Genomic DNA, 144,179 nt, shown 5'->3' on the forward strand with positions numbered 1-144,179 from the left:
TGATGAAAAAGTGTATGTGGAAATTGGAGAAAAAGTGAGAGAATTTGAGAGTTTTTTGGATGAATCTGAAAAAATGATTATTCATCTGAGTTTCTGTTATAATTAGGCTTATATACCATTGCCTAATCCACTCTTAAATCATGATTAGCCAAAAATGATAATTAGTGAAAAATGCACATGTAAGCAATTTGGCATTTTTGCCCTTGGATGGCTAGAAGCAATGAAACAGTAATTTTTCAATTTGAACAAGTCATAATTTGCATTTAGAAGCTATTGGAATTGGTCTCATGCCAAAATTCCATGTACTTTGAGTTTTGGACCATTTTGCCCTTGGTTTTTAATTAGTGCACTTGAAAAATGACCTTTTTATGTGAAGGTTTTTGGAAAAATGTGATGATGGATTATGAAAGTACATATCAAATGTGGTTTGCTCAAAGAAGAACCATCCAATTTGGACATTCCATGTGCAAGTTATGCCACTTTGAATTCGGGCATTTTCTGAAATTGATCTGACCATATCTTGCTAACCACACATGGGAATCGAGTGTTCTTGGACTTTTTGGAATGGTGAGAACAAGATCTTCAACTTTCATGTTGGACAAAATTTCATTTGAAGCTTGTATGATGAAGTAATTGTGAGGAGAAAAACTTTCCATTTTTGGCAAGTGAAAATTACAGGTCATTTCCATTTTGGGAAACTTTCTGTCTGGCTTCAAATCCTTCAACCTTGATCTTTGAAATGTCAAATGAAACTTGTATGGACATGAATGAGGTCTTTCTAACCATCTCACACCCTCCAATCCCTGATTAAATGCACAGTTGACCACAGTTGACTTTTGTTGACTTTTCTATGGTTTTGGATGACTGGGCCATGTTCTGATGAATTCCAAGCCTCTTTCACATGAGATCTTGATCCAAAATGATATCACAAGTTATATGAACTTATCATGAATGATCATGGTGCCCAAATTCTTCAAGAATGGTCACCATCTAGCTCAATGGCTGATTTTGACTGTTTGACTGATGATTGCTTCAGCTGCAAGAAACGAGGTTAGATGACAATATTTTTGTACATTTGGTTAGTAAACATATGAAAAGCAAAGATATACAAATGCAATACATGCTTGGTGATCAAGAACCACACTCACAAGATATCCCACCCACTAGGAGGGAAGCTGGGGTATGCAATGATCCTTGAGGCCATGATATGAGATGTTATGGGCCATGAGGGATCTTAGGGCCAAAATTGGGGTCTTACAGATGCCCCTATTTAAGGTCATTCTAGCCGGAGAAGTGAAGTTTAGAAATCTTCATCTCGACGCGGTAGAATGGGCTTAAATAATAGTAATGAGACGAATTTTGGTCCCTAAGAGACCTCATGATGCGAATGTATGCATGCAAAAAGACACAAACTCTGTGGGGAATATGGTTCGCACAGAAGAAAAGACGATCCATCGGAGTAATTCACTCACCAGGAACAGAGAATTTAATAATAAGACTCTTATTAGGGATAAAAAGAAAAAGGATGCGTGAGCAGGACACGACTCCGAATTGGGGAAAACAAAACTGACACAACGTGCGCAAGACACGACTCTGATTAGAGGGGGGTAACAGAAATCAGACTGGATACCTCACTGGGGAAGTAAAGGACTCAAGCCGGGGAAAGAGGCGACTCCAAAGGAAAAACACTCCTATTGGAAAGACCCAAGCTGACTCAAAATACATGTACTGGGGATAACACCAATACAGTAACACAAATAGCAACACAACTCCGCTGGGGACATCTAGAAAAAGACTCTCCAGGGGAAGCCAAGGATGAGATGTTACCGGTATAAGGGTAACAAATCGGGAAGAATGAACATCTAAGACCGGTATAAGGGTGAGAGATATCAATCGACCAAACATCTGAGAAAGACCTGAAAAAGGTACATCAACTCAGGAAATCTGACTCCACAGGGGACCAAAGTCATAATAGGGAGTAAACAGGAAGGAAACACCAGGGATACCGAGGTATATAATAGGTGACCGACCGAAATGTGAATTGGTATATATGCCAAAACACTCGTCATCCAAAGGAGGGCTTGAAAAAGCAAATCGAACTTACAGGATGGACATTCGGATCCACTACGGGAAGACGAATCTTACTCAAACGGGGACACAAACCCAAAGAGTGCATGAGATATAATATCCATTACCGGCAGACCGTGGATAAGAATACTCGCATGAGACATATTATCTATTACCGTCAGAACGTAGATAATAAACTCGCATGGTAAGAAACACCAGAGATACCGAAGCATATAATAGGTGATCTACCGAAAGCGTGGATTGGTATATATGCCAAAACACACATCCGAAACACAAATTGGTTAAAGGATGAAACATTCGATTCTACAAAGAATACGAATCTTGCTCAATTGGGGAAAATCAACAAAGGATTCCAACTAAAGAGCGCATGAGACATATTATTCATTACCGGCGGACCGTGAATAATATACTCGAAAGGACAAGACACCAGAGATACCGAAGTATATAATAGGTGACTAACCAAAAAAGAGAGACAATCGATACCAAGCATCCGGGTAAACGAAAGACCACTCAAAGGGATAAATTGCAAGCATCCGGCAATTATCCAACAACAAAGAAATATTCGACTCCGCAAAGGGAAATAACGAATCTTACTCGACCAGGGAAACACAAAAGGATTCGACTGAAGAGTACATGAGATATATTATTCATTACCGTCAGAACGTGAATAACATACTCGCATGGAAGATTATCCACAACCGGTTACTGGGTTAATAAAGGATAAATCGACCAAAAAGAGAGGCATCGGGATACCAAACAGGCATATAATGATGACCAATCAAAAAAGCAACAATCATTACCAAGCAAACGGGTAAATGAAAGACAATCCGCTGGGGATAAATTGCAAGCATCCGGCAATTATCCGCAGGGACTGGCTGGGGATGTATTGAGAATCAATCAATAATCCGGGGAACAAATCACTAGCAAACGGTGAAAAGACCCACTGGCAACTTCAAAAGGGATAACATTGCGGGCATACGGCAATGATCCAGAAGACTTACTGGGGATACAAGTGCTTACTCAAGAGCAACTACCCAGAAGAAATGAGGAATATCAACATCGAATATTGAATAAAGATAACCACAAAGAGATTAGGATTTACATCTACCGAATACGGGGCAGAACACCAAAATCTGGCTGAGGAAACAAGAGGTTTACACTACCGACTACTGGGTAGAACCAAAGACTCAGCTGGGATAAAATTGCAAGCAACCGACAATTATCCACCTGTATCATAAGATACAAAACTCCGACGGGGAGAACAAAACCAATCATGGGATTTACAACTACCGAATACGGGGTAGAAGACCACACACTCAACTGGGGATAAAAATCACCACAGGGAGATACCAACTCTGTTAGGGATGAAACCACAACAACAGAAAATTCACCAATAGTTAGATCGAACCACAAAGGGTTACCTCTGCTAGGGGAAAAGAGGTAGGACTCACAACTACCGAATACGGGGTAGAAGCCATACTCTGGTGGGAATAACCACAAATCAGGGTTTACATCTACCGAATACGGGGTAGAAAACCAAAAACTTGGCGTGGGGATAGAATAAATCACGAATCCGCACGAGGAACCAAAATGAGGTTTATAACAAACCACAAACTCTGTTGGAGAGTAAGAAAATAGGATTTACGACTACCCGCAACTAGGCAGAAAACCAACAACTCTTGTCGAGGAATAAAAGGTATATAACCACAAATCCGTCAAAAGGCAAGGAAAATCAGGACTTACAACTACCGGTATCAGGGTAGAGGCCAATCGATTCTTGCTGAGGAATAAAAGGTATATAACCACAAATCCCGCCAAGAGGAAAGGAGGAACAATAGGACTTACAACTACCGGTATAAGGGTAGAGGCCCGAAAACTCCGCTGGGGAACAACCCACTGGGAAGCACAAAACATTTGACAAAATGCCAATTCGGGAATATTCCGAAAAGACAGACTGAATTAAGACACGTCCTACGAGGGTATAACTCAATAAGAACATCCACCCCAATATATATGTTGGGAGGAAACGGAAGAAACCATCATCCACGAGGAAGTATCTCGGTGGGGAACTGCAGAAGGAAAGACAGACTTTTTCTGCTTATGGGGCTGACTCTATATTGAGAGATTTAAAACCCGACATCCGCTTGGGAAGATCTTTTAGAGAGATCTATGAAGCCCATAGCAGGAGACAAACAAACAAGAGATATATGGCAAACAATGCAACATGAATATCTGAATGTTTCATGAATATGCATGAATATGTGTTTTTATGTTTGATGAATGCTGACAAAACAGACATATCTAACACAACAGCCCAGGAATCGAACGCCCGGTATTATACTTCCAGGGAAAAACCAGCTGGAAAGCCAATCTGCGGAGATCTAACATGCTATAAAGCAAAGATCCGCGGGTACTGCTGGGGAGCAGCGGATCGGAGATATCAGGGTACACCAAATCTCTGAGTAATGAATCAGCGAAAGTCCCATTTAGGGCACAGAAAGTCACAACGGGCGAACAACCACCAAGACGAATCTGTTGGGAACAAGAGAAATTCTCAAAACATCTGCAGGGGATCTCAGCATCAACTGAGAAACAAAAAATCACTGCAACTCCAAACAAATCCGGGGAACAACCCACTGCAGGAGAACAAAATCATCCAAGTAGAATCTAACTGCATAAGCAACTCTACTGGGGAACACTGTCAGCTACTCACTTGGGGAACAACCCACTGGAGGAGAAAACATCACACAAGTAGTTTCTGTTATAACCACTCTACTTGGGGAGAACATGCATCTGAAGGGTTACATCAGTAGATTCTGCAATAAACCACTCTACTGAGGATCAAGAACAATCAGGAGATCAATCCAATCTCTGGATGACAGAGCCGTCAACCGACCATACTGAGGATTGAAGGATTCGACAGGCAATATTGCCACAACAACCGTTCTGCAGACAATGCTGGGGAGATATGGATGAAAATACTGGAATATCAACCCAATCAACCGCTGAGTAGGAAAATAAATCCTGTTCTGCTAAGGAGAACCAACACTCTGATGGAGAGAAATCAACAACTCTACTGGCAACTGCACTGGAGAGAGTAATAACAACTCTGTTCGCGACTATGATGGGGGTATCAATAACCGCTCCACTCGCGACTGTGCTGAGGGGATAGGTAAAATACGGGGATGTTAACCCACTGACTGAATCTTCAAAAAAATAATATCCATGCTGGAGAGAAACTGCTGCTGGAAAAAACCGAGTCTTCAACAACACTCTGCTTGCGATTATGCTGGGGAACAACCCCACCAACAACTATGTTTGAGGGACAACCCCAACAAAGATCTGGAGAAAGGGATACAACCACACCAGGAATATGAACAAACGTTTTACCTGTTGGGAATCATACCACCCTTGGGAGAGCACTGAGACATCCTCAGGTATCCTTTCAATCTCGTGAATATTCACTTTGTTTAAAACAACAATTTTGAAAAATTTGTTTGTTTAAAACAATGACATTTTATCAATTAAATATGCAAAACATTTGTTGAATTGAAACAAATAAGAGTGCAAATAATTGGATAAAAGCTCAAATTTATTTGATGGAATGGTAGCCTGCAAATGGCAAGACTCCATAGATCTGTACAAAATTTGAAATCAGTGATATATATTGGAAGAGGGCTACATTGAACATAATGATCCTTTCTCTACCAATTTGAATCTCGATGTATTCGAAGCTTCAGTTGACGACGAATCGAGAATCCTCTGACGAAAAGACGGCTGATGAAACAGGAAGTCTTGTCAGGATGCAGTTACTTGCCAAATCCCTAATTTTTGCCTAGGTTGCCCCAGGGTGAGGTACTCAATCTAGCGGGATGCAAATATGCTTTTTTTTTTAAAAGTCTCTCTTTTGCCTGGATTACCCTTGCGGGTTCTCCATCGAGACGCTCATTCTTGCCTAAGCCGCCCTTTCGGGTTTTCAACTTAGCGAGCTATTCTGTTTTTCATTTGCCTATATTTTTTTCTTTAGGCAAAGTATTTCTTGACTGCATCTGAATTTACGGGACGAGTGAAATCCTCCCCATCCATTGTTGTAAGCATCAAAGCTCCGCCTGAAAAGGCTCTCTTAACAACATATGGACCCTCGTAGTTTGGAGTCCACTTGCCCCTGGAATCGGGCACGAAAGACAAAACTTTCTTGAGCACGAGGTCACCTTCTCGGAACACACGAGGCTTGACCTTCTTATCGAATGCTTTCTTCATTCTCTGCTGATATAACTGACCATGACACATGGCAGTCAATCGCTTCTCTTCAATCAAATTCAGTTGGTCATAACGACTCTGAATCCATTCAGCATCAGTCAACTAGGGACTTGAGGGTATAATTTTTCTTTTTACTCATTTGAAAAAAATTTGAATTTTTTTTCCAGATTTTTAATTTTTTTCATCTTTTTCACCCTCTCTCTTTTTTTTTTGATTGCATTTGCAATGCCCCAGTTTGACTGTTTTGCTGATTCTCATGATACAGCTGAATGAGCCTCTTTTTGTGCTCCAGAAGACGGGTAATCTCATCAGGAATTCCGTCAACGTCATCTTCCTCTGCCTCAAATACAAAGAATTCAAGATTGGGAGATGGCGTTGGATCATTATGTTCAATGGGTTTAGAAATCCCTGCATAATGATTCTGGATAATGAAAAGCTTTTGTATTTAAACAAGCAAATCATTTATGCAGATGAAAAAGCTGTTTTATTATTTTTCAGGGTTTTTTGTGATCACTGATTTCATGCAAAAGCAAAAAGTGAAAACAAATGGAAAAACAAATGTTTAACAATGCATTAATTGAATGAAAACATCATTGTATTAAATGCTGCCAACAATGTCATCACTTCTCCTTTTGGCATGGGAGAAGGGTTTTAAACAAAGCGAACAATTACTCTGATCTATGGCTGACTGTAGGAACATCTACAGCGACCCAATTGTGGCAGACACCACCAGGAATAACGAAATTGTTCACATCCTCTGCATCTTCTTCAATGATAGCAGCAGTTTCCTCTTCAGGCTGATCATCATGGATGAATCCTCCACTCTTGAAAAAACCTTGCTCATTAAATGCCCCAGAACAGTAGCCAATGCCAGCCCGGGATCGGTTAACCAGGAATAAATCCATCAACAGCACTTAGTCTGGCAAATCCTCCTTGAGTTCACAATTCTCTTGCTCAGGATGATCCATCAATCTGGCAGAGTTGGCTCTGGTATAATACCGGGCGAAGTGCGTCTCCAAAATAAATGAAGATCGCAGGGTCAGACCACAGGACGGGAGACCGGAACAAAACACCCGCTTATGCAAGTGATGCGTGAAGTGTTTATGCATATGCTTGTTTTTTATTTCAAAGGAACTCGAGGGTTTTATTTGCAAACTTTGAAATATCAACATTTTGATCATATATGAGAATATCTCATCAGATATATCAGGTGAAAAAATTTTCCCGGTTTTTTCCATGTTTGAAATTTTTTGCAAATAAACTCCTTTGAGTTCCTTGAAAATCTTCTTTTTATCTGATGATATGGATGCAGATGAATGCATGAATGCATGAATGCAACAATCACACTCAAGGATCAAGCAAATCACACCAAACAAAGGTCATGGGAAAGCTCATTGTATCCCTAATATCAATCATCCATTTTGGTGGATTTAGGTTTTCACCTTATCAACACCCAAGTTCCATTGATATTAACGGTACATGAACCGACTCTGACATCCCTAATATCAACCATCCGTTTTGGTGGATTTAGGTTTTACACCTGATCAACATCCAGGTTCCATTGATATTAAGGTTGTCTGAACGACTCAACCACGAATCACGGGTTTGTTGAGAGTCACGAGCATGGAGTCTCGGTTAAGAACCACCCAAAGGGAGTGTACTAGGGTTTAAACCTGCCAGACATGTTCTACCAGAGGTTCCCATAATCATCGTTCCATCTTTCGAATATTATCGGAGGAACGAATACTCGTATTCCAAGAATATTCTCAAGAGAAACTCTTATGAGTGTAGTATCGCGTGACAATCGTATCAGAACTGACATCTGAACGACCTCCGCACTACGGTCCTAAAAGTAGGCCAAGATAGGCTTGGTAAACTAAGGTCCTTGGCTTCTGCGGCACATGATTGAAAGAATAATGTCTAACCACAAATAACTTGTGTGACATTATTAATCCAACATGACCTCCACCAAGTGAATGGACTCGCAAGTCAACTGGCTAAGGAATACTCCACACCAGTCAACAAGACTATGCCATTCTCCTATCCTAGATTGCACTCGAGTTCGGGTATAGAACTCATCTCACAGATCACCAAAGCAGACAACAATTGTATATCAAGCAATTCACACATTACAATCAATACAGTTATCCCCAAATTGTACAAAAATATGTCAAATAACACATAACAATATATCATACAACAATGGTGAAAAGTAGGCAATACCACCAAGGAGAAATCCCCAGTGGAGTCGCCACTTTTCTGTAGCGGTGTATTCGTCGCTATATGATCTATTGATTAAATCATAAGCAAAGTATACAATGAACATAGAGTCGCCACCGCACTTTTATTTATCCAAAGGACTGGCTAAAAAGCGAACAAAAGCCTAAGAAGTTTTACACGTAGAAAACCAATGAAAAGATCAGAGATCGGGTAAGGGGTAAATTACGCAATGGGAAGGTGTTAGGCACCCATCACGTCCTAGGTACTCCTAGGGAACCTTTTTCACAATTGTTGTATAAGAAAAATATTTATTTGTTTTTGACATATTGTGCAAACATGAGTGGGATGATGAGAAAAGAATGTACAAGTTAATTATTTTTGTGTTCGAACGGATGAACCCGTTGCCTACGTACCTTCCATCAAAGGTAAGGATCAAAACGCCGTAGTTCGGCTAAAAACTTCCAAAAGTTAGTGGATTCAATTTTAAAACACAAGCTCAAAGGTCTTACGTTACCCACGGGAGAAAACTCAACCTTAAGAAACAACAAGTCCACCATGTGAGAAAAGCTTCAACTTGCTAGAGAGGGGTTAACCCTATAATAAGCAAGGAAGACTTACAATTCAATCAACTAAGGACAAATAGGTGAGATTAATATCAACCAACTAGGGTAAATCAAACCTATAGCTAATGTATGAAAACTTAACAAACATGGACAAAGCCACAAAATCATTTGAATGGGTGAAGTTAATTGATTTGGGTTATTTACAAAAAGGTCAAAGTATGATTAAAGTCAATTCAAAATGAAGTATTTACAAAATGAAGTTTGGGAAAATCATGGACTTAAGGTCCAAGTTTCTAATTTGAAAAGAAGGTGAGAATGTTTGCACAACATGTATATACAAGTTTGAAAAGTCAACAATGTGAAAAGGATTTGTAACAAAAAGTGGATGGATGGTGTGTAGTGTAAAACTTCCTAGAGGTTCACCTCTTGAAATCATATAGAAAATGATTCCAAGTGTGTCCTTTGGAATGAGGGACAAAGCAAGTTAGTAAAATGAAAGACAAGGTGATACCGGATGCCATCAATGGTCTTACTCCAATCTCACAAAGGCGGATACCGGATACCAATAAATGGATTTACACCAATCTCCTAAAATAAAGCAATGATACCGGATGCCAATAAATGGTCTTACTCCAATCTCATAAAGGTAACATAAAACAAGACATGGAAGTCCACTGCCAATCTATCTGGGCTTAGGTTAACCTCCACATATGATCATAGGAAAAACAAATGCCAAATTACATGGACTTACAATGAATCCTCACATACAACAACAAGCTCAATCAAAGAGCAAAGAGGATATGAGTGACCAATGAAGTGGTCTTACACTCTATCCCTTCCAAATCATAGGAACAAAAGCCAATCAATATGGACTTACAATTGTCCTCAATGGGAACACATCAATGTCACAAGGACAAATGAAATGATCATGCACTAATGGCAAACAATGATGGTAAATGCACAATGGCAATCAATGATAGTAAATGCACAATGGCAACTCAAGTAATCATGTATAAATGAATCAAGTAATCAATCACATAAATTCAAGTAGCACACACTATAACCATTCAATGAGGCTCAAGCAAAAGGGTGAGGCATTAAAGCCAACTGTAATAGGGTTCAAGTTGCTCTTAACCTTGCCATTGAGGGGCTAAGGTGAAGCAGATGAAAGGGTATGAGGGGTGTGCCTCATCACTCTTATCTCTGGTCAGAGAGAGTATTGAATATCAGAAGGTGTGGGAGTTCAGAAAGTAGGAACTCTCTCCACATTTATTGACTCGATCGATCTTGGGTTTGGATCTCAATGCTACAACCATGTAATGGGAGCAAGGAGAAGACTCACAGAATAGTGGGAGATAGGCTACATATCTCTTATATCCACCAATTGCCTTTAAAAGGACTTTCCCTGCTTGGGACAAACATAAACAATCACAAACATCGCCTCTTAAGGAGGACTTCAGACAGTTGCCTGGCTAAATAACGAGCCAGGTCTTCCAGACTACATGAAGAAGAAGGTGCTATACCTCAATGCAAATGCTATACAAGCAAAGCAATGCGAGTTCTTAAGAGAACTGAGCAACTAAGGGTACCTTCTTGAAGTGCAGCTCGTGATTCGGTGTTTGTTTCGCTTCGATTGATGAAAACAGATGGAGTATAATGCTCTAGGAAGTGAATGATGATGATCTTTCAGCTCAAGAACGCACGAATCAATCGATCTTGCCAACCGCCATTGAAGAAGAAGCTTTGCACAATTGGAGTTTTGGATGGTTTTTGCTTCAATTTTCTACAAACAGAACTCTACTATCACCTGCAAATGAAGATTCAACCAAGAATTCGCAGAAACAATAGTGAATTATTGAAGAATTGATGAAAAAGTGTATGTGGAAATTGGAGAAAAAGTGAGAGAATTTGAGAGTTTTTTGGATGAATCTGAAAAAATGATTATTCATCTGAGTTTCTGTTATAATTAGGCTTATATACCATTGCCTAATCCACTCTTAAATCATGATTAGCCAAAAATGATAATTAGTGAAAAATGCACATGTAAGCAATTTGGCATTTTTGCCCTTGGATGGCTAGAAGCAATGAAACAGTAATTTTTCAATTTGAACAAGTCATAATTTGCATTTAGAAGCTATTGGAATTGGTCTCATGCCAAAATTCCATGTACTTTGAGTTTTGGACCATTTTGCCCTTGGTTTTTAATTAGTGCACTTGAAAAATGACCTTTTTATGTGAAGGTTTTTGGAAAAATGTGATGATGGATTATGAAAGTACATATCAAATGTGGTTTGCTCAAAGAAGAACCATCCAATTTGGACATTCCATGTGCAAGTTATGCCACTTTGAATTCGGGCATTTTCTGAAATTGATCTGACCATATCTTGCTAACCACACATGGGAATTGAGTGTTCTTGGACTTTTTGGAATGGTGAGAACAAGATCTTCAACTTTAATGTTGGACAAAATTTCATTTGAAGCTTGTATGATGAAGTAATTTTGAGGAGAAAAACTTTCCATTTTTGGCAGGTGAAAATTACAGGTCATTTCCATTTTGGGAAACTTTCTGTCTGGCTTCAAATCCTTCAACCTTGATCTTTGAAATGTCAAATGAAACTTGTATGGACATGAATGAGGTCTTTCTAACCATCTCACACCCTCCAATCCCTGATTAAATGCACAGTTGACCACAGTTGACTTTTATTGACTTTTCTATGGTTTTGGATGACTGGGCCATGTTCTGATGAATTCCAAGCCTCTTTCACATGAGATCTTGATCCAAAATGATATCACAAGTTATATGAACTTATCATGAATGATCATGGTGCCCAAATTCTTCAAGAATGGTCACCATCTAGCTCAATGGCTGATTTTGACTGTTTGACTGATGATTGCTTCAGCTGCAAGAAACGAGGTTAGATGACAATATTTTTGTACATTTGGTTAGTAAACATATGAAAAGCAAAGATATACAAATGCAATACATGCTTGGTGATCAAGAACCACACTCACAAGATATCCCACCCACTAGGAGGGAAGCTGGGGTATGCAATGATCCTTGAGGCCATGATATGAGATGTTATGGGCCATGAGGGATCTTAGGGCCAAAATTGGGGTCTTACAAAAGTCAATACATAAGTCCCTACGGCTAAAGAAGCAACCTTTGCTCCCTTGCCAACTCGTAGGTCAACTTCACCTTTTGCCAAATCTCGACTACTTTTAGCCCCTGCACATTGGTACAAATGTGAGAACCGCATCCAGTATCTAATACCCATGATGCAGAAGTAGATAAATTAATTTCAATAACAAAAATACCTGAAGTTAAAGTCTCTACTCCATTCTTCTTATCTTCCAGGTACTTTGGGCAGTTTCTCTTCCAGTGTCCGGTCTTACCGCAATGGAAGAAAGTTCCATCCTTTGCTATGCCTCCACTAGGCTTCAAAGCAGGAGCAGTGGGTTTGAGTTTTGAACTTCATTGCCTTTACCTTTACCACCCTGCTTGGTGGGCATTTTCTTTTGTTTCTTTCCATTTCCGATCATCATAAGACTTCCCTTTTGACTTCAGATTCTGCTCAGCAGTTCTTAACATGCCTAGCAGTTCAGGAAGATTTTTGTCCATATCATTCAAGTTGAAATTAAGTACAAATTGATTGAAGCTCATTGGCAACGATTGCAAGATCAAATCAGTCGCAAGTTCCTTTCCGAGGGGAAAACCCAACCTCTCATGGTTCTCCACATACCCAATCATCTTGAGCACATGGGGACCTACAGGGCCTCCCTCAGCTAACTTGCCTTGAAAAAGGGCTTTTGAAACTTCAAAACTTCCATGTCTTGCCTTCTTTTGATAGAGAATCTTCAGGTGTCTGATAATATTGAACGCTGCCATGTTCCCATGTTGCTTTTGCAACTCTGAGTTCATGGTAGCTAGCATTAGGTGTTAGAACAAGATTTTGGTTTTGCAAGTTATCTCTAAGTTTTGATGATAACAAAGAATGAAACAAATTTGGTACCCTAATAAATTTTCTAATTGCGCAGTACTCTAAGGAAACCTGAATCTGATAAAACAATATCTGAAGAAAAACAAAGTCCAGAACAGCTGATCAAGAAATGAATGAATCATATTTGACACTGAACATAAGAATATCCAAGAAAATGAAATACAAAATCTTAAGACTACTATAAAATCCAAAAGACTCTGATGAATGAACATCTATAGACTCTAAAGACGCTCCATCTGAAGATAAGTCGAAGAACCATCTAAAGAAGACACAACAAATTGAAGGAGAGGAGCGATCCAAAATCCAGCGAAATTTAAAATTTCTCCTTTAGTGATCCTTACGAATGGGCATGATCAGTGATAGAATCGTTACCTCTTGTGGCGATTGTAACTTTTGATGCAGATCTACGGAGCGATCATGAATGTTGAACAATGACAACGCCTCGACTCAGTCCACATGAACAGATTCCTTCAATCTCAATGCTAGCTGCTACGAATGAAGGCGTTGAGTGAGTGAGTGAGAGAGAGAGAGAGAGAGAGAGAGAGAGAGAGAAACGAAATTGCAACTGCACAAATGCTTATACTCAAGGGTTCTATTTATAGAACCACTTGTGTGTGCTGCAAGCTAAAAAAAAGCCCACTCAAGTGTATGTGGCCCATATCTTATAATATGCCAAAATCACTTAAGCGCGTGGTACCTTACCATATTTCGTATTCTACTTAAGTACATCGTACCTTACGATGTTCTACAATTCACTTAAGTGCACCATACATTATGGTATTCCTTAGTTACTCTATCTCTCATCAATCCGTCCTTTTGTGTGTGACCCTGTAGGTTTTCGCGGCATTGGCAATTATATTAAATCACGCGTTTAACATAATAAACAGTGAGCGGTATCTAGCAACACATCACTGCTACCCAAGACACGAAAATGTCATGTGATCTGACAAATCCTTTTGTGATAATACTTATGTTTATAATTATCATTTTGCCCTTATGTCTATATTGAACACAAGGCATAGACCGTGTCATCCTTGTCTAGTTCAATATTGGGCCCATAGACATTTATCCTGTTATGCAGGATGGACAAATTCCATCTAGGTCACTCATGTTCCTTAGCATGCTTCGTGGAGTACCCATCAACTGTCTTTATGGTCATCCAGTTATGAACAATGTTTGATCAGCAATAAGGCACTCGACTCTACATCTAGGGTCCATAGTGGTTTCGGGTCGAAGGATGGTATACACCATTATCACCATGAGAATAACTTATGACACTTTGCATAACATTCTATATAGTATTCTCATAGCGGGTCAATCCATTATAAATATTACTCTTAATATTCATACCTATGTTTAAGACTTGATAACTCCTTATCCATGATCCATGAGATGTGATCATCAGTCTATATACATAATAGTCTTAATGCTTTAATGTTATCCCACTTCACAATAAAGCTCGACTATGGATACTTTAAGAATAGTGTCCTTATGTTTAATGTGATCTCATGATTAAGTCACACTTGATACATTAAACAGACTATTTATTCTAGGGACTTTATTAGACAAACACAATAAAGAAAAAGCCTTTTATTATTAATAAAGAATTCGATACAAGTACCAAAAGTATTGGCCTCTAGGACTTACACCAACAATCTCCAACTAGCACTAGAGCCAATCAGGCATACCCCTAATGCCCATAGATCTAGTATGGCCATCATGCTTCTTCTGCGCAAGAGGCTTTGTCAGTGGGTCAGCAACATTGTCAAGTGTAGGTACTCTGCATATTTTCACATCTCCTCTATCTATTATCTCTCGAATGAGGTGATAACGCCTAAGCATGTGTTTGGATCGTTGGTGAGATCTAGGTTCCTTAGCTTGTGCGATAGCACCATTGTTATCACAATAGACACCAATGGGATCCATAATGCTAGGAACTATGCCAAGTTCACTAATGACCTTTTTGATCCAAACAGCTTCCTTTGATGCACTTGAGGCAACAATATACTCGGCCTCGGTTGTAGAATCAGCAACTGTATCTTGCTTTTAACTTTTCCAACTCACAGCGCCACCGTTAAAGCAAAACACATAACCAGATTGCGATCTAAAATCATCCTTATCTGTCTGGAAGCTAGCATCGGTGTATCCAATTATAGCCAGCTCTTCCTGACCTCCATATATCAAGAATGAGTCATTAGTCCTTCTCAAATACTTAAGGATATTCTTGACAAGTACCCAATGAGCATCACCAGGATCAGATTGGTACCTACTTGTTGCACTTAAAGCATACAAGACATCTGGTCGAGTACATAACATGGCATACATGATAGATCCTATTGCAGATGCATATGGAATCTTATTCATGGGATCCCTTTCTTCCTTAGTTGAAGGGGATTGTGTGTTTGATAGACACATGCCATGTTCCATAGGTATGAATCCTTTCTTGGAATCATGCATATTAAAGCGTCTTAGCACTTTGTCTATGTACGTAAGCTGACTTAGGCCAAGCAGTTTTTGTGATCTATCTCTATAGATTTTGATTCCTAATATATATGCTGCTTCACCTAGGTCCTTCATAGAAAAGCATTTCCCCTACTAAGACTTTACTTGTTGCAGGGTAGGGACATCGTTTCCAATGAGTAATATGTCATCTACATATAATACCAGGAAAACGATCATGCTCCTACTAACCTTCTTGTAGACACAAGGCCCTTCTTCGTTCTTGATGAATCCATATTATTTTACTATTTCATCAAAACGAAGATTCCAGCTTCTGGAAGCTTGCTTCAATCCATAGATTGATCTTTGTAACTTACATATCTTTTGGGCTTCTTCTGGTATGTCAAATCCTTCAGGATGTGTCATGTACACATCCTCAAGAAGATTCCCATTAAAGAAAGTAGTTTTGACATCCATCTGCCATATTTCATAATCATGATATGCAGCGATAACAAGTAAAATTCGAACAGATTTAAGCATTGCAACTGGTGAAAAGGTTTCATGATAGTCAACCCCATGAATTAGTTTATATCCTTTTGCAACCAGTCTTGCCGTTTAGGTATGTACCTTACCATCCATGTCAGTCTTCTTTTTGAAGACCCACTTGCATCCTATAGGGTTAACTCCTACAGGAGGCTCTACCAAGGTCCAAACTTGGTGTGTGTACATGGAATCCATTTCAGATTTCATGGCTTCTAGCCACTTCTCAGACTCGGGACCAGTTATGGCCGCTTGGTAGGTCACAGGCTCATCTTGATCCATGAGTAATACATCACCTTGATCAGTTATGAGATATCCATATCTCTCAGGTAGGTGACGTATCCTGCTTGACCTACGTTGGTCTTGTTCTACTTGAGCAGGTTGCTCTTCCACAACTACTTGTTATTCCTGCTCTAATTCCTCCATAGGTGTATCAATGCTTTGTGATTCTTTAATTTCTTCAAGCTCTACTTTCCTCCCACTGATTCTTTTGGAAATAAAATCCTTTTCTAGGAAAACTCCAGTTCGAGCGACAAACATTTTGCCCTCAGAAGGATTGTAGAAGTAATACCCTCTTATTTCTTTAGGATACCCAACAAATAAGCATTTGTCAGATTTGGGCTCAAGCTTAGTTAAAATTTGTCGTTTCACATAAACTTCGCAACCCGAAATCTTCATGTAAGACATATGTGGTTTCTTACCACTCCATATCTCATATGGTGTCTTATCAACCTTTTTGGATCGAACACGGTTAAGTGTGTAAGCTACTGTCAATAGTGCATGTCCCCAAAAGGAGTTTGGAAGATCGGTGTGACTCATCATGGATCAGACCATGTCTAATAGGGTTCGATTTCTTCTCTCATATACACCATTCCATTGGGGTGTTCCAGGAGGAGTAAGTTGGGATAGGATCCCACACTCTTTCAGATGGTCATCAAACTCTAGGCTTAAATAGTCACCACCTCGATCTGATCGAAGAGTTTTAATATTCTTACCTAGTTGGTTTATACTTCATTCTTGAATTCCTTGAACGTTTCAAAGGACTCTGATTTGTGTTTCATTAAATACACATAACCATATCTACTGAAATCATCAGTAAATATGATGAAGTACTGAAAACCTCCTTTGATTGGTATGTTCAATGGTCCACATACATCAGTATGTATGAGGGCCAAAAGATCATTAGCTCTTTCACCTTTTCCTGTGAATGAAGACTTTGTCATCTTTCCAATTAAACAAGATCTGCATGTCTCATATGATTCATAATCAAAAGAGTCCAAGAGTTCATCTTTATGGAGTTTGGAAATGCGTTTCTCATTTATGTGGCCTAATCGACAATGCCAAAGGTAAGTTGGATTTAACTCATTAGGTTTCATCCTTTTAGTATTAATGTTATAAATAGGCATTTCAAGATCAAGGACATATAGTCCATTGTTCATTTGTGCAGCAGCATAGAATATATCATTCAAATAAATTGAGCAACAATTGTTCTTTATTATAAATGAAAAACCAAACTTGTCCAAACAAGAAACAAAAATAATATTCCTGCTACTTGCAGGTACATAATAACAATTCTCTAACTGAATTATTAAACCACTAGGTAAAGTCGATACATAAGTTCCTACGGCTAAAGCAGCAACCTTTGCTCCATTGCCAACTTGTAGGTCAACTTCACGTTTTGCCAAATCTCTACTCCTTTTTAGCCCTTGCACATTGGTACAAATGTGAGAACCGCATCCAGTATCTAATACCTATGATGCAGAAGTAGATAAATTAATTCCAATAACAAAAATACCTGAAGTTGAAGTCTCTACTCCATTCTTCTTATCTTCCAGGTACTTTGGGCAGTTTCTCTTCCAGTGTCCGATCTTACCGCAATGGAAGCAGGTGCCTTCCTTTGTTATGCCTCCACTAGGCTTCAAAGCAGCAACAGTGGGTTTGGGTTTGGCAACTTCCTTGCCTTTCCCTTTATCACCCTGCTTGGTGAGTCTTTTGTTCTGTCTCTTTCCATTTCCGATCATCAGAATGGACTTCCCTTTTGACTTTAGATTCTGCTCAGCAGTTCTTAACATGGCTAGCAGTTCAGGAAGAGATTTTTCCATATCATTCATATTGAAATTTAGGACAAATTGACTGAATCTATCTAGCAACGATTGCAAGATCAAATCAGTCGCAAGTTCCTTTCCGCGGGGAAAACCCAACCTCTCAAGGTTTTCCACATACCCAATCATCTTGAGCACATGGGGGCCTACAGGGGCTCCCTCAGCTAACTTGCCTTGAAAAAGGGATTTTGAATCTTCAAACCTTTCATGCCTTGCTTGCTCTTGATAGAGCATCTTCATGTGTTCGATCATATCGAACGCTACCATGTTCTCATGTTGCTTTTGCAACTCTGGTTCATGGTAGCTAGCATTAGGTGTTAGAACAAGATTTTGGTTTTGCAAGTTATCTCTAAGTTTTGATGATAACAAAGAATGAAACAAATTTGGTATCCTAATAAATTTTCTAAGTGTGCAGGACTCTAAGGAAACCTGAATCTGATAAAACAATATCTGAAGTCAAACAAAGTCCAGAGCAACTGATCAAGAAATGAATGAATCATGTCTGACACTGAACATAAGCATATCCAAGAAAATGAAATACATAATCTGAAGACTACTGTAAAATCCAAAAGACTCTGATGAATGAACATCTATAGACTCTAAAGACGCTCCATCTGAAGATAAGTCGAAGAACCATCTGAAGAAGACACAACAAGTTGAAGGAGAAGAGCGATCCAAAATGCAGCGGAATTTAAAATTTCTCCTTTAGTGATCCAAACGAATGGGTATGATCAATGATAGAATCGTTACCTCTTGTGGCGATTGTAACTTTTGATGCAGATCTACGGAGCGATCATGAATGTTGAACGATGACAACGCCTCTGCTCAGTCCACACGAACAAATTCCTTCAATCTCAATGCTAGCTACTACGAATGAAGGCGTTGAGAGAGAGAGAGAGAGAAACGAAATTGCAACTGCACAAATGCTTCTACACAAGGGTTCTATTTATAGAACCACTTGTGTGTGATGCAAGCTAAAAAAAGCCCACTCAAGTGTATGTGGCCCATATCTTATAATATGCCAAAATCACTTAAGCGCGTGGTACCTTACCATATTTCGTATTCTACTTAAGTACATCGTACCTTACGATGTTCTACAATTCACTTAAGTGCACCGTACATTACGGTATTCCTTAGTTACTCTATCTCTCATCAATCCGTCCTTTTGTGTGTGACCCTGTAGGTTTTCGCGGCATTGGCAATTATATTAAATCATGTGTTTAACATAATAAACAGTGAGCGGTATCTAGCAACACATCACTGCTACCCAAGACACGAAAATATCATGTGATCTGACAAATCCTTTTGTGATAATTCTTATGTTTATAATTACCATTTTGCCCTTATGTCTATATTGAACACAAGGCATAAACCGTGTCATCCTTGTCCAATTCAATATTGGGCCCATAGACATTTATCCTGTTATGCAGGATGGGCAAATTCCATCTAGGTCACTCATGTCCCTTAGCATGCTTCGTGGAGTACCCATCAACTGTCTTTATGGTCATCCAGTTATGGCCAATGTTTGATCAGCAATAAGGCTCTCGACTCTACATCTAGGGTCCATAGTGGTTTTAGGTCGAAGGATGGTATACACCATTATCACCATGAGAATAACTTATGACACTTTGCATAACATTCTATATAGTATTCTCATAGCGGGTCAATCCAGTATAAATATTACTCTTAATATTCATACCTATGTTTAAGACTTGATAACTCCTTATCCATGATCCATGAGATGTGATCATCAGTCTATATACATAATAGTCTTAATGCTTTAATGTTATCCCACTTCACAATAAAGCTCGACTATGGATACTTTAAGAATAGTGTCCTTATGTTTAATGTGATCTCATGATTAAGTCACACTTGATACATTAAACAGACTATTTATTCTAGGGACTTTATTAGACAAACACAATAAAGAAAAAGCCTTTTATTATTAATAAAGAATTCGATACAAGTATCAAAAGTATTGGCCTCTAGGACTTACACCAACAATCTCCAACTAGCACTAGAGCCAATCAGGCATACCCCTAATGCCCATAGATCTAGTATGGCCATCATGCTTCTTCTGCGCAAGAGGCTTTGTCAGTGGGTCAGCAATATTGTCAAGTGTAGGTACTCTGCATATTTTCACATCTCCTCTATCTATTATCTCTCGAATGAGGTGATAACGCCTAAGTATGTGTTTGGATCGTTGGTGAGATCTAGGTTCCTTAGCTTGTGCGATAGCACCATTGTTATCACAATAGACACCAATGGGATCCATAATGCTAGGAACTATGCCAAGTTCACTAATGACCTTTTTGATCCAAACAGCTTCCTTTGATGCACTTGAGGCAACAATATACTCGGCCTCGGTTGTAGAATCAGCAACTGTATCTTGCTTTTAACTTTTCCAACTCACAGCGCAACCGTTAAAGCAAAACACATAACCAGATTGCGATCTAAAATCATCCTTATCTGTCTGGAAGCTAGCATCGGTGTATCCAATTATAGCCAGCTCTTCCTGACCTCCATATATCAAGAATGAGTCATTAGTCCTTCTCAAATACTTAAGGATATTCTTGACAAGTACCCAATGAGCATCACCAGGATCAGATTGGTACCTACTTGTTGCACTTAAAGCATACAAGACATCTGGTCGAGTACATAACATGGCATACATGATAGATCCTATTGCAGATGCATATGGAATCTTATTCATGGGATCCCTTTCTTCCTTAGTTGAAGGGGATTGTGTGTTTGATAGACACATGCCATGTTCCATAGGTATGAATCCTTTCTTGGAATCATGCATATTAAAGCGTCTTAGCACTTTGTCTATGTACGTACGCTGACTTAGGCCAAGCAGTTTTTGTGATCTATCTCTATAGATTTTGATTCCTAATATATATGCTGCTTCACCTAGGTCCTTCATAGAAAAGCATTTCCCCTACTAAGACTTTACTTGTTGCAGGGTAGGGACATCGTTTCCAATGAGTAATATGTCATCTACATATAATACCAGGAAAACGATCATGCTCCTACTAACCTTCTTGTAGACACAAGGCCCTTCTTCGTTCTTGATGAATCCATATTGTTTTACTATTTCATCAAAACGAAGATTCCAGCTTCTGGAAGCTTGCTTCAATCCATAGATTGATCTTTGTAACTTACATATCTTTTGGGCTTCTTCTGGTATGTCAAATCCTTCAGGATGTGTCATGTACACATCCTCAAGAAGATTCCCATTAAAGAAAGTAGTTTTGACATCCATCTGCCATATTTCATAATCATGATATGCAGCGATAACAAGTAAAATTCGAACAGATTTAAGCATTGCAACTGGTGAAAAGGTTTCATGATAGTCAACCCCATGAATTAGTTTATATCCTTTTGCAACCAGTCTTGCCGTTTAGGTATGTACCTTACCATCCATGTCAGTCTTCTTTTTGAAGACCCACTTGCATCCTATAGGGTTAACTCCTACAGGAGGCTCTACCAAGGTCCAAACTTGGTTTGTGTACATGGAATCCATTTCAGATTTCATGGCTTCTAGCCACTTCTCAGACTCGGGACCAGTTATGGCCGCTTGGTAGGTCACAGGCTCATCTTGATCCATGAGTAATACATCACCTTGATCAGTTATGAGATATCCATATCTCTCAGGTAGGTGACGTATCCTGCTTGACCTACGTTGGTCTTGTTCTACTTGAGCAGGTTGCTCTTCCATAACTACTTGTTTTTCCTGCTCTAATTCCTCCATAGGTGTATCAATGCTTTGTGATTCTTTAATTTCTTCAAGCTCTACTTTCCTCCCACTGATTCCTTTGGAAATAAAATCCTTTTCTAGGAAAACTCCAGTTCGAGCGACAAACACTTTGCCCTCAGAAGGATTGTAGAAGTAATACCCTCTTATTTCTTTAGGATACCCAACAAATAAGCATTTGTCAGATTTGGGCTCAAGCTTAGTTAAAATTTGTCGTTTCACATAAACTTCGCAACCCGAAATCTTCATGTAAGACATATGTGGTTTCTTACCACTCCATATCTCATATGGTGTCTTATCAACCTTTTTGGATCGAACACGGTTAAGTGTGTAAGCTGCTGTCAATAGTGCATGTCCCCAAAAGGAGTTTGGAAGATCGGTGTGACTCATCATGGATCAGACCATGTCTAATAGGGTTCGATTTCTTCTCTCATATACACCATTCCATTGGGGTGTTCCAGGAGGAGTAAGTTGGGATAGGATCCCACACTCTTTCAGATGGTCATCAAACTCTAGGCTTAAATAGTCACCACCTCGATCTGATCGAAGAGTTTTAATATTCTTACCTAGTTGGTTTATACTTCATTCTTGAATTCCTTGAACGTTTCAAAGGACTCTGATTTGTGTTTCATTAAATACACATAACCATATCTACTGAAATCATCAGTAAATATGATGAAGTACTGAAAACCTCCTTTGATTGGTATGTTCAATGGTCCACATACATCAGTATGTATGAGGGCCAAAAGATCATTAGCTCTTTCACCTTTTCCTGTGAATGGAGACTTTGTCATCTTTCCAATTAAACAAGATCTGCATGTCTCATATGATTCATAATCAAAAGAGTCCAAGAGTTCATCTTTATGGAGTTTGGAAATGCGTTTCTCATTTATGTGGCCTAATCGACAATGCCAAAGGTAAGTTGGATTTAACTCATTAGGTTTCATCCTTTTAGTATTAATGTTATAAATAGGCATTTCAAGATCAAGGACATATAGTCCATTGTTCATTTGTGCAGCAGCATAGAATATATCATTCAAATAAATTGAGCAACAATTGTTCTTTATTATAAATGAAAAACCAAACTTGTCCAAACAAGAAACAAAAATAATATTCCTGCTACTTGCAGGTACATAATAACAATTCTCTAACTGAATTATTAAACCACTAGGTAAAGTCGATACATAAGTTCCTACGGCTAAAGCAGCAACCTTTGCTCCATTGCCAACTTGTAGGTCAACTTCACGTTTTGCCAAATCTCTACTCCTTTTTAGCCCTTGCACATTGGTACAAATGTGAGAACCGCATCCAGTATCTAATACCTATGATGCAGAAGTAGATAAATTAATTCCAATAACAAAAATACCTGAAGTTGAAGTCTCTACTCCATTCTTCTTATCTTCCAGGTACTTTGGGCAGTTTCTCTTCCAGTGTCCGATCTTACCGCAATGGAAGCAGGTGCCTTCCTTTGTTATGCCTCCACTAGGCTTCAAAGCAGCAACAGTGGGTTTGAGTTTGGCAACTTCCTTGCCTTTCCCTTTATCACCCTGCTTGGTGGGTCTTTTGTTCTGTCTCTTTCCATTTCCGATCATCAGAATGGACTTCCCTTTTGACTTTAGATTCTGCTCAGCAGTTCTTAACATGGCTAGCAGTTCAGGAAGAGATTTTTCCATATCATTCATATTGAAATTTAGGACAAATTGACTGAATCTATCTAGCAACGATTGCAAGATCAAATCAGTCGCAAGTTCCTTTCCGCGGGGAAAACCCAACCTCTCAAGGTTTTCCACATACCCAATCATCTTGAGCACATGGGGGCCTACAGGGGCTCCCTCAGCTAACTTGCCTTGAAAAAGGGATTTTGAATCTTCATATCGAATGCTACCATGTTCTCATGTTGCTTTTGCAACTCTGGTTCATGGTAGCTAGCATTAGGTGTTAGAACAAGATTTTGGTTTTGCAAGTTATCTCTAAGTTTTGATGATAACAAAGAATGAAACAAATTTGGTATCCTAATAAATTTTCTAAGTGTGCAGGACTCTAAGGAAACCTGAATCTGATAAAACAATATCTGAAGTCAAACAAAGTCCAGAGCAACTGATCAAGAAATGAATGAATCATGTCTGACACTGAACATAAGCATATCCAAGAAAATGAAATACATAATCTGAAGACTACTGTAAAATCCAAAAGACTCTGATGAATGAACATCTATAGACTCTAAAGACGCTCCATCTGAAGATAAGTCAAAGAACCATCTGAAGAAGACACAACAAGTTGAAGGAGAAGAGCGATCCAAAATGCAGCGGAATTTAAAATTTCTCCTTTAGTGATCCTAACGAATGGGTATGATCAATGATAGAATCGTTACCTCTTGTGGCGATTGTAACTTTTGATGCAGATCTACGGAGCGATCATGAATGTTGAACGATGACAACACCTCTGCTCAGTCCACACGAACAAATTCCTTCAATCTCAATGCTAGCTACTACGAATGAAGGCGTTGAGAGAGAGAGAGAGAGAAAAACGAAATTGCAACTGCACAAATGCTTCTACACAAGGGTTCTATTTATAGAACCACTTGTGTGTGATGCAAGCTAAAAAAGCCCACTCAAGTGTATGTGGACCATATCTTATAATATGCCAAAATCACTTAAGCGCGTGGTACCTTACCATATTTCGTATTCTACTTAAGTACATCGTACCTTACGATGTTCTACAATTCACTTAAGTGCACCGTACATTACGGTATTCCTTAGTTACTCTATCTCTCATCAATCCGTCCTTTTGTGTGTGACCCTGTAGGTTTTCGCGGCATTGGCAATTATATTAAATCATGTGTTTAACATAATAAACAGTGAGCGGTATCTAGCAACACATCACTGCTACCCAAGACACGAAAATATCATGTGATCTGACAAATCCTTTTGTGATAATACTTATGTTTATAATTACCATTTTGCCCTTATGTCTATATTGAACACAAGGCATAAACCGTGTCATCCTTGTCCAATTCAATATTGGGCCCATAGACATTTATCCTGTTATGCAGGATGGGCAAATTCCATCTAGGTCACTCATGTCCCTTAGCATGCTTCGTGGAGTACCCATCAACTGTCTTTATGGTCATCCAGTTATGGCCAATGTTTGATCAGCAATAAGGCTCTCGACTCTACATCTAGGGTCCATAGTGGTTTTAGGTCGAAGGATGGTATACACCATTATCACCATGAGAATAACTTATGACACTTTGCATAACATTCTATATAGTATTCTCATAGCGGGTCAATCCAGTATAAATATTACTCTTAATATTCATACCTATGTTTAAGACTTGATAACTCCTTATCCATGATCCATGAGATGTGATCATCAGTCTATATACATAATAGTCTTAATGCTTTAATGTTATCCCACTTCACAATAAAGCTCGACTATGGATACTTTAAGAATAGTGTCCTTATGTTTAATGTGATCTCATGATTAAGTCACACTTGATACATTAAACAGACTATCTGAAGAAAAAGCCTTATTAGACAAACACAATAAAGAAAAAGCCTTTTATTATTAATAAATAATTCGATACAAGTACCAAAAGTATTGGCCTCTAGGGCTTACACCAACACAAATACCTATCTGAAGAATACAAGATCTGAGAAAAGACTCTAATTTCCGCTCACTCTGATTCACGCCCAATAGATCATCTAACCAATCAAAATCAGTAACTTAACAAAGAAGTATTCCAGGTATGGTATGAATCTCTATATGAATAATATTGAATACACTCTAAAACTGCTATGGAAAGGACAATAAAATTAATGTCATGAAGTACTATTATTGGAAAGATATCACCATCAATATTCTCTCCAACGGTATCATCTCCAAGCACTATAAAAAGGCCCAAATATCATCATACCAAGATACGAAGCTATCACACAAGAATTTTGCATATACACTTTGAATCATATAATAAATTCTTGTCATTTTATAATTCAGTTATCACACACGAGTTGTTGCTCTTAGTGTGATCTTTGATCATCCATTTTTTAATTGTGTTCATCTTGCTTATCTAGAATCACCAAACACATTCTTGTAATTCTCAATAATTGTTGTAATTCCTCAAGTGACTTATGAAGTCTGTAGATTTGAGAGGGCTAAAAGATTGTTGAACTCTTAGACGATTGTTGTAATCTTTCTAGATTATTGGATCAAGTCCTTATTGAAGGCGAAATCACCTTGGCCGGGTGGACTGGAGTAGCTTTGACATTCAAACGAACCAGGATAAACTTTTGTGTTGTTTGTTATTACCTTTGTGTGCGTAGCGTTGCTAAAAGTTTTTATTCTCAGTGAAAATAAGTCACCCCTTCCCCCTTCTTGTTTTTCTCTACCTTCAATTGGTATCAGAGCTTCGGCTCTGTTATTGATCTTTGAATCAAACACTTAACAGTGTAGAGAGATCCAGCGTGAGAAAAACATCATGGATAACACCAATGAAAGAGATAGCTACAACGCTAAACCTCCAGTTTTCGATGGAGAGAAACTTGATTATTAGAATGACAGGATCGAAAGCTTCTTCCTAGGCTACAACGCTGACCTATGGGACATTGTTACAAACGGTTATGAACCACCCATATCTACTCTTGGTATCATCATTGCCAAAAGCAAAATGAATGATGATCATAAGCGTGACTTCAAGAATCACCACAAAGCCATAACTATTATGTTGAATGCAATATCCTACAATGAGTACGAAAAGATCACCAACAGGGAAACAACTAAAGAAATCTTTGATTCCTTAAACATGACTCACGAAAGCAATAATCAAGTCAAAGAGACTAAGGCTCTGGCCTTAATCCAAAAATATGAAGCCTTCATAATGGAAGATGATGAAGCTGTTGAGGTAATGTTTTCTAGATTCCAAACTTTAGTTGCAGGACTCAAGGTTCTTGACAAAGGATACACAACTGCAGATCATGTCAAAAAGATAATCAATAGTCTTCCAAATAAGTGGAGACCAATGGTTATTGCTTTAAAGTTATCCAAGGATCTGAACAACATAAGCCTTGAAGAACTCATTAGCTCTCTCAAGAGTCATGAGATAGAGCTAGAGGAAGATGAACCTCAAAAGAAAAGCAAATCAGTGGCTCTGAAGTCTAGATCAGAAAGAAGAAATCCATAAAGGAACAAAGCCTTTCAAGCTGAAGAAGAAGACGACGATGACTCTGAAAAAGAAGATTATGATGATGAAGAAGAGTTATCTCTCTTATCCAGAAGAATCAAACAACTCTGGAGAAAAAAGGAATAACAACTTCAAAAGACCTAGTAAGAAGGGAGATCGTCCAGATTCAACTTCCAGAGGTAGACCAAACAAAGAGGTAACCTGTTATGAATGTAAAGAACTTGGACACTACATGAATGAATGTCCAAAGCTCAAGAAAGACAGTTCCAGAAAAAGAAGGATTCAAGAAAAACTCTTTCAAAACTAAGAAGAATGGACTCATGGCTACCGGAGATGACTCTGAATCCGACGCTTCAGAATCCGATTCTAAAGAGGAACATGCAAATATTGCATTCATGGATACCACATCTGGAAGTTCATTCGAAAAGGAATCTGACTATGAGGAGCTATTTTCTAATTTTTCTCGTTCTGATTTGGAAGCCTGTTTATCAGAATCTCTAAGCTCTTATCAGAAGCTTCGATAGAAATTCAAGATCCTAAAAAGGGTTCATGAAGAAACTGTTTAAGAGTGTGATAAGCTTGAGAAAGAAGTTTCTGAACTTAAAAAAAAACAATTTTATCCTTGAAAAAGGAAATGAATTTTCAACCAAAAAATGTTTAAAACTTGAAGAAACTCTTTCCAAAGCTCCACCAACTTCTGACACCATCATATATAAATATGAAAAAGATTTTTAGAAATTTCTAAACAATGGGCTTGAAATAAGCAAAATGGCTTCTATGATTTGTGGTGTTAGTCATAATAAGAAAAGAGGAATTGGATATGACTCTAATGAAAATGATTTAATACCTTTTGCAGAAGAGAAACCTAAATCTCCTTTTTCTTATTATTACACACATGCACAAACACAAAAATTTAATAATGCTAGAAAACCCAAAGTTTCAAGAAACTCTGGGAGAACTAATCATAAAGGACCCAAAAGATTTTGTGTACCAAAACATAAAATAGTATATGTTGCAGATATCTTGTGCAGTAGAGTTAAAACACCAATCATGGTACATGGACTCTGGATGCTTGTGACACATGACAAGAAGAAAGCATATGTTCCAAAGCCTGGAACTTAAAGACGTTGACTTCATAGGCTTTAGAGGAAATTAGAAAGGAAGAATCAAAGGATCTAGAACAGTTGGTAATGGATCTCTTCCCTCTATTTCTGATGTCCTTTATGTTGAAGGATTAATGCATAACTTGTTATCCATAAGTCAATTAAGTGATAACGGCTATGATATAATCTTTAATCAAAAAACATGTAAAGCTATTAATCAGAAAAATGGCACAGTCCTTTTCACTAGTAAGATGAAGAACACCATTTACAAAATTAAGCTCTCAGATCCAAAAGACCAAAACATAAAATGTTTAATGTCTGTAAATAAAGAGTAATGGGCGTGGCATAAACGCTTGGGTCACATTAGCATGAAGATGATTTCTCAGCTAAATAAACTTGAGTTAGTCAGAGGCCTACCTAAGCTGAAATTTGCTTCAGATGCTCTTTGTGAGGCATGTCAGAAAGGAAATTTTTTTCTAAAACAACTTTCATAAATAAAAATGTAGTTTCTACCTCTAAGCCTTTGGAACTTCTACACATTGACTTGTTTGGACCTGTTAAGACAATGTCAGTCAATGGTAAGAAGTGTGTACTTGTCATTGTTGATGATTATAGTCGTTGGACATGGGTAAAATTCATAAGACACAAGAATGAGTCACATTCTGTGTTCACTAGTTTCAGCTCAAAAGTGCAAAATGAATTTGACTCTAAAATCATCAGAGTCAGAAGTGATCATGGTTGCGAATTTGAAAACAAACTTTATGAAGATGTTTTTGACTCTAATGGAATATCCTATGATTTCTCCTGTCCTAGAACTCCACAACAAAATGGAGTTGTAGAAAGGAAAAATAGGACTCCCCAAGAAATGGCCAGAACCATGATCAATGAAACAAATGTAGCTAAGCACTTCTAGGATGAAGCTGTGAATACAGCGTGTTACATTCAGAATAGAATCTCTATTAGACCTATTATGGAGAAAACTCCTTATAAACTGTGTAAGGGAAGAAAATCCAACATTTTTAATTTTCATCCTTTTGGATGTTCTTGCTTTATTTTGAATACTAAATATAATCTGAGCAAGTTTGAATCTAAAGCACAAAAGTTTATTATGTTGGGATACTCAGAACGATCTAAAGGCTATAGAGTATACAATACAGAAATACAAATTGTGGAAGAATCAATACATATCATATTTGATGATAAGCTTGACTCTGAAAAGTCAAAGCTAGTTGAGAATTTTGCAGATTTGGAGATAACACTTGCAGGTTCTGACGAAAAGACTAAAGAATCTGAAGAAGCATGAAAGGAAATGTCATAAGCATCTGAAGTTACAATCAATCAGAAAAGATTAAGAAATAAACAAATTATTTATGAAGAATTGATTATGGGAAATAAAAACGAACTTGTCAGAACAAGATCAACATTCAAAGTTTTTGAAGAAACACTTCTGGGACTAGTATCTCTGATAGAGCCAATATCCCGTGAAGAAGCTCTTCAAGACAAAGAATGGATTCTGGAAATGAAAGAAGAACTTGATCAATTTGAAAAGAAAGATGTCTGGGATCTTGTACCAAGACCCAAGGGAACCCACATGATTGGAACCAAATGGGTGTACATAAACAAAGTCAATGAAAAGGATGAAGTGGTTAAAACAAAGCATGAATGGTGTCACAAGGTTACAGTCAACAAGAAGGTATTGACTACAATGAAACTTTTGCTCCAGTCGCCAGGTTAGAATCTATTCGTTTACTTGTATCTTTTGCTGTAAATTAATCCATTAAACTATATCAAATGGACGTCAAAAGTGAGTTTCTGAATGGATATATTTCTGAAGAGGTGTATGTTCATCAGCCTCCTGGTTTTGAAAACTCAAAATGTCAAGAACATGTTTTTAAATTGAAAATCTCGTTATGGTCTTAAACAAGCTCCCAGAGCTTGGTATGAAAGACTAAGTTCTTTTCTTCTAGAAAATGATTTTATCAGAGGCAAAGTCGATTCCACTCTCTTCTGTAAAAACATCATAAATGACCTTATGATCTGTCAGATATACGTTGATGACATAATTTTTGGTTCTGCTAACCCCTCTGTCTGTCAAGAATTTTCTGAGCTAATGCATGCTAAATTCGAAATGAGTCTGATGCAAGCACTAAAGTTCTTTCTGGGGATTCAAATCAATTAAATATCAGATTCTACTTATGTATATCAAAGCAAATACATAAAAGACATTCTGAAGAAGTTTGAAATGTCAGAAAGCAAACCAGCAAAGACTTCTATGCACCCACTTGCATTCTGGAGAAAGAAGAGGTAAGTCAAAAGGTTTGTCAAAAACTCTATTGTGGTATAATAGGTTATATGCTCTATTTGACTGTTACGCGTCTAGATATATTATTCAGCGTGTGTCGATGTGCCATATTTCAGTCAGATCCAGGGGAATCTCACTTAACTGTTGTTAAGATAATCCTAAGGTATCTGAAAGGAACACCTAACCTGGGCCTGATGTATAAGAAAACATCATAATATAGGCTTTTTGGGTATTGTGATGCATATTACGCTGGAGACAGATTGGAATGCAAAAGCACATCTAGGAACTGTCAATTTTTGGGAGGAAATTGTAGCGGGGTTTTCGTTACCTTTAGGTTTATTGACTAAACCAAAAGTCAACATATAATTCGAATCGCCACCGCACTTTTATTTGTCCAAAGGAAAGGCTAAAAAGCGAACAAAAGCCAAGGTAAGAAATTTTCAAATCAAAAACTAATAAAAATGTCAGAGATCTGGGTAAGGGGGTTGGTTATGAAATGGGAAGGTTTTACACACCCAAAACATCCTTAGTACTCTAAGGGAACCCTTTTGCAAATATATGTTGTAGGTTGGTATTTGTGAAAAGATTTGTGCAAAAAGATTGAAGGATGAGAAGAGAATAGATTATATTTACAAATTTTATTGTTTGAATGGATGAACCCATTACCTACGTACCATCACAAAGGGAGGATCAAAACCTCGTAGTTCGGGGTAAAAGTCTCAAAAGATTGGTGAATTGATTTGATCAAAAGCCTTAAGGTCTTTTGTTATCAAAGGGAGAAAACTCAACCTAAACCAACAATCCACCATGTGAGGAAGGCTTCAACATGCTAGTGAGGGGTTAACCCTATAATAAGCATGGAAGTCTTATAATCCAATCACTAAGGATGAGGTGAGATTTACATCAACCACTATGATAACTCAAACCTATGACTAATGTTTTGAAAAAGATTTTAACAAGTGGCCATTGGAACCACAAAACAACTTGAAATGGGTTATATTTACAAGTTAGATTTATTTACAAAATGAGGTCAAAGTTGGATTAAAGTTTATTCACAATGAGTATTTATGAAAAATGGTTTTGAAAAGTCAAAGGCTTAAGGCCTAGGTTTCAAATTTGAAATAAAGTCAAAGTTTAGAAAATAATTTTTGGCTTGGTTAGAGTGGGGAGAAGAAGAGAAGGGCTAGTCCTAAAGCATACAAAGATAAGAGGGGAAAGATAAACCCTTGGAGTTCCTTTTCTTGAAGTCATAAAGATGACTCAAGATGCTCCTTTCCTTTGTACTTAGCACACAAATAAGCAATCACACAATTTGAACTCAAGCTCCTAGGATCTCCATTTGGCTTGTCTCTTAACTTGGCTACTCATGACAATGGTCCTCTTTTCACAACCTCAAGATGGGATCCCTATCACACAAAAGCAAACATCAAAAAGTTCACAACACAATAAGGGGAATGGACATAGAATAAGTTTGGATGAGAAGTCTTTTGAGATCAACTTTGGATTTTAGCATTCTAAAGGCATGAGGCCTAGTTGCTCTTCAAGAATTTAGCATTCTAAAGGCATGAGGCCTAGTTGCTCTTGAACTCATTTAAGCATAGGTAGGTCCTAATTATAAGTCCTTTCTCCTTTTGCATTTGGTTCACACAAAACAAACACAAAGCAAACACAAGATAGCAATATATTTATATACAATAATGAGCTCAAATGAGCAAAGGGAAAATCAATATGAATAATGAGCAAGAAATAAATGACATTAAAAGTAAATGACAAGAAAATTAAATGCTCAAATTAAAGTTAGTAATTAGTGAAGTTATGTTAGTTTGTCATAAGACAATGTAGCGCTATGTTAAGCAATCGTAAGTGGACTAATGTAGTAGTCACACCTATCTGAGGTTGGTCAATAAAAATATAGGCAAAGAACACAAGTTAGAGATCATGACTAGTAAGCCAAGCTCCATAAACTTGCCATGCCAAAACAAAAGGGGAAGAGCCTTGTATTGTGTTTAGGTTATTTGCTTGACCAAGAAGCAACCTATCTTGGACACAAAACAACTCACTTGATCATGGATCAAGTTGAGTTTGGTTTGGATCAAAGAAGGTTAAACCTCTAATTTGTCAAGATCAACCATAAGAACTTAACTCATTGCCCAATGATGAAAAGAATGGGATGAAGAAGAAAAGGAATGGAAAAGAAGACAAGTATCAAGTCCAATTGATCAAGTGTGAATCAAATCATCATCAATCAATGCCAAATAGAAAAGAAATGAAGATTACAAGTCAACAATATTTTTTTGGTATTTTTTGAATTAAAATAAATGGCAAATAAAAAATAATCAAATAAGGTCAAACCTCAAATTCAATTCAAATCAACTTCAACAAGTCCAATTAAATTCTCATAGGTCTAACATGGTCAAGCAAGTTTTGACTAATTTTCTCAATAATTTTGGAAATCAGAAAGTATTTAAAAACAATTAAAAACAATTAAAAATAACACAAAATGGATTAAAATCTCAAACAAATCTCAAATCAAATAAGAAATTGATGAGACTATTTTTCATTGATTTATCATGATCCATAAATGCTAGGAAAATATTTTTGGATTTTTCAAATATCAGAAAGTATTTTAAAATGAATTAAAACTATTAAAAACCAAATAATTCACAAAAAATATTAAATGAAGTCACAAAAATATTTAAAAATCAAAATATGAAACTAGATTTTTTAAGAAAATTTTTGGAATTGGTCTCATATTTTTCTGACTTCAAATAAATTTTTTATGAATTTTTGAAAATAAAAGGAATTAACTGAAATTAAAAGAAAATAGAAATAATGGAAAAAACCACAGCCGCATGATACAATTCATTAATTGACGTGGCATGGATAGATGGCTCAGATGTGAGGGCGCAGCGTGCATCCAAGTCAAACGCGTGACATTATGAATTAAAACAAGTAAACACAATGGATGATCAGGATTAAAACGTGGCAAGGTGATCCAAGGGCCAGGAAGCAAGACACGTTGTGGTGGTGGTGGAAACCACCGTCTTCTCCGGCGAACCAACGAAATCCGGCCACCAGTTGCAGAGAAAAAAAGTTTAACAAAAATGAAAAATAAGGACATGGAAATGAAACTTGTGTGATGGAGATCACCACTGTATCCATGGATCTTCCTCACTCTTCCTCACTCTTCCAAGATCATGGTGTACAAACTGAAAGTGCACGAAATGGAAAATTGAAACCACCATTGGTTTGCCTCAAGTGTGAGGACTTCAGAAAACCACACAAACAAGAGAATACTACATTGAATTTCAATTTCTAGATCCAAAAAGTTTGGAGGTATCCCTCTGAATTGAAGCTCTTTAGACCACGAAACCTTCAAGATCTTGGCTCCTCTTTGCTATAGGGATGCAGTGGAGATGAAAGGTTAAGGAATTAAGCTTTGAAGATCAACTAATGATGTTGAATTTCAAGCTCGAAAGTGAGAAAAAATTCTGAAAAATTCCTTTGGTATGGCTATGGTTTCAATGCTGCAGCGTTTCAGGTCTCCAAAAGGTTGATGAATGAATGAGAAGGAGTGTTTATTTATAGCTGAAATTGGATGTGTATCATGATTCCCTCGTGTGCATGGCATTTGAAATTGGATATGCATGGGCCTGTATAGGTGCGTGTGAGGCCCAATGATGGGTGCAAAACCATGCTGAGTTCATTTGGAATGGATTTGGACGTGTACATGAAGTGGAATTAGCTTGCATACCAAGTTATAACATGAAATGCCAAAATGTACATAAATGAAGAGCTCTTCGAAACTCACCAATGGTAAGTCCAAAAAAGTAATGTGAGTAATGGTTGGAAAGCCCTTGAAATAAGGAACAAAAGTTATGTTGGGCAAAAACTCATTTGGAATTTGGAAATTAATGAAAACTGGCTGTGAAAATTTAGGTACAAAGCATGTTTAAGTCACCTTGGAATTTTTACCCAAAAGCAAGCCTATTCAAACCCCTCTATTTGCATGATGCAAGCTTAAAATGGAAACACCTCCAACATAAAAGTTGTATATATTTTCAAGGTGATCAATTTAGACTCAAAGTTTTCATCATTTGGAGTTTCTATGATAAAGTTATAGGCATTTGAAGTTGGGTACTTTTTCAAATTCAATGAATTAGGTCCAATGTGACCTATAATGTTTTGTATTATCACATGTATTTATTTTAGGATTATGAAATTTTGTCCAACATAACCTTTTAAGTAGACATCTCAAGCTTTCCAATTAATTTTGTCTCACCTCAAAATCATAAAAATTAAGGAAGTTATGCCCTTGGTAAGTTGACCCAGAATTAGGGTTTCAGTCAAAATGGCCTATAATGTTTTGAAATGAATGATGACCTTACAAGTTTTAAATGGATTTTTGATGAACATGAAAGTTGTTCATATGGTTATTAAGAACATTTTTGATCTTGGTTTCCTCTTCATTTTGACAAACACATCACAAGTTACATCTCAATGGTGTTCAGTTTAGTCAGATGACTTGACTGGTCAACTTCTCAAGGCCAAACTTCCAATCTTGATGAATAAATGATTGAGGATCCTCAAAGATGCTCATATATGCATAAAATGATGAATGAAATAACTTACCTTGATTAAATTTGATCAGGGGTTGAGATTGCTTCATGGGCAAGGCACAGTCAAAGCATAGTTGAATTAAGGTTTCCTTGGGAAAAAAATCCTCAAGCCCTTTGGGTTATCTTGATCAAATTAGAAAATTGAGATACTTTGGGAGACATATATGATTATTATGAGCTTTGTGGACCATTTTCATGCTTTTTCTCATCTTCATCTAGCCATTTCATTGGGCTTAGGAGCCTCCTAGGAGCATTGGAGCACATGATCACTTGAGCTTCAAAACAAAAAAAGTTAGTGACATATTTTTGTGCTTTTGGTTAGTACTCAAATAATAAAAGCAATAATATACAATACAAGTATGCTTGGTGGTCTCAAACCACTCACGCAAGTCCCAACCCTAGGGTTAAGGAGACAAACATGCTATGATCCTTGAGGCAATGCACTTGTGCAATAACATGATGCCATGAGGGATCTTAGGGTCAAAATTAGGGTCTTACAGAAACCTCATTTCTTGGGCTAGCAAAAGATAATCAACCATTTCATTCTCAATTGCAGAAGCAAAATACATTTCAGCTTCACTATGCAGCACTCAGATGCTCTGGATGAAGAATCAACTTAAGGACCTTTCAGATATATGAGAGTAACATCTCTATCTTTTATGATAATACTGCTGCCATATGTTTAAGTAAGAACCCTATTTTGCATTCCAGAGCGAAGCGCATAGAAATTAAACTTCACTTTATCAGAGACTATGTTCAGAAAGGGATAATAAGTTTAAAATTCATAGATACTGACCATCAATGGGCTAATATCTTCACAAAACCCTTGGCTGAAGATAGATTTTCCTTCATTCTGAAACATTTAAACATGGCAGATTGCCCAGAATGATTCCAAACTCGTGCTTCTCTTCTGATTTGTTAAAATAGGCTCTGACTGAATCATTTATAGGTCATACAGTTATGGTTCTGATCCTTCTACTAGTTAGATGTTATCTGGATTAGAATCCTTCTGAATCAGAAACCTTTTGGTATTCTTAATGTCAGAAACATCAGCATGTGGTCTCTCGAACGTGTGACCTTGGATATTCTAGACAACTGTCTAACTCAGAACTCAAGAGCCAACCTGTTGAGATCTCCTCGAGCAGCGTGCATATTCTTGAGATTAGACAACCATCATTAACTGCATTTAATTCTCCCTAAGCGTGTCAACTCAGATTTCTAGAATAATTATTATTTTTGTTTCCTATTATTTTAATACGCAGTCGTTTTGCATGCTAATTGGTTATGCATATATATTTTCCATATTTCTCACTTTCACACTTTTCACTCACAAACCTACAAAAACCCTCTTGTGCTCGTTGTTCTCTACAACTTCTTCAACAACAACAATCTTCATCTTCTCCAAACTTCAAATGGATTCCCAATAACAATAGGTTTACATTTATTCTCAGTAAATAGAAGCTACTGAACAACATGTTGAAGCTCCACAACAATCTGCTACTCAATCTTCTTCAACCTCAATAACCGCCTACAAAGAACCCCACGTTCTTTACCATCCCCCCATATAAACCTTGCAACACCATTTGAGAAGCTGGAAGTTTTATGTGAACTGCTAGTGGATTTTGACAACTTGAAGCGCAACGATGTTGATCTCACTGAAGAACTAGAGAAACAAGGTTGGGAAAATTACTTCAAGAGACTCTATGGTCCAGTTTACACCTTCCTTGTAAAGGAATTCTAGAGATTTGCAGATTGCGACGACCACTGCATTGTCTCCTACGTCCTGGGGGTAAAAATGGTCATCACAAAGAAGTCAACAACCAAGCTTCTGGACATGGAAAATACTGGGGGTAGAAGGATCTACAACATTAACCCTAGGGAAAAATACATGTCCCAAGAGATAGTCCCCATTATCTTTAATCAGAACCTAGAAGGGAAAACCTCCAAGAATAAGGAACTTCACCAGAATCTGAGGCTCTGGTTGAAGATTATTCTGGGCACTATCCAACATCATCCATCATCAAATTCATCTGACTACATAAATACATATCAGAAGTGCATCCTGTGTTGCCTTCACAAGGGATTCAAGTTGAATCTGCCCTCCTTACTCTTCAAATATCTTATGAACTTAGTCAGAGATACAAGGAACAACATGAAACCCAAAAATTGTATCCCTCTGGGGAGGCTCATCTATGACGTCCTGATAGAAAGTGGGATGGTGGAGCATCTCATCTCCATCAACATGATGGAATATGTAACGGTAGATGTTCGCAAGCCTCTGAATTCCAGAAATCTGAAGAGCATGGGGTTCATTGACAGAGTCTTAGTCAAACCAACATTGGACACTTCCTGGGATGCTCTGAAGGATCAGAGGAAGATACCTCATGCAATGTATCTTTTCTCTAAGATAGATCCCCCATAGGTTATTGCTCATTACCTTCAAGATCTGGCGTCTCAAGGTATTGTCATTTCAAATTTTTCTATGGATTGGCTACCAAAACATCCATCTAACTTCATGAAGAGGATAGTAGAGACCTCTGAGAGGAAGTCAAAGAAGAAGACTCTGAAGATTGGAGAATCTACATCAACGCAGAACTGCTTGCGCCTCTAGACTCCTCTGCTCCAAGTAAGTCATCTCTCTCTGAAGCTCATTTACCTTCTGGGTCTAAGCAAATATCATATTCCCTACCTCAACCACCTCTTACATACTCTCCCTCTGAACCCACTATCTCCATCCCAACTCCCCTACGAACCCCACAATTCTGAAACAAACACATCCTCACCCATTCTATAAAAATTTGACCTCATAACCACAACACTTCCCGTATCTGAATCCTTACTTTTCAATTAACCCATTTCACCTCCCTCGTCCACTCCTTCTTCTCCTTCATACTATGACCTTTCCTCTGACTCTGATCAGCAAGAAATTCTTGAACCTCCTTTTCCAACCTTGACTCAACTCCAAGACACAACCAACTTTGAATAGACCTCGTCTATCCCAGAAACCTCTGAACATACACCATCTCTCTCCGCACCTCCTTCAGCACCCTTAATAACTCTACCAACTTCTGAACCTCCCACTAAACCTTCTAAAACCACTCAAATTCCCTCTGAACCCATTCTTCTAACCACTAAACCCGAACCAACCTTCCCAACCCTAGAAGAATTATTTGTTTTATTCTCATAAAGCTCAGCTGTGAAGCTCAGACAACTATCTGAACAATCCAGTCTAAGTGACAATCCTTCTGAAGTAAGGACTCACTGGAATGGAATTCTCAGATGGATGACATTTGAGGTCTTTAAGCTGAAAGGAATCTCTGAACAAGTCAGAAATAATTACATAAGAGGAGCTAAGGAAAGACTAGAGGCACTTCTGGTCAAGGAAGCTGAAGAAAAAGCACGAAAAAAAGATGAGGAAAAAGCTTCTATAGAGGCTGCTACTGTAGAAGCTGAAGCAAAAGCTAAAGCTAACACTGAAGAAGCAGAACATATTGCTGCAGAGGAAGCTGCAAAGTCTACTGGAGTTGCTCTGACTCGAGGTGAGTCATCGACATCTAACATTGCTCCGTTGGTGCTCTAGACTCTGGAAGAACTTCAGAAGGAACAAAAAACTTGTGAGAGGCAGACTTGACATGCAAGATTAAGTCAACTCCAACATCCAGAACCTTCTCACCCAGATACTTCAGAGGATGCCTCCTCCTCCAAACCCTTAGGCACCCTAAGCCTTCTGTTTTTCTTTTTTTCTCTAAGTGCTTTTGCCTCTAAGGCTTTCTTATCTGTATTTCTCTTATCTTATCTAATGAAAACCTTGTTTTGTTCTACGTGTTTCTCTTTTTATGTTCTTTTATAGTCTGACAAAAAGGGGGAGAAATAAATAAATAGCCTTCTGATGAAATAAATATCTAACTCTCATAATGCACAACTTACATTCTAATACTTTAAATAAATTTCGTTGTCTAAGTTTTCTTATAGGATGTATCAATTAATATCTGATAAACAAGCTAAGCAACATAAGAAACTCTGGTAAGAAACTCTAAACTCTCTAAGTATCAGATTTAGGGGGGCTTGCTAATCTCAGGGGGAGTCATAATGTATCTGATTCTAATTCATTTTCCTTTCCATCTTGTGAAGTATCATTGTTTCATCAATATCTGAAGTTTTTGTCATCATCAAAAAGGGGGAAATTGTTAGAACAAGATTTTGGTTCTGCAAGTTATCTCTAAGTTTTGATGATAACAAAAAATGAAACAAATTTGGTACCCTAATAAATTTTCTAAGTGTGCAGGACTCTAAGGAAAACTGAATCTGATAAAACAATATCTAACGTTAAACAAAGTCCAGAACAACTGATCAAGAAATGAATGAATCATATCTAACGCTGAACACAAGCATATCCAAGAAAATCACATACAGAATCTGAAGACTACTGTAAAATCCAAAGACTCTGATGAATTAACATTTGTAGACTCTAAAGACGCTCCATCTGAAGATAAGTCAAAGAACCATCTAAAGAAGACACAACAAATAACTATCTGAAGAATACAAGATCTGAGAAAAGACTATGATTTCCGCTCACTCTGATCCATGCCCAACAGATCATCTGACATATCAAAATCAGTAACTTAACAAAGAAGTATTCCAAGTATGGTATGAATCTCTATATGGATAATATTGAATACATTCCAAAACTGCTATGGAAAGGTCAAGAAAATCAATGTCATGAAGCCCCATTATTGGCAAGATATCACCATCAATATTCTCTCCAACGGTATCATCTCCAAGCACTATAAAAGGCCCAACTATCATCATACCAAGATACGAAGCTATCACACAAGAATTATGCATATACACTTTGAATCATATACTAAATTCTTGTCATTTTAAAATTCAGTTATCACACACGAGTTGCTACTCTTAGTGTGATCTTTGATCATCTTTTTTTTTAATTGTGTTCATATTGCTTATCTAGAAGCACCAAACACATTCTTGTAATTCTCAATAGTTATTGCAATTCCTCAAGTGACCTGTGAAGTCTGTATACTTGAGAGGGCTAAGATATTGTTAAACTTTTAGACGATTGTTGTAATCTTTCTAGATTATTGGATTAAGCCTTTATTGAGGGCGAAATCACCTTGGCCGGGTGGACTAGAGTAACTTTAACTTTCAAGCGACCAGGATAAACTTCTGTGTTTTTTTTATTACCTTTGTGTGTGTAACGTTGCTAAAAGTTTTTATTCTCAGTGAAAACAATTCATCCCCCCCCCCCTTCTTATTTTTCTCTACCTTCATGAGGCAAGCAACTTCATTGGCATCATCGACATGATTCTTATAAGCATCTCTTTCTACCTTAGATGCATAACTATGAGGTTCCTCTTTAGAAACAGGTTTCTCCAAGACATACAACTTTTTATCATGCTTGAGGATAATCCTCAAATTTCGGTGCCAATCCAGAAAATTTGTCCCAGACAATTTTTCCTTATCAAGGATTGATCGCAAAATGTTTTTAGAGGTGGTTGTTGTCATGCTAATCTACGTGAAAAATATGAAAATATAAGTATCATTAAAATAACATATTTAATTAGGCCTTTAATTAAATATGCTCCCACTAGTTTACTCAAAACAAATGACCCTCACCATTTGATTCGAAAAATCCCTTTGGAAGATTTTCTAGTGGGTCGAGATCCACATTTCACTTAGTTTTAAGTACGCGTAGGCAGAGTACACAAAACTAGGTTATTTAGGTAGGAACTCCTTCCAATTATATCTAATACAACTCTGAAATATTTTAGTTTGGTGAACAACTCCTTATTCCAATCTATCATATGGATCATTTCCAACTATTGCTTCTAAACGTATATAATCTTATTATAACTTGTTTAGTTAAGTTTGACCCATTGTTTTAGCAATTGGATATTACAATTATCCCATCGCACATTACTAATATAGAACATGCATCTCGCGTAGGCGAAACCTACATTATTCGATACTAGTCTTGATGAGTGCTAAAACTTGGAAAGCATAAACTTTATACTTTATTTGAGGGAATTTGCAATTATTTTGATCTCACCGACTTATTTATCATATAAATCGTATCTCACATGCATCAACATACATTCATATGCATCAACATACATACAAAATGAAACAATTATGGCCCCTAGCACAATTATTCTCCCAAGCCAATGCGAGAACCTAAGCTAACCTAATAACGATCTAAGCTTCTCCGAGCAAGATCTTCAAGGTTGTCCTCCTTTGATATTGTATTCTTCTATTTCTTCATAATATTACATTACATAAAAGAAACTCGTTTTACATATGAGGGAGTGAGATGAGAAAAAAAGTTACATTTAGAGATTAAAAGAGAGGCACGACACGCAGGCCTTATTTTAAAATCCCAAAAACAAAATAAAGAAAAACTAAGGCCATAAATGATCACCACAAGACAATAATAATAAATACATTATTATTATTAATTTAAATTCTGTTAATTAAATAAACCAAATTTTTCGGTAATTGATCACACTACGCAGAGTTAGCTAGGGGTTCCGCTGCCCGATCAGCGGACAGTGGTTTCGCTGACCGTTCAACGAACGAGGGTTAAGGGGGAAGCACACCGATGCAAAATTTTAATGAACAATTCATTTGAAACCGATGTTATTTTTCACATCAACACTTGATGCTTTAAAGCACAACTCTTGTGCAGTCACAACCCTAATCGCATAACTCTTTGACATCATCATCCTTGTACTGTTATAAACCCTAATGTAGCAAATTTATACCGTCAAACACACCTCGATTGATAATTCAGTATGATTGATCAACACGTCATTTCTTCACCATACTAATGTTTGATTCCGAAGCAAATGACCATTGATCGCTCAAAGGAATAACAATGATTAAGTGTTTAAATGAATGAAATATGAATAGTATATCATATATACCATATTTTGCATCAGAATTACTTATATCATATATATAAATTTATCGATCTCATTTGTGTAACCTATGGACGATCGATGTATCGCTGCTTCACCATACTAACGTCGGATTCAGAAGCATAGTCAACATCAATCATCCAAATCATACACACATGATGCCAAATTTAATTACTCGTTTATTATTTAATTCATTTTGTCTTTTAATCATATTATTACAGAAAATAAACAACTTTCAGATGCATGGTTTCGTAAGTGGCTCTGGTACCACTGAAGGAAAATTGCGATCCAAAACACAGCGAAAATTAAAATTTTTCCTTTAGGGATCCTTATGAATGGGCATGACCAGTGATAGAAACTGTTACTCTTGTGGTGATTGAAACCTTTAATGCAGATCTGAGGAGTGATCACAGGCTTGAATAGTGGCAATGCTTCTACTCAGTCCACATGAACGGATTCCTTCAGTCTCAATGTTAGCTGCTACGAATGAAGGCTTTGAGTGAGTAAGAGAGAGAGAGAGAGAGAGAGAGAGAGAGAGAGAGAGAGAAACGGAATTTCATCAAGTGAAATGATTCGGCACAAGGGTTCTATTTATAGAACCACTTGTGTGGGCTGCAAGCTAAAAAGTCCACTTAAGTGTATGTGGCCCATATCTTATGGTATATTGAAAATCATTTAAGTGTATGGTATCTTATCAGATTTCGTATTCTACTTAAGTGCACAGTGACTTACGATGTTCTACATTTCACTTAAGTGAATCATACCTTACGGTGTTCCTTATTTACTCTGTCTCTCATCAATCCATCCTTTTGTGTGTGACCCTATAGGTTTTCACGATATTTGTAATCATATTAAATCACGTATTTAACATAATAAACAATGAGCGGTATCTAGCAACACATCACTGCTATCCAAGACATGAAAATGTTATGTGATATGATAAATCCCTTTTTGTGATAATACTTGTGTATACAATTATCCTTTTTGCCCTTTTGTCTATATTGAATATAAGGCATAGACCGTGTCATCCTTCTCCAGTTCAATATTCGGCCCTTAGACATTTATCATGTTACGCAGGATGGACAAATTCCATCTAGGTCACTCATGTCTCTCAACATGCTTCGTGGAGTACCCATCAACTGTCTTTATGGTTATCCAGTTACGGATAATGTTTGATCAACAATAAAGAACTCGACTCTACATTGATGACACTGAAATTCACCTTATTTTCGACTCGGATTTCACATGCATTTTAGTTGTTTTATTGTCATTTTGTTATGTTATTACTATGTTTCTCTTTGTTTTCAGGTTTTTACTTTAATCGGAGCCCCGATCGAGAAAAGGAGTGAAAATGAGCTAAAAACCCTAAAATTCAGCATTTTACACTTGTGGCTCCTACTGTGGTTGGCGCCATGGACCCTGCCATGATGTGTCATAGCTCAACTTCCCTCAACTGCCACGTTCCCCACTACTTACACTAAGGCGCCACAATTTGGCCTTATGGCGGGCGCCATGGACTTGTGGCGGGCGCCACAAGAGGAAAAGTTTTCCCTCCCATTTTCAAACTAAAGGGCATCCTTGTCATTTCCAATATTTTACTTGCCTATAAATACAGACTCGTTTTCATTTGTTTAATGATCCAAACTTAGAGCAGAGGCAAACTTAGAGCAAACTTAGTTTCACTTAGGCATATATTCAGTATTTTAAAGTGGTAATCTCTTCGCATTGGGGTGTTACCACAATTGTGTAATCAAGTCTGTGATCGAGTCTGTAATCGAGTTTGGAGCACTTTGGAAGGAAGTTAATCCTGCCGCCATTTTCATTTCCGCTTCGCATTTAATTCAACCCTCTGATTGGAGCAGGTTTTTATTGCCTTATCTTTATCTATTTATTTCCTGCACTCGCTTTACTTTATTTATTTCATGCACTCGCTTTACTTTATTTATTTTCCTGCACTCGCTTTACTTTATTTATTTTTCGCACTCGCTTTACTTTATTTATTCCCCTCACTCGCACTACTTTATTTATTTCTCGCACCCTCACTACTTTTATTTACTTTCCGCACTCGCACTACTTTTATTTACTTTCCGCACTCGCACTACTTTTATTTACTTTCCGCACTCGCACTACTTTTATTTAAATTTAAACGCACCTTTACTTTACCATGTCTAACTAAATCTATAAGGTTAGAATGTAAGGATCGTAATTGAACCGATAATCCATACAATTGTTTGTAGAAACACTTAAGGGCTATTTTAACTTTCAACTTAAGTTTTCCCGCACTTAATCTCCGTTGGGTAAGATCGAAAGCCGTTCAACGTCTTTTTAAACTTAATTGTTTTTAACTATTTCAAAAACAGCGAAAGCGCTTTGTTTAGTTCATTAGGAGTTTTTAACTTAAGAAGAAAAGAGATTTTAAAACTATTTTCGGACGCGTTTATAAGTTTAGATTCTGGTTCGTGAGAACCTCTTTTGGTTAAGAAATCCAGGTTAAAATACTTTTCAACTTAGTCAAGATACTATATTTCTTAAAAATAGGTTTACTACTCTAACGCAATGCGCGCCTTTTTATAAGTGACAATAAGAGGGTTTGATTAGGGAGTACAACTCGGTTCTGAATACGCGAAAGCGACAGTTCCTGTTAAATTGGTTCTTTTCAAAGTAGGAAACACTGCCCATAAGTAGTTCTATTAGCAAGTACTTGGATTATTAATTGATTATGTGAATTACATTCGAGCCTGTCTTTATTAATTGAACTTTATTCAACACTTTACTTTTCATTGCACACTCTAAAAACCCCTATTTTTGATTACCTTTGATAAACACCATAACAATAGATAACGATGGATTGACACTTGGTCTCTATGGATTCGACAATCTTTTATATTACTCTGACGCGCTCGTATACTTTGCAAAAAGCACGCATCAAGTTTTTGGCGCCATTGCCGAGGACCAATTTCGTCAAATTTCATTACCCTGTAGTTATATCGTTTAGACTTAGGTTATTTCCCGCTTGTCAATGCGAAGAACTCGCAGCACCGGAAGCTTAGTATACCCTCTGGAGGAACCTGAATGTTACGCTCGTGCACGTTTATTCTTTCATAGAATTTGGAGAGCTATGGCCGAAGATCAAAACCAAAGACCTCTTAAGGACTTCGCCCAACCATCTAACGAAGAACTTATTTCTAGTATAGTTAACCCAACCATCCCAACCAATAATTTCGAACTTAAACCCTCCCTGTTGCAACTAGTGCAACAAAGACAATTCGCAGGTCTCGCTACTGAGAACCCAAACCAACATTTAAAAATCTTTCTCCAATTAGCAGACACTTTTAAAACCAATGGAGCTTCTCCTGAGGCAATACGTTTAAGATTATTCCCTTTTTCCCTCAGAGATAAAGCCCTATCATGGTTAGATTCCCTTCCACCCAATTCCATTACGACTTGGGATAACCTTAGAAGAGTATTCCTTGCTAGATACTTTCCCCTGAGTAAGACCTCCGTTCTTCGAAATCATATAACTAGATTTACCCAAAACCAAGGAGAATCGTTGTTCGAAGCTTGGGAGAGATATAAAGAGTTGTTAAGAGCATGCCCACATCATGGTTTAGAAAATTGGTTGATCATTCAAACCTTCTATAATGGACTTCACTATAACACTAAGATGACCATCGATGCTGCCGCAAGCGGTGCACTGATGAACAAACCTTATCCTGAAGCTAGTGCCCTCATTGAAGATATGGCTCAAAACCATCAATCATGGGGAGTCGAACGAGCGACAGTTGAGAAGAAGGAAGCCCAAGGAGGAGTGCATGAACTAAGATCTATAAACATGATGCAAGCTAAAATAGACGCATTAGCCCTTAAGGTCGAGCATATGTGCATAAACCCGAATATTGTAGCCGCAGTTTCGTCGGATTGTGAGATATGTGGAACCAAAGGACACCAATTTGCAGAATGCAGTCTATTAAACGAAACCCACTCTGAGCAAGTGAACTACACCCAAGGGAACCCATACTCGAATATCTATAACCCTGGATGGAGGAATCACCTGAACTTCTCCTATAAAAACAATAACCCTATCCAAAATAATGCACCTCCGAGACAATCAGGTTATCAAGCCCCAAGATCAAATCAACCTATGCAACCTGTACCACCAAAGCTGAGCCTTGAGAAAATTATGGAAAATTTTATCACTGCTCAAACCCAACAAAACAAAGAGTTCATGAACCAGAACATTCACGTTAATGAACTAATTACCCAGTTAGGAACCAAGGTTGACCAAATAGTTACTCATACCAAGATGCTTGAAACCCAGATCTCTCAGGTAGCTTTAAACCAAGCCCCCCAGACCAAACTTGGAGGAGAGTTCCCTGGACAAGCTCAACAAAATCCGAGAGGGCAAGCCAATGGCATTACCTTACGAAGTGGGAACGCTTATGATGAGCCACCAAACCCAAGATTGAGAGAACCCGAAACTTCTAAGGAATATACCAAACCCACGGACGAAGTAAAGGAACCAGAGGAATCTGAAAAACAGGAAGGTCAAGAAAAAGGAGAAAAACCTAAAGATAAAACTTATGTACCACCCCCGCCATATAAACCACCTATACCATATCCGCAAAGACTCAAACAAACCCAGATCAATAACCAGTATCAAAAATTTATTAAAGTTATAGAAAAACTTCATGTAGAAATACCTTTCACAGAATCCATCACCCAAATACCTTCTTATGCAAAGTTTCTCAAAGACATCCTTACCAACAAACGTAGACTTGACGATCCAAAACCCTTGGAATGCAATTCTATTTTCGAGAATAAGTTAGCCAAAAAAGATAAAGATCTTGGAAATTTATCCATTCCTTGTCTTTTGGGTAGTCATGTCATCCAAAAAGCTTTTCTAGACTTAGGAGCTAGTGTGAGCTTAATGCCTTTAGCGGTTTGTGAGAGGTTAAACTTAGGAGAATTACAACCTACTAAGATGTAACTTCAGTTAGCCGATAGATCTGTTAAGTATCCGATAGGCATTTTTGAAGATGTCCCTGTTAGGATATGTCAGTTATTTATCCCTACTGATTTCGTTGTCATGGACATCAAAGAGGACAATGATATACCAATCCTTCTAGGTAGACCATTCTTATCAACTGCAGGAGCCATAATAGATGTCAAGAGAGGAAAGTTGACCTTTGAGGTAGGTGACGAGAAAATAGAATTTATACTTTCGAAATTTCTTATGGAACCTGTGATGGGAGACGCGTGTTATGCCTTAGATATCATTGATGAATGTGTTAGGGAATTAGAACAAGAAGAAATCATAAAAACAATTAAGTTGCCATCAACTCTCATAATGGAAGATGATGACTTTAGAAAACCCTACATCGATGATAACCTTTATGAATGTTTATCCCTTACCCCAGATCCTATGCCATGCCCTAAGAAACCAACCTTAGAACTTAAGGAACTGCCTAAGAATCTGACATATGAGTTCCTCGATGAAGAGATGAACCGTCCAGTTATAGTCAGTGCTACCTTGAGCCAAGAGGAAATGAACCAACTTTTAGACGTTTTACGAAGATATCCCTCAGCCTTAGGATATAATATCTCTGACCTGAAAGGTATAAGCCCATCCGTATGCATGCATCGGATTTCGCTCGAAGAAGATTCAAAACCCTCCAGAGAACATCAGAGAAGAATAAACCCTATAATGAGTGATGTTGTTAAAAAGGAAGTTCTTAAGTTACTTGAGGCAGGTATAATCTACCAGATCTCGGATAGTAAGTGGGTGAGTCATGTGCATGTAGTACCTAAAAAGGGAGGCATCACAGTCGTGTAAAACGATAAAGGCGAACATGTAGCAAAACGTTTAGAAGGATGATGGAGGATGTGTATAGATTATACAAAATTAAATAAAGCAACCAGGAAGGATCATTTCCCTTTACCATTTATAGACCAGATGTTGGAGCGTCTAGCCATACACTCTTACTTCTGCTATCTAGATGGATACTCTGGATTCTTCCAAATACCTATCCACCCCGAAGATCAAGAAAAAACTACCTTTACATGCCTTTATAGAACTTTTGCCTACAGATGAATGTCATTCGGCCTCTGTAATGCCCCAGCTACTTTCCAACGCTGCATGATGTCTATCTTCGCAGATTACCTAGATGGTATCATAGAAGTGTTTATGGATGATTTCTCGGTTTGCGGATTTGATTTCCACAATTGTCTTGCTAATCTTGAGAAAATCCTGGAGAGATGCGTGGAGGTGAACCTCGTGCTAAACTGGGAAAAGTGTCATTTCATGGTAACCGAAGGAATTGTTTTAGGACATATAGTTTCTGAAAAAGGTATAGAGGTAGATAGAGCTAAAATAGAAGTTATAGAAAACCTAAAACCATCCAAAACTATCAGAGAAGTCCGAAGCTTTCTTGGACACGCTGGATTCTACCGGCGTTTTATCAAGGACTTCTCCAAAATAACTAAACCTTTAACTGAACTTTTAATGAAAGATGCTGAATTCATTTTCGATGGAAAATATAATGACGCATTTAATCTTTTAAGCAAGCACTAATATCAGCACCTATTATGAAACCACCTGATTGGTCAGAACCTTTTGAGATAATGTACGATGCTAGTGATTATACGGTTGGAGCTGTTCTAGGACAAAGGAAAGATAAAAAATTACATGCCATTTATTATGCCAGTAGAACCCTAGACGCTGCCCAACTTAACTATGCAACAACTGAAAAAGAATTACTCGCTGTAGTTTTCGCTATAGACAAATTTAGATCTTATCTAGTAGGAGCAAAAATTATAGTTTACACTGATCATGCTGCCATTCGTTACCTATTAAGCAAAAAAGATGCTAAGCCCAGGTTACTCCGATGGATTCTGTAACAACCCAATTTTAGTATTTAATTATTATATTATTACTATTATATTTTATTTTATTTTATTGGAGTGTTAATTAATTAATTGGTTGTTAGGTTGTATAATAATTGATTATATTAATTAATTTGGTGTGTTAATTAATTATTTAGTTGATATGAGATATACTTAAATAATTATAGTAATTAACTTAGTGTGTATGTTGTGTTGGTTTAATTTATTTGAATTAAATAGAGATATTTAAATATTAAGTCTTATTGGGCCTATTAATTAAATTAGAGGTATCACTCTTTAAGCCCAAATATAACACTAGTATATAAGAGGTGAAGGGAGTGAGAATTAGGATTCATTTAATCAATTGAAGGCAATAGAGAAAGAGAAGAGGAAAAGTAAGGAGAAGAGGGGAAGAACAAGAGAGGAGCTAGGGTTTCCAGAAAATCGAAGAGGTAAGGGGGGAATCCTTGTTATTATGGGTTAGTATGATCGGGTCAATGGGTAGATGTATGTTTAGGTTAAAATCCCTAATTTTGTATGGTTGTTTGAAATTATTAGGTTTTGATGATTATTCTTGAGTTGTGGTGATTGATTGTGTTAAAACTGCAAATTAACGTTATATGTTGAGAGTATTGTGTGAGTTATAATTTTCTGAACGTTTGGCTTTTTACAGAATTGAAATCGGAGGTCCGAAGGTCCTCCAACGACGAAAAACGCAGGAAATTCTGCATTCTGTTTTGTGTTAACGCAGGAATAACATTCTGTTTTGTGTTAACCGGTTAACCCCAGGCGTTGACCGGTTAACACTGTTGAAAACCTGTTAGAATTGTATTCTGTCTTGCGTTAACCAGTTAACCAAATGTGTTAACCGGTTAACACTGTTGAAAATTGCCAGGAAGTGCATTCTGTGTCGCGTTAACGGATTAACCATATGCGTTAACCGGTTAACACTGTTTGAAAAGTGAAAAATTGATATTTAAATGCTATATTCGTTTTGGAATGAAATATATGTGGGCGCATTTGATAAGTAGCCTAGATTTGTGAATGATATATTGTTATGAATGGGTATATGTACCATTGGTGGATTGTGAATGATATATTGTTATGAAAGTGTATATGTACCATTGGTGGATTGTGAATGATATATTGCTATGAATGTGTATATGTACCATTGGTAGATTTATGAATGGTGTATTCGTTATGAATGTGTATATGTACCATTGCTGGATAATTCATAGAGTTGAATTATGGTGATATGTGGAATGTTAAGATGGTAGAGATGATCTTAATTGCATATGTATGGGTATTCGTACATTCATTCATGGCATGGTCGGCTTCATAGTGGAAGCGGTGAAACTGTGGGTTCACATAGACGGTGATCCTTAATTGGAAATAGACGTAGTACACGTTGATCCTTAATTGGAAATAGGCGTGGTAGATAGACGGTGATCCTTAATTGGAAATAGACGTAGCACACGTTGATCCTTAATTGGAAATAGGCGTGGTAGATGTAGCACACGTTGATCCTTAATTGGAAATAGGCGTGGTAGATGTAGCACACGTTGATCCTTAATTGGAAATAGGCGTGGTAGATGTAACACACGTTGATCCTTAATTGGAAATAGGCGTGGTAGTGGTTTTGATCTTGTCCGGATCGGAGGCGTGGCTTAGATTCTAGGTATTGAATCGGAAAGCGGTGAAACGCTGGGTTCACATTGAGGTACCGCATGCATAGAGTCACATGTCTTGCATTGAGTCACATTACAGTTATGTGATAATTGAGTGTATGCATTATTGTGATTGTGATGTGTGTATGAGATATGGTAATTGAATTTGATGATGTTTGAATACATAACTTGACAACATATGTGATTATGTGATAATTGTAGTTATGTGTATATTTGAGAATATAATATTGGATTTTAATATTGTACTCCTTGAGTTTGATGGAAGTTTGAAACATGTGAAATAGATGTGGGTGAATATTATTTACATGGTTATATGAAGTGTAATGAATTCCTTTAATTGTTGATTTAATCATTGTGCTTGATTATACTTCTTCATAATGATTTGAATTCTCACCCTTTCTGTTTGAATGTTACCTTTACATGGGTATCACGCAGATACTCAGGAGTAGTAGCGCTGAAGTAAGTGGACGGTAGCTCGCTCGAGATTAGCTGAAGAGTTCCCGTATTTTAGTTTGAAGACTAGGTAATGAGTCAATGCTCTGGTTATGTAACACTGGGTAGATTAATAGTATTGAACTCGTATCCTATTTGGATAAGGATTATGTTATTACTTGCGAACATGCTTATTTGCAATTGCTGTTGAGAGGCCATAGTGCCAAATATTCTGATTATGGTTTCCGTTTATTTGAAGAGATTATTGAGAGATGATCATGGTATGGGACATGGATCATTTGATGAAATGCATGAGTATTCATTATTTTCCGCTGCGAACGCATATTCTTGAATATTCATGATAAGTGAAATGTGTTATTTGAAATGACCAGGTGTATTGTATATTGATGATGAATGAGGTTTGGTTTTTGAAAGCTTTTAGTTTTCGAAAACGTCGATGTGACGCCCTTTTGTTATATGCGTGCTTATTTACTCTGATTATATGTTAAGTATTTTGGGATAGAAAAAGGGGTGTTACATTAGTGGTATCAGAGCATGGTCGACCAGTTGGTCAATAGTCGTTAGGTTTTCCATCCCGTTGTATTTGATTTGTGTATCTGACACGATCGATACTGTTTGTCTGATTGTTCGGACTGTTCAGGACGATGGTTGCAGGCAGGAATGATGATGCCATTACTGAGGCGCTGAGGATGTTGGCTGAATCCATGGGTCAGATCCCTCAAGCGAATGCTGGTAACCGAAATGGAGATGATGATGAGTTTCGTGCTTTGGGGAGATTCCAGCGGTCCTCTTATCTTTGAGGGTGGGCATTAACCTGATAAAGCGCAAGCTTGGCTGAAGGCAATTGAGAAGATCTTCAGAGTTATGAACTGTACTGATGCTCAGAAAGTGCAGTTTGGTACTCATATGCTTGAGAAGGAAGCTGAAGATTAGTGGACTAACACTCTTCAGAGGTTTGAAGAAGACATCATTGAGGTTACTTGGGCTCTTTTCCGTGATGTCTTCTTGGAGAACTATTTTCCAGAAGATTGTCGTGGGAAGAAAGAGGTGGAGTTTCTTGAATTGAAGCAAGGAAATGGTATTGTTGTTGAATATGCTTATAGATTTCAGGAGCTTATCAAGTATTGTCCTCATTACAATACTGCTAATGCTGAGAGATCTAAATGTTTGAAGTTCGTGAATGGCTTGAGACATGATATCAAGAAGGCCATTGGTTACCAACAGATTACTCGTTTTACGGAGTTGGTTAACAAGAGTCGGATTTATGATAAGGATAGTAGGGAGAGTGCTTCTTTCTACAAGAGTTTGAAGGGGAAAAACAAGAATCGTGGGAAACTGTATGATGACAAGAGGAGACAAGTTGGTTTTGGCAAGAAGCCAAGTGGGGGAGGATCTTCTACTCCACTTAAGTGTTTCAACTGTGGCGTTGAAGGTCATCGTGCTGTTGATTGTAGTAAGGATCCTGCGACGTGTTTCAAGTGTGGCAAGAGTGGTCACAAAGCAAACAATTATGGAGTTGGTTCGAGCGTGACATGTTACAATTGTGGTGAGAAAGGTCATATTAGTACCCAATGTGATAAGCCGAAGAAGGAGCAAGCAAAGGGAAAGGTGTTTGCATTGTCTGGTGCGGAGGCCACTACCGATGATAGGCTAATCCAAGGTACGTGCTTTATTAATGGTACACCTTTGACTGCCATTATTGATACCAGTGCAACACATTCTTTCATTTCTTTGGATTGTGCTAAGAGACTGAATCTTATATTATCTGATATGCGTAGAAGTATGGTTATTGATACACCTGCTATGGGTTCTGTTTCTACTTCCTATGTGTGTCTAAAGTGTCCGTTGAGTATCTTTGGTAGGGATTTTGGAATTGATTTAGTTTGTCTTCCTTTAGAGAAACTTGACGTGATTTTAGGGATGAATTGGTTAGAATTTAATCGGGTGTATATCAACTGTTTCGAGAAGACGGTCATTTTTCCTGAGGTTGGTGCGAAGGAAGATTGGTTTGTGTCTGCTAAGCAAGTTGATGAATCGGTGCAAGATGGTACCGAGTTGTTTATGTTGTTGGCAACCTTGGATATTCGTGAGAAGAGGACGATTGAAGAATTGCCAATAGTTTGTGAGTTTGCGGAGGTATTTCCTGAAGATATAAGTGATTTACCGCTGGAACGTGAGGTTGAGTTTTCGATTGATTTAGTTCCTGGAACTAGTCCTGTATCGATGGCTCCCTATAGGATGTCTGCTTCTGAGTTGAAAGAGTTGAAGAGTCAACTTGAAAACTTGCTCGAGAAGAAGTTTATTCGTCCTAGTGTATCGCCGTGGGGTGCACCTGTTCTGTTGGTCAAGAAGAAAGAAGGTTCTATGAGATTATGTGTTGATTATAGACAACTGAATAAAGTGACGATTAAGAACAAGTATCCACTTCCGAGGATTGACGATCTGATGGATCAGCTGGTCGGAGCTTGTGTGTTTAGCAAGATTGATTTGAGGTCTGGGTATCATCAGATTCGTGTAAAGGCTGAGGATATTCAGAAGACTGCTTTTCGGACAAGGTATGGTCACTACGAGTACTCCGTGATGCCTTTTGATGTGACTAATGCACCTGGTGTATTTATGGAGTATATGAATAGAATTTTTCATGATTATCTGGATAAGTTTGTTGTTGTGTTCATCGACGATATATTGATTTATTCTAAGAGTGAAGAGGATCATGCCGAGCATTTGAAGGTTGTGTTATCGGTGTTGAATGAGAGGAAGTTGTTTGCTAAACTCTCCAAATGTGAGTTTTGGTTGAGTGAAGTAAGTTTTCTTGGACATATGATTTCAAGTGGTGGTATTTCTGTGGATCCTACGAAGATTGAAGTTGTATCTCAATGGGAAGCTCCTAAGTCGGTTGCTGAGATTAGAAGTTTCCTTGGTTTGGCTGGTTATTATAGGAAGTTCATTGAAGGATTTGCTAAGTTGTCGTTACCATTGACGCAGTTGACTAGGAAAGGTCAAGCTTTCATTTGGCTTCGCAGTGTGAAGCGAATTTTCAAGAGCTTAAGAGAAGATTGACTACGGCTCCTATTTTGATTTTACCGGATCCGTTAGAAACTTTCGTTGTGTATTGTGATGCTTCTTTGTTGGGTTTGGGAGGTGTTTTGATGCAAAAAGGGCAAGTGGTAGCTTATGCTTCAAAGAAACTTAAAGTTCATGAGAGTAATTATCCGACGCATGATTTAGAGTTGGCCGCCGTTGTGTTTGTGTTGAAGCTTTGGAGACATTATTTGTTTGGATCGAGATTTGATGTGTTTAGTGATCACAAGAGTTTGAAGTACTTATTCGATCAGAAGGAATTGAATATGAGGCAAAGAAGATGGTTGGAATTCTTGAAAGATTACGGTCGTGGTTTGAATTATCATCCTGGAAAGGCGAATGTTGTAGCCGATGCATTGAGTAGGAAGTCATTGCACATGTCTATGTTGATGATTCGAGAGTTTGAATTATTGGAGCAATTTAGAGATTTGAGTTTGGTTTGTGAAGCGACATCTTCGTGTGTTAAGCTTGGTATGTTGAAGCTTACGTGTGGCATTCTTGACGAGATTAGAGAAGGTCAAAAGTCAAATTTGAAATTAGTCAATGTTACGACATTGATTAATCAAGGCAGAGGTGGTGACTTTCGGATTGATGAGAATGGTATCATGAGGTGTCGTGATCGAGTTTGTGTTCCGGATGTTGCGGATTTGAGAAAGAGGATTCTTGAGGAAGGGCATAGAAGTAGTATGAGTATTCACCCTGGTGCTACTAAAATGTATCAAGACTTGAGAAAGATGTTTTTATGGCAAGGTATGAAAAAGGATATAGCGGAATTTGTGTATTCATGTTTGACTTGTCAAAAGTCAAAGATTGAACATCAAAAGTCGTCTGGTTTGATGCAACCGTTATCTATTCCCGAGTGGAAGTGGGATAGTATATCTATGGATTTTGTTTCGGGTTTGTCGAGAACATCGAGTAATTGTGAGGCGATTTGGGACATTGTGGACAGGTTGACGAAATGTGCTCATTTTATTCCGATAAGGATGGATTATTCGATGGAGAGACTTGCTAAGTTGTACATCGAAAGGATTGTGTGTTTGCATGGTATTCCGTCGAGCATTGTTTCAGATAGAGATTCGAGGTTCACTTCGAGATTTTGGGAAGGTTTGCAAAGTGCTTTGGATACGAAGTTGCGTTTGAGTTCGGCATATCATCCACAAACTGATGGTCAAACGGAGAGGACTATTCAGTCACTTGAAGATCTTTTAAGGTCTTGCGTTTTGGAACAAGGAGGAAATTGGGATAGTTTCTTGCCTTTGATCGAGTTTACGTATAACAACAGTTTCCATTCGAGTATTGGAATGGCACCTTTTGAGGCTCTCTATGGTAGAAGGTGTAGAACTCCTTTGTGTTGGTACGAATCGGGAGAGAGTGTTGTGGTTGGACCCGAGTTGATTCAAGAGACTACGGATAAGATTAAGATGATTCAAGAGAAGATGAAGGCTTCTCAGAGTCGTCAAAAGAGTTATCATGATAAGATGAGGAAAGCTCTTGAGTTTGAGAAAGATAAGCATGTGTTTCTTCGAGTTACACCAATAACGGGTGTTGGTAGAGCTTTGAAGTCGCGTAAGTTGACGCCGCGCTTCATTGGACCTTATCAGATTTCCGAGAGGATAGGTGAAGTGGCATATCGGATTGCATTACCACCGTCACTTTCTAATCTTCGTGACGTGTTCCATGTGTCTCAATTAAGGAGGTACATTGCGGATCCATCACATGTTGTTCCAGTAGATGATGTTCAAGTGCGGGATAATTTGACGATTGATACATCACCTATGTGAATTGAAGATCGAGAAGTGAAGAGGCTTCGTGGTAAGGAGATTGCTTTGGTGAAAGTGATATGGGACGGAGGCGCCAATGGCAATATTACTTGGGAACTCGAGGATAAGATGAAGGAATCGTATTCGGAGTTGTTCGTGTGAGGTAATTTTCGAGGCCGAAAACCTTTTAAGTGGGGGAGAGTTGTAACAACCCAATTTTAGTATTTAATTATTATATTATTACTATTATATTTTATTGGAGTGTTAATTAATTAATTGGTTGTTAGGTAGTATAATAATTGATTATATTAATTAATTTGGTGTGTTAATTAATTATTTAGTTGATATGAGATATAATTAAATAATTATAGTAATTAACTTAGTGTGTATGTTGTGTTGGTTTAATTTATTTGAATTAAATAGAGATATTTAAATATTAAGTCTTATTGGGCCTATTAATTAAATTAGAGGTATCACTCTTTAAGCCCAAATATAACACTAGTATATAAGAGGGGAAGGGAGTGAGAAATAGGATTCATTTAATCAATTGAAGGCAATAGAGAAAGAGAAGAGGAAAAGTAAGGAGAAGAGGGGAAGAACAAGAGAGGAGCTAGGGTTTCCAGAAAATCGAAGAGGTAAGGGGGGAATCCTTGTTATTATGGGTTAGTATGATCGGGTCAATGGGTAGATGTATGTTTAGGTTAAAATCCCTAATTTTGTATGGTTGTTTGAAATTATTAGGTTTTGATGATTATTCTTGAGTTGTGGTGATTGATTGTGTTAAAACTGCAAATTAACGTTATATGTTGAGAGTATTGTGTGAGTTATAATTTTCTGAACGTTTGGCTTTTTACGGAATTGAAATCGGAGGTCCGAAGATCCTCCAACGACGAAAAACGCAGGAAATTCTGCATTCTGTTTTGTGTTAACGCGGGAATAACATTCTGTTTTGCGTTAACCGGTTAACCCAAGGCGTTGACCGGTTAACACTGTTGAAAACCTGTTAGAATTGTGTTCTGTCTTGCATTAACCGGTTAACACTGTTGAAAATTGTCAGGAAGTGCATTCTGTGTCGCGTTAACCGATTAACCATATGCGTTAACCGGTTAACACTGTTTGAAAAGTGAAAAATTGATATTTAAATGCTATATTCGTTTTGGAATGAAATATATGTGGGCGCATTTGATAAGTAGCCTAGATTTGTGAATGATATATTGTTATGAATGGGTATATGTACCATTGGTGGATTGTGAATGATATATTGTTATGAAAGTGTATATGTACCATTGGTGGATTGTGAATGATATATTGCTATGAATGTGTATATGTACCATTGGTGGATTTGTGAATGGTGTATTTGGTATGAATGTGTATATGTACCATTGCTGGATAATTCATAGAGTTGAATTGTGGTGATATGTGGAATGTTAAGATGGTAGAGATGATCTTAATTGCATATGTATGGGTATTCGTACATTCATTCATGGCATGGTCGGCTTCATAGTGGAAACGGTGAAACTGTGGGTTCACATAGACGGTGATCCATAATTGGAAATAGACGTAGCACACGTTGATCCTTAATTGGAAATAGGCGTGGTAGATAGACGGTGATCCTTAATCGGAAAGAGACGTAGCACACGTTGATCCTTAATTGGAAATAGGCGTGGTAGATGTAGCACACGTTGATCCTTAATTGGAAATAGGCGTGGTAGATGTAGCACATGTTGATCCTTAATTGGAAATAGGCGTGGTAGTGGCTTTGATCTTGTCCGGATCGGAAGCGTGGCTTGGATTCTAGATATTGAATCGGAAAGCGGTGAAACGCTGGGTTCACATTGAGGTACCGCATGCATAGAGTCACATGTCTTGCATTGAGTCACATTAGAGTTATGTGATAATTGAGTGTATGCATTATTGTGATTGTGATGTGTGTATGAGATATGGTAATTGAATTTGATGATGTTTGGATACATAACTTGACAACATATGTGATTATGTGATAATTGTAGTTATGTGTATATTTGAGAATACAATATTGGATTTTAATATTGTACTCCTTGAGTTTGATGGATGTTTGAAACATGTGAAATAGATGTGGGTGAATATTATTTACATGGTTATATGAAGTGTGATGAATTCCTTTAATTGTTGATTTAATCATTGTGCTTGATTATACTTCTTCATAATGATTTGAATTCTCACCCTTTCTGTTTGAATGTTACCTTTACATGGGTATCGCGCAGATACTCAGGAGTAGTAGCACTGAAGTAAGTGGACGATAGCTCGCTCGAGATTAGCTGAAGAGTTCCCGTATTTTAGTTTGAAGACTAGGTAATGAGTCAATGCTCTGGTTATGTAACACTGGGTAGATTAATAGTATTGAACTCGTATCCTATTTGGATAAGTATTATGTTATTACTTGCGAACATGCTTATTTGCAATTGCTGTTGAGAGGCCATAGTACCAAATATTCTGATTATGGTTTCCGTTTATTTTAAGAGATTATTGAGAGATGATCATGGTATGGGACATGGATCATTTGATGAAATGCATGAGTATTCATTATTTTCCGCTGCGAACGCATATTCTTGAATATTCATGATAAGTGAAATGTGTTATTTGAAATGACCAGGTGTATTGTATAATGATGATGAATGAGGTTTGGTTTTTGAAAGCTTTTAGTTTTCGAAAACGTCGATGTGACGCCCTTTTGTTATATGCGTGCTTATTTACTCTGATTATATGTTAAGTATTTTGGGGTAGAAAAAGGGGTGTTACAGATTCTGTTACTACAAGAGTTAGATTTAGATATAAGAGATAAAAAAAGGCACTGAAAATGTAGTAGCCGATCACCTTTCTAGGCTAGAACATCTAAAACCAGATTTAGTACCCATAAATGATGATTTCGCCTATGATAGACTGATAGCTAGACTAGAAACCATTGAAGATGATAACCTAGGCCCTCATGAGAACTTCCAAAATTCCTTAGCAGTAAGTAACGTACCCTGGTATGCAGACTTTGTTAATTACCTAGCCGCTGATATCATACCCTCTGATCTTGACTACCACCGCAAGAAGAAATTCTTCCACGATGTGAGAAGCTTTTATTGGGATGAACCGCTCCTTTTCAAAAGGGGAAAAGATGGCATTTTTCGCCGTTACGTTCCAGAAGAGGAAGTAAATAGTATAATTGAGCATTGTCACTCTGCACCCTATGGTGGACATGCGAGCACCTCTAAGACATACGCCAAGATTCTTCAAGCTGGCCTATTCTGGCCTACCATGTGGCGTGATGTCTATGCTTGCATTGTCAAATGTGATAGATGCCAACGCACTGGAAATATTTCAAGGTGTGACGAAATGCCTCTAAGAAACATTCAGGAAGTAGAACTCTTTGACGTATGGGGTATAGATTTCATGGGACCTTTCCCACCATCGTTAGGAAACAGGTATATCTTAGTAGCTATAGACTACGTGTCTAAGTGGATTGAAGTTATAGCTGCACCCACAAATGACACTAGGGTGGTGATTAAGCTATTTAAAAACCATATATTCCCTAGATTTGGAACACCATGTTTAGTCATAAGCGATGGAGGATCACACTTCATATCGAGAATATTTGATAAACGTTTAAGAAAATATGGAGTTAGGCATAGAGTAGCAACACCATATCACCCACGGACTAGTGGCCAAGTAGAAGTATCCAATAGGGAGATAAAACAAATCCTAGAAAAAACCGTTTCTATCTCTAGGAGAGACTGGTCTCAGAAGCTTCAAGAAGCACTATGGGCCTACCGAACCGCTTTCAAAACCCCTATAGGAACAACTCCCTACAAACTAGTTTATGGAAAATCCTGTCACTTACCTTTCGAGTTAGAGCATAAGGCCTATTGGGCCATTAAAACTTTGAATTTAGACTACCTGACCGCTGGAGAAAAGTGTATCATGGACATTCACAAACTAGAAGAACTTAGGCAATCTGCCTACGAGAATGCAAAAATATACAAAGAGAGAACAAAAGCCTGGCACGACAAAAGAATAGTAAAGAAAAACTTTAATATAGGCGGCCCTGTTCTCCTTTTCAACTCTAGGTTACGACTCTTCCCTGGGAAGCTACGCTCAAGATGGACTGGCCCTTTCGAAGTATCCAAGATTTTGAGATCCGGAGCCGTAGAAATCAAGAACGAAACTTGTAGTCCATTCATTGTAAATGGACAAAGACTGAAGCTCTACGAAGGAGGAGACATTCCAGCATACTACTCAAGCCACACTCTGATTGATCCACTGATTCCTACTACTACAGGTGTATAAATTCTGATCGTCAAGCTAATGACGTTAAACAAGCGCTGCGTGGGAGGCAACCCATGGTTTTTCATTTTACTTTTTCGCATTTATTTAATTTAATTTAATTTTATTTTTATTTTCACCGAGACTAAATATTTGAATGGTTTGTATTTTCAGGATCCCTTTCCTAACTTTTACAGGATGCAGGATTTCAACGATATGCACGTAGCCATTAGAGATGATGCTCAGAGAGAGTGCTACATCGCTCTTTATCAGCACCCTATGACGCCCATACGTTATCCAGATCAGCACTACATGGAGGCATTGGGCATTGAGCCGAGTATCCGATTTCTGAGCCACCAGCTTCATTGGGACGAGTTCGCTGACGACCTGAGTAACACCTACAGGAACTTGACATTGGAGTTCCTCAATTCATTTGATTATGACTCGTACTCTGGACCGGATGGGTATGCTGCTTTCAGGCTCTTTGGAGTTGAGTACTCTTTCAGCCAGAAAGAGTTCGGTGACCTATTGGGTTTCCAGACCACTCCTGACGCTATCCTCGAGACACCTATGGGATACTTTCTGGGTAAGGAGGTGGAAAAGTTCTGGAGTGATATATCAGGTGGAGGGAGTCAGGATCCTTCTACGCAACTGTCCTAGGCTATACATAACCCTGTTTTTAGATACTTCCAAATGATACTGGCGCATTCCTTCCTAGGAAGACCGGATGCTGAGACATTACTGAGTGAGGAGGATATCTTCCTACTATTTTGTGCATCCCAGTCTCGCCCAATAGCATGTGGGAACTTTCTGTTATGTGGCCTCAGCGGTGTTTCCAGATCGACCGAAGGAGTCATCCATGTAGGAGGGATCATCACACAGATTGCTATCGCTTTAGGTCTATCTCGCAAGCTGTTACATCTCCGGACCTACTGTGGGTACACTACCATGGATATCGACTTTTGTTTGACCAGAGGATTGATGAGGAGAGCCTCCTTCCACCCATGTCAGTTCAGATTGCTAGTCGATAGCGAGGCGGTTCATTATTTTACACTACCTGATCCTATGATGACTAGTGTGCATGATCCAGCAAACTGGAGTTATGCTCTGGAGGGCCAGGGAGAGACTATCAAGGAGCCGAGATCACCACCTATTATTGAGTATACGCCTACACCACCTTCTCCCAGAATCATTGTATTCTCTAACAATTTATCATTGCAGACTCCAGACATCCACACCCAGATTGCAGAGTGTCGTAGAGAGATCGCAGAGCTTAGACAGGAGGTGGCTGACCTCACCTTACAGATGGGAGTATCTGATCTCACACACGCTACCGAGGCCGACTGTTTATACCAGGAGATCGCAGAGCTTAGGTAGGAGATAGCCTTGCTCCGTGGATCTACTCAGGAAGACGAACCCCCTACTATTTGATCTTACCATCTCATTTTATTTTGTCTCATTTATGCTTATATTTTTTGCATTTACATAACTTATTTTATATCATTGCATTTGGGATATTTTATTAACTATGTCAGCGCATTGATATTTCTACATTTATATATATATATATATATATATATATATATATATATATATATATATATATATATATATATATATATATATATATATATTGTGTGTGTGTGTGTGTGTGTGTGTGTGTGTGTGTGTGTGTGTGTGTGTGTGTGTGTGTGTGTGTGTGTGTGTGTGTGTGTGTGTGTGTGTGTGTGTGTGTGTGTGTGTGTGTGTGTGTTTTATGTTTGTTTATTTTATTTACATTTTTATTATAGTTGTTTATTTATTTTTTAGTCTAATGTTTAAATTTTATTTTTATAAAATTATGCAAGCCTCATGTTACTAGGAAATTACAAGACAAACGCTATCCGGACCCCCCAAACCAAAAAGACAACGAGAAGCCCAAGCCAAATGACCAAAATCCGGCCCAGCCGAATTTTGCCTTGTGGCGCCCGCCATAGACCCTGTGGCGCCCGCCATAGCGTCTGTATAAGCTCGGGGCAGACTCCCTTTCTTCACCATTTTCACACCTTCAAACCTTCAAAACCCATTTTTCCACCTTGCAAAAACGCCCTTGAACCCCACAAAAGCTCACACATTTCCCATCTTCATTTTTCCATTTTCATTTTCATCCGTCAAAACTCATAAAAATCACACCTTTTTACAAACCCACTTCATCTTCTTCGTCACATTGCAAGAGCTACATAATGGAGTTTAATGGATTCATTTTTCGAGGAGGGAAACCGGGAGATAGGCAAAGGAAGATTATCGAACGGGTGCAAAATCGGGAGATCCTCCCGACAAGGTATGTTGATGAAAATTGTCTTTACAATTTGGGTATCTACCATAGCATATTTTATTTATTAGATAATTTAGGTTTGCATAATATATTTTCAAACAAAGAACCTACCTATGAGCGGTTGACAATCGAATTTTTAAGTTCTTTAATCTATATTGTCAATCCTAACACTGCTAGCACAATTGGTACTGTCTGATTTAGAATGTTTGTTGTTGAATATGAATTCAGTACCGACGAACTAGCAGGCTTGTTAGGAATCCCTCATGGGGACGGTGCTATTTGTGAGGCCCCTTTGGATTCGGATTGGTCAGTCGAGGTGTTTTCCTTCTGGCAGAGATTGTCAAACACTTCCATAAATTCTTTTGAAGGAATTCTTGCTCCGACTATCCATAACCCGGCCATCAGAGTTTTCAGATATCTGTTGGCATGTACTATTTTTGGCTGGGAGAATCCAAATAAGGTCAATGCTCGAGAGCTTCTATTTTTGCAAGGAAGCCTCACAAATAGAAGAATTAATTCGGTCCCGTTCATGCTCACGCATATGGCTTTAACTTTAAATAAAGCGGGACCGATTGTTTTCGGAGGATTGATTACGTCTATTGCTCGGGCGCTTAACCTGAACAATGAGATAGCTACCCTAGATCCCTTACCTCCTCGCACAATCAACCTAAAATTTCTGAGAGACATGAAATTGTGCCGATTGAGGAGAGAAGGAGGCTATGTGCTTATGGTTCATAGTGTAGCTATCTCATCTGTCGTTTTACCATGCACTAGATGTACTGATGTACGTGATGAAAGGAATTGGACCTACGCTTTAGATGCTCCACCTGTTTTGGGTCCTCTTCCTCCTAATGTTCCTGATGAGGAGGGACACGACACTGATGATGAATATGATCGGAGAGAGAGATCTCCCGCACCTCATGTGTCCCCCCATCACCCTTCACCACCACACACCGCACCATCTTCTTCTTTTGCAGGTACTGCTCCTGGCTTTTATATTACAGAAGATATGTGGCATGACCACATGGATAGAGAGCAAAGGCGTGATGACCTACTCTCTACCATCCAACAATAACTGGCGGATAACATGAGCTTCATGCAAGAATCGCAACGGAGGACAGATAGATCCTATGACACTGTTTAACAGTCCCTGCAAACGATCACAAACACGCAAGCTCGTCAACAACAATACCACCCTCAACATACTGCACTCATAGAAGCCACTCAAGGTTCCATTTTGGGTAACCTTCGAGAGGTGAGGATTGCTCAGGATGCCTTACAGGCCATGATGGATCAGAGAGACCGTCGTCGTACCCGATCCCGTCGTCCACCTCAAGATGGCGCAGGCACCAGTGGTCAGCAGTAGGTTGTCAGGTACCTCTCCTCTTATCTTACTTCGAAACATTGGGGATAATGTTCGATTTAAGTGTGGGAGGAGACTCTATCGTTTTTCTTTATCGCTTTTCTTTGCTGTTTTTAGATAGTTTGTTTATTTTTATTGCTTTTTGTTTACTTTATTTTTATTTTGCTTTTAGTTTAAGTGTCTTAGATAATGCATGAGTCTGACGAGTCACCAAATATAGTGTATCTTTAGTACAGTCTAATCTCCCCATTACTTGAGCCCTACCAAAACAAAAAAAATTTGCAAAAGAAAATAGTGTTATTCTGAAAGTTTTTGGGTTTTAAAGACGGGTTTGAGTAAGGATGCGGTGACTTGGGAGAACTTTTTGAAACATCAGTATTGTCTTAGCACCATAGACTTCGTAAATATAGGAATCATTCCCGAAACCCCATATACCATGGCCTTAATCATCATTTCAGTATAAGTCCTCAGTAGTTTATCCCAGCAGTCAGCTCCGGCCTACGCATCCTCTACGTAGGGGACCGATGAAAATAAGTGAATGATCCAGTGAAATAAATAAAAGAAAGCAAAAAGGCAAATCCGGTATAGGTGACCCTCACAAAGTCATTTAAACCTTAGAGTTGTAAAAATTTGCTATAAAAAGAAAAAGAAAAACTTACCCGTTGTTAGTTGGTTCAGAGGTATCTGGCGCTGAACTCGGTAGGGCGGATTACGATCCAATCCCCCACAACTTCAGTTAGGACAAATAAAAGGGTTTACACATATTTATGTGCCAGGAACCCCATGTTCGGATCATAATCACTAACAGGTCACTCTGCTATGAAGCATGTACGGATAACGGGCTTAATGTGATTGCGCCTGAATGAAAAGGACACAAAAAGAGATGAAGAGGCAGGCCTAGGTATTGTGGGATAATATGGGTTGGTTAATATAGGAATGAAGTTTATGTCCGTGTTTGCGGATAAGTGTCATCATGATACCCTTAGTTCACTCAGTTAGTACCTAGCACTGCATCCCGACTTGAACTTAGAAATCTTTCTAGCCCGAATCAATCGTTGACACCTTTTCTTCTTTTATGAGCTTTTTAGTGTTTTGCTTGAGGACAAGCAAAGGCTTAAGTGTGGGAGAGTTTGATGACACTGAAATTCACCGTATTTTCGACTCCGATTTCACATGCATTTTAGTTGTTTTATTGTCATTTTGTTATGTTATTACTATATTTCTCTTTGTTTTCAGGTTTTTACCTTAATCGGAGCCCCGATCGAGAAAAGGAGTGAAAATAAGCTAAAAACCCTAAAATTCAGCATCTTACACTTGTGGCTCCCACTGTGGCTAGCGCCATGGACCCTGCCATGACGTGTCACAGCTCAACTTCCCTCAACTGCCATATTCCCCACTACTTCCACTAAGGCGCCACAATTTGGCCTTATGACGGGCGCCATGGACTTATGGCAGGTGCCACAAGAGGAAAAGTTTTCCCTCCCATTTTCAAACTGAAGGGCATCCTTGTCATTTCCAATATTTTACTTGCCTATAAATACAGACTCGTTTTCATTTGTTTAATGATCCAAACTTAGAGCAGAGACAAACTTAGAGCAAACTTAGTTTCACTTAGGCATATATTCAGTATTTTAAAATGGTAATCGCTTCGCATTGGGGTGTTACCACAATTGTGTAATCAAGTCTGTGATCGAGTCTGTAGTCGAGTTTGAAGCACTTTGGAAGGAAGTTAATCCTGTCGCCATTTTCATTTCCGCTTCGCATTTAATTCAACCCTCCGATTGGAGCAGGCTTTTATTGCCTTATCTTTATCTATTTATTTCCTACACTCGCTTTACTTTATTTATTTCCTGCACTCGCTTTACTTTATTTATTTTCCTGCACTCGCTTTACTTTATTTATTTTCCGCACTCGTTTTACTTTATTTATTTCCCACACTCGCACTACCTTATTTATTTCTCGCACCCCCACTACTTTTATTTACTTTCCGCATTCGCACTACTTTATTTACTTTCCGCACTCGCACTACTTTTATTTACTTTCCGCACTCGCACTACTTTTATTTAAATTTAAACACACCTTTACTTTACCATGTTAACTAAATCTATAAGGTTAGAATGTAAGGATCGTAATTGAACCGATAATCCGTACAATTGTTCGTAGAAACACTTAAGGGCTATTTTAACTTTCAACTTAAGTTTTCCCGCACTTAATCTCCGTTTGGTAAGATCGAAAGCCGTCCAACGTCTTTTTAAACTTAATTGTTTTTAACTATTTCAAAAACAGCGAAAGCGCTTTGTTTAGTTCATTAGGAGTTTTTAACTTAAGAAGAAAAGAGATTTTAAAACTATTTTCGGACGCGTTTATAAGTTTAGAGTCTGGTTCATGAGAACCTCTTTTGGTTAAGAAATCCAGGTTAAAATACTTTTCAACTTAGTCAAGATACTATATTTCTTAAAAATAGTTTTACTACTCTAACACAATGCGCGCCTTTTTATAAGTGACAATAAGAGGGTTTGATTAGGGAGTACAACTCGGTTCTGAATACGCGAAAGCGACAGTTCCTGTTAAATTGGTTCTTGTCAAAGTAGGAAACACTGCCCATAAGTAGTTCTATTAGCAAGTACTTGGATTATTAATTGATTATGTGAATTACATTCGAGCCTCTCTTTATTAATTGAACTTTATTCAACACTTTACTTTTCATTGCACACTCTAAAAACCCCTATTTTTGATTACCTTTGATAAACACCATAACAATAGATAACGATAGATTGACACTTGGTCTCTGTGGATTCGATAATCTTTTATATTACTCTGACGCGTTCGTATACTTGCGAAAAGCACGCATCATATATCTAAGATTCATAGTGGTTTCAGGTCGAAGGGTGGTATACACCACTATCACCATGAGAATAACTTATGACACTTTGCATAACATTCTATGTAGTATTCTCATAGCGGGTTAATCCACTATAAATATTACTCCTAATGTTCATACCTATGTTTAAGACTTGATAACTCCTTATCCATGATCCATGAGACGTGATCATCAGTATATATACATAATAGTCTTAATGCTTTAATGTTATCCCACTTCACAACAAAACTTGACTATGGATACTTTAAGAATAATGTTCTTATGTTTAATGGGATCTCATGATTAAGTCACACTTGATATATTAAATGGACTAGCTATTCCAGGGACTTCATTAATTAAACATAATAAAGAAAAAGCCTTTTATTAAATAATTCGATACAAATACCAAAAGTATTGACCTCTAGGGCTTACACCAACACCTTTCTCTAGCCCTGCCTCTTTCCTCTGTTCCCTCACCATGAACTCATCCATCATCCATGAAACAAGAACTAATCACGATCCCAACAAAATCATAAATCAAACAAAGCCTCAATCACCTCCTCACTCAAACAAAATCAGATAAAAACTCAAAACCAAACCCTAAATTCGACTCCATATTATGAGTAATGAATCGAAAGCAAAAAGATAACCAGAAATTAGAACCATCAAACAACAATCAACATGAAATCCCATCACAAACAGGCCCCCAAACCCCTATTTCATTATGCATACAAATTACAAAAATCAAGAAATATTACTACAGAGAGAAAGTTCAACGAAAAAAAGAAGAGGAGAAAAAAAGGGCTACCAACAGTATTTATTTTTGTTCCGTTTCTTCCTTTCTTCGACGACGGGTCTTTCTTTTTGTTTTGGCTAAAGCTAAGATCGACTATCTCAGAGTTTCAGTGTGAAACTCGGAGTAGTTTTCTAAATTTGGAGCTTTGGTAGGGTTTAGGATGAATTTGTGTAGAATTTATGTGTGAAAAGGTTAAAGCAACCTGTCATAAATTATGTGGCTCTAAGCTAGCATAGAGTGATTCGTTTTTTGAATCACTCTATAGGAAACTGAGCAATTATGTAAATTTCCTTAGAGTGACTTTTATGGGAATCCTTATCTATAAATTTAATAGTGGCACTATTATATAGGGTAATAAGATGAAGGAATATGATATACGTGTGAGTTTTTGTGAGAATTTTGTTATGAGCGTGTGAGTCAGAATTATGTTAGAGGTGAAGAAGGGGGGGGGGGGGCTCATGATTTTGTGGGGATTGGAAACAACATATGAGCTGTGATTTTATGGTCCCCAAAATATTAATGTATGGATGCATGGTTGCATTACTATGTATGAGGTCATGTGCATTTGCAACTGAGTCTTGAATTTACTGCTTGTTGTGATTTTTACTTATGCAGTAGATCTGTTTTTACTATTACCTCTTTATCTTCACTGTATTGAATTTACCCTTCTTTTTCCACTGTAACTTTATTGTTCATCCCTTGATTATTGTTGCAACACTGATTATAGTTTAGGAAAAACAAAGATTGCTTTCCATTGCTTTCTTTTTATACTGCCAGTTTGTATCACATTGGTTTGTTTTGGACTTGATCAAAATTTCTACTTTGGCGTTGCCTTGGTTTTAAGCTATTTGAAAACATGGGTTGCATAACTCTTTCTCTTTTGATATTTTCTTGACTTGGTTATGCAACTTGAGACATGTTTCCTTAAATATTTATTAGTGGAATAATTATTGATGCCTTGAACTAACTTCCTTTTCTCTTTTTTTTGCACTAGGTTCTAATGGCAAAGATGGAGTCCAAGTTGAGGATGGTTGGCTAGAGATAGCTCAATGGGAAGTTTTTGAAAGGTGGTTTGGTGATGAACCAATAGAGTTTTGAAAATTAGGAAAAGATTTATGTATACAATCTATAGAATACTTCATATTTATCACAACATATATTGTGATCCCAATGCTAAGTTGATGGTAAATTTGAAAGATACACTTTTTCTTCTTGAATTCAAAATCACAAGCCTTTAGATTCTAATATGAAACTGTAGCGGGGTATTCGTTACCATTAGAGATATTGACTAAATCCAAGGTAAATCATACAAGTCGAGTCGCCACCGTACTTCTATTTATCCAAAGGAATGGTTAGAAAGCGAACAAAAACCTAATAGTTTTAACAAAAACTAGTAAAAGAGAACAGAGATCTGGGTAAGGGGGTTGGTTATGTAATGGGAAGGTGTTAGGCACCCAAAACATCCTAGGTACTCCTAGGGAGCCCTTTTCATGCTTGTTGTAAAGGTTGTTGTTTTTGTGAAAATTTTGTTTGTGCAAACATGATTGAAGAGATGAGAGGAGAATGTACAAGTTTATTTACATTTTGTGTTTGGATGGATAAACCCATTGCCTACGTACCATCTTATAAAAAGATTAGGATCAAAACCTCGTAGTTCGGGATAAAAATCTCAAAAAGAGTTGGTGAATTGATTGATCCAAAAGCCTTAAGGTCTTTTGTTATCAAAGAGAGAAAACTCAACCAAACCACAAATCCACCATGTGAGGATAGCTTCAACATGCTAGTGAGGGGTTAACCCTATAATAAGCATGGAAGACTCATTGTCCATCACTAAGGATATAGGTGAGCATTACATCTACCACAAGGATAACTCAAACCTAATAGCTAAAGGTTATGAAAGATTTTGATTAAGAAAGTGGCCATTGGAACCACAAAAAGACATTTGAATGGGTTATATTTACCAATTAGAAGTATATACAAAAGTGGTCAAAGTTGACTTAAAGATTCAATTCAAAATAAGTGTTATGAAAAGAAAGTTTGAAAATCAAAAGCATAAGGCTTAGGTTTCTAATGTTTGAAAATAATAGTTAAATGTTTGCACAAAAAGTTTTGGCTTGGGTTAGAGTGGAGAGAAGAATAAGAATGGCTAAGTCCTAAGTAAAGCAAAAAGATGAAGGATAAAGAAACAAAACCACAATGGAGTTCCTCTCTTGAGATCATATTGATGATCCAAGTAGCTCCCACCCTTTGGAATAAGCAATCACAAAGCATAAACAATCATCAAACAAGCCTCTTAAGAGATCCTCAATGTATCTTGTATCTTCCACTTTGGATGAATATGGCAATGGTCCTCCAATTAAGCTCAAGTAGAATTTCCTAGCACAAAAGCACACACATCAAAAGTTCCATGGAGTAAATCAAGAATGGACGAAAGTGAGTTTAGAGATTTGGTCCTTCTAACCCATCTTCATCATTAAGGCCCATTTACTCCAATTTTGCATAAGGAAAGTCCTAGAATCTAAGTCCATTTCTCCATTCTTTGCATAGGGAAAGTCCTAGAAACTAAGTCCTTTTATTTGCATTTGGTTCACAACAAACAGACAAACACAAGCACAAAAGATATATACACAATTATATGTGCTCAAGTGAGCAAAAGGCAAATGGCATTAACATAAACATGGGCTCAAGTGAGCAAAGAGAAAAGCAAATGGATAATATGTGCAAGAATAGTAAATTGCATAAAAGTAAAGAGCAAAAAGTAAATGTTAATTGTTAATGGTTAGTGTTAGTAGTTAGTGTGCCATAAGGCAAATTTAGCGTTATGTTAAGCAATTGTAATTGGACTTATGTAGAAGTCACAACTATCTGAGGCCGGTCAATAATAATGTAGGCAACAACACAAGTTAGAAGTCTTGATTAGTGAACCAAGTTCCAACAACTTGCCATGCCAAAAAGAAAAAGAGAATTGATCTTGTATTGGTTTAAGTCCTTTGCATGTTTAGGAAACAACCTATCCTTAATGCAAAGCCACTCACTTGATCAATTGATCAAGATGAATTAGATTTGGATCAAGGAAGATTAAGTCTCCTTAATCAATGCTAACTTATCAACCTTCAACTCATTGATCAAAAAGGAAGAAGAAATAAGAAGAAGAAGAAGATGAAGAATGGATAATGAAAAATGGAAAGATCAAAATGCATAAAGTGAAATAAGATGTACCAATTCATATGTATTGACCAAATGACATTGAAAGTCAAAGTCAAACAAAAATAAATCAGAAATGAGATGGAGATTGGAGATCAAACAATGAGCCTAATATTTTTGGCATTTTCAATATTAAAATAAACTTGAATTAAAAATAATGGAAAGGTCAAACTTCAAAATCACTTCAAATCAACCTTGAAAGGTCCAAGTGATTTATCCCAAGTTCAACAAGGCCAAACAAAGTTTGACAAAAAATTTCAGCATTTTTAAAAGTCAGAAACTATTTTTAATCAATTAAAAATGAATAAAAATAACCTAATTGAACTAAAATCTCAAATAAATCTCAAATCAATTTAAAAATTGATGAGAATATTTTTCATAGATCCATCATTCAAATAGGTTAGGAAAATATCTTTGCATTTTTTTAATATCAAAATCTATTTAAAATGAATTAAAAACAACCAGAAAAGAGAAAATTCATAAAAAAATATCAAATAATAAAATAAAAAATATTAAATATCAGAAATAGAAACTAGAATTTATTTGGAGACTAATGCAATTGGTCCCATAATTTTTGGATTAAAAATGAGAGAGAGGTTGATTTTTGAAATAAAAGGGAATAAACAAAATAAAATCAGAAATTAGAAAATGTGGAAAATCCTGGCGCGTTAGATCTCCTTTCATTAAATGACGTGGATGATCTGAAGGCAATGGCATGCGCGCGCATCATAGGACCAAGTCAATGCAACCACACATAGATTAAACAAAATTCATAACAATCAAAGGCCAAGATCAAATCTGGAAAATGAATTCAAGGGTCCACAATGCATCTGGAAATGGGACGGCCACCGGAGCCACCTTCTTCTCCGGTGAGCTTGGATTTTCCGGCCAAAATTGTAGAGATCCAAAAGGCAACCAAAATGCACGATCCATACATCTTCAGAAAGTTGGGATGATGTACATCATCCCTGTGCCACTCAATTCCATTCTAGATCTCTATATTGAGAGAAATCAGAGATGGAAGTTCTGTGGTGTTCATCATGAACTCAATGGATTTCAAAAATTAAATGCATAATCATGATGCCTCTATTGAGAGGACTTCAGCCAACACAAGATCCAAGCAAATAGGTTAATGGATGATGAGATTCGAAGAAAATACCAGTTGAAGAGTAAGCTTGATTTCTGGAAACTAGAGCTTGATTCCTTGCTTTCTTTGCCAAAACAGAAGATCAATGAGATGAATGATGAAGGTTCAGAAGCTTTAGATCCAAGGATTCAACCAGATGTAGTTGAATTTTGGATCTGAAAAATTTGAAAGAAAGTGAGATAGATTCTTTGGTATTGGTTATGGTTTCAGTTATGCAGCATTTCTGGCGCCATTAGGTTGAGGAAGAGTGAGGCTGAACAGCTCTATATATAGCAATTGGCAAAGGCAATGCATGAAAATTTCATGTGCATGAATGAAGAGGGCCTCCATGCATGGGCCTGTACAGGCGCATGGAGGGCCCAAATCTAATTGATTTGGCAAGCTTAACATCAACATATGGGTTTTGGACATGGAGATATGATGTAATTGGATTATGCATGAAGTTTTAATCAAGTTTCCATAAATGCACCAAAACATTCCCTTCTTCAAAAATGCCATTTGCCAAATTCAAACATGATCATGTGAGTAATGGTTGAAATGGTCTTGATGTAAGTAACAATTGTTATGTTGGACAAAAATCCATTTGAAGTGTGGAAATTTATGAAATTTGAGTTTAAAGTGCAAGGTGTATGACATGTCAAAGCAAGGTTTCTAAATTTGGCCAATTTTCAAGCCCTTATGTTTTGATGATGCAAGCCTCAAATGGAAACACCTCCAACATCAAAGTTGTAGATAGTTTCAAGACAATCAAAATGGACTTAAATGTTGCATCATTTGGATTTTTGATGAAAGAGTTATGAGCACTTGAAGTTGGACTTTTTTGCCTTTCAATGCATTTGGTCCAAAAGGACCTATATTGTCTTGCATTATCACATGTATTTCCTTTGAGATTTTGAAATTTTGTTCAACATAACATTTGAAGTAGACATCTCAAGCTTTCCAATTCATTTGATCCCACTTCAAAATCATAAACAATGAATGAGTTATGTCCTTGGGAAGTTGACCCAAAATTAGGGTTTCAGTCAAAATGACCTATAATGTATTGGAATGGGAGATGGCCTTCCAAGCTTCAGATCAATTTTTGATGAACATGAAAGTTATTCATATTGTCCTTAAGAACATTTTTGCTTTTGTAATCATCTCCAATTGACCAACACATAAAAAGTTAGGTCTCAGTGCATTTCAAAATAGTCAGATGAATTGACTGATCAACTTCTCAAGTTCATGACTCATATCTTGATGAATTGATGATTGAGGACACTCAAATAAGTTCAAATATGCATGAAATGATGAACTAGATAACTTCCCTTGATTTTATTTGATCATGGGATGAGGTTGCTTCAAGAGCAAGGCATTATGGTGCACAGATGGATTAGGGTTTCTTTGGGGAACCAACCTCAAACCCTTTGACTTGCTTTTATCAAAATGATGAATTGAGATGCTAGGGAGGCATATTTTATGGATGAGAGCTTTGGGAACCATCACCATGCTTGCTATCATCTCCTCTTGGCCTTATCATTGCACATATGATCTCCTAGAAGCTTTGACCTTGTGATTGCTTAAGCTACAAACAAAAGATGTTAGTGACATATTCTTGTGCTTTTGGTTAGTAAACAAAATAAGAAATGCAATGATATACAATTCAAGCATGCTTGGTGATCTCAAACCACTCACAAAAAGTCCCACCCAAAGGTAAAGGGAACCAAGATGCTAGTGATCCTTGAGGCAATGCAAATGCAATGTTATGATGCCATGAGGGATCTTAAGGACAAAATTAGGGTCTTACAGATGCCCCTATTTAAGGTCATTCTAGCCGGAGAAGTGAAGGTTAAAAATCTTCGTCTCGACGGGGTAGAATGGGCTTAAATAATATCAAAGAGACGAATTTTGGTCCCTAAGAGACCTCATGCTGCAGATGTATGCATGCAAATGGTAAAACTCTGTGGGGATAGGTGTCCACAAAAGAAAAAGAAATCCGGAGAAACTAAAAAAAACCAAAGGAGTAATACACTCACTAGGGAGACAGAGACTCTGGGGGAGTAAAAGGTGAAAATGCGTGAGCAGGTCACGACTTGAGACTTGCTGAGAGACGCAGAGAGAATCCATGAAATAAATCAATGGAAGAACTCGAGCTGACTCGAAGATGCATGTATTGGGGAATATGCCAATACAGCCAAAAAATTATCTACAACGGATACTTCGGATAAAAATCCGGACTCAGGTGGAGGATGTCCACTAAGGACTCAGTTGAGGAAGATCCCAACAGAACTCTCCTGGGGGAAGCAACGGGATGAGGTATTACCGGTTACTGGGTAATAAGCTCAAGGAGACGTGTGATCTGAACACCGGTATAAGGGTGAGAAAACAACATGCCTCGGAAGAATGAGTATCTAGGACCGGTATAAGGGTGAGAGATATCAATCAACCAAATCATCTGAGGAAAACCTAAAAAGGTATATTTCAACTCAGGAAAATCTGACCACGGGGGACAAAAAGTCATAATAGGGAGCAGAAGGAAGGAACACCAAGGATGCCAGTTACTGGGCATATAATAGGTGACCAACCAAAGCGTGAATTGGGGAATATTCCCAAAACACTCATCATCCGAAAAGAGGGCAAAAAGCAAACTCGATTATGGGATGGACATTCGATTCCAAAACAGGGATACGAATCTTACTCAACTGGGGAAGAACAAAAGGCTTCGACCAAAGAGTGCATGAGATATATTATCTATTACCGTCAGAACGTAGATAATACACTCGCATGGAAGATTATCCACAACCGGTTACTGGGTTAATAAAGGATAAATCGACCGACGAAGAGAAAGGCATCGGGATACCGAAACTAGGTATATAATAATGACCATTCAAGGGGAGCAACAAACATTACCGACAACCGGTATATGAAAGAGGACTTGATGGGGATAAAATTGCCTAATCAGAGTAATTATCCAAAAGAATAAGGGAATATCACCACCGAATATTAGATAATGATAACCGACAAGGAGGGGATTACATCTACCGGATACTGGGTAGAAAACCACGGAAGAGTAACCGTCATCGATTAGGATGAACAAGAAGGTTAACTCTGCAAAGGGGAGAAAATAGGCTTTATAACTACCAGTATGAGGGTAGAAAACCACAGACTCCGCCGAGGATAAGATGAATGATTATCGATTACTGAGCAATTATTCATTTATACCACAGAGAAACACAAGAAACAGTCTCAAGAGGCCAATTTAGGATCAAACCAAAGAGGCAAACTGAACCAAAACTCGTCCTAGTGAGGATATAACTCAATAGGGAAACCCATCCCAATACATGTGTTGGGAGGAAGCGAAAAAACAACCGTCGTCCACGAGGATATAACTCAGTGGGGAATGCGGAAGGAAAGATAAACACTTTCTGCTTAATGGGCTGACTCTACATTGAGGGATCAGACGCCGACATCTGCTTGGGGAATGTATTACCAACTAGCAGAGAATAACAAACAAAGATATATGACAAAGAATGCAATATGAATATCCGAATGTTTGAAAATTATATGCACACATGCGTGATTTATGTATGATGAATGCTGACAAACAGACATTTCTAACGCAAACGGCTCCAAGGAGTACAAACATCCGGTACTACATCTCAAGAGAGAAAACCAGGTTCACCGGAGAGTATCCAATCTGTCGGGGATCAGAGATACTAGGAAGCAACAAAACCTCTGCAGGGGATGAATCATCGGTCAATCCGGCTGGGGACAGGAGTTCATTGCACAGATAAAATCTTCCGTATAAGCAACTCTACTGGGGAATCTATCCGAGGAGGTGAAGGGATTCTGGGGATCAACCACCAAGTACCGTACCCACCAAGGAGATCACATCTGCTGAGGAGAAAAGATTGCCACTCCGCTAAAGGGGAGAGTGGTGAATATCTCAACAAGCATTCCACTCAGTAGGATAAACCACAAAAGGCTTCGGAGGAAGAAGATACAGTCATGACAGGAATATGAAAAAATGTCTTACCCTATTGGATATCATACCATCCTTGGGAGAGCACTGAGGATCACCTAAATATCCTTTTGTCATTGTGAATGTTCACTTTGTTTAAAAACAATTTATGAAAAATTCGTTTATTCAAAACAATGATATTTTCTCAATTTAAAACATGTGAAACATTTGTTGAATAGAAACAAATAAGAGTGCGAATAATTGGATAAAAGGCTCAAATTTATTTGATGGAATGCTAGCCTGCAAATGGAAAGACTCCATAGATCTTTACAAATTTGAAATTGGTGATATATATTGGAAAAGGGCTACATTGAACATAATGACCATTTCTCCACCAATTATGAATTTGATGTATTCAAAGCTTCGATTGATGATGAACGAGCAAGAATCTCTGACGGATGACAGTTGTAGAACAAAGGTCTTGTCAGGATGCAGTTACTTGCCAAATCCCTAATTTTTGCCTAGATTGCCCCGGGATGAGGTACTTAATCTAGCGGGATACCTATATTTATTTTTTCATGTCTCTAACTTTTGCCTGGACCGTTCTTTCGGGTTTTTAATCCACCGAGACGCTCATTTTTGCCTAAGCCGCCCTTTCGGGTTTTCAACTTAGCGAGCTATTCTGTTTTTATTTTTTAGGCGAAGTATTTCTTGACTGCATCTGAATTCACAAGATGAGTGAAATCCTCCCCATCCATAGTTGTAAGTATCAAAGCACCACCTGAAAAGGCTCTCTTAACAACGTATGGACCTTCATAATTTGGAGTCCACTTGCCCCTGGAATCGGGCGCGAAAGACAATACTTTCTTGAGCACAAGGTCACCTTCTCGAAACATACGAGGCTTGACCTTCTTATCAAAAGCTTTCTTCATTCTCTGCTGATATAACTGACCATGGCACATGGCAGTCAATCTCTTTTCTTCGATCAAGTTCAGCTGGTCATAACGACTCTGAACCCATTCAGCATCAGTCAACTTAGCCTCCATCAAGACTCTCATTGATGGGATCTCCACCTCTACTGGGAGTACAACCTCCATGCCATAAACAAGAGAGAAAGGGGTCGCCCCTGTTGAAGTACGGACAGATGTACGATATCCATGCAAAGCAAATGACAACATCTCATGCCAATCCTTGTACGTAACAACCATCTTTTGGATAATCTTCTTGATATTCTTATTAGCAGCTTCAACAGCCCCATTCATCTTGGGTCTGTAAGGAGAAGAATTATGATGCGCAATCTTGAACTCACTAAACAATTCTTTCATCATTTTGTTGTTCAAGTTAGATCCATTATCAGTAATGATCTTATCTAGCACACCATAATGGCATATGAGTTGATTCTTGATAAACTTCACGACCACCTGCCTGGTCACGTTTGCATATGATGCCGCTTTAACCCACTTGGTGAAGTAATCAATTGCTACGAGAATAAATCTGTGTCCGTTAGACGCTTTTGGCTCTATCATGCCAATCATGTCAATCCCCCACATGGAGAAAGGCCATGGTTATGAGATCACATTCAAAGTGTCGGGGGAATATGAATCTTATCCGCGTAAATCTGACACTTATGGCATTTCTTCACATATTTGCAGCAGTCAGACTCCATTGTCAGCCAATAGTAGCCTGCTCTCAACATCTTTCTAGCCATGGCATGTCCGTTGGAATGAGTACCAAATGAACCCTCGTGGACCTCAGCCATCAACAGGTCTGCTTCGTGTCTATCCACGCATCTGAGCAGCACCATGTCAAAATTTCTCTTATAAAGCACATCGCCATTGAGATAGAAACTTCCTGATAATCTCCTTAAAGTCTTCCTATCTATCACAGATGCCCCAGGCGGGTAAACCTGGTTCTGAAGGAAACACTTGATATCGTAATACCAGGGCTTATCATCTTTCACATCTTCTACTGCAAATACATGAGTTGGTCTGTCCAAGCGCATCACGGTGATATTGGGGACTTCATTCCAAAGTTTTACCACAATCATCGAAGCAAGTGTAGCAAGAGCATATGTCATCCGATTCTCATCTTGAGGAATATGATGGAAGTCAACCTCAGTAAAGAATGTTGAAATCCTCCTCGCATAATCCCTATATGGAATGAGACCAGGCTGATTCGTTTCCCATTCACCCTTAATCTGATTAACAACGAGGGCCGAATCACCATAAACATCAAGATGCTTGATCCTTAGATCAATGCATCCCTCTAAACCCATAATACAGGCCTCATACTCAGCCATATTATTCGTGCATTTGAAAGTTAGCCTTGCTGTAAAAGGAATATGTGTGCCCTGAGGAGTAATAATCACTGCCCCAATACCATTTCCATACTGATTTACAGCGCCATCAAACACCATACTCCATCTGGAACCAGGCTCTGGCCCTTCATCGAGTGTAGGCTCATCACAATCTTTCATTTTCAAATACAGAATCTCCTCATCCGGAAAATCATATTGAACTGACTGATAATCCTCGATCGGCTGATGTGCCAAGTGGTCAGCCAAGATACTACCTTTAATAGCCTTCTGAGCTCGATACTCAATATCATACTCAGATAACAACATCTGCCAACGGGCAATTCTCCCTGTTAAAGCAGGCTTCTCGAAGATATACTTGATTGGATCCATTCTGGATATCAACCAAGTCGTATGATTTATCATATACTGGCGTAAGCACTTAGCAGCCCAAGCCAAAGCACATCATGTCTTCTCAAGCATCGAGTATCGAGACTCGCAATCAGTGAACTTCTTGCTCAGGTAGTAAATAACATATTCTTTCTTTCCTGATTCGTCTTGCTGACCAAGGACGCAACCCATTGAGTCTTCAAGAACTGTTAAGTACGTAATCAAAGGTCTCCCTTCCACAGGCGGAGACAGAATTGGAGGCTCGGACAGATACTCTTTAATACTGTCAAAAGCTTTCTGGCAATCCTCGGTCCAATCATGGGACTGATCTTTCCGGAGGAGCTTGAATATCGATGCACATGTGGCAGTCATGTGGGATATGAATCTGGAAATATAATTCAAGCGGCCAAGAAAACCTCAGACTTGTTTCTCAGTTTTGGGCGCAGGCATCTCTTGTATTGCTTTGACCTTTGCAGGATCAACCTCAATTCCTCTTTCACTAACAATAAAACCCAATAACTTGCCGGAACGGACTCCAAATGTACACTTGTTGGGATTCAGACGAAGCTTATACTTCCTCAGACGCTGAAAAAGCTTCAACAAGTGCTCTACATGTTCAACTTCCGTTCTTGACTTAGCAATCATATCATCAATATACACCTCAATCTCCTTGTGCATCATATCATGAAACAAGGTGGTCATAGCCCGTTGATACGTGGCTCCGGCGTTCTTCAAACCGAAGGGCATCACTCGATAACAGAATGTTCCCCAAGGTGTGTTGAATGTTGTCTTCCCCATATCCTCGGGTGGCATTTTGATCTGATTATATCCGGAAAATCCGTCCATAAATGAGAAGACATTGAATTTAGCTGTGTTATCTACCAACATATCAATATGTGATAGAGGGAAATCATCTTTTGGACTAGCTTTATTCAAGTCTCTATAGTCCACACACATCCGGACTTTTCCATCTTTCTTAGGCACGGGCACAATATTGGCCACCCATTGAGGATATGTAGAAGTCACCAGAAACCCTGCATCAATTTGCTTCTGAACCTCCTCTTTGATCTTTACTGCCATATCAGGATGAGTTCTTATGAGCTTCTGCTTCACAGGCACGCACTCAGGCTTCAAGGGTAAGAAATGTTGCACAATATCAGTATCTAGACCTGGCATGTCTTCATACGACCAAGCAAAGACGTCGACATATTCTCGTAGCAATTCAATCAACCCCTTCTTAACAGATTCCTCCAGGAGTGCCCCAATCTTCACTTCACGCACACAATCCTCAGACCCCAAGTTGACTGTTTCCAGATTCTCAAGATGCGGCTGAATGATCTTCTCCTCATGCTCAAATAGACGGGTAATCTCGTCAGGAATCTCTTCAACATCATCTTCTTCTGCCTCAAATACAGGGAACTCAAAATTGGGAGATGGTGTTGGATCATTATGTTCAATGGGTTTGATCAACCTGCATAATGATTTTGGATATGAAAAGCTTTAGAATTCAAACAAGGCAATCATTATGCAGATGAAAAGATTGATTTTATTCTATTTTTTTTGGTTTTATGTGATCACCAATTTCATGCAAAAAAAGAAAAAAGGGAAAATAATTGGAAAAACAAACATTTAACATGAATTTATTGAATGAAAATATCATTGTATTAATGCGCCAACAATGTCATCACCCCTCCTTTTGGCATGGGAGGAGGGTTTTCTAAACACAATGAACATTACTTTGACTTATGGATAACTGTTGGAATATCCACAACGACCCAATTATTGCAGATTCCCCCAGGGATGACGAAGTTGCCAAAATCCTCTTCGTCCTCTTCCAGAATGGCAGCAGCCTCCTTATCTTGATTGGTGTGGTTGAACCCTCCACTCTTGAACAACCCTTGCGTGTTGAAAACACCAGACGAATAACCTATGCCAGCCCGAGACTTGTTGTCTTCTAGCTCAATCATTTTCCCTAAACCAGCAGTCGCACCACACTCAATGGCCAACTTTGCATCTTTATAGGAAGCAAATGAAAGAGTTCTCTTCTCAATAGGCTCAGCAATAGACAAAGCTTGGAAAGGAGTTCCAACTTCATCCTCAGCATCTATGTATGAGAAGGAAGACAAGTGGCTAACCAGGAGAGCCTTTTCTCCCCATACCACCACCAGTTTCTTATTCTTTACAAATTTCAGTTTCTGGTGTAGGGTGGATGTCACGGCGCCTGCCTCGTGAATCCATGGTCTACCTAAGAGACAGCTATACGATGGGTGAATGTCCATAACCTGGAAGGTAATCCGGAAATCACTTGGTCCGATCTTGATTGGGAGATCAACTTCCCCAATCACAGTTTTGCGAGACCCATCGAAATCCTTCACAACTACTCCACTCTGCCTCATGGGAGGCCCTTAATATGATTGTTTTGAGAGAGTGGGTTTTGGCAATACGTTCAGTGATGACCCAGTGTCCACCAGCACATTGGACATGGCGTCGTCTTTTCAATTCATAGATATATGTAATGCCAAGTTGTGGTCTCTTCCCTCCTCGGGGAGATCAGAGTCACAGAAACTCAGGTTGTTACAAGCGGTAATGTTTGCAACAATGCTATCGAATTGTTCTATCGTGACATCATGATCTACATATGCCACATCCAAAACCTTCTGCAGAGCCTCTCGGCGTGGTTCTGAATTCAACAGCAAGGATAACACCGATATTTTGGATGGCGTTTGTAGAAGCTGGTCCACAACATTGTACTCGCTCCTTTTGATGAGCCTCAGTATCTCATCACAGTCTTCTTTCACATTACCGCTTGGGCCAACAGAAGCAGGAGTTCCCAATGTAGAGGAGGGCTTAACAACAAGTGTCGGATTCGGAGTGCTCACCGCATTCCCAATCGGGCGTTTAACAGAATCAGCATTAGCTTGGGGCTTTGGAGGTGCTGAAAACACACGACCGCTGCGGGTCAAACCACTAACATCTGCAATGTTAACAACAGAGGAAGATGGTAAGGACACTTCTTTCCCATTTTCTACCGCAACAGCATTGTAGCGATAGGGAATCGCCTTTTCAGAAGAGTATGGTACTGGTCCGGCCGGCTTGATGGTCAGTGCAGGAGAAGCCTTCTGCTTGCTACCATCATACTTGATGATAACAGGTTCGGGGATCCGAAACACTGGAGAAATCACATTGACTTTGGGCTCATCTTTGTCAACATTTCTGTTTTGAAGGATCTCAATAACTCCTTCATCCAGCATTTCCTGAACATCTTTGCGCACCTGGCGACAACCTCTTTGATTGACAGAACAAACTCGGCATCTATCATGGTCATGCTCATAATGACTATACTCACACAGCAAACGATGCATCTCGACCAGAGATTGTCGAATATGACTGACATATTTGACTTTGTACTTGCCAGGGCAGCCCTGGACCATGTTGACAGATTTCCCATGCTCGGGCAATGGGTTCTTCTTCACATTAGGACCTACGTCCTCGAAACACAGAATGCCACACCTCACAAGGTCTTGAACCTTGGTCTTCAAAGGGTAACAATTTTCCACGTCGTGGCCGGGAGCACCAAAATGGTAAACACAGTGTAACTCGGGCTTATACCACCACTGGGGGTTAGCAGGTATAGCTGGTGGGTCTCTCGGAGTAATTAACTTCCTCTCTATCAAAGAGGGATATAATTCTGCATACGTCATTGGAATAGGATCGAAGGTGACCCTTTTCCTCTCGTAACTCGTGCTGGTTTTATTATTGTTTCGAGGCTGGTAGGCCTGCTGCTGCGGTCGGTGCTGCTGATGTTGATATTGCGGATGTGGTTGCTGATTGGTGTTATGTTGTTGATACTGCTGATTATCTCTGAAAACAGGTGCTATATGAGCCACCTGATGCTGGTTACCGCCGGGACGCACAGTCTTCCTCCTCACAGAGGGTCTTCTTGGTTTTACATGGGAGGTCACAGCATGTGCCTCTCCATCTTTCTTCTTCGCAAACGCCCCATATCGTTTGGTAGAAGAGCCTTCTTCTCTGGTCAAACGTCATTCTCTAACCCCTTCTTCTAGACGCATCCCCATATTCACCATTTTGGTGAAGTCAGAAGGAGCGCTAGCAATCATCCGCTCATAATAAAAAGAACTTAAGGTCTTCAAAAAGATCTTAGTCATCTCTTTCTCTTCTAGCGGAGGCATGATCTGTGCTGCTAACTCTCGCCACCTCTGGGCGTACTCTTTAAACGTTTCCTTGTCCTTCTGGGACATGGCCCTCAATTGATCCCTATCGGGAGCCATATCTACATTGTACTTGTATTGCTTGACGAAGGCCTCACCAAGATCGTTGAAGGATCGGATGTTCGCACTGTCTAAACCCATGTACCAACGCAGAGCGGCACCGGACAGACTGTCCTAAAAGTAGTGGATGACCAATTGGTCGTTGTCGGTCTGAGTTGACATCTTCCTGGCATACATGACCAGGTGGCTGAGAGGACAAGTATTTTCCTTGTATTTTTCAAAGTCAGGGACCTTGAATTTCACAGGAATCTTCACATTAGGAACCAAGCAAAGTTCGGCAGCAAACTTGCCGAAAAGATCCTTTCCTCTGAGAGTTTTCAATTCCTTGCGAAGCTCAAGAAATTGATCGTTCATAGCGTCCATCTTCTCATAGACATCTGGGCCTTCAGACGGCTCAGAATGATAGATGGTGTCGTCTACTCTGGGTATAGTATGCATGACAGGAGAAGGAACAGCAAGGACCGGGCTAGACGCCGGCATAGAAGCAAAGGTAGGAACAGGACCCTCGGGCATGAAATTGGGAGGCATCCCCCACGGGAATCCGGCTGGCATGGCCGTTGGAGCAAAGTGTGCGCTGGCTGCAGGCACAGTCGAGGAGACAATCTCTGAGATGAGTGTCCTCTGGGGAGGAGTTGAAGGTGTCGGAGAAGACTGACTCTAGGCAGCCAAGAATGATTCCATCAAGGCAATTAATCTGGCCACTTCCTCTTTCAGCTCGCGATTCTCTTGTTCCAGATGATCCATCAGTCTTGAAATGTTGGCTTTGGTGTAGTACCGGTGAGTCAGCTTGTCTTCAAAATAAATGAAGAACACAGAGTTAGACCGCAGGACAAGAAGCCGGGAACAAAACCTGCTTATGCACATGATGCATGCAATGCTTGTGCATATGATTTTTCTTTTGTTTTCAAAGGAACTTTTAGGGTTCTATTTGCAAATTTTTGGAAATATTAAACATTTATCACATATGGAAATATCTCATCAAATAATATCGGGAAAAGAAGTACATCATTGTCAATCATATACAAGAGAAAAGGAAAATAATCATCCTATGGATCCCTAGAAACAATCATCTAAAGCTCGGGACACAGGAAGATAGGATGCACGAAGCCTCTTCACCTCCCTCTCGTAGGCTGCCTCCATATCTGTCTTCTCCTTGGCGAGCCGATCGTACTTCCTTTTCCAAAACTTGGAAGACTGAGGAAGTAGAGAAGTCCATGCATCACCAGGATCATCAATAACCTGGTGTTCGAGGAACTCTATCAAAGCATCCTTCTCCTTGATCTGCTGAAGCAACTCTTCTCTTTCACGGATCCAAGCACGTGATTGGTCTTCGCCTCTCAACTCCTCTACTCCTTGGTCAGGGAGGGTTGAAGGCCCAGCCATAACCATAGGTGTAGGTATGGGATACTCGTAAGGCATGAGATACTCAGACGCTCTCTTCCTAACCTAAGCAGTGTAAGGCTCCATAGCAACACAATTCTTAGGACCCAACTCTTTCCTTCCTTTCCTATGAATCTTGCGCCAAGCGCGGACCATTCTGCCCTTCAAGCCTTGGGGATCTTTACCCTCCTGAAAGAACACACCCTCTAACAGAATGTTATTAGGTTTATCCTTTAGGGGGAACCCAAGCTGACGACGTGCCAAAATAGGGTTGTAGTTAATCCCACCACATGTACCAAGAAGAGGTACATTGGAGAATTCACCACAAGAGTCGATAATCTGCACACCATCATACACACGGTTGTACCAAGAGATATCATCATTAGTGAGAGACATAAGTCTCGTGGACCACCGTAGACATTCCTTGTTCTCCTTGAAGGCGACCGTTTGCGGTAAGTGAGAAACAAACCACTTATACAACAAAGGCAAACAACATATAATGGCACCACCACCCTTTGCATTCCTCATATGTAAAGAGAAATAGGTATCACCCAACAGAGTCGGAACGGGATTAAGAGTAGAGAAAATCCTAATAGCATTCACATCCACAAACTTGTCGATGTTGGGGAACAATACCAACCCATAGATGAGAAGTACAAATATGGCCTCAAAGGCATCCTCACTCATGGCCTTCCCATATACAGTAGCTTGAGCAATGAGGAACTCAGAAGGGAGACCTTGAATTCCACCTTTGGTAGTCATATGAGCACCAACCAGAGATTCATCTATGTGCAACATGTCTGCTATCTCTTGAGAAATAGGAATACTCTCCAAGCCACTGAACGGCAACTGGTCTAGAATAGGTATACCCACAAGGTAGGCATACTCCTCAAGTGTAGGCAAAAGCTGGAAATCCGGAAACGTAAAGCAACGATACAAGGGGTCATAAAACTGCACCAATACACTCATCAACCCTTCGTCCACCTGAGTAGTCAGAAGAGGAAGAAGCTTCCCAAAACGAGCCTTGAAACCTAAAGGATCTAATACATAGGATGTCAAGTTCCTTAACTCTTTCAAATCTGGTTGTCTGAAACTATACTTCTTTGTATTCCTTCTCTGTCTTTCCATGTCTGAAAATTTGCAAATAAACCCCTTAAGTTCCTTGATAATTTTCTTCATTGATGATGATATGGATGCAAATGAGTGCATGAATGCATGAATGCAACAATCACACTCAAGGATCAAGCAAAGCACACCAAACAAAGGTCATGGGACGGATCATATCATCCATAATATCAATCATCCATTTTGGTGGATTATGATTTACACCTTATCAACACCCAAGTTCCATTGATATTAAGGATACATGAACGTATCAACCATGAATCAAGGGTTTGTTGCAAGTCACGAGCATGGAGTCTCGGTTAAGAACCACCCAAAGGGAATGTACTAGGGTTTAAACCTGTCAAACATGTTCTACAAGAGGTTCCCACAGTCATCATCCCATCTTTCGGATATTATCGGAGAAACGACTACTCGTATTCCAAAAATATTCTCAAGAGAGACTCTTATGAGTGTAGTATCGCGTAACAATCGTATCAAATCTTACACTTGAACGACTTTCGCACTACATCCTAAGAATAGGCCAAGATGGGCTTGGTAAACTAAGGTCCTTGGCTTCTAAGGTCTATATTGGAAAGAGTAATGTCTAACCACAACTTACTTGTGTGACATTATTGATCCCAACATGACCTCCACCAAGTGAATGGACTTGCAAGTCAACTTGCTAAGGAATAACTTCATACAAGTCAACAAGACTACGCCATTCTCTTATCCTAAGTGCACTCGAGTCCGGGTATAGAACTCATCTCACAAAGATCACCAAGCATACAAGGAATTAATATCAAGCAATTCAATCATTACATACAATACAGTAATCCCAAATTGGACAAAAATATGTCACAAGACAATACAATACAACAAGTATGAAAAGTAGGCAAAACCCACTAGGCAAATCTCCCCAGCAGAGTCGCCACTTTTCTGTAGCGGGGTATTCGTTACCATTAGAGATATTGACTAAATCCAAGGTAAATCATACAAGTCGAGTCGCCACCGCACTTCTATTTATCCAAAGGAATGGTTAGAAAGCGAACAAAAACCTAATAGTTTTAACAAAAACTAGTAAAAGAGAACAGAGATCTGGGTAAGGGGGTTGGTTATGTAATGGGAAGGTGTTAGGCACCCAAAACATCCTAGGTACTCCTAGGGAGCCCTTTTCATGCTTGTTGTAAAGGTTGTTGTTTTTGTGAAAATTTTGTTTGTGCAAACATGATTGAAGAGATGAGAGGAGAATGTACAAGTTTATTTACATTTTGTGTTTGGATGGATAAACCCATTGCCTACGTACCATCTTATAAAAAGATTAGGATCAAAACCTCGTAGTTCGGGATAAAAATCTCAAAAAGAGTTGGTGAATTGATTGATCCAAAAGCCTTAAGGTCTTTTGTTATCAAAGAGAGAAAACTCAACCAAACCACAAATCCACCATGTGAGGATAGCTTCAACATGCTAGTGAGGGGTTAACCCTATAATAAGCATGGAAGACTCATTGTCCATCACTAAGGATATAGGTGAGCATTACATCTACCACAAGGATAACTCAAATCTAATAGCTAAAGGTTATGAAAGATTTTGATTAAGAAAGTGGTCATTGGAACCACAAAAAGACATTTGAATGGGTTATATTTACCAATTAGAAGTATATACAAAAGTGGTCAAAGTTGACTTAAAGATTCAATTCAAAATAAGTGTTATGAAAAGAAAGTTTGAAAATCAAAAGCATAAGGCTTAGGTTTCTAATGTTTGAAAACAATAGTTAAATGTTTGCACAAATTTTTTTGGCTTGGGTTAGAGTGGATAGAAGAAGAAGAATGGCTAAGTCCTAAGTAAAGCAAGAAGATGAAGGATAAAGAAACAAAACCATAATCGAGTTCCTCTCTTGAGATCATATTGATGATCCAAGTAGCTCCCACCCTTTGGAATAAGCAATCACAAAGCATAAACAATAATCAAACAAGCCTCTTAAGAGATCCTCAATGTATCTTGTATCTTCCACTTTGGATGAACATGGCAATGGTCCTCCAATTAAGCTCAAGTAGAATTTCCTAGCACAAAAGCACACACATCAAAAGTTCCATGGAGTAAATCAAGAATGGACGAAAGTGAGTTTAGAGATTTGGTCCTTCTAACCCATCTTCATCATTAAGGCCCATTTACTCCAATTTTGCATAAGGAAAATCCTAGAATCTAAGTCCATTTCTCCATTCTTTGCATAGGAAAAGTCCTAGAAACTAAGTCCTTTTATTTGCATTTGGTTCACAACAAACATACAAACACAAGCACAAAAGATATATACACAATTATATGTGCTCAAGTGAGCAAAAGGAAAATGGCATTAACATAAACATGGGCTCAAGTGAGCAAAGAGAAAAGCAAATGGATAATATGTGCAAGAATAGTAAATTGCATAAAAGTAAAGAGCAAAAAGTAAATGTTAATTGTTAATGGTTAGTGTTAGTAGTTAGTGTGCCATAAGGAAAATTTAGCGCTATGTTAAGCAATCGTAATTGGACTTATGTAGAAGTCACAACTATCTGAGGCCGGTCAATAATAATGTAGGCAACAACACAAGTTAGAAGTCTTGATTAGTGAACCAAGTTCCAACAACTTGCCATGCCAAAAAGAAAAAGAGAATTGATCTTGTATTGGTTTAAGTCCTTTGCATGTTTAGGAAACAACCTATCCTTAATGCAAAGTCATTCACTTGATCAATTGATCAAGATGAATTAGATTTGGATCAAGGAAGATTAAGTATCCCTAATCAATGCTAACTTATCAACCTTCAACTCATTGATCAAAAAGGAAGAAGAAAGAAGAAGAAGAAGATGAAGAATGGATAATGAAAAATGGAAAGATCAAAATGCATAAAGTGAAATAAGATGTACCAATCCATATGTATTGACCAAATGACATTGAAAGTCAAAGTCAAACAAAAAGAAATCAGAAATGAGATGGAGATTGGAGATCAAACAATGAGCCTAATATTTTTGGCATTTTCAATATTAAAATAAACTTGAATTAAAAATAATGGAAAGGTCAAACTTCAAAATCACTTTAAATCAACCTTGAAAGGTCCAAGTGATTTATCCCAAGTTCAACAAGGTCAAACAAAGTTTGACAAAAAATTTCAGCATATTTAAAAGTCAGAAACTATTTTTAATCAATTAAAAATGAATAAAAATAACCTAATTGAACTAAAATCTCAAATAAATCTCAAATCAATTTAAAAATTGATGAGAATATTTTTCATAGATCCACCATCATTCAAATAGGTTAGGAAAATATCTTTGCATTTTTTGAATATCAAAAACTATTTAAAATGAATTAAAAACAACCAGAAAAGAGAAAATTCATAAAAAAATATCAAATGATAAAATAAAAAATATTAAAAATCAGAAATAGAAACTAGAATTTATTTGGAGACTAATGCAATTGGTCCCATAATTTTTGGATTAAAAATGAGAGAGAGATTGATTTTTGAAATAAAAGGGAATAAACAAAATAAAATCAGAAATTAGAAAATGTGGAAAATCCTGGCGCGTTAGATCTCCTTTCATTAAATAACGTGGATGATCTGAAGGCAATGGCATGCGCGCGCATCATAGGACCAAGTCAATGCAACCACACATAGATGAAATAAAAGTCATAACAATCAAAGGCCAAGATCAAATCTGGAAAATGAATCCAAGGGTCCACAATGCATCTGGCAATGGGACGGCCACCAGAGCCACCTTCTTCTCCGGTGAGCTTGGATTTTCCGGCCAAAATTGCAGAGATCCAAAAGGCAACCAAAATGCACGATCCATACATCTTCAGAAAGCTGGGATGATGTACATCATCCCTGTGCCACTCAATTCCACTCTAGATCTCTATATTGAGAGAAATCAGAGATGGAAGTTTTGTGGTGTTCATCATGAAGTCAATGGATTTAAAAAATTAAATGCATAATCATGATGCCTCTATTGAGAGGACTTCAGTCAACACAAGATCCAAGCAAATAGGTTAATGGATGATGAGATTCGAAGAAAATACCAGTTGAAGAGTAATCTTGATTTCTGGAAACTAGAGCTTGATTCCTTGCTTTCTTGGCCAAAACAGAAGATCAATGAGATGAACGATGAAGGTTCAGAAGCTTTAGATCCAAGGATTCAACCAGATGTAGTTGAATTTTGGATCTGAAAAATTTGAAAGAAAGTGAGATAGCTTCTTTGGTATTGGTTATGGTTTCAGTTGTGCAACATTTCTGGCGCCATTAGGTTGAGGAAGAGTGAGGCTGAACGGCTCTATATATAGCAATTGGCAAAGGCAATGCATGAAAATTTCATGTGCATGAATGAATAGGGCCTCCATGCATGGGCCTGTACAGGCGCATGGAGGGCCCAAATCTAATTGATTTGGCAAGCTTAACATCAGCATATGGGTTTTGGACATGGAGATAGGATGTAATTGGATTATGCATGAAGTTTGAATCAAGTTTCCATAAATGCACCAAAACATTCCCTTCTTCGAAAATACCATTTGCCAAATCCAAACATGATCATGTGAGTAATGGTTGGAAAGGTCTTGATGTAAGGAACAATTGTTATGTTGGACAAAAATCCATTTGAAGTGTGGAAATTTATGAAATTTGAGTTTAAAGTGCAAGGTGTATGACATGTCAAAGCAAGGTTTCTAAATTTGGCCAATTTTCAAGCCCTTCTGTTTTGATGATGCAAGCCTCAAATGGAAAGACCTCCAACATAAAAGTTGTATATCTTTTCAAGACAATCAAAATGGACTTAAATTTTGCATAATTTGGATTTTTTATGAAAGACTTATGAGCACTTGAAGTTGGACTTTTTTGCCTTTCAATGCATTTGGTCCAAAAGGACCTATAATGTCTTGCATTATCACATGTATTTCCTTTGAGATTTTGAAATTTTGTTTAACATAACATTTGAATTACACATCTCAAGCTTTCCAATGCATTTGATCCCACCTCAAAATCATAAAAAATGAATGAGTTATGTCCTTGGGAAGTTGACCCAAAATTAGGGTTTCAGTCAAAATGACCTATAATGTATTGGAATGGGAGATGGCCTTCCAAGCTTCAGATCAATTTTTGATGAACATAAAAGTTGTTCATATTGTCCTTAAAAACATTTTTGCTTTTGGAATCATCTCCAATTGACCAACACATAAAAAGTTAGGTCTCAGTGCATTTCAAAATAGTCAGATGAATTGACTGATCAACTTCTCAAGTTCATGACTCATATCTTGATGAATTGATGATTGAGGACACTCAAGTAAGTTCAAATATGCATGAAATTATGAATTAGATAACTTCCCTTGATTTTATTTGATCATGGGCTGAGGTTGCTTCAAGAGCAAGGCATTGTGGTGCACAGATGGATTAGGGTTTCTTTGGGGAACCAACCTCAAACCCTTTGACTTGCTTTGATCAAAATGATGAATTGATATGCTAGGGAGGCATATTTGATGGATGAGAGCTTTGGGAACCATTACCATGTTTGTTATCATCTCCTCTTGGCCTTATCATTGCACAGATGATCTCCTAGAAGCTTTGACCTTGTGATTGCTTAAGCTACAAACAAAAGATGTTAGTGACATATTCTTGTGCTTTTGGTTAGTAAACAAAATAATAAATGCAATGATATACAATTCAAGCATGCTTGGTGATCTCAAACCACTCACAAAAAGTCTCACCCAAAGGTAAAGGGAACCAAGATGCTAGTGATCCTTGAGGCAATGCAAATGCAATGTTATGATGCCATGAGAGATCTTAGGGACAAAATTAGGGTCTTACAGACACCTTAAGTAAAAAGCATGGATCTTAAATAATAAACAAAATATGAATGCATGTATTTCTTGCTTATGTTAAAATTTTGAGGTTTAACATAACATGTGTGATGGATAGAGAATAGCTCGATTGAATAACCAAATTCAAATGTATGCCCAAATTGAAAAGATGGCCTTTCCAAAATCAAATGTATTTGTGGATTGGAATGAAAAAGAGTTTAAACAAATGGTTTATAATTATGAATAAATTACCTTTAAAGTAATGAAATCAAACTCATGATTTCACACTAAAACCTCACCTGGACTTAATGTGGAAGACGTGGGATGATGAAACATGAGTCGAAATGTATGAACCAAAATGGATGAGACCACACAGGTTTTAATTTTGGATTCATGTCTTGGCCATGCCAATATTCAAATGACAAAAAATAATTGTTGACTTTTCTTAGCTTTCCACACCTCCTTATGCATGCAACCACCCCTTGAAGTCCTACAATGCATGACTTGTGAATGAAGGGGATGAATAATACCTACAAGTACAAAAGATCAGACAAATATGTCAACAATTGACTTTTCCCTCTTTTTTGACCTTTAAGTACATATGTATACTTCTTATTAAATTTCAATTGATGACTGCATACATGACTCAATAACCAAATGTTATGCAAATGAATGATTTTAAAATGATGGCAATACATGACTAGATGAAATGGTTATATTGATGCAGATGGAAATGATTTGAAAAACTAAAGTACATATGCAAATTAGGTAGAACAAAATTGGGGTATGACATTATGATAATGAAACATGGCATGAAATGTATCTTGAAAATGAGAACTCATTCTAATTAAGAAAAACCAACATTGGTGTTCACTTTTTTTTGTTTATTTTGACTTTGTAAACATATCTTTTAATGTAAACAAAAATGGATTTTAGAATGACAGATGAAAGGATGCTTAATTGGATAATATGAACTAAAAAACTTAAGAAAACAAAACAAATGAATTCAAAAAAGTTAAAAGTTGACTTTTAAATCATGCCCTAAGAAATGTATGTCATGATATGAAGATGATACAAATGTCATGATGAATGAATGAGATAACAAAGAGGCAAAATTTAGGGTGAGACATAGACGTAAAGATTTGGTAAGATTTTAACTTCGTCAATCTTTCTCTAGCTACGTTAACATACCGTTGTAATAATGAGTTTTTAGTTTGATCATGTCTTTTGACTTGTGATATTACCAGTTATGAATTTGTATGTAGCTTTATGTTTTCATCCCCCATTTCAGCTGTTAATGTGAGACCTGCGATGAAAGCTTTATACTCAGCTTGGTTATTGGTAGTGGGGAACTCAAAATGAAGGATATTTGAATCACCAAACCAGTTTCATTTCCAATATGAGATCGACTCACTCCTTCTGCTATTGGATGACCCATTTTTGAACACGATTTAGGTATGAGATGTTCCAGGTGCGCCCAAAGTCATTTATTCAATGAGATCTATGAATAATTGGGCCTTCAACAATTTCTAAGCCCAAAAGAGACGTTAAACTCGTATATCTTGACGAACTATTTGGTAGCTATCCTACCAAATTAAACTTATGGAGAATTACTTTTAAAAATATATCGATGCGAACAACAATATCATACATCAGAAAATGGATGTAGTCACTAACACTGCTTTCTCTATCCTTTAATATTTAGTTTAAACATTAAATGATTTTTTATAGTTTTTAAATCTTACCTTACAAAAAATTAAACATAAATATTATATATGAACTAAAATTATATTTAAATCACAACTTTAATATTATTGATGGTTATAAATTTTATCATCAAAATTATTTTTAATTTTAATTTTTCTTGCGTTACTCTTGCTTATTTAAATGATATAGAAAAGATAATTAAGATATTTTAACTTAATTAACATAGCATGAAAGAGTTGATAATATAATTTACATAAAAAAATTTAATTTAATTTCTAAAATCGTTGTTTTGAAAAATAATTTAACATTAACATTAATTCTTATACTTCTCTTCTAAACATGCAAGATGGACCACCAATTAATTAACTCATTAATATATACTCAAACTTATGAGATTAAAGACACACTTAGTTGATAATGACCATACTTTGGACCTTCACAACACAATCTTTTGCCGTCTATAGTTCTCAATGCAAATGTTTTAGTTTTCCGCCGGTCATTGGCTTAGAAAATTATGAACTAGCCGGTCAATAGATACACTAGAGTCACAATGCATTGCATGCTTCATTATATAATAGACTACATCTTTGTTATACATTACACAATTTATACATCTTTTATTTCTATCCTTTCATACAATTCTTAACATTCCTCACCCATGGTACTAAAATACTTCATAACTTTAGCCTCATTATTATTTCTTGGCTAACCCCTTTTTAACTATATATGAGTTGATTTTAAAATACAGGATTCCAAAGATGATTCCAAGGTTAAAGATGTTGAGTATCAAGAAGTGAATTATCCAAAACAAGGAGGATATAGAGCTACTTATTTCATCTTTGGTAAATAAATTATATATATATATATATATATATATATATATATATATATATATATATATATATATATATATATATATATATATATATATATATATAATTAAAGATAAGACATGCAAAATAGACTACCAGCAAAAAGAAAATTGTCAGTATTAAACCGTGACTAAGTACAATTTTATAAAATATTTATGACAGGAATGATGTTACTAGACAACATAGGATTTGTAGCAAACATGGCAAGTTTGGTGTTATATTTCTTGTTTGTGATGCATTTTGACTCCTCTGGCTCTTCAACCACTACCACAAACTTTTTAGGAACTACTTTCTTGCTAACAGTTGTTGGAGGATTCATCTCTGATACATATATGAATCGTCTCAACACTTGCATTCTCTTCGGAATTATTCAGTTATTGGTAAAGAATTTCTTAATGATAATTGAAAACTTGATGAAGGTTCAGAATTTGGTATGAAGTTATTCAATTTAATTTGCATGCATGGTGTTTGTGTTATTGATTTATAGGGATATGCCTTACTTGTGATTCAATCACGCGACGAGAAGCTTCAACCAGAATTATGCGGAGAAGAGAGTTGTTTGCATGGTAGAAAAGCTTGGCTCTTCTATGCTTCGATATACTTGCTTGCACTTGGTGGTGGTGGAATCAGAGGCTGTGTACCTGCTTTAGGAGGTGATCAATTCGATGATAAGAATCCGAAGGAACGCGTCCAACTTGCTAGCTTCTTCAATTGGTTTCTGTTTAGTATTACAATTGGAGCTAGTTTAGGTGTTACCTTTGTTGTTTATGTTAGCACAGAATTTGATTGGTACAAAGGTTTTCTTATATCACTCTCATGCTCTTCTGCTGCCATTGTTTGCATTGTGGCTGGAAAGAGATTTTATCGTACTCGGATTCCAGGGGAGAGTCCATTGTTGAGTATTTTACAGGTATCATTTTCTTCCTTCATCTCCAAATGTTTAGGAGGGAGTATCAGTGTCGTGTCGTGTCATGTGTTCGTGTCTATGTAAGTACTTCATATTACTATTTATTTCGCAATTGTTATTGTAGGTGCTGGTCGTCGCAGTCAAGAATTGGAGGGTGAAAGTACCTGATAATTCTGAAGAGTTGTATGAAATAGAGAGTCATAAGTCTTCTTTGAAGAAAAAACTCATCCCTCACACTACCCAATTCAGGTTGGATTAGTCGTAGCTATTTCTATGATTGCCTTTAAATTCAATAGTATACCATTAGCATACCAATATAGTTTATATGGCCTTCTTAAGTTTTTGAAAATCTTGTGTAGGTTAGAGACGTTACAACCATGACAAACTCTATTTAACTACGGGTTTAACAGTGACACATATTTTATGAACCCTATTTAACTATAGTTAAACCGTGACAAGTTTTATATCCTGTGCGGCAATCCGCCTTGCACGTCTTCAAAGACGGTCCTGGTACTTTATCACATCAATTCGCTGCATGTGGTCATGAGATTGTTAGTGTATATGAACATATACAATTCAATCATATACATCTCTTTTACATGTAGTTTTGTACACAAACAGGGTTCTAGACAAAGCTGCCATTCTACCAGAAGCCAAAGAAGCAATAAAATGGAAAGTATGCACAGTGACACAAGTAGAAGAAGTTAAGATTCTAACAAGAATGATGCCTATACTTCTAAGTACAATCATCATGAACACATGTTTAGCCCAACTTCAAACCTTTTCAGTCCAACAAGGAACCTTCATGAACACATTTATTGGCACCTTCAACATTCCAGCTGCGTCAATACCTGTGATCCCGCTAGTATTCATGACCCTTTTGATACCAGTTTACGAATTCGCATTTGTACCAATAGTTCGCAAGTTCACCGGTCATCCAAATGGAATCACCGAACTACAAAGAGTCGGTGTTGGACTAGTTTTATCAGCAATCTCAATGATCATAGCAGGATTAGTCGAAGTGAAACGGAAACACTATTTCAACGATCACAATAACAAAATTAGCCTCTTTTGGCTTTCTTTCCATTACGCAATCTTTGGTATTGCCGATATGTTCACATTGGTCGGACTATTAGAGTTTTTCTACAAAGAAGCTCCTCAAGGAATGCGTTCGCTTTCGACCTCTTTCTCGTTTCTTTCATTATCAATTGGTTACTACCTGAGCACTGTTTTTGTTGAGCTCATAAACTCAGTGACAAGTAAGATTACAAAGAGTAAAAAAGGGTGGCTAGAAGGAAGAGACTTGAACCAAAACCATGTTGAGCTATTCTATTGGTTTTTGGCTATACTTAGTATGATTAACTTTGTTGTCTATCTCTTTTGTGCAAAATGGTACAAATATAGGAATGATGTTTCATTTGATAGGGAAATGTTGCTCAAACATCTAGCTACTAATCCTAATCATGGAAATGTGTCTGCAAGCTCTGTGTCCACATTTCAAGATATACCACTCAAGGAAGAAGAGAGACACAAAACATCTCAGTAACCATGATTGATAATAATGCTATGACCATCATTTATCTCTCTTAGTCTCTTTTGGTATTCCTTTAATTTTATTAAATGAATTCTTATGTATTTTGTAATATTAAATTGGTCTAATTGATTATATCCAATTCTATTCAATTACTAACAGTCCTAATCAATATCCAAGGGATTTATTTGCATTTAGTTCCTCCCAACGAGATTAGCAGGACGTAAATATGAACATGAACATCAAAGCATTTCTTCCTACCGCTAAATGTACCCCTTAAATTTTCATGGTTGTAAAACTAATTATTACACAATACATATAATAAATAAATTATTTAACTTAATCCACTTAATTCAAACATTATTGATGATTACATAACTCCAATAACATATTGTTTTGCACAAATCAATTAAATATTTTGTTTTGAAGAAAAAAATTACAAAATTATTATCATACAATATCTTTATTTTTGTGAACATGCAATAATTATAAATTGTAAACCATTATTATATAATTTAAATCATTAAATATTTATGAATTTTACATGGATGGATAAAAAAATTGTTATCCAAAGAATTAGAGTTTTAAAAAAAAATGAAGAAGAAGAGAGGGAGGGAAGAGAGAGAAAGAGGGAAATTTTATTAATGTAAAAATTGCAGTTTATTCATTGATATATTTTGATTTACATCGTCAGTAACCGAACACAATTCATTAACGGTAGTATTTCACTTTGTCTGTAGATTTGTTTACACACTTCGACCCATATGTTGTATTCGACTTCGTCGAACACAACTTACTTCTACTTAACTTATTTCAACTATGTTATGTAACACAATTATGTCGAATACAACTTTCCTACCAAAACAATGAATTAATCTTCTAACACACCTTCTAATTCATATTTTCGAGGCTTCTTATCCCAATGCTTTTCATTAAATTTGACTTTCTTCAGGGGCTTAATGAGTATATCAGCTAGTTGTACTTCTGACTTTCAATACTCAGAGATTCAAGATTTCCTTTATTTACTTGACCCCTAAGAAAATGATACATCCTTTCTATGTGCTTACTTCGACCTGACACACAAGATGATTTTCCAGGTCGATAGCTGACTTGTTATCGACAAACAACTTCATCTTCTTATGTTCCATGATCTTGAGCTATTTGAACAACATCTCTAAACATACTATTTGAAATATTGCATATGATGCAACCACGTATTAAGATGACAAAGCCACAATGCTTTTTTTCTTGAGCTCAAAGAGATCGGAGTTCCTCAAATCATGAATATGCAACATGCAAAATTATTTTTCTCGTCTTGATCTCCACTAAAATTTGAATGAGTTAGCCATGTACCTCTGTATTTATGTTGATATTCTTATGCCTTGACATCAACACACCATAATCAATGATACCTTTTATGTAAAGGAGTCACACATAATTAACATTAACTATAATAATTCTATTTTTCTATATGGTATCAGTCGGATAGTTAGCATAATAGCTTTTTTTTTTCGATCAAAAACTATGACAACACATCTTACCTCATTACCCTCTCCCTCTTAAAAAGACCTTGTCGAATTCAACACAAACACTCAACTACCAATAAAACTCAACTCCACTAATTATCCTGCTTGGTACAAATAAACTTATTTTCTCCTTATTGCACGTGATCTTAACGGCTTTTAAACTGGTGATAAACTGCGTCCTTCTACCACAATCACATCTGAAGGTAAAGAAATCGCTAATCTAACAACCCGTTGTGGATTCGTGAAGACAAGCTCCTTTATATAGGTTTATTTTGCTCTTGTGATCCCGAAGCTCGCTCAGTCATGGCTTCAGTAGATACATCTCGTGAAGCTTTACTTGCTCTCCAACGAGCATTTAGCCACCGATCTTGGTCTTGAATCATGTCCTTGAAAGAGCGTATCAGCTATCTCAGAAAAGGAACATCTTCGGCTTCATCATACCTTTAGTCTATCAAATCCATTGATGATGAGTTATCACTCATCAGACATCCTCTTGATGATCTCGATTTGGTCATCTACGCACTTAATGGCTTGGGACCTACCTTTCGTGAATTCACGACATCCATCCATACTCGTGATTAACCAATCTTGTTTCATGATTTATATGACAATCTAATTGATTTTGAGCTATTTTTACAGCGTGAGGAACGCACAAATGAAGTGTTCCCAATCACTATTAATCATGTTCAACGTAGTCCTAGACAAGTCTCTGGTCGTAGTCGCCCATCTGCGCCCAATTCTAATTTTAGAAACAATAAAAAGAAACAAAGTGTGGTATATCAATACTGCAACAAATCGGGCCACTCAGCCCGGACTTGCTACAAAATACATGGTTTCCCCAATAAATTGCATTATCCATCTGCTTATGCTGCTCAAATTGTTGGTCCATCCTACACCATACCACCATTTTGGCTTCTTGACTCTGGTGCATCTCATCACATCACCAATGACTTACATAATCTGTCAATAAAAGGAGACTACAATGGCAATGATCATCTTCAAGTTTCAAACGTTAATTCTCTACGCATTACACATGTTGGTTCTACATCCATCTCTCCCTCTACTTCTTCACCTCTCCATTTATCTAATGTTCTATTTGTTCCTAATATCACTCAAAATAATATTTTTGTCTCTCAATTATGTCAAACTAATAAAGTTTCTATTGAATTTTTTCCTCCGTATTTCGAGGTGAATGATCTACGCACAAGGGAGATACTTATGTGCGGACTGAATGAAGACAATGTGTACAAGCTCACTCTCTCCCAACATCAACCTCACACATGTCTTGCCCAAGCCTCGACCACACTACCACTATGACACCAATGTCTTGGTTATCCAACCACACTAACTCTCCTACGTGCACTCAAAACCAACAACATTTCCTTTACTGGGTCCTTAAATAAATGTATTGATTGTCTTTCTAACAAGAGCCATAAACTTCCCTTTTCTAAATCTTCAATCACTATTAGTTATCCTCTAGAAATTGTGTACTCTGATGTATGAGGTTGTGCTCCTGTTCATTCAATAGATGATTTTCTTGGACCATTTTTTCAAATATGTCGAGTTATATCCAATGAAACTAAAATCAAATGTTACACTACTATTTCCCATTTTTCAAAAATTAGTGGAAAACTAATTCAACACTAAAATTAAAACTTTGTACTCCGATAACGGAGGTGAGTTCATTAAACTTCGCACCTATCTCCAAAATCATGGTATATCCAACTTAACCACTCCTCCCCGCACCCCTGAGCACAATGGTCTATCTGAAAGGAAACATCGTCACCTTACTAAAGCAAGCCTCCATCCCTTCATAATTTTGGTCTCATATTTTTCACTGCCTCCTACCTCATAAACCGTCTTCCAACACATGTGCTTAATATGAGCACCCCATATCATGTCCTATTAAAAAATTCACCCAATTACACCAAGCTCAAAACCTTTGGTTGCTTATGCTTTCCCTAGCTTAAACCTTACACCATCAATAAACTCAAACCATGATATGAACCATGCATATTCCTTGGCTACAACTTGATCCAAAGTGCATATATCTACTACATTTTTAAAAACAACAAAACCTATGTTTCAAGACATGTTCAATTCGTTGAAACCATCTTTCCTTACTCTCGTGACACCCACAGTCCACCAACTCCTTCACCTGTATCCGTAGACCCCAATACTCTTCAATTAACATCATATATACCTACTACAACTATCCAACAAACACCACACAACCCAACCACAACTATAACTCACATACTGACCTTACCCTATCCAAATCACATCTCTACGGAACCACAACCGCCGACATCTAACCTACCTTTTCCAAATCTTACTTCCTTGGAACCACAACCTCATGACCAACCCTCTCACCCATTACATGAGCATACATTGTCTACATCTCAAATCGTTGCAGAGGTGTCTCTCTCGGCACCCTTTGTTGAGACTTATTCCATGATAACTCATGGAAAAGCTGGTATTTTTAAACCAAAGAAACTTTTTTCAGTCACCAAATATCCTTTTCCACCATCTATAGAACCAACATGTGTTACACATACATTAAGATACAATGAATGGAAGCAACCTATGTCTAATGAATTCACTTCTCTCATGGGTAATGGTGCATGGTCTCTAGTTTTTCCTTAACCACATTTCAATGTTATTGGAAATAAATGGGTGTTTCGTCTAAAGAGGAATCCAGATGGATCCATTTCACACTACAAAGCATGCTTAGTTGCGAAGAGCTTCCATCAACGTTCTGGTATTGACTACAAGGACACGTCCAACCCTGTCATCAAACCACAAACAATCAAAATGGTGTTATGCATTGCTTTTTCTAAGGGGTGGTCTCTCATGCAAATGGATGTTAATAATGCTTTCCTCAATGGATTTCTCAATGAAGAAGTCTATATGTCATAACCACCTGACTTTGTCAACCAAACGTACCCAAATTATGTTTGCAAACTTCACAAGTCTCTCTACGGCCTTAAGCAAGCTCCGAGTGCATGGTACAACAAATTACACTCATTTGTAGCAAACTATGGTTTTACCAAATCAAAATTCGACCATTTCCTGTTCATTTACAAGAAAGACAACATTGTGGCCTAGTTTCTTGTCTATGTTGATGATATACTTCTCACGGGTAACTCTCCCATTTTTCTACACGCCTTCAAAACATCCTTGGAAGCAAAGTTTTCACTCAAAGATATGGACAATCCCAATCACTTTCTCGGTGTTGAGCTACTTCCTACTCCAAAACGCATCTTTCTCTCCCAACAACATTACATCCGAGACATATTACACAAATAAAACATGTTTGATGCCAAACCCGTGTGCCCTCCTATGGACACCTCAAATCCTCTTATCTCATAATCTGTTGCACAAACTATCCCAACAGATGCAAGCTCCCACAACAAAAAATATGCAAGCATTAAAGTGTGTTATACGCTATTTGAAACATACTCTCTCTTATGGTTTGCATTTAGTTCGGAAAACCACAGTCCGTCTCACCGCCTTTTGTGTTGCTGATTAGAGTGGTGACATTGCTGGTAGGAAATCTACAAGTGCCGACATTGTCTATGTTGGTCCAAATGCAATCTCATGGTCCTACAAGAAACAATCTACAGTTGCTCGCTGCTCCATAGAGACTGAATATCGAACAATTGGTTCAACCACTATTGAATTATTATGGTTACAGCAGTTACTATCTGAGCTTGGCATAACATTTTCACATATAACATCGAAGCAAACTGTAATGAATAAGGACAAAAGGGGTAACAAATCACAACAAAATAATCAACATGTGGCATATGATCCTCAAATTCAGGAGTTGGGACGCGGAGTGAGAAGCAAAATTCCCAACAGAAAATATACCACTGATTTCATTTAAGTAGCCCAATGATTGGTAATGAGGGTGTGGAATTTAGTGGAAAGAATTGGATTCTATTCTCCCTATGAGCACTATGCTTTCTAAATCCTTCCTTTAATTTCTCTGTACTTACATTTCTGCAAGTGGAGAACCACAATCATTTTTATCATTAACGAAACAATACTTGAAATTTGTATTGTTGCATTGAGAAAATTAGTACAAATTTACCTTAATCGTTGTGTATTGTGTGCATATATTTTGAACCATAACAATTGCTGCTGACCTCCCATGGTTGAGGGTACTCGTATGAAGGGTCTTGAGAACTCCATCGCTGAGATCAACAAAACTTTGCAGCAATTTCTGGAGGATTCGGATCGTCGTCACTCCGAATACACCCAGCACCGTCTCATGGACCAAGCCCGTTTGGAACGCGTCAAAAATCAACTGAGTTCGCTCCATTCAACACACACCCCGACAACAAGGGCTTCGTCGTTCCTCCACCACCACAACAGCCGTTTCAGACCCGGAACATCAAGCTTGATTTCCCACGATTCGACGGAACAGAGGTAATGAACTGGATCTTTCGCGCTGAACAATTTTTTGATTATTATGCCACACCGGATGTTCACCGCCTTACCATAGTCGCCGTACACATGGAAAAAGATGTAGTGCCATGGTTTCAGATGATTTCACGTAATCATCCCTTTCAGTCGTGGGCTATGTTTACTCGGGCCTTAGAGATGGAATTCGGCCCATCCCCTTATGAATCCCCTGGACTGGCCTTGTTCAAACTTACCCAAACATCCATTGTTGCTGACTTTTACTCTGCTTTCACTGTTTTAGCCAATAGAGCCCAAGGACTCAGTCCAAATGCTACCCTAGACTACTTTGTTAGTGGGCTCAAGCCAGAAATCAAACGAGACGTCATAAGCCAAACACCAACCACCCTTTCTCGTGCCTTTGCTCTGGCAAGGTTGTTTGAGGATAAATACAACCCACCTCCATGCAAGAACCCACCCCCCACCAATTCCAGACCTTACCATTACCCAGGCCCAAACACTAACCCCAAGCCTACCAATAATGTACCCATTTTACCTAACCCCAAACCACCCAATCCACCACCTAAATCCCATCCAGTCAAAAACATCACCAGAACAGAGATGCAACTTCGCAGAGAGAAGGGGCTCTTCTATTATTGTGATGAGAAGTTCTCTCCCACACACAAATGTCCAAACCGCCATTACTTTCTGTTTCAAGTTGAAGATGATGACACTGCACAGGCCATCGAAAACAATGATTCTGTTATTCCTGACTCATATATTGTTGACGATTCTAAGCACCATGCTTTGAATGGGTCACACGGAACGGGTACCACGCGTCTCCGAGGGCGTATTCAAGGGGTGGCTATCACGGTGTTATTGGATAGTGGAAGTTCCGATAATTTTTTGCAACCTAGAATTGCAAATTTTCTTCAACCCCCTATTGAATCTACTGCTCAATTTCCAGTTTTGGTTGGTAACGGAAATTCTTTAACTACCATGGGGTACATTGCTGATTTACCGGTGGATGTCCAAGGTAATACTTTTCACATACCAGTTTACCTACTCCCTATCACTGGCACGGATCTGGTACTAGGAGCCCCTTGGTTAAAGACATTAGGGCCGCACATAGCAGACTACAATGCTTTGTCCATCAAATTTTATGTCAAGGACACATTTATCACCCTTTATGGTGATCAACCTAAAGGTCTAAGACATGCTCAGTTTCATCACATTAAGCGATTGCACAACACTCACTCAATTGAAGCTTCATTTACACTTCAGTTTTAGAAAATTGAGCCTTCTTCCACTGGTGCACCAACTGAATTACATCTGGACCTAGCCACCATTGTTACTACTTTCTCTGATATCTTTGACGAACCAAAGGGCTTACCACCACCGCGGTTTCAGGACCACACTATTCCATTGCTAGATGGTAGCAACCCGGTCAAAGTGAGGCCTTATCGCTATCCACATAGTCAAAAGGCACAAATAGAGAAGATGGTTGCGGAAATGCTAGAGCAAGGCATTATTCAACCAAGTAACAACCCTTTCTCTTCACCTGTGTTATTAGTGAAAAAGAAAGATGGTACGTGGCGTTTCTACACCGATTATCGTGCATTGAATCCCATCACTATCAAGGACAGCTTTCCTATTCCTACTGTCGATGAACTACTTGATGAGCTATGTGGAGCATAGTACTTTTCCAAGCTTGATTTACGTTCCGAATATCACCAAATTTTGGTGACCCCAGAAGATCGTCATAAAACGGCCTTTCGAACACACCAAGGACTCTATGAGTGGCTTGTCATCCCCTTTGGACTCTCTAATGCCCCAGCCTCATTTCAAAGCTTAATGAATCACGTGTTTCAAATGCAGCTTAGAAGGTCGGTTTTCGTATTCTTTGACGATATTCTTGTCTATAGTCCGACTTGGTCTGCCCATCTTACTCACTTGACTTCACCATTGAGTACAAACCCGACAAAGAAAATGTGGCAGCCGACGCCTTATCTCGTTCGTTCTTTATGGCTCTATCAGGTCCAGTTAATCCACTATTACCACTCATATCCACTGCTGTTGATGCGGATACTAACTTATATCAGATTAAGTTATAATGCACCCATGGTGCTTTCCCTGACCCCTCGTATCAAGTGAAACAAGATATGCTTTATTGGAAGAACCGTATTGTAGTACCTCAGGGGCCTAGTATCATTCAAGCTATCTTAGAAGAATTCCATTCTTCTTTATTGGGTGGCCATACTGGTATTGCTCGCACCAAATCTCGCATCACTTCACACTTCTGGTGGTCTTCTATGTCTAAAGATATTCGCCTATTTGTATCAGAATGTTTGGTCTGTCAACAAGCTAAGACCGCTACTACAGCTCCTGCCGGCTTGCTGCAGCCTTTGCCTATTCCATCACAAATTTGGGAGGATGTCTCCATGGACTTTATCACCGGTCTCCCACCCTCCAATGGCTTTACCATCATCATGGTGGTTGTAGATCGACTATCCAAATACAGTCATTTTGCTCCATTGAAAGCTGATTTCACCAGTGTTAAAGTTGTTGAATCCTTTCTTTACAATGTAGTGAAATTGCATGGTTTTCCCAAGAGTTTGGTGTCTGATAGAGATAAGGTGTTTACAAGTTCCTTTTGGAAACACTTATTCAAGTTGAGTGGTACTACTTTGGCGATGAGTTCCGCTTACCATCCGCAATCCGATGAGCAAACTGAGGCAGTCAATGAATGCTTGGAAATGTACTTAAGATGTTTCACTGGCCAGGTACCTCAGAAGTGGGCTAAGTTACTTGACTGGGCCGAGTTTTGGTATAATTCGCCGTTTCAGTGTAGCATTGGGATGACACCTTTTAAAGCTGTGTATGGTAGAGAGCCTCCCATGCTACTTAAATATGACAATGTTGTTCCTGTTCCACCTTCACTGCAGACTTTACTGACAGAAAGGGATCATACTATACAATTGCTTAAGGCTAATCTGCATCGCGCTCAACAGGTCATGAAACATTATGCTGACACCAAGAGGAAATTTGCTGAGTTTAAGGTGGGTGATATGGTTTTAGTGAAGCTGCAACCATATCGGCAACACTCATTATCCTTACACCAAAATCAGAAACTGGGGTTGATATATTTTGGTCTATTTCCTATCTTGGAAAGAATTGGTGTTGTGGCTTATAAGGTCTTACTCCCTCCTTCGGCTAAAATCCATCCTGTTTTTCACATTGCTAACTTGAAGTTGTGCAAAGGAAATCACTCCAATCAGTATGCGCCTCTTCCTCTACTTACCACTGAAACTGACCCAATACTATGTCCCGAGAATATTTTAGACTCACGAGTGTTACTGCAACAAGGCAAGGAAGTACCACAAGTGTTGGTGCAATGGTTTAACTTATCAGCAGCGGAAGCTACTTGGGAAAATTGGTCAGAATTTTCCTCCAATTATCCTAACTTTAACCTTAAGGACAAGGTTAATTTTAATGGAGAGAGTAATGTAATGAATAAGGACAAAATGGTTAACAAATCACAACAGAATAATCAACACGTGGCATATGATCCTCAAATTCAGGAGTTGGGACGTGGAGTAAGAAGTAAAATTCCCAACAGAAAATATACCACTGATTTCATTTAAGTAGCCCAATGATTGGTAATGAGGGTGTGGAATTTAGTGGAAATAATTGGATTCTCTTCTCCCTATGAGCACTATGCTTTCTAGATCCTTCCTTTAATTTCTCTGTACTTACATTTCTGCAAGTGGAGAACCACAATCATTTTATCATTTACGAAACAATACTTGAAATTTGTACTGTTGCATTGAGAAAATTAGTACAAATTTACCTTAATCGTTGTGTATTGTGTGCATCTATTTTGAACCATAACACAAACTACTTATGTGTCAATCCCATATTTCGCACTAGAATGAAACCTCTATCAATTGACTATCATTTTGTCTGAGATCTTGTTGCCAAGAAAGAACTTCAAGTCTCGTATGTTCCTCTCCGTCATCAACTTGTTGATTTGCTGGCCAAATCTTTGTCACAAAACATGCACCAATTTCTCACTTCCAAGATTGGCGTCGTAGACCCCTCCTCCATCTTGCAGAGGCGTAAAAGAGCCACACATAATTAACGTTAATTACAATAAAGGAGCCACACATAATTAGTATTAACTACTGGTTAAGAATCAATCAAATGAAATTATATGTAATTACCTCTTTTTCATTCTTAGATTATTGACATTAACTTAGTTTTCGGAGCACACGGTTTGCTCATATATATATATATATATATATATATATATATATATATATATATATATATATATATATATATATATATATATATATATTATGTATCTCAATACTCTCTTAAGTGTAATGAGATAACATTCTGATAACTTTTATGTGAATCTCCTCAACAATCCGATAAATTGATAAATATATGTATGACATAGATATCATAAGGATCTAATAATTTAATTGTATAGTATTATACTTACAAATTTATTATTTATATCTTTTCTTAATTTTACTTCGATCTCCAACATTCTCATGATTCATCACTTGACATGTCATTACGGTTACTCATTTTAAACTTTTTATTTTTATATTATAATTGTACATCAAATTTAGTTGGTTAAACAAATATTATTGATTTCATCTTAAAATATATCTATATTGATATTTATTCCGTTAAAGTTTTCATTTGTTAGGTTTATATGTTATTTAAAAAATGCTTAAATTTGATATGTTTACTTAAGTTTATATATAGCTAGGTAGGAGCCTATATTCCAAATCATCGTAGAAAGTCATTCTAAAATTCATTTAGACATGATTAAAAGTAAATGCAAGTTTAGGGGGTGGTGTGTATTCTGGGCAACATATTCATAACGTTTTTACTTTGAAATGACACGTCAAGTGATGAAACTTGAGAATGAGCTTTTACATTGGATCAAAATCAACCTATCTCCTAAATGGAAAAATATATTTATCTAAAACATTAAGATATTAGGTATATAAAGTCATCTCATTTATAAAATATTTAACCATTTTTTTAAAGTTAAGTGAACTTATATTTAATAATTTCGTCTACAAATGTGAGTTCATTCACTTATGTATTTCACTCAAACGAAACTCATTCATCCACATATATTAGCATTGTAGCTGACACACTTATAACGTCAGATACGCTTTAGTGGGACATATCATTTGACATCACTTTGTTAAAAAGACTTTAGACTCAAGGAATTGATCTCTTATATGAACGAAACTCTTATACCAATGATGAGTCACAAAGAAAACATTTACATTAGGTCAAAAACAATCAATATTAAACCAAAACCTTAATACATTAAATATATGAGTGATCTTAACACCAAATCCCTACATATTTAAAGAGAAGTTAACTGTTGTGTTGATCGACTAACTAATTGAACTTTCTTGTTTCTTTTCATTGTACAAATGTGGAGACTTGTTCTAAAAAAGACATCAAATTCCAATACGTTTAAAGATAAGATAATCGTTGTGTTAATTGACTCATTAATTTAACTCTCGCTAAAAGTTTCGATCCTCTCATTAAAAAAAAAACTACACTAATACTCTTCAAAAAAAATACAGAATGATATACTATAACCTTGAACAATATGCAATACTACGAGACCGTGACAGTATTTAATATTTATGACAGATTCGATTTTCATGAAGTGGTGTGGTGGGAGCCATCTTATGCATAAAAAAATAAATACATGAATTAAATGTAGTGACGGTAGCACCAAGGTATAAGGAACAAGACAAGTTGATACGCAGTATGTGGGTCACATATATGTATAGAAAATTGGATTTTTCAGAAACACAACACAGCTGCATATGGCCCCCAACACTCAGATTCATTCGGAGAGTGAGGTCCAGCTCTCTCTTTCCCTCCCTCGTTTTTATGTCGGTGCTATTTTCCAAACCTTTCTCATTCACCACCAACCATATACTTTGTTTATGTTTCGTTACACCTTTCTAATCAATTCCTAGAATCATGTTGGTGATTGGATCAAAATCAATTCTTTATATGAAAAACTAATATTCTAACTTATTACATAAGTAATATAAAACATGTCTCTTTTGTCTGCACTTTTCTACGAGACAAATTAAAGTTTTACGTCCGCATCTTTTGATGTGTCCGTCCGCCCCGCCCTATTTCTTTTTTAATTTTTACGGACACAAAAATTAACTTAAACTTGTACATTTTTAGATTTAAAATATTTAGTGCATTGGGTCCTTCCATCCCGCTCTACCCTAACTTTTTTTTTAAAACGAGACAAAATTTTAGACTCGCACCCTCAATATTAATTGTCCCGCTCTTTTTACATACTTTTACAACGGGACGGACATTGCCCATTTACCATGCTAATCAAAATCAACTTTATTAAATCACTTCAAGAGCATAACCAAACACAAATTTCATTTCACACCTATTAATAATATTTTCTTCTAAAAAAACCTTTTTGGCATACTTTGCCACAAAAGCTCTTTTTCATTTGCATTTATGAAAAAAGTCCCCTCCTTTCTTTTTCTTCTCTCTCCCTCTTAACTCTCTCTGTGTTTAGTTATTACATGCTCTTATTGCTGCATTGAATAACCAATCTACACCCAACTCCAAAAACCCTGTTATTTATTATTACCATTTTATAACTTGTGACTCACCTTGCTCAAATTTAACACTTTTACTATTTTATTTTTTTGTCCTTTTTTTTGTACTTTTTTTCCTCCTACATATACTCTTTCTTCTCTTACTTCTAAAGCTTCCATTGTCTTGTTGTTGTTGTTGTAACTTTTGTTGTTTGCTGTTGTGAAAAACATATGGCAATGTGCCAAACAAACAAGAGTTTTGTTGGCATGAAGGTGTTATGTGTGTTTGTGTTCATAGGTTTTGTGATTGTGGAAGGTTTAGAGAATGGTAATGTCACAGAGATGCAGTTTGTTAGAGGAAGAGGTTTCTACAATAGACCTTTGATGGTTGGTCTTACTCTTATCAATGGAGCTGCTGCTAAAGGAGCTGGTAACCCTTCTTATGCATTCATTGTTCATCTATCTTTGATAGTTGTTTTGTTCTTTAGGTTGAATGTAATGTGAATTATGTATGAAGCTTCTTCAAGTTAGAATGAATTCTAGAATCAATTCTAACACATTTATGTACCTCTAGAATCTATTTTGACACATTTGTTGCCTTTAGTTGAGATCTAGAGATATGATGTGGAGAATTGATTCTGATGTGTTTGGTTGCTCTCGATTAGAATTGATTATGCTTTGCAGAATTGATTTTACTTGAAGTTAGGATTTGCAGTTTTTGAGTCTAAACGTGATTGTTATACTGAACTTTAATGTTCAACTCAGTAAATCAATTTACCTTCGACTGACTTTTAGCGAGAACCAATTTACTCAAAATCATTTTTTTTTTCAATGCAGAATCATTTTTTTTCATATTACAAATCAAACTTTTCAAGATTATATAGCTGACTTATTTCTGATATGGGCCCTTTCACTATTTAGAATCATGCAGTTCACAGCTGTAAAGACAAAAGCTATTAGTTAATTGCTCAATGTGATTGATTTGTATTCTCTCTTGTAGTTTGTCTGGATGGATCTTTACCGGCTTACCACTTCCATCGCGGATACGGTTCAGGATCAAACAGTTGGTTGATACATCTAGAGGTATGTGATCGTTCGCGAGATTCATGAACTTTGAACTTTGTTCATCTAAGACTGGACATTAGATGTAAATTTCTTTTGGTGACAGGGAGGAGGCTGGTGTGGAACTATCAGAAACTGTATTTACAGTAAGAAAACGCGGCACGGTTCATCCTATTTTATGGAAAAACAAATACCGTTTATCGGAATATTGAGCAGCAAAGCCGAGGAAAATCCAGGTCATAAATCTTAAACTCGTCAACATTGCTTTTGTTTTCATAATTAACCACGTTGAAATTAACACCTTTTCATTTGGATGAATCTGTCTGCAGATTTTTACAATTGGAATCGAGTAAAAGTTCGTTATTGTGACGGGGCATCGTTTAGCGGAGACAGTCAAAATGAGGTAAAAACGAATACAAACTCTGGACTTCCGGCTTAAAACTCACTCAGTGATTGAATTAATGTGCTGAGTTTATCTTTGCTCCATAGGCAGCAGGGTTGTATTTCAGAGGGCAGCGCATTTGGCAGGCTGCAATGGAAGATTTAATGTCGAAAGGAATGCGATATGCCAAACAGGTTTGTCTCCGAAAACTCCAAAGAAAAATAATCTCCTTCCTGAAATCTGCTTGATACATGTTTCTTTTCTTTTTCAGGCTCTTCTATCCGGATGTTCTGCGGGAGGTTTATCAGCTATACTACATTGCGATGAGTTCCGGGAATTGTTTCCAAGAACCACTAGAGTAAAGTGCTTTAGCGATGGTGGATTATTCCTTGACTCGTAAACAATAACTAACGAACTTTCAATTCTAATCCATTATTATTCGCGGAAGCTGATCTATATCTCGATTCTTGTTTGACGACAAAATAATTGTTTCGAATTTCAGCGTTGATGTATCTGGCCGTCGTAGTTTAAGGAATTTGTTTGGAAGTGTAGTCAACTTACACGGTGTGCATAATAGCCTTCCGAGGAGTTGCACCAGTCGCCTCAATCCAATTTTGGTAAGGACTATTTCATTCATTCGAGATTGTAAAATTCATAACTAGTACTTGTATACTAACATTATAGTTTGTGAAAATCTCATTTATTTCGCTATCTGTTTTTATATTCCATTTTCAGTGCTTTTTCCCGCAGCGTTTAATCGCGAGTGTTAGGACCCCGCTATTTCTTCTCAATGCAGCTTATGATACTTGGCAGGTAAGTTTCTTCAACTTGCAGTTGGTTTGAAATTTTCTCAATCTCCTCGAACTCGTGCTTCTGAAAAACATGGACAATAATATATGCCATGGCATGAAATTAGTCTTCATACACATATAGCGCTTGTCAGAGTCCTCTCACGTTTTTGGAGGCCTGACGTAGGTTAGTCTCGGTTTAACCATGATAAAACAAATAGATGCCCTATTTAACCACGACTTAACCGTGACAGCATTTTATGAGGCTCTATTTAAGCACAGTTTAACGGTAACAAATTTTAGGCTCTGTGCTGTAGTCTGCCCTGCACGCCCTGAAAGACTAGTCGTCATAAAATAATAATGCTATAACTTATGCTTAGTTGATTCAAACTTAGGCTCATTCTGTGTTACCAATGAATTCCGAATAGGTATAAGGACTCTTCTTTGAGACTATTTTCAAAGGTCTCATCGCCATTCATCGGCCAGTTTCTTAACTGTTTCTGATTGCTTCAATTTTCCGACAGATTCAAGCTAGTCTAGCTCCACCGTCTGCTGACTATCGTTGGAATTGGTTTGAATGCAGAAAAAACTACGCACGCTGCAGTTGGCCACAGATACAATTTCTACAAGGTAATCAATAAATCATAAGTTTCAAAGAGTAGCTATTTCTAGTTTGCGTCGGTTATTCTTCTCAGTTTGGTTACTACTTACAACTAATTATCGGTAATGACATCATGAATCTTGGATGAAAATGAAATAGGTTTTCGAAACCAGATGCTTAGAGTTACAAGACGATTCTCATGGTCGCGCCAAAACGGATTATTCATTAATTCGTGTTTTGCTCACTGTCAATCCGAAAGACAGGATACATGGTTTGCTCGCGGTTCTCCTCATATTGGAAATAAAGTAAGTCTTATCTGACTATTGTATTCTTTTCCGACTATTGCTTTTATAGTAATTTTAATCAAGTTATATTATGCAAGCAGGGTATCGCGGATTCTGTCGGGAACTGGTTTTTCGACCGAGTCGGTGTTCAAGCCATAGGCTGTGCTTACCCTTGTGACAAAACCTGTCATAATTTGGTTTTCAACTAAAAGTATCATTCTTTCATTACTTTTGTTCTGCTCTTGCACTGCAAATAAGTGCTTGGAGTTCAAGAAAGGGAAAAAAAGTCAGAAATTAATTATAATTTTCATTCATGTATACATAAACCTTTACTTGCATATGCTTATTCAGTTTTGGTTGAATAACATTTTTTGCTAGTTAGTAGATTTTGGTTCCAACCTATGGAACTTTCAAACATCATTGTAATCCAAATATCTATCTCTTTACAGATTATATATACTGTTGTATTTCTTCAAGTTCAATTGTTGAAATTCATTTTTTGGGAAGTGTTCAGTCTCTGGATCAAATCTCGTTTGCATTTGTAACAAAAATTCGATATTGAGAGAAACATTTTAATGACTGAATTTGACTTGAAAATCGAAAATTTTCCAACTTTGGACATATGAACATAGCCATTGAATTTGACTTGAGTCTAACTCAATAATAAAAACTAGTGTGTTAGTTGAGAACTATCCGCCATTTATGAACAAGTTTTTAAGCTATATTTTTACTAATGTTAGGCTTAAATATTTAAAACATATACAACAAGCCATTGACAAGCTGATTGTTATCTCAAGTGGCACCAAAATTACAGAGATGTGAATTGAGTTTGTGGATTTTTCACATACTATTACTTTCATGAATGAAAAGTAAGATGGAAGAATATAAAATAGAAATGATGAATTCATCTTATTGAATTATATTGAAAATAACAATATTATATTATGAATGGATTTAGATGGTTATATGCTATGTTTTATATAGAGATAGTAAAACGGTTTCGGTCCGTTGGGTATGTATGTTTTGTCCGCACTTTTGTTGAACGATCCAAAGATTTAAGTCCACGTTCTTTAACATGTCTATTCTACTTTGCCCTTTTTTTTCCGAAATTTTACCGGGGAAAGCATTAACACTAATAACTAGAATGTCGATTAGAAAAAAAAGAAATAATAACTAGAATGTCAATTAGGAAAAAAATTGCTTAGCTTTTTGAAAAAGAAGAAGAAGATAGAATACCAAATAGACTAAAGAGATGGATTTTGCTTACTTATCCATTTTTATTTTGGTGTTTTTGAAAAAATTTAAATGATGAAAATTTCTTATCCCACCTTATGGAGTGGAAAAACACTTTGAAAAACTCAAAATGTCCCTCAGGTTTTGGAGATGCATCTTCGGACGTATCATGTCCTAAATTAAAACAGTAACTGATCTAGAGATGCATCTCCGTAATATTTTAAAACATACACCATACATCCCACTTTGAAAGGAATTTTACACGTTTATTATTTCGAAGATGCATCTCCGTTTAGGGTTTACAGAGATGCATCTCTGTACCCTATCAGAACAGTGCAGATTCTATTTGTTTTATGGTTTACGCAATTGAAAGTGGTGATTTATAAATGTTAAGAACCTTGTTATGTGATAAGATTTAAATCATACAATCGATATGCAAAAAATGACATATATAAATTCAGATGGTTCAAAAATGACATATATAAATAAATTTGAAATAAACGATAAAGTAAAATGAATTGAAAATAAAGTACAATCCATAATGAATATAAAGTAAAACTACTATATACTACTGCAGTATTGCGTATGTCGGGCTCCATCTCCTCTGGCTCCTCGGCCTTCAATGTCCCATATTCTCCGGCGCCATCTCAGGTACATCAATGTTTCTCGTGCCTCCGTCATGATGGCATCTACGACCCGTCTCACATCAGACCCATCAGGGAATATACCTCTATCAATGCATGTATGTGCAATCTCCACTGTGCGTAGACATCTAGGCAAGACATTATGAGTAGGATCTAACTGTCCCTGCCCCTCCTTTAGTATCTCCTGATGAGCTACCGTCGGTGGATATTATGAAGCAGCCTGCACCATATATGGATGTGACACCCTGAAGAACCATCTAGTGTATCCGTCGATGTAACTCCATTTGCTCACAAGTTTGGTACTCTGTGCCTCCTCCGATACCAGATGACTAAGATAATCATCAAACATGACATCCATCTCTCTACGTGTCATAGTAGGAGGAGTAGAGACAACAGGATGTCTGGGAATGATCTGAGTGTAGTCGAATTGTCGTATCACGCGCTCAGGTAGATGAGGAGTAGTGAGACGTGATCTGCAAGCCAACCATCATGAGTATAGCATTATATTGTTAAATGGAAGCGCATATCCTTGGCAACCAAGCAGTCAAGATAGACTTTAAACGGCTCTATCGCCTGGTTCCCTCTGAGCGGAGAAAATGCACACACACAACATATCTTTAGTATAAGTCGACTCATAATACCAGCCGGAGAAGCACGGGAAGTGATGGAGGATCCAAGCTTGAAAAGTGTTATAACACACGAATCATCAGTAAGGGTGTTGCAAAAATCAATGAAAATGACACAGAAATATCAAAAGACCAATAAATATTATCGTTAGTAGTATGATGATGCATGTGACCTGCTTCATCTTCCACCTATAACCATCTGATAACTTTGAGTACAAGTAGACCAAACAAGCTCCCCCCAGTTATACTCATGGATCCGCTCGAAGTCCTCAAAGTATCGTAGGTAGACTAAAGGTGGGAAAAATACACAAGAAGGGCGGGTTGGATTATGTATGTCTAAAAATCTCTTTCCACTTCTGATTCTGGAAGATAAGATTCTGAAGCACGTTTAGAGTCTGATACGAGAGTAAGTATCAGAAGTGAGAAGTTTTACTTCCTTTTCTTCAACTCTGTTTCAGAACCTAAGGTTTCAAGCTCAGATTCTGATACGAGTAAGAGGCTAAATCAGAATTGAGTCTGACTTTAGAGTTTGTTTGCACAGCAGAATATAAATGGAGAAGTAAATAAATGTACACACAATATATCATGGTTCCTCTCAAACCGAGAGTAGTCTAGTCCCCTTGCAGCACAAGAGCTTTTAACTATAATCAGACTTATTACAATTGGTTAAGCTAATAACTCAATATTTCATGCTCAACCACACCTGATCGAGACTTCCTTGCTCAAACACCCAACTCGAGATTTCCTGCTCAATCACACCTGATTAGGACTTCCTTGCTCAAGCACCCAACTCAAGACTTCCTGCTCAATCACACCTGATCGAGACTTCCTTGCCTAAACACCCTATTCAGGACTTCCTTGCCTTAATCTCATGTTAAGGACTTCCTACTCTGCCCGCAAGCATGATACTTCAATGCTTAAGCATCCAACTCGAGACTTCCCACCATGAGCTCATGCTAAGGAGTTTTGCTCAATCACATAGAAAGAGACTTGTTTGCCTAATTAATCAGATTACGCCTTTACTCTGAGAACATCGGTTAGAGTCTTAAAAATCTCTTAACCATAAGAGTTTGGCATTAACCTTATGTTCATGTGAGTGCTTCTTGAATAAGCAGATACATAAAGGTTTACACTCTTGAGCAAAATGTGAGTGGATTGCTCCTGAGTGTGGAAGAATAAAGTGGTCATTCTTATTCTCTCCTTGCACATACTTTCTTTTGTTGTGCCCTTCTGTTCTGATGATCTTCCTTGATCATTTTCGCTCTGCTCTCACACACTTAACCCTTGTGGTTATATTTTCTATTTAGTGTGTATTTCTTAGATATGTGTTTTCTGAATAAAACATGATCTCTCTCTTAACCAATACATTGAACTGGTATCACATATTTGTGAACACAATCACATATTCTTTAACTTACATTCATCTTAGTTAGAACAGACTTTGAATGTTTTCAATCTTCATCTATAAATAGATTCTAGGAATAGATTCGTTGAATATTGAAACTACCAAAGGTACAAGTAGCCGTTGAATGTATTTAGTCGTTGTACAATAGAATGAGTAAAAACTCAGGTAGCATAAAGACGTTGGGAGAAGTTGAGTAATGTTCAAGGTTATTGGAGAGATAAGATCATGAAAACATAACTTTATACTGATTAGGCATAAAGTATTATACCGTTGTCACATGATCTTCTTTGGATAACTTCAGACTTGAAATATTCTTGTAGACATTTGTTGAAGCTTGTTCAGAGTCACTACTATCCTTATACTTAACTTCTTGATTCATAGGCTTTTCATAGAATTAGTTAAAGCTTGATCATAAATTGAAGCATGTCTTCAGAACCTGGTTGGAGTGAGACTTCAGAGTCTAGAGTTCAAAAGTTCTGAGCTCGTCTTAATCAAAATCTTGATTAGAACTAGTATGGATAAACACTTGTAGAGTTGATGACTTGATGTAGACAAATTCCTTTGAAACAGATCCTTCAGAAGTGTTAATTAAGCACGTTCAGAAGTTGCAGGGCCAATCCTTGTGATAGTGATTGCTTGCTTCAAAATATTTTAGTCTTTAGATCTTTGATGATCTTGTATTCCACAAAAGCTTAGGTTCAACATTTGAAAGACTTGAATAGACACATCGGAGTTTGGAAGCTTGATTCTGATACTTTAGATTCAGAACAACTTTCCTTGCTTTAATGGCTCTTCTTAGTGATTAACTTGATTAATATCAAGGTTAATGTATTTTGATTCTCCATACTACAATAACCATTAGTAAACCCTATTGTTCTTGAAATACTTTGTTATCATCAAAACCTTTTAGGAGCTTGAACAAATCTTGTTCTAACAATTTCCCACTTGTTTATGATGACAAATAAATGTATTTAAGAACAATGGTTAATGATTTAATTAACATAGTCTAACATCAGAGACTGAGGTTTGTAAGCTCCCCCTAAGTTAGACAGTCCATTAAGGTGAGGTTTATAAGCTCCTCATAAGTCTGATAGTCCATTAAGACGAGGTTTGTAAGTTTTTCTTAACTCCTTATCTGTGTTAATTTAATCCTATAATTTTAATCAACAAAGTCTAACATCAGAGTCCGAGGTTTGTAAGCTCCCCCTAAGTTTGACAGACCTTAGGTTAAGGGTTGTAAGCTCTTCCTTTAGTCTTGACAATTCATTAAGATAATGTTTGTAAGCTTCTACTTAAATCTTTATCTCTGTTAAATTAAAATTAGTCATTTAAGCACATCAAAATAAATTACAAAAAAAATAAACAACATAAAGCTTATAAATCAGAAGTTGTTTTGGCAGAAACTGCTTTGTTCAAGTTCTGATGCTTTATTCTTTTCTTAAATACTCTATGCATTTTCTCCCCCTTTGTAATTATCAAAAAGATTTACAAAATAAAAAGAAGAACAATAAAACTGAGAAAAAAAATAAAACTATTTAATAACATATAATGTTGAAAGAAGTTGATATAAAAAATAGTTAAAGATGAATTTGATACCAAAAAAATGACATGAATTTTTTTTCCAGAGTTAGAACATGTTTAAAAACCAAGTTTAAGAAGAGAAGATAGAAACACAAATTTTCAGAAGAGACATTTTAAAAAAAATAAATAGATAGAAGTTCTTTTGAAGAGACCGAAAGAAATTCTTTACTTCTTATGGTAAATCACTACCATTTTAGTTTTTAAGGAGTAATTATGATTCAGTATGGCATTGCTTAATTAGTGTTTGGCCTTTAGATGTTCACATACCATAAACTTAAACCTACAAGGTGTTTTGATCTTTATAAATTTTGTAATAACCACACATGTTCAGGCCAGAACACAAATACTCATTCACTCAATCATACATTTGTTTTAATATGAACACGACTTCTGACCATTCTACTATTTCTATTATTTCAGAGGATTCTTTAGTCTCTGTTGCAACTTTAGACCAGAAGGTCAGACTCTCTGAAAGTATTCTTTCAATCTTTCTTCATTAGGTATTGAAGTCGTAAAAGAATATTATAAGAAGAAGTCCAAGAGACGATACTAAGAAGTGTTTTCTCTCAATTCAGATGATGAAGAGGAATTTGATTTAGATTAAAGAAATTTTTTCTATGATTGTAGACTTAGGGATTATTAGAATAAGTTATAAACATCTTTCTGTAATTATTCCTTTAGTTTAATGAAGTCCTTTTCCCTTTTTAATTAACATACCATTCTTTCAATCATAATTAACTCCTTTATTGCAAACTGATATAAAAGTTCAGAATTCAGAAAGAAAATAAAAGACAATACTCTTAACTTGATAAATCGTTTGATTATTGCTTTAATCGATTGAATGATGTCCTTAAGAGATGTACCAAGAAAAATTGATGTTAAATTGGGGAAAATGTCATTTTATGATAACTGAAAGCATTGTTCTTAGCCATAAAATCTCTGCTAAGAGCATTGAGATCGATCAAGCAAAAATTGAAGTGGTAGAAAAACTTCCACCTCTAGTAAATGTTAAAAGAGTAAGGAGTTTTCTAGGTTATGCAGGTTTTTATAAGAGATTTATTAAAGATTTTTCAAAAATTTTAAAACTCTTATGTAACCTGTTGATCAAAGAGAATGAATTCAACTTTGATAAAGATTTCCTACACTATGTCATAAAAACTAAATTGACAACTGCTATGGTAATTGTGTCCCCAAATTGGGAGCTTCCTTTTGAAATTATGTGATACTAGTGATTATGTTGTTGGCGCAGTACTTGGCCAAATGCACACAAGTTTTTTCCATGCAATTTACTATGCCAACAAAGTTTTAAATGATAATCAAGTGAACTATACCGCCACCGAAAAAGAATTGGCAGCAATAGTATTTGCTTTGGAAAAATTTCGCCCTTATTTAATTGGTTCAAAGGTTATTATTTTTACAAATTATGCATCTTTAAAGTATTTATTCAATAAAAGTGATTCCAAACTAAGATTGCTAAGATGAGTGCTTATATTGCAAGAATATGATCTGAAAATTAAAGACAAGAAATGAGTAGAAAATATGGTGGAAGATCACCTCTCCAAGTTAGAAAATGTTACAGAGACACTCCCAGATAAGAAGCTGATGGCAATTAGGGAAAGATCTTGGTTTGCGGACATGGAAAATGATAAGGCGACAAATGTAGTTTCAGAAGAATACCCTTGACAACAAAGGAAACACTTCTATAGAGAAGAAATTTTTTATCTATGGAATGATCCATACTTGTTTAAGAGAAGTCCTGATGGTTTACTTCACAGGTGTGTTGTAGGTAAAGAAGCGGTCATTATTATGTGGCACTGCCATAGCTCAGCATGTGGGGGACACCATAGTGAAGAGAGAACTTAGGCTAAAATACTACATAGTGGGTTTTGGTGTCCTACTCTATCTAATGAATGTAAGTTATATGTGTCTACATGCCCTGAATGCAACAAAACCAGTAACATCTCAAAACGAGATGAGATGCCTTTAAATATTATGGTTGAAGTAGAACTATTTGATTGTTGGGGAATTGATTTCATGGGTCCATTTCAAAAATCAAATATGTATCTTTACATTCTTGTATGTGTTGATTATGTTACAAAATAGGTGGAGGCAATTTCTTGCAGTGCTAATGATGTCTGAACTGTTATTAATTTTTTGAAAAAGAATATTTTTGCCAGGTTCGGTGTACCCAAAGTATTAAACAGTGATTGAAGGACATATTTTTGCAATAGGTATTTGGAAAGACTGTTGGAAAAATATAATGTTAAATATAAGGTGTAAACACCATATCATCCTCAAACATACAGTCAAGTTGAAGTATCGAACAAACAACTAAAGCAAATTCTGGAGAAAACTGTGGCAACATTGGGAAAGGATTGGTCAACAAAATTGGACGACGCCCTATGGGCATACAAAAATTCTTTTAAAATAAATTTGGGTTTCTCTCTGTATGAACTAGTGTATAGGAAAACGTGTAATCTCCCTGTTGAATTGGAGCATAAAGCATATTGAGCAGTAAAATGAAGGTAGAGAAAAACAAGAAATGGGGGTTTGAATTGTTTTAACTGATAATAACAACTTTTTGGAAATGAAACACACGCGAAAAATAAATAATATCAACACGGAATTTTATATTGGTTCGCTTGAAATTCAAAGCTACTCCAGTCCACCCGGCCAAGGTGATTTCACCTTCAATAAGGACTTAACCCACTAATCTTGAAAGATTACAAAAAAGATCATCTAAGAGGATAAAGGTCTCTTAGTCCTCTCAAGTTTACAGACTTCACAAGTCACTTGAGGAGAATTCAACAAATAAATAGAATTACAGTAATGCTTAGTGCTTCTAGGTAAGCAGAAATTACACAAGGTGCGAGGAAAAGAATTGTTCACACTTTTAGAGCGGGAACTCGTGTGAGAATGAATAAACGATATGAAAGTAGTGTTTGTATTCTCGTGTGTTTCCGTTGTTATCTTAGTGAAGTGATCAATCCTTTATATATGAGTGATGAAAGGACCTTTGAGTGACATGATCTTTGGCAATGATGGATGATTAATGTCATTAGTCTTTGTGTTCTTTCCAAGGCAGTTTTGGGGTGCTATAATTTTCTTCCAAAATTAGATTCTCGCCATAAGTGGAAGTCTTCATAGCTAAGTCTTCAAAGCGTGTTTCTGAATCAAAAGATTCAGATATCAGAGTTTCTGTTCTGCAAGTACTTTTTCAGATAGTTGCTTACAACTGACTTTCTTCAGAGGTTCTTGATGTCCTCCTGATGATTACGTCAGAGTGTAAAAGCTTCAGATACTAGAGTGCGCTCTTTCGCTTTAGAGTGTCTGATGTCTTTTATTTTGTTTACGCTTTGTATACTTCCTTTAATCAGAGTCAGAGCTTCTGCTTGAGTATCTTCTAAGTGGTCATTCTGAACATGTGTCTGTATCTAAAGAATGTATATCTGACTTCTTTTGATTAAAGTCCTTCACACTTAGATGAATTTTATTAGGGTACCATTTTTGTTTCATCCTTTGTTATCATCAAAATCTTAGAGATGAATTGTAGATACTAAATTTGTTCTTACATAAAATTCCTAAATTTTGATGAAAAGTTGGTTGGGAGGAAGAGATTATTGAAATTGGATGAATTGGAATAGATGAGATTGTACGCATATGAAAATGCATTAATTTATAAGAAAAGGACAAATGGATATCATGACAAGAAGCCCAAGTGGTCGGGACCATTTGTGGTTACCGAAGTTTGTCAGAGCCGTGTGTCGCATCCGCGAAAAAACAACCGGCGGGCTAAAACAAAAACAACACAGAGCCGCCACTGCGCGTTATTTATCCCAAAAGAGGGAAAGGAAACGCTCAGAGAAACCTGGAAAAAGCACGGTCTCGCGACCAAAGAGAAAGGGTAAGGGAGTCGGTTACGCAAGGGGAAGGTATTAGCACCCCTCACGTCCGTCGTACTCGACGGGATCCACGTTCTAAAAGAAAGAATAGGTTGCTAAAATAAACAGACAAACATCATACACACACGCTAAGACAACACAGGTGGGGTTAAGAGGAAGAGAGCTCGATAGGACGTCGCATCCTATGCCTACGTATCTCGTCTGGAACGAGAATCAGAGCTGCCGTAGTTCGGCTCACGCACGCCAAACAAGCAAACAGAAACACAGGCAAACATGGAGCCTGAATGCCAATCACTGGACTTACATCAGCATCCGAACCAAACATACACAAGAAGATAACATGCAAACACACACAAAAAGAAAAAAAGTGCCCGGAGAGACCTCGCACGGTCTCCTGCCTACATACCTCGTCTGGAACGAGGATCAGGGCGATGTAGTTCCCCTGAAAGGGAAAGAAAATCTAGCCAGAAACCAAGGGGAAGACACACTACCAGGGAGCTGGACTCGAGCCTAGTGTTGTCATGCATCATTACCCTATGTTCAGGTTTCTACCTACTTGCACAACTGCAAGCTAATCCTATCCAGGAAGAAAGCAAGCATACAAGCATACAAATCAAAACAGAGCAAACACAAGCATTTCAAGCAAATATTCACATAGCACACACTATAACCAATCAAGTGAGGCTCACACAATGGGTTTGACTGCCGAAGCAAGCCATCTGTACATGGGTAATATTCGCTCTTAACCTTGCCATTACGAGGCTAAGGTGAAGCAGATGAAAGGTGAAGTGAGGATGAGACCTCACAGCTCTTATCCCTGACCAGGGAGAGCTTCAGACAAAGGAGCATGGGTCCAGAATGGAGGGACCCTTCTACGCTCAAAGACTCTGACTCGATTGTGCAACAGCACAGGATCTTGGGTTTGTGTCCCAATGCATCAACACACAGCCGTGTGAGCAGAGGGACGACTCACAGAATAGTGGGGGATAGATTGCATATCCCTTGGCTTCCACCAATTGCCTTTATCAAGGACTTTACCTGCTTGGGCACAAATGTAAACAACCACAAACATCGCCTCTTAAGGAGGACTTCAGACAGTTGCCTGGCCAAGTAACAGGCCAGGTCTTCCAGACTACATGAAGAATAGAAGTCCTACCTCAAGTGGTTTAAAAACCAAGCAGCAGCAAGCAAGTTCTTAGAGAACTGTAAGCGACTAAATGTACCTGAAATCAATCAAGTATCATCAGTACTCAGACAGACAAACAGTAAACAGCAAATGTTAATCTATACAGCTGTACAATCAACACAATTTAATTGCACATAAGTGCAAGCTATAAGCCCAAGCTCAAGCATCACAACCTACAAAACAAAGTCAAGTTAGTTTATAAACATCAACCAAACTCAATTCAAATTGCCTTGAAGCAATCTCCTTAAGCATTGTGCATTTCATCCTGAAAATCCACACCAAATGTGAGAAACTAGACCACTAGGCCAAGCCTAGGGTCCAAAAGGGAGAAAAAATTCTACACAGCAAGCAATTCTCAACCAAAATCAAATTCAAGCAATTCAAAAGCAAATGCAATTGGTCCCATGCTCATATCATCCACCATTTTCATTTCATGCACAATTTGGTACAAACTAGGTCAAATACAACACCAAAAGTCCAAACAGAATGAATTCCATCAAAAGCATACCAAAATAATTCCAAAAATCCTCAAATAATTCACACCTAAACAGGACATATCCAGGGTATAGCATGTCAATTTTCAGCTCAATTGGACAAAAGGAACTAGGTCAATGAAAATCAAGAAATCCAGACACAATTATTCAAGCCAATTCAAGGTATCAACACATGCATTCAATTCAAAAATTCATAAATCAGTGAGAACATTTAAGAAATGAATGGGACCAAAACAGTGATGTCCTATAATGTGTCTATAATCAGCATACCAAATTTCACATCCATACAATACCATATGAGAATTTCACAAGAGATTTACAAACATGTGTCACACAAGGTTGCATAATGAACCAACAGTGAAGAAAATTATCAATCAAATGGAAAATGCCATAGAAAAATCCAGAAAAATTCTCATGACATCTCAACATATCAATGATCATCCATGCAAAATTTCAATCCAATCCAACAATCACAGGTCATGCAAATAAATTCATGAATTTGACCTAGCTAGGTGTGACACAAATTGTCACACCTAGATTCAAAAAAATCATATCTCAATCATCAGGTATCCAAAAATCATAAACTTTATATGTAAATCACCATCAACATGTCCAGAATGAGCACAAAACATTTCAGGAATTTCTTTAAATGTATGAGCATTTCACAATGAAAATGGCAAAACATGTAAAAAATACACACAAGTCAAAGATCAATAGGCCAGGTCAACATTTTTCCATGCACAACTTTTGTAACCATGCCTATAAAAAACTAGAGAGAATTTGGGATCTATCAAAAAAAGTCTCACTATTTTTGGATTAATAATGAATTTTTTATGATTTTTGTAAGTTTGTTAATTTATGTGATAATTATCTAATGTTTTAATTGAATTAAAATGAATTTGAATCACAGCAGTGGCATTATCGTTATTATCTTGCCAGCCGGTCCAACTCAGCGCCTCATTTATTTGCTGGCAGCATCTGATTCGCTCACGGAGGCGGGAACAGAAAATTTGAAAAGAACCAAGCCAGCACGGATCTAGCACGGCATTTTTCCAGAAAGCGAAACTGTTCATCCCGTGTTCATAGCTTCTTCAACGGCAGATGCGGTTACGATCAAATCTCCACCAAAATTCGCAAACGGAATATGGTTGGAAAGGTCTAAGTGTGTACATCACAAATACGTAAACGAAATCTCCTAATTCCAACTATGCTAGACGGATCGAGCGGTTAAAGGTTTGACATCAAAGCTTTCAAACAAGATTTCTCTCATCTCACTCAATCATTTCACAAACCAAGCATGGCATAATGATCTATGATGAATGAACTTTCTAACGCATATAACAATTTAAGAAATCATGAGATTCGAATTCGCACCTTAGTTTGATGACAGCCGTGATTCGTGATGAATTTGGATGCGATTCTTCAAAACAGATGAAGAAAAAGGTTGAGGAAGATGAATGCAACTTGTAGCTTGATCCAAAACAGCTCCACGCATGAGAAACCTCAATTCACCATTGATGAGCACACTTTGAACAGCTTAGATTCATGAGGTTATAGCCAAGGAATTGATGAAACAGTCCAAGAAGAAGATCCAAGGAAGAGGCAGCAAAAAGAAATTCGTGATTTGATGGAGAATTGAAGGAGATTTGTGGAATTTTGTTCTTGTGTGTTCTTGAGCTTTTGGAGAATTTGGAGGGAAAAGTTTGTTGAGATTCTTGTGAAATGTGATTAACCTTGCAATTCTGTTTGGATTATGATTAAATACTTCCACTTAATCCATCTCTTAATCCTCCAATTAACCAAAATGAAATGTGATTAGCAAAAATGCATTTTACTAAGCAAGGGCAAATATGTCTTTTCACTATGGGGCCCATGACAGCTGTATGACAGCTCACACATTCTCTAAATATCAGTTATGATGTGTTGCAACTTGTCCCATGGTCATTGGTTGTGTAATTTTGATTTTCACTATGTCATGGCAAATGGTATAATTTCAAGTGCATTTCAAAAGTGACTTAACCAAATAATGAACCTCAACATGTTATGACAGTTCAAACCATCTCTAATTATCATTTGTGAGGTGTTTCAAAAATCCCCATTCCAAAATTCCCATTATTTCTCAACTTGGACCATTTTGCCCTTGGATTTTTAACTGTACACTTGAAAATTGACTTTTTGCATTGACCATTTTTGATGAATTCCAATTATGCACCATGAAAGTACATGTCAAATGGAGTTTTCACATAAAAAGATCACTCAATTTGGACACTCCATGTGGAAGTTATGCCCCTCTGATTATGGGTCATTTTTGAAATTGAATGGACCATAATTTGCCAACCATGCATGGGAATTTCAAGTTCTTGGACTTTTTGGAAAGGTGAGACCAAGATCTACAACTTTCATGTTGAACAAATTTTCATTTGAAGCTTCCTTGGACATGTAATTTTGTGGTAAAAAACTTTCCATTTTTGGAAACTTCTATTACAAGTCACTTTCTATTTTTGGCAATTTCTTGTCTGACTTGATTTTCTCCATTCTTAAGCTTTGAAATGTCAAATAACACTTGTTCCAACATGAATGAAGTGTATCCAACTCTCTCCCACCTCCAAATCCATAAAGTCAAGCACAGTTGACCACAGTTGACTTTTCAACTGATAGATGAATTTGGCCATGCACTGATCCATCTGAACCCCAATCCTCTGATGAAATGGCTCAAGGATGAACCCCTAGCCTCAATAAGCTCAATACAATCATGGAATAATCCTCATATACCTCATAGACCCCATCTCCTGATCATGCCTTGATTGGCCCAATGCAACTGATTAGGGTTGACCAGTGGTCAAAACCCTAATCTCAAGGTATAGTTGATCAACACTTGATGATATCAAGACCATGATGATGATGATGTATCACTTCAATCAAGATGAAGACCAATATCCTTTGAGAATCACAAAACCCTAATTTGGACCTCCACATCCTCAGATGATTAATGACCAGTCCAATGAAACCCTAGCTTGCACATGACCTCTTCATCTCCTGATCAAGACTTAAGAGGATGACTTGCACAATGTAACCACATGATATGCAATATGCAATGCCTAATGACCTAAAAAATGCTATGCAATATGTTAAGCTAGTCCCAAGAGAGGAGGGCAAATTTTGAGGTGTTACAGCTGCCCCTATTCAATCCACTGTGAACCTGTCGATATGAACAGCCTCGGCTTTCAGATGATCAGGATGAAGAGTGATTGAATACCCAGAACAGACGAACAATTTGCACTCTGATGGGAAGATAATTAACAACGCCTGTCAGAATCGGCGAAGAACAATCTTTGAAAGAAAAATCCGTCTGGTACGGAGAAAGTCGGCCTGATCACCGAAAAAGCAACGTCGATCCGGATACCAAAATAAATGGTAACACAGGGATAACCATGGTCTGAACACCACACCCGCCAGGGGTTATCATTTTTCTCTTTTCTTATTTTCTTTTCTTGAACCCCGAGATTTCTGATAATCGCTTTTTTTTTCATTTTCTTGAACCCCGAAATTTTCTTCTGCACAAATGATCCTCAAATCACTACATTTGAACCCCGCTCCCCTATTTGCCAAATAATGAACCCCATTCTCCGGTTTGAACCCCAGTCGCCTGACGATAACTCACGATCGCCATTGTGAACCCCGTTCTCCAGAAAATGCCGCAACATCTCCCTTTCTCCATTTGAACCCCATCTCCAGAAAATGCCTCAACATTTCCTTTTCTCCGTTTGAACCCCGATCTCCAATCTCTCGTGATAATTCCGCTGGCAACGCCGGAAATAACACCAAACACCACTCTGAGGGCGACATGTCAGAGGGTATACCTTCACAAAGGAAGGTAGCATGTGTATCTCTTCCTCGGAAGACACCTATAACGACATCCATTGGCCTCAGCCAGAGTCTAAGGTGACACATGAACAGAAGATAATCCTGAGGACCTCATCCCGGATGTATTCTTCAACTCCAATCTCCATTTGAACCCCAGAAAATGCCTCAGCATATACTCTTCTCTGATTGAACCCCGATCTCCAGAAAATGTCGCAACATCTCCTTTCTTCATTTGAACCCCAGAAAATGCCTCAACATCTCCTTTTCTCCATTTGAACCCCGGAATCGCGCTGATCGCGTAACGTCTTCTGATATTATTTCCATCTCTGTCCGACGGAAACATTTCCTCCAATATCGCACTACTGGGGAACATTGCTGATCTGACGTCATGATGCTGAACTCCTCAGAGTAACACTTTCAACCAGACACTGACTGATGACTGGGAGAAAACTCGACGTTTGCTGGACATCGAACAATGATGTTTACAGGCACCAAACAATGATGTTTACAGGCATCAAACAATGATGTTGACAGGACATCAAACAAGGATGTTGACAGGACATCAAACAAGGATGTTGACAGGACATCAAACAAGGATGTTGACAGGACATCAAACAAGGATGTTGACAGGACATCAAACAAGGATGTTGACAGGACATCAAACAACGATGTTGACAGGACATCAAACAAGGATGTTGACAGGACATCAAACAAGGATGTTGACAGGACATCAAACAAGGATGTTGACAGGACATCAAACAAGGATGTTGACAGGACATCAAACAAGGATGTTGACAGGACATCAAACAAGGATGTTGATAGGACATCAAACAAGGATGTTGACAGGACATCAAACAAGGATGTTGACAGGACATCAAACAAGGATCGACCAGACATTAAACAATGACTGGGAGAAAACTCGATGTTTACTGGACATCGGACAATGATGTTGACGGGACATCAAACAAGGATGTTGACAGGACATCAAACAATGATGTTTACCGACACCAAAGAAAACTCGACCAGACACTTACTGATGACTGGGAAATACTGTTGCTCCAAACTCACAATGCTGAACTCCTCGGAGTATCGCCTTCCAACTTCTGTCGAAATCCAAACCCCAAGCGGTAACCACGGCTCAAGTCGCGCTGATCGCGTAACCTTTCCATCTCTGCCCGACGGAAAAACTCCTCCAGTATCGCACTACTGGGGAAATACCTTTGATCAAATCATGAGGCCAAACTCCTCGGAGTAACACCTCTACTTCTGGTAAAACCACCTCTCAAACGGTAACCACGGCTTGAGACTAGCTTGTGCTTGCAATATGATGCATGATTGATTTTTTCTGCGTAATGCTCCATAATTATGGAAATGCTACGCGCTTTATTATTTTTCTATGCAACATGCTATGCTTATTCTACATGATGAATGCATAAAAAAGTATCCCCCTCAAGGGACTCTTCCGGAAAGCACGAGACACTCTGCTGAGGAACTCGTCAATACTCCGATCTCCACCCTGCTGGGGAATAGCACTGCTGCTGGGAATAAGGCAACCCTTGCTGGGGAAGAACCTCCTTTGCACCCAATCCGCTCGGGAAACTGCTGGGGATAAGAACCACCAACACTCTGTGGGGATACAACAGTCTTCGACTTGCTGGGGATATACATCCACCTGCTTCGGGGAACCCTCACAGATACCCGGTGACTTCACTGGGGAAATGCTCACATATACTCTGCTGGGAAAACAGCCACCTCCAGGACTGGCTGCTGGGGAAGCATCAATTCTAACACCTGCTGGGGATAACCATCCAAACCCTGCTAGGGAAAACGAATGCTACTCCGCTGGGGACAACTCATGCAATCCACACGTAGGATACACTCAGCTGGGGATGCAGATATCGGCCTGCTACGGAAACTTGTCCAATCCACTGGTAGGATGAACACTGCTGGAGATATATTTCATTGAAACCCGCTCCACTCGGGGAATAGCAACCTTCTGGCCTGAGTACTGAGGAAACACCATTTTAAACCTGCCGGGGATAACCATCTCGACTCGGCTGGGAAAGTCACAGACCTTGGATCTGCAGGGAATTGGTCCTCATATTCTGCTTGGGGACCTCGCTGGGGAAATGAGAAAAGTTGGTACAGAACACCCGTCGACTCATCGAACCACGGTATCCACCTCCCAATCTCGTACCGACTTCCCACCTTTGAGAATTCCCAGACTCGTCTGGACCTTTTCTGCTCCATCATCTTGTATTCCCAATCGCTCCGCGCTCGACGGAAACGTACTCCTGGGATTTATACATAATTTCAATTTTCCGACTTTGAAGAGTCTTCTTGATTAATTTCAAGGGTCGTCGGACGTCTCTCGTCGCCTCTTCACCGTTCTCTCCATATTCAGTCGTCCCTGATTAGACTCCATGGGGATTTGTTTCATCAACAGCTTCCACATCACAACCTGTAAGTGAGTGAAAAAATATCTAACAACACCTGCAAAACAGATCGTCAGATAAAACCGTGCCCCAGTCGTGTCAAGATTTCAACACTTGGGTCGCTCAATCCTTCCGAATAAGATTTCAAGCTTTCGATCTTATAAACATGCATTGGAAGGAACCTGTATGTGTTAAAATGCAAGATTCTTTATCAAAAATAATTGGATGTTTTTGCAATCAAAGCGGTAATGAAAACAAAAAACAAAATTATTTGACTGAATATGCATTTTATTGATTGGAAAAGTGTGGCTCAAATTGAGCAATACAAAGGAAACAATTCCTGAAAAGAGGTAATTGCGCACAAAAGGAAAAATCTATCCTAATGGCAACGTGAAACCCGTGATCTCATCGAGTCCCAACTCGGTTACACCCCATATGTCCTCAGACTCTCCGTGCGTTCTGCCTTCTGAACAAGACGTTTCTGACTGATCCCTATCGGGTATTATCCATGATGCTTTAACTGATGCGCAAACGATCATGCTGGACGCAGTTGTTCGTTTTAATCCCTCTTTTGCCTGGACCGCCCTTTCGGGTTTTCAGTCCACCGGGATACCCATTTTTGCCCAAGTCGCCTTTTCAGGTTTTCGACTTGCCGGGTGTACAGTTTTTCCTTTTTTTATCCCTAACTTTTGCCCGAACCTTTCTTTCTGTTTTTGGTTCGCCGGGATGCCCATTTTTGCCTGAACTATTTTGTTCTTTTCGTCCAGCGGGTCTCTTTACACGAAGTATTTTTTAACTGCGTCCGCATTCACAGGGGATGGAAAATCTTCGCCATCCATGGTCGTTAACAACAAGGCTCCACCAGAGAAAACCTTCTTGACCACGAACGGACCTTCATAATTTGGCATCCATTTGCCCCTTCGATTGTTTTGAGGAGGAAGGATCCTTTTCAACACCATATCACCTACGTGATATACCCGAGGTCGTACCTTCTTATCAAAAGCACGTTTCATCCTCTGCTGGTACAACTGCCCATGACAGATGGCTGCTAGCCTCGGTTCCTCAATCAGACTCAATTCTTCATACCGGGTCCTTATCCATTCAGCCTCTTGCAACTTGACATCCATCAGGACTCTCAAAGAGGGAATCTGAATCTCAACCGGTAATACAGCCTCCATTCCATATACCAACGAGAAAGGAGTTGCCCCAGTAGATGTACGCACCGACGTTCGGCACCCATGCAATGCAAACGGCAACATCTCATGCCAGTCTCTGTAGGTTACCGCCATTTTCTGCACAATCACACCGTCGGTGCATGCAAATGTTATCCGGGCAACAAAAGCTTATTCACCTAAACCTCCCCATCAGACATCAGAATCCGTTCGGATTCAGGGTCAGGCCCCTCCTCCGGGATCGGCTACTCTCAATCTTTCGATTAAAGCACCTCGAGATGTCCTCATCCGGGAACTCAAACTTCATCGGTTGATAATCCTCCACGGGTTGTTGAGCGATGTAATCATACAATACCCCTTGATTGCTCTCTGAGAGCATCACAAATCAGTCAACATTCTTTTTCTCTTCTCGCAACCCGCCCGGTCAATGCTGGATTCTCAAACCCATACTCGATCGGACCCATCTCGGAAATCCACAAAGTGGTATGAACCAGCATATACTGTCTCAGTCGGCGAGCAACCTATGCCAAAGTACATCAAGTTTTCTCGAACAGTGAATGTATTGTTTCACAGTCGGCAAACTTTTTGCTAAGGTAAATTGCATGCTCTTTTCGACAAGACTCGTCATGCTGACCCAATACACCTCGTAGACCCCTCGAAGGTTGTCAAGTACCAGATTAACAATTGCTCCTTAGGGAAACATCAGAATCAGAGGTTCCTGCAACTTATTCTTTTATTCTTTCAATGCCCCTTGGCAATCATTATTTCACCTGACCGTTTGATTTTTTTTCAACATCTTGAATATGGGTTCACACGTGGCTGTTAGATGAGATGTGAACCATGACAGGTAGTTCAATCTTTCTAAGAAACCACGAACCTGTCTTTTTCTTTCTCGGTTCAGGCGTTTCTCTTATTGTTCTTTTTTTTCTTGTTTTTTTTTTTTTTTTTTTTTGCAGAACGAACCTCGATTCCTCCCTTACAATGAACCCCAACAGCTTACGGGCCCGCATTCTGATAGTGTACTTACTCGAATTCAACCTCAGTTTGAATTGTCTCAACTGGTCAAACGACCTGCCCCAGTCTGCCAGATGCCCCTCTTCTGTTTGGGACTTTGCTATCATGTCATAGCATAGCATTCAACTTCATGATGAATCATATCATGAAACAAAGTCACCATGGCTCTCTGATACAGGCACTGGCGTTCTGCTTCTCTAGAGGACAGTCTTCTCTCCATGGTAGCTTGTGCACAACGATATCGGTGTTCAACCCTGGCATATTCTGACATGACCAGGCGAAAGTATCCACATACTCCTTCAACAGGGCTACCATTCCGCTCTCGACTTGCCTCTGAAACGGCCCCAATTTTTTCCTTCCTGACCTCGGCGGTGCTTGGAGTAACAACCTCAACCCGCTCCTCGTGCGGCTGAATCACCTTCTCCTCTTGTTTTGACAACCTGGCTAATTCCAGCAGATCACAATCTTCTTCGTCTTCTTCTTCAGCAAGATAGATTGGTTTGTCGAAGTCATATGAGGTGTAACCAAATTGTTATCAACGAGATCCGGAGAATTATTTTTCGACTTTGGGACGAGACAAATCAAAAAAGAAAAATGAAAATAAACATTGCCATTTTTATTTGTTTTTAAACTGCAAAAATAAATGAAAAACAGGGAACACCGCTTTTTGACTGAAAAACATCCATTTATTAATGATGCAGAAATGTTGCAAATTATGCACATGAGGTGGCCCTTACAATGAACCATTACGTGTCGGGCAACACGTATGATGTAACACCCTTCTAAAATATCCCAAATATTTAATTAAAATAGCAGCATATAAAATCAGATCAGAGTAATTATGCCCCGAAGGGTGTCACACAATTATTTCACACCAATCATTAAAATATCCTGTCATGCTCCTTTATTTAATCAAAATAAGACATTTGCATAATACGCAGCGGATACAACAATAACAACATTCAACCATGTAATACATTACATATAAAGTTGTCCAACAACCAATTGAAAACATAGTAAAACATCCCATCCCGATGTTACATCTACCAGAGCATGACCCACTAAGAACTACACTAGACTCCAAGGACTAGCTTCTATTCAATCACTGCTCGTTACCTGAAAACATAGTTGTAAGGGTGAGTTCCTCAATCGATATAATACGCATTATAAAATATCATGTCATGTTAAGTAATTTAACACATTAATCACCCTAATCACATGACACATTCAGTAACGGTACATCAACTCAAACATCATATTCAATACCGATGCAAATCATACTCATACTCAATATCAACACAAACACACGTATAATATTGGAATACATCCATTCATATTATACGCCATACACATTTTATGCAATGAGACTCCATGCATGCGGTACCGACTATTCGTGAACATATAGTTCAACTTCACCGACCAAATCCAGGTACGGCTACCAAGCTCACTAGTCCCACTCATTTGAGACCTAGTGACTCACATCACTAATTCCTCACCATGGGAATTAGCTACCACCCCAAGGGCCATGCTATGCACGCTAATCACCTAGCATGCAAATATCAACAACAGTCCAAAATGACTAACATCACTAATTCCTCACCATGGGAATTAGCTACCACCATAAAGGCCACAATATGCATGCTAATTCACCTAGCAATGCAACATCATCAACAACAATCTACAATGGACCTATGCTCACACTCTAAGCCATAAAACAGTCCATACATAATTTCAGACATGATCAATACATTCACAACATTATGCATATCATCATACATCAGCAACATATTCACCACATAATCATATCATGTCATACCACATAATCAATCACAGCATTAGCATACTCTACTAATGCCTATACTACTCAAAACAACGGGAAATGATCCCTAATATATCATACATCAGCTGAATTACGTTACTCAGCTGAACCGCTAAAAACTGCACAACAACAGCTCAGGAAAATCACAAGCCCTGCCCATACGCGTATTGCCTATGCCCATACGCGTATGGCGCATTTCCTCGCCCAACCCATACGCGTATCATCTGCCTCATACGCGTATGCTACGCGTACCACTCTCCCATACGCGTACCAACAGAGGCAAATCTACGTTCAAAATATCATTTTCCTCACCCATACGCGTAAGGCCTCATCCATACGCGTACCAGCCATCTCATACGCGTATTGCCTAGTGCCATACGCGTATGACCAGAAACCAGAATTTCCAGATCTGCAATGGCTTTCTCTGCTACGAGATCTATCCGATTCAACCTTCCACAGTCCAATTTTTCACAATAATCGTTCATATCTTCTAACACGAATCATACCCTATTCAATTTCACCAATTCTAACACTTTTACATCTAATTTCTGCGAATTCCTTTCAATCATAATCCAGTTTTTCATTCATCCAATATTTCACAATTTTCATCATGCATCATTCAAATCAGGGACAAATCAATAGTCTATCACTACCCATGACATGTTATCCCATAATACCCATTAATCGACGATAAACCCCCTTACCTGAGTTAATCCGGCGAACCTTTGGCTTCGAGCTCTTCCTCTCTTCAACCCTTGTTCTCTGGCTCTCTTTGCCCTTTTCCACTTTCTGTCTCTTTTTCCTTTTCACGTGAAAATAAACCCTTTTTACTAAAATGGGACCTTTTCTAACTTCCAACTTTTATTCCAATAAAATAATAACCCAATAATAATAAAAATTCCAATTATTTAATTAAATTAATAAATGTATTATTAACTCAATTTAAATAATTATCTTATTTTATCGGGGTGTTACAACTCTCCCCCACTAAAAGAGTTTTCGTCCTCGAAAACATACCTCAAGCGAACAACTCAGGATAAGACTCCTTCATCTGACTCTCAAGTTCCCAAGTCACATTGCCACCTGCTGGTCCTCCCCAAGCTACCTTTACCAAAGCAATCTCTTTACCCCGCAACTGCTTCAACTCTCGATCCTCGATCCTCATAGGTGATGTTTCAACACTCAGGTTATCTCTCACCTGTACATCATCTACTTGGACCACATGCGACGGATCAGGAATGTACCTCCTCAACTGAGACACATGAAAAACCTCATGCAAATTCGCAAGTGACGGCGGTAAAGCGATACGATAGGCCACCTCCCCTATCCTCTCCAAAATCTGATAAGGACCAATAAATCGAGGTGTCAACTTCTTCGACTTCAAAGCTCGACCAACCCCAGTTATCGGAGTAACACGAAGAAACACATGATCTCCCTCTTGGAACTCAAGTGACTTCCTCCTCTTATCGTGATAACTCTTCTGACGACTCTGAGCAATTCTCATCTTCTCCTGAATCATCTTAATCTTTTCCGTAGTTTGTTGAACAATCTCCGGTCCAACCACAGCACTCTCACCGGACTCATACCAACATAAAGGTGTCCGACATCTCCTACCATACAAAGCTTCAAACGGTGCCATACCAATGCTCGAATGAAAACTATTGTTGTAGGTAAACTCAATCAAAGGTAAATAACAATCCCAAGCACCTCCTTTTTCCAAAACACAAGCTCTCAAAAGATCCTCTAATGACTGAATCGTCCTCTCAGTCTGACCATCAGTCTGCGGATGATATGCAGAACTCAATCTCAGCTTAGTCCCCAAAGCCTTCTGCAAACCTTCCCAAAACTTTGATGTAAATCTAGGATCTCTGTCCGAAACAATACTCGACGGAATACCATGCAAACTTACAATCTTCTCAATATACAACTCAGCTAATCTCTCTAACGGATAATCCATTCTGATCGGAATGAAATGAGCCGACTTCGTCAATCTATCCACAATCACCCAAATAGCTTCAAAATTCTTACTTGTCCTCGGTAAACCAGAAACAAAATCCATACTGATACTATCCCACTTCCACTCTGGAATAGCCAGCGGTTGCATTAGCCCAGACGGCTTCTGATGCTCAATCTTTGACTTCTGACAAGTCAAACAAGAATAAACAAAACTCGCAATTTCTCTTTTCATTCCTGGCCACCAAAATAACTTCTTCAAATCATGATACATCTTCGTAGCTCCAGGATGAATACTCAAGCCACTACGATGTCCTTCCTCCAGGATACTCTTCTTAAGTTCGGTAACATCCGGAATACATACCCGATTACCAAATTTCAAAACACCATTCTCATCAACTCTGAATTCACCACCTCGACCTTGATTCACTAGAGTCAACTTGTCAACCAAAAGCACATCGGATTTCTGACCCTCTCTGATCTCCTCCAGAATACCACTTGTTAACTTCAACGTTCCCAATTTAACACTATTGTGAGTACTCTCACATACCAAACTCAAGTCTCTAAACTGCTCAATTAAATCCAATTCTTTAACCATTAACATAGACATATGCAATGATTTCCGACTCAATGCATCAGCCACTACGTTTGCCTTACCCGGATGGTAATTCAAACCAAAGTCATAATCCTTCAGAAACTCTAACCATCTCCTCTGTCTCATATTCAGCTCTTTCTGATCAAACAAATACTTTAAACTTTTATGGTCACTGAAAACCTCAAATCTCAACCCGTACAAGTAATGTCTCCATAACTTCAGAACAAATACCACGGCTGCCAACTCTAAATCGTGTGTCGGATAGTTCCTCTCATGAACCCTCAGCTGTCTCGAAGCATAAGTTATAACCTGCTTATTCTGCATCAACACACCTCCCAAACCCAACAATGAAGCATCACAGTAAACCTCAAATAGTTCTGACGGACTCGGTAATATCAGAATAGGAGCAGTAGTCAACCTTCTCTTTAACTCTTGGAAACCTTCTTCACACTTTGAGTCCCAAACAAACGCTTGCCCCTTTCTAGTCAACATCGTCAACGGTAACGCCAACTTAGAAAATCCCTCAATGAACTTCCTATAATAACCAGCCAAACCAAGAAAACTCCTTATCTCAGAAACTGACTTCGGAGCCTCCCACTTAGATACCGCTTCTATCTTAGAAGGATCAACAGCAACACCACCTCTTGAAATCACATGACCAAGAAAACTAACCTCTTCTAACCAAAATTCACACTTGGACAATTTAGCAAATAACTTCTTTTCTCGTAGAACTCCTAAAACCACTCTCAAATGCTCAGCATGCTCTTCTTCAGATTTCGAATACACCAAAATATCATCAATAAACACCACAACAAACCTATCTAGGTACGGATGGAAAATCCTATTCATATACTCCATAAATACTCCAGGCGCATTAGTCACACCAAAAGGCATTACAGAGTACTCATAATGTCCATACCTCGTTCTGAAAGCAGTCTTCTGAATATCCTCAGTTTTTACACGTATCTGATGATATCCCGACCTCAAATCTATCTTGCTGAACACACTCGCACCAACCAACTGATCCATCAAATCATCAATCCTCGGCAAAGGATACCGATTCTTGATCGTCACTTTATTCAGTTGCCTGTAGTCCACACACAACCTCATAGTACCTTCTTTCTTCTTAACCAATAACACTGGTGCACCCCACGGTGACACACTCGGACGAATAAATTTCTTATCCAATAGATCCTCCAACTGACTCTTCAATTCAGTTAACTCAACAGCAGACATACGGTAAGGAGCCATCGATATCGGTCTAGTACCAGGTACCAAATCAATCGAGAACTCAACTTCACGCTCTGGCGGTAATTCATTCACTTCTTCAGGAAACACATCCGGAAAATCACACACCACAGCTAGATCGCCAATCACCAGTTTATCTTTAGCCTCCAAAGTCGCTAACAGCATAAACAACTCTGCCCCATCTGCTACTTCCTCATTCACCTGCCTCGCCGATAGAAACAAACTCTTTCCTTCCTCAATCTCAGGAAAAATCACAGTCTTATCAAAACAGTTGATAGAAACTCGGTTGAACACCAACCAGTTCATACCCAAGATAACATCAATCTGCACTAGTGGAAGACACACAAGGTCTATCCCAAAGTCTCTACCAAAAATACTCAAAGGACAATTTAAACAAACTGAAGTAGTAGTCACTGAACCCTTCGCAGGAGTATCAATCACCATACTTCCAAGCATCTCAGATATCTCTAACTTAAGTTTCACAGCACAATCCAAAGATATAAAGAAATGAGTCGCACCTGTGTCAATAATAGCTACAAGAGGAAAGCCATTAATATAACACGTACCTCGGATCAACCGATCATCTGCAGCAGTCTCAGAACCCGATAAAGCAAAGACCTTACCTCCCGACTGATTCTCTTTCTTCGGCTTAGGACACTGTGGGCTGATATGACCCACCTCTCCGCAGTTGAAACAAGTCATAGTCTTCAACCGGCACTCTGCAGCCAAGTGACCACCCTTGCCACACTTGAAACACTTCTTCTCAGCACTGGTACACTCATGGAAACGATGTCCAGCCTGACCACATCTATAACACTTAGCAGGAGCACTAGAGTCTCCCCCACTAGGCCTCTTCATCCCACTCTGCCGCTGAAAACCTTTGCCAGCTGCATACGGTTTTCCACGGTCATTCTGATTCTTTCCTTTCCTATCAACCCTCTGCTGATAGCTTTCCGCTCTGGCTCTGGAATCCTGTTCGAAAATCCTGCAACAGTCAACCAAATCAGAAAACACTCTAATCCGCTGATATCCAATAGCCTGCTTGATCTCGGGACGCAACCCGTTCTCAAACTTCACACATTTTGAAAATTCCCCAGCAGCCTCATTATAGGGAGTGTAATACTTCGACAGCTCTGTGAACTTAGCAGCATACTCAGTAACAGACCGATTGCCCTGCTTCAATTCCAAGAACTCTATCTCTTTCTTTCCTCTGACATCCTCTGGAAAATACTTCCTCAGGAATCTCTCTCTGAACACCGCCCAAGTGATCTCAGCATTCCCAGCAGATTCCAACTCAGTGCGGGTAGCAACCCACCAATCATCAGCTTCCTCTGACAGCATATGCGTACCGAACCTGACCTTCTGGTTATCGGCACACTCCGTCACTCGGAAGATCCTCTCTATCTCCTTCAACCACTTCTGAGCACCATCTGGATCGTATGCTCCCTTGATCATTGGAGGATTGTTCTTCTGGAACTCACTCAGTTGACGAGCAGCTCCCATTCCCACAACATTCGGATTTCCTCCAAGTACTCCAGCTAGCATACCCAGAGCCTCAGCAATCGCAGCATCATCTCTACCTCTTCCAGCCATCTCTATTCTGAAAACCCAACAAGCTAAAACAATAAGTACTGATAGGGTTACACAACACCTATCCCGTACAGGGGAAACAGAATAATTACGACTCGACTCGACCGACTATGCTCTGATACCACTAATGTAACACCCTTCTAAAATATCCCAAATATTTAATTAAAATAGCAGCATATAAAATCAGATCAGAGTAATTATGCCCCGAAGGGTGTCACACAATTATTTCACACCAATCATTAAAATATCCTGTCATGCTCCTTTATTTAATCAAAATAAGACATTTGCATAATACGCAGCGGATACAACAATAACAACATTCAACCATGTAATACATTACATGTAAAGTTGTCCAACAACCAATTGAAAACATAGTAAAACATCCCATCCCGATGTTACATCTACCAGAGCATGACCCACTAAGAACTACACTAGACTCCAAGGACTAGCTTCTATTCAATCACTGCTCGTTACCTGAAAACATAGTTGTAAGGGTGAGTTCCTCAATCGATATAATACGCATTATAAAATATCATGTCATGTTAAGTAATTTAACACATTAATCACCCTAATCACATGACACATTCAGTAACGGTACATCAACTCAAACATCATATTCAATACCGATGCAAATCATACTCATACTCAATATCAACACAAACACACGTATAATATTGGAATACATCCATTCATATTATACGCCATACACATTTTATGCAATGAGACTCCATGCATGCGGTACCGACTATTCGTGAACATATAGTTCAACTTCACCGACCAAATCCAGGTACGGCTACCAAGCTCACTAGTCCCACTCATTTGAGACCTAGTGACTCACATCACTAATTCCTCACCATGGGAATTAGCTACCACCCCAAGGGCCATGCTATGCACGCTAATCACCTAGCATGCAAATATCAACAACAGTCCAAAATGACTAACATCACTAATTCCTCACCATGGGAATTAGCTACCACCATAAAGGCCACAATATGCATGCTAATTCACCTAGCAATGCAACATCATCAACAACAATCTACAATGGACCTATGCTCACACTCTAAGCCATAAAACAGTCCATACATAATTTCAGACATGATCAATACATTCACAACATTATGCATATCATCATACATCAGCAACATATTCACCACATAATCATATCATGTCATACCACATAATCAATCACAGCATTAGCACACTCTACTAATGCCTATACTACTCAAAACAACGGGAAATGATCCCTAATATATCATACATCAGCTGAATTACGTTACTCAGCTGAACCGCTAAAAACTGCACAATAACAGCTCAGGAAAATCACAAGCCCTGCCCATACGCGTATTGCCTATGCCCATACGCGTATGGCGCATTTCCTCGCCCAACCCATACGCGTATCATCTGCCTCATACGCGTATGCTACGCGTACCACTCTCCCATACGCGTACCAACAGAGGCAAATCTACGTTCAAAATATCATTTTCCTCACCCATACGCGTAAGGCCTCATCCATACGCGTACCAGCCATCTCATACGCGTATGGCACTAGGCAATACGCGTATGACCAGAAACCAGAATTTCCAGATCTGCAATGGCTTTCTCTGCTACGAGATCTATCCGATTCAACCTTCCACAGTCCAATTTTTCACAATAATCATTCATATCTTCTAACACGAATCATACCCTATTCAATTTCACCAATTCTAACACTTTTACATCTAATTTCTGCGAATTCCTTTCAATCATAATCCAGTTTTTCATTCATCCAATATTTCACAATTTTCATCATGCATCATTCAAATCAGGGACAAATCAATAGTCTATCACTACCCATGACATGTTATCCCATAATACCCATTAATCGACGATAAACCCCCTTACCTGAGTTAATCCGGCGAACCTTTGGCTTCGAGCTCTTCCTCTCTTCAACCCTTGTTCTCTGGCTCTCTTTGCCCTTTTCCACTTTCTGTCTCTTTTTCCTTTTCACGTGAAAATAAACCCTTTTTACTAAAATGAGACCTTTTCTAACTTCCAACTTTTATTCCAATAAAATAATAACCCAATAATAATAAAAATTCCAATTATTTAATTAAATTAATAAATGTATTATTAACTCAATTTAAATAATTATCTTATTTTATCGGGGTGTTACATATGGCTTTCATGCAAATAAAATTGAGAAACCAGAAATTATTACTCTTCAGGACGAGTGACCCTGATGATCTTTTTAAGCCTTCCAGCTTCCTGGTACGCACGACTTTATCCAACCATCAAACTTGCAGTTACCATCAGGCTCTTCACCCATCCCACAGGCGTGATCCGAATCTTCAGCAATTGCACTCACCATCGCCTGACCATGTGCCGGCATGGGATTGGCATTAACGTTGGGAGATGGAGCAAAGTTGATTGCTTTTGAATCCACCAGGTCTTGGACTACGTGCTTAAAAGCTTTGCAGTCCTCTACACTGTGCCCGGGAGCACCCGAATGGAATTCACATTTGACATTTTCATCAAAATTGGCTGGCCTTTGATCAGGTCTCATAGGTGCCAAAGTCCTCAACTGTACCAGCCCTAGATCCTTCAACTTTTTCAATAGGAAAAAGTATGTCACAGGCGGCCTGTCAAAATGCCGATCGCTCATCCTCCTCCGGACTTGATATCCTACCCTCTGAGACCTCTGCTGGAATGGCTGACGCTGCTGTTGCTGTTGTGCAGGCTGATTGTCAGCAGGAATAGTTACCGCAGCGGTGTGCTGGAAGTAACGATCCCTACTGGGTCCTCTCTGAGCGTAGACCGCACTGGTATTACCCTCATTTTTCCTTTGGCCATTTCCAAAGGGCTTCTTCGATCCTGATGACGAAGCATTACCTCCCTGGATCTTCCCCATTTTCAGCCAACTTTCAATTCTCTCCCCAGCCACCACAATGTCTGCAAAGTTGGTTACCGGACAACCCACCATTCTTTCAGCAAATACCCCCTGCAGGGTACCCATGAAGAGATCAGACATCTCTCTGTCAACCAATGGCGGTTGAACTCTGGCAGCCAACTCCCTCCACCTTTGTGCATACTCTTTAAACCCCTCGCTATTCTTCTGAGACATACCCTGCAGTTGGGTACGACTCGGAGCCATATCAGCATTGAACTGATACTGTTTAAAGAACGCATCTCCCAGATCCTGCCAGCCCTTGATGTCGGACGACTTCAGCTTGGTATACCACTCCAATGAGCCTCCGGACAGGCTGTCCTGGAAGAAGTACATCCACAGCTTCTGATCTGTTGTGTATGCAGAGATCTTGCGGACAAAAGCTTGGAGGTGAGTTTCTGGACAGGAACTCCCATTGTACTTGTCAAATGCAGGCGCTTTGAACTTTTGTGGGATCACAATCCCCTCGACCAGCCCCATGTTGGACATGTTGACAACCCCAGGAGTGACATAGCTTTCAAGAGCTCTGATCTTTTCTGCCAGCAATTGAATTTCCTTATTCTGAGGTTGGGCACCATACTGACCGAATGGCTCATTCAGCATAGAGAACTGATCAGCCTCTCTGTCCTCCTCCCTGTCATCATCGACCCCAAAGAAAGGCGGGAACAGATTATCCTTCAGATTATGCCCCAGACCGGGCCCACCACCAGTAGCAGCACCAAATCCACCAGCATTGTCATTTACCATACCCACAGTTGCTCTTTTTCCACCATCTCTAGAGCCACCCAGCCCCTGGTGGGAGACACCATCCAGGTTTATGCCACTGTTTGCTGCAGAAGCTCGCTCGAGCTTCTCAACCTTATCAACTAGAGCTTTCTGACCAACTGCAAAACCCTGCATGATGTTGATCAGCTCAGTCATCTTGTCCTTCAGCTCGAGGAGATCTGTACTTGGGAGATCCATCAGTCTGGAAGTATTGCGTCTGGTGAAGTATCTGTGAGGACGGGTTGAGTGCAAAGGTACAACTCTACGAGCGCGAGCAATGATTCCTGCAAAACAGCAAACAGGTTAATATGCATGAATGCACGTCTATCCATACGAGGAAGCTTCTGTCCTTTGATTCTGGTTTCATCGAGACAGATAATATTTCACCAATAACATTTTGACATCCAGATGTCTCTCAACCAGATTCTCAATCCATAATACTCCCCATATGGCTAGACGTAGGTTTGGTGCAGATGAATGCAAAGTGAGAATGATGCAGATGTATGAATGCAATGCACTGCCATCCTCCAAGTCCTCTGATCATCTGTTGCCCTGAACCACAGCCCTGATCTCTGAACCGATCACAACCATCTGAAGTCTGATTAACCATAAATCCGACTCAAGGGTCCCAAAATAAACGGGAGACAGATACATCACCATCATCATCACCAGACAAACCCTGAGCAGATACCCATAACCATCTCTGAATCGGCCCGGGGAATCCTGAAATAAACGGATCCCCACTGATAAATAACACGGACAGCACTCCGGCGTCTCGGCAATAAATGACCGTAAATCCGACTTATAAATCTGACTCTGATCAACGGAACCAAAAGTCTCCATCTGAGTCACCATCTGAACATGCATCTGAAAGAATCACCCTCCCCTCACAGGTAAATTCTAATCAGGTCATCCTAAGGCGGATAATAGTCTCGACAATCGGGCAGAGATACTCAATGGGTTTGCCCTTTCGGGTGTGCCATTGTAGCTCCCTTAAGATCGTCTAAACCAAAGATCCGGGAAATGATCGGTCACCGGAGTCAATAGTTCAAAAGAGATAACCCAACCAAAGTGGAAAACCCCACTGGAAGAGCACTTCTCAGATGAACCTCGTCCGGCTTGTGGCATGTCACGTCGCAACAATGTGCCCAACCGGCATGTGAGCAACGTGAGACCACGCTAATCCTAGGTGTATACTCGGGCCTGGGTTTTAGCCCTACTCAGAACACCCACCCCAAACAGAGGAACCACCTGCATAGAGGACGGCAACAATAATAGTATGATGCATGCAAGTATTTATGCAAATATATACACAGTCAGAATAATAAATGCAATAAATAAAGCGAAACAAGCAACCTGAACTATCCTAGAACGCTAGGAAGGACTCGCTTAGGGAAGATGGACCAGCACAGGTCTACATCCGTGACGTCCCCAGCAGAGTCGCCAGCTTTCGCATCCGCGAAAAAACAACCGGCGGGCTAAAACAAAAACAACACAGAGCCGCCACTGCGCGTTATTTATCCCAAAAGAGGGAAAGGAAACGCTCAGAGAAACCTGGAAAAAGCACGGTCTCGCGACCAAAGAGAAAGGGTAAGGGAGTCGGTTACGCAAGGGGAAGGTATTAGCACCCCTCACGTCCGTCGTACTCGACGGGATCCACGTTCTAAAAGAAAGAATAGGTTGCTAAAATAAACAGACAAACATCATACACACACGCTAAGACAACACAGGTGGGGTTAAGAGGAAGAGAGCTCGATAGGACGTCGCATCCTATGCCTACGTATCTCGTCTGGAACGAGAATCAGAGTTGCCGTAGTTCGGCTCACGCACGCCAAACAAGCAAACAGAAACACAGGCAAACATGGAGCCTGAATGCCAATCACT

The 144,179-nt window shown here is 38.3% G+C and overlaps 2 protein-coding genes and 1 non-coding gene across 4 annotated transcripts; 2 read left to right on the forward strand and 1 right to left on the reverse strand.

Moving 5' to 3' along the window:
- The first annotated feature begins 38,453 nt into the window (after positions 1-38,453).
- LOC127135902 (protein NRT1/ PTR FAMILY 4.5) lies at positions 38,454-96,335 on the forward strand. Its single transcript, XM_051062527.1, has 6 exons — positions 38,454-38,709; positions 93,589-93,699; positions 93,892-94,109; positions 94,217-94,639; positions 94,761-94,885; positions 95,258-96,335. The coding sequence occupies exons 1-6, from the start codon at positions 38,454-38,456 to the stop codon at positions 96,180-96,182; spliced, it is 2,058 nt and encodes a 685-aa protein (XP_050918484.1). The 3' UTR covers positions 96,183-96,335.
- Positions 45,608-45,714, reverse strand: LOC127077651 (small nucleolar RNA R71). Its single transcript, XR_007787439.1, has one exon. It is a non-coding gene; the product is annotated as a small nucleolar RNA R71 (small nucleolar RNA).
- A 12,249-nt stretch (positions 96,336-108,584) lies between the features above and the next one.
- LOC127138754 (pectin acetylesterase 10) lies at positions 108,585-112,352 on the forward strand. Of its 2 annotated transcripts, XM_051065263.1 has the most exons (11): positions 108,586-109,159; positions 109,730-109,812; positions 109,898-110,027; positions 110,121-110,194; positions 110,281-110,367; positions 110,445-110,569; positions 110,676-110,790; positions 110,909-110,986; positions 111,486-111,591; positions 111,722-111,867; positions 111,948-112,352. In XM_051065263.1, exons 1-11 carry the CDS (start codon positions 108,961-108,963, stop codon positions 112,053-112,055), a joined length of 1,251 nt encoding a protein of 416 aa, XP_050921220.1. In that variant the 5' UTR covers positions 108,586-108,960; the 3' UTR covers positions 112,056-112,352. The 2 variants fall into 2 exon arrangements, with proteins under 2 accessions (XP_050921221.1, XP_050921220.1); XM_051065264.1 differs by lacking the exon at positions 111,948-112,352 and having other exon boundaries at positions 108,585-109,159; positions 111,545-111,591; positions 111,722-111,866.
- Positions 112,353-144,179: the final 31,827 nt, after the last annotated feature.

This window comes from Lathyrus oleraceus, chromosome 4 (assembly GCF_024323335.1).
Source record: "Lathyrus oleraceus cultivar Zhongwan6 chromosome 4, CAAS_Psat_ZW6_1.0, whole genome shotgun sequence".
Taxonomy (NCBI): domain Eukaryota; kingdom Viridiplantae; phylum Streptophyta; class Magnoliopsida; order Fabales; family Fabaceae; genus Lathyrus; species Lathyrus oleraceus.

Excerpts from the sequence above, each read along its gene's own strand:
- LOC127135902 (XM_051062527.1), top strand. The coding sequence starts at position 38,454 with ATGACATTTGAGGTCTTTAAGCTGAAAGGAATCTCTGAACAAGTCAGA. Across the intron at positions 94,640-94,760 it reads CATTGTTGAGTATTTTACAG|GTGCTGGTCGTCGCAGTCAA; the intron begins GTATCATTTTCT and ends TTGTTATTGTAG. Across the intron at positions 94,886-95,257 it reads CCTCACACTACCCAATTCAG|GGTTCTAGACAAAGCTGCCA; the intron begins GTTGGATTAGTC and ends GTACACAAACAG.
- LOC127138754 (XM_051065263.1), top strand. The coding sequence starts at position 108,961 with ATGGCAATGTGCCAAACAAACAAGAGTTTTGTTGGCATGAAGGTGTTA. Across the intron at positions 110,028-110,120 it reads CAAAGCCGAGGAAAATCCAG|ATTTTTACAATTGGAATCGA; the intron begins GTCATAAATCTT and ends ATCTGTCTGCAG. Across the intron at positions 110,570-110,675 it reads GGTGGATTATTCCTTGACTC|CGTTGATGTATCTGGCCGTC; the intron begins GTAAACAATAAC and ends TTCGAATTTCAG.